The sequence below is a fragment of the Rhinoraja longicauda genome, chromosome 31 (assembly GCF_053455715.1).
Source record: "Rhinoraja longicauda isolate Sanriku21f chromosome 31, sRhiLon1.1, whole genome shotgun sequence".
Lineage (NCBI taxonomy): Eukaryota > Metazoa > Chordata > Chondrichthyes > Rajiformes > Arhynchobatidae > Rhinoraja > Rhinoraja longicauda.
The window spans coordinates 1,576,197-1,698,334 of NC_135983.1; the positions used below are offsets into that span (position 1 = coordinate 1,576,197).

The 122,138-nt window shown below is 44.3% G+C and overlaps 1 protein-coding gene and 1 long non-coding RNA gene across 3 annotated transcripts; one reads left to right on the forward strand and one right to left on the reverse strand.

Moving 5' to 3' along the window:
* Window positions 1–23,143: 23,143 nt before the first annotated feature.
* On the reverse strand, window positions 23,144–72,483 carry LOC144608409 (uncharacterized). The gene is made up of 3 exons (XR_013549194.1): window positions 72,392–72,483; window positions 66,412–66,493; window positions 23,144–23,820 (listed from the first exon to the last, which is right to left on the reverse strand). It is a non-coding gene; the product is annotated as an uncharacterized LOC144608409 (long non-coding RNA).
* traf1 (TNF receptor-associated factor 1) lies at window positions 33,083–100,863 on the forward strand. 2 transcript variants are annotated; one of them, XM_078426140.1, is made up of 11 exons: window positions 33,083–33,488; window positions 72,247–72,483; window positions 74,504–74,588; window positions 77,142–77,240; window positions 78,857–79,018; window positions 81,553–81,624; window positions 85,216–85,284; window positions 90,632–91,150; window positions 93,054–93,231; window positions 96,468–96,616; window positions 99,846–100,863. In XM_078426140.1, the coding sequence occupies exons 2-11, from the start codon at window positions 72,275–72,277 to the stop codon at window positions 100,062–100,064; spliced, it is 1,761 nt and encodes a 586-aa protein (XP_078282266.1). In that variant the 5' UTR covers window positions 33,083–33,488; window positions 72,247–72,274; the 3' UTR covers window positions 100,065–100,863. The 2 variants fall into 2 exon arrangements, with proteins under 2 accessions (XP_078282266.1, XP_078282267.1); XM_078426141.1 differs by lacking the exon at window positions 33,083–33,488 and adding an exon at window positions 70,153–70,279.
* Window positions 100,864–122,138: the final 21,275 nt, after the last annotated feature.

Below are 122,138 nucleotides of genomic sequence, written 5' to 3' on the forward strand. Positions count from 1 at the left end.
CACGGTGGCGGTGTGGTAGAGTTGCTGCTTTCCAGCTCCAGATCAATCCCTGACCATGGGTGCTGTCTGTACGGAGTTGTCACGTTCTTCCAGTGACCTGCATGGGTTTTCTCCGGGATCTCTGGTTTTCCCCCACACTCCAAAGATGTAGGGTAATTGGCTTGGTAAAATTGTAAACTGTTCCTAGTGTGTGTAGGATAGTGTGAGTGCGGGAATCGCTGGTCGGCCGGATTCAGTGGGCTGAAGGGCCTGTTTCCGCACTGTACCTCTAAACTAAGCTAAACTAAATTAAACTAATAGTAAAAGCTGATGCGTGTTTAAAACGAGCCAGTTCCATTTTCATAACAGATGATGAAAATGCTAAAAAAAATTGGCAGGTTAGGGACCAATGCTCATCAGCACAGCATTTCCACCATTTGCTATAGCTATTTCATACAAAATTATTGTTAATTATAACATTTTGACATTAAATCAAATGGATTCAGTATCTCATTGTCACAAGGAGCTGCAGATGCTGGTATCGTTAACAAAAAACACAAAGTGCTGGAGTAACTCAGCAGGTCAGGCAGCATCTCTGGAGAAATTGGATAGGCAATGTTTTGTGTCGGGACATTCCTTCGAACTCGCCAGTGGACATTTAATGGTCTCCAGGGAGGGTGAAAGAGAAGGACGGACAGCATTCACCTCCAGGAGAAGTACAGTCGTTATCACAGTCATTTATCAAATCAGTTCCTCATCCTAAAATCGTCATGGTGGCGCAGCGGTAGAGCTACTGCCCTACAGCATCGTGATTAAGCCTCACTACGTGTGCTTGTCTGCACCTTCTCCCTGAGACCTGCGTGGGCTTTCTCCGGGCTCTCAGGTTTCCTCCCACACTCCAAAGACGTACATTTTTGTAGATTAATTGGCTTGGTGTATTAGCGGCCAGCATTAGTGTAATGAACTGTCTAAATTAGAGGATGTTAGCCATTAGAGGATGTTAGCCATAAGGAGAGGTTGGACAAAGATAGATTGTTTTCTCTGGAACACCAATAGCTGGAATCTGACAGAAATATGCAAAACTAGGGGCAGCATGGAATGGGCAGACAGTCCAGACAGGGTGGAGATGTCAAAGACTAGCAGGCACAGCTTTAAGTTGAGAGGGGCAAAGTTTAAAGAAGATGTGCAGGGCAAGTTTTTAAACACAGAGTGATGGGGGCAGTGGTGAAGGCAGATACAATAGTGGCATCAAAGGCTTGAAGATAAGAACATAAATATGCAGGAAATGGAGGAATATGGATCACGTGCAGAGATTAATGTAACTTGGCTGTATGCTCGGCACAGGCATTATGGATTGAAGACTGCACTGTTCTATGTTCTATGCAAAGTGACAATGTAAAAGTGAAGATAATAGAATGCAGTGGGTTTGGGGTTTTGTTTATTGATAAGTCTTTTATGTTGCAGTGTGAAGGCAAAGTGTTCAAGATGAAGAACAGCTGCTTTCTCAGTGACATTGGCTGTGGGTTCAAGGTGTGTTCATGCAAGTCTTTTAATGAAGTCTCGCAGAAATGCCACGATTCAAAACCCCATTGCAGGATGTAACAGCAGTAGTGAAAATAATGGGAGTTATTTAATATCAGCCATTAACCGCACCTGCATCAGCAGGGGATAAAAGTAACCCCAATATTGCAAAAAACAGGGAGCAAGAAACTCTAGGCCATCAGATTGCCTGGCATCAGCAGTAACCCATGTTTTAGTAAACTATTACTAAACTTTTAGTAAACTATTTTCAGTAATCTATTTAATAAACTATTATTGAGGAAGAATATGGACAGCACAGTGGCGCAGCGCTAGAGTTGCTGCCTTACAGCGCCAGAGACCCGGGTTCGATCCTGACTATGGGTGCTGTCTGTACAGAGTTTGTACATTCTCCCTGTGACCACGTGGGCTTTCTCCAGGTGCTCTGGTTTCCTCCTACATTCCAAAGAAAATAATCATAATCATAATCATACTTTATTAGCCAAGTATGTTTTGCAACATACGAGGAATTTGATTTGCCACACAGTCATACCAATAATAAACAACAAAACACACAAAATCTATTTTAACATGAACATCCACCACAGTGACTCCTCCACATTCCTCACTGTGATGGAAGGCAAACAAAAAGTTCAATCTCTTTCGTTCTTTGTTCTCCCGCGGTCGGGGGCCTCGAGCCTTCCGTTGATGTGACGATCTTGGCTCCCGTAGCCAGCGGTCGGGGCCTCTGCGTCAGGGCGATCAAGCTCCCGCATTGGGGGGGATTTCTGCTCCCCTTCACCAGGCGATCGGACCTCGGGTCGGGTCTGGTCGAACCTCCTGCGACTTTGGAGCTTCCCGACATCAGCCTCTACCCGCGACTGCGAGCTCCTCGATGGTGAAATCCATAGGCCGCGGTTGGAGTGTCGATCCCAGGCAAAGGATCGCAGGCTCTGATGGTAAGTCCACGGCCCCGCGGTGGGGCTCAAAGTCAGCCTCGAGCAAGGTCGCCAGCTCCACGATGTTAGGCCGCATCTCCGGCAAGGTAAGAGATTGAAAAATGTTTCCCCCTCCCCCCTCCCCCAGCCCCCACATAAAACAAACCAGAGAACATTATACATACTTTTAAAACACACTAAAAATAACAAAAAATATGAAAAGACAGACAGACTGTTGGCGAGGTTGCCATCGCTGACGGCGCCTCCGGTGGAAGATGGAGAGGAGTATAGGTTAATTGGCTTCAGTAAGAATTGTAAATTGTCCTTAGTGTGTAGGATAGTGCTAGTGTACGGGGTGATCACTGGTCAGCACGGACTTAGTGGGCCGAAAGGCCTGTTTCCGTGCTGTACCTCGAAAAGCCAATAGAAGAGGAAGAAAGGCACTTGGAAACTATTGTATGAAAGGAAAATAATGTTTGATAACTGATCCAGCAGAATATATGAAGAAGAATCAGTTAATATAGTGTAAGCTTGAGAAAGCTTTCAAATAAAATACCAGCAAAGAGACTATTAAGCAAATTTATAAGCGGCCAGCATTAGTGTAATGAACTGTCCAACATTACGAATTGGTTAACATGAGGCAGAGTCGGGACAATCATGCCATTTATGGATTAGAAGGTGGAGACCAGTGGGGTTCCCAGAGTCCAGCTGTTCACAGATTGTATCATTGACTTGGATGAATGGATCAAATGGGCAGGGCTAGGGTTAACCAACGGGGGAGCCCTTTGTGCTTTGTAACTTTGTCAGTGCCGTAGATGGCCGTAGATGGCCGCTATTTCGACAGGGGAGACCGAAGTCTGGAAGAGCCGTAGTGGTCGGTGACTCCATAGTCCGAGGGACGGACAGAAGATTCTGTGGCAGCAGGAGGGACTTGAGGATGGTCTGTTGCCTCCCTGGTGCCAGGGTTCAACACATCACAGACCGGCTTCAGAAAATCCTAGTGAGGGAAGGCGATCAACCTGAAGTCGTTGTGCACGTGGGCACGAATGACGTCGGGCGGAAGAGGAAGGAGGTGCTACAGCGGGAGTTTAGAGAGTTGGGAAAAACACTGAGAAGTAGGACGTCGAAGGTGGTTATCTCTGGACTGCTACCGGTACCTCGTGCTGGTGAGGCCAGGAACAGAAAGATAGAGGGTATGAATTTATGGCTGAGGGACTGGTGCAGAGAGCAGGGATTTAGATTTCTGGACCACTGGGATCTCTTCTGGGCTAGGGGTGACTTGTACAAAAGGGACGGGTTGCATCTTAACAGCAGGGGGACAAACATTCTGGCAGGCAGGTTTGCTAGTGTGACACCTGTGGCTTTAAACTAAGTAGTGGGGGGGAGGGGTTAACAAATTGTGAATATGAAGATGAGGTAAAAGGGAATACAGGAGATATTGCAAAAGACTCTCGGAAAAATGGGAACAGAAGTTCTAGAGGGGAAAAGAAATTAAGGGCAGGGCCAATTGTGAACGATGTGAGAGGGGAGGTAAATACAGAAGTTAAAGTGTTGTACTTAAATGCGCGTAGTATAAAAAATAAAGTGGATGAGCTTGAGGCTCAGTTAGTCATGGGCAAGTATGATGTTGTAGGGATCACTGAGACATGGCTACAAGAGGACCAGGGCTGGGAACTGAATATTCAGGGGTACACAACGTATAGAAAAGACAGACAGGTGGGCAGAGGGGGTGGGGTTGCTCTGATGGTAAGGAATGATATTCATTCCCTTGCAAGGGGTGACATAGAATCAGGAGATGTTGAATCAGTATGGATAGAAATGAGAAATTGTAAGGGTAAAAAGACCCTAATGGGAGTTATCTATAGGCCCCCAAACAGTAGCCTCGACATAGGGTGCAAGTTGAATCAGGAGATAAAATTGGCGTGTCAAAAATGTAATGCTACGGTGGTTATGGGAGATTTCAACATGCAGGTAGACTGGGAAAATCAGGTTGGAAATGGACCCCAGGAAAGAGAGTTTGTAGAGTGCCTTCGGGATGGATTCTTAGAACAGCTTGTACTGGAGCCTACCAGGGAGAAGGCAATTCTGGATTTAGTGTTGTGTAATGATCCTGATCTGATAAGGGGACTAGAGGTAAAAGAGCCATTAGGAGGCAGTGATCACAACATGATAAGTTTTACTCTGCAAATGGAAAGGCAGAAGGGAAAATCGGAAGTGTCAGTATTACAGTATAGCAAAGGGGATTACAGAGGCATGAGGCAGGAGCTGGCCAAAATTGATTGGAAGGAGGCCCTAGCAGGGAAGACGGTAGAACAGCAATGGCAGGTATTCCTGGGAATAATGCAGAGGTTGCAGGATCAATTTATTCCAAAGAGGTGGAAAGACTCTAAGGGGAGTAAGAGACGCCTGTGGCTGACAAGGGAAGTCAGGGACAGCATAAAAATTAAGGAGAGGAAGTATAACATAGCAAAGAAGAGTGGGAAGACAGAGGATTGGGACTCTGTTAAAGAGCAACAAAAGTTAACTAAAAAGGCAATACGGGGAGAAAAGATGAGGTACGAGGGTAAACTAGCCAATAATATAAAGGAGGATAGCAAAAGTTTTTTTAGGTACGTGAAGAGGAAAAAAAATAGTCAAGGCAAATGTGGGTCCCTTGAAGACAGAAGCAGGGGAATTTATTATGGGGAACAAAGAAATGGCAGACGAGTTAAACCATTACTTTGGATCTGTCTTCACTGAGGAAGATACACACAATCTCCCAAATGTTCTAGGGGCCGGAGAACCTAGGGTGATGGAGGAACTGAAGGAAATCCACATTAGGCAGGAAATGGTTTTGGGTAGACTGATGGGACTGAAGGCTGATAAATCCCCAGGGCCTGTTGGTCTGCATCCCAGAGTACTTAAGGAGGTGGCTCTAGAAATAGTGGAAGCATTGGAGATCATTTTTCAATGTTCTATAGATTCAGGATCAGTTCCTGTGGATTGGAGGATAGCAAATGTTATCCCACTTTTTAAGAAAGGAGGGAGAGAGAAAACGGGTAATTATAGACCAGTTAGTCTGACATCAGTGGTGGGGAAGATGCTGGAGTCAATTATAAAAGACGAAATTGCTGAGCATTTGGATAGCAGTAACGGGATCATTCCGAGTCAGCATGGATTTACGAAGGGGAAATCATGCTTGACAAATCTACTGGAATTTTTTGAGGATGTAACTAGGAAAATTGACAAGAGAGAGTCAGTGGATGTGGTGTACCTCGACTTTCAGAAAGCCTTCGACAAGGTCCCACATAGGAGATTAGTGGGCAAAATTAGGGCACATGGTATTGGGGGTAGGGTACTGACATGGATAGAAAATTGGTTGACAGACAGAAAACAAAGAGTGGGGATAAATGGGTCCCTTTTGGAATGGCAGGCAGTGACCAGTGGGGTACCGCAAGGTTCGGTGCTGGGACCCCAGCTATTTACGATATACATTAATGACTTAGACGAAGGGATTAAAAGTACCATTAGCAAATTTGCAGTTGATACTAAGTTGGGGGATAGTGTGAATTGTGAGGAAGATGCAATAAGGCTGCATGGGTGACTTGGACAGGTTGTGTGAGTGGGCGGATACATGGCAGATGCAGTTTAATGTAGATAAGTGTGAGGTTATTCACTTTGGAAGTAAGAATAGAAAGGCAGATTATTATCTGAATGGTGTCAAGTTAGGAGGAGGGGGAGTACAACGAGATCTGGGTGTCCTAGTGCATCAGTCAATGAAAGGAAGCATGCAGGTACAGCAGGGAGTGAAGAAAGCCAATGGAATGTTGGCCTTCGTAACAAGAGGAGTTGAGTATAGGAGCAAAGAGGTCCTTCTACAGTTGTACCGGGCCCTGGTGAGACCGCACCTGGAGTACTGTGTGCAGTTTTGGTCTCCAAATTTGAGGAAGGATATTCTTGCTATGGAGGGCGTGCAGCGTAGGTTCACTAGGTTAATTCCCGGAATGGCGGGACTGTCGTATGTTGAAAGGCTGGAGCGATTGGGCTTGTATACACTGGAATTTAGAAGGATGCGGGGGGATCTTATTGAAACATATAAGATAATTAGGGGATTGGACACATTAGAGGCAGATAACATGTTCCCAATGTTGGGGGAGTCCAGAACAAGGGGCCACAGTTTAAGAATAAGGGGTAGGCCATTTAGAACGGAGATGAGGAAGAACTTTTTCAGTCAGAGGGTTGTGAAGTTGTGGAATTCTCTGCCTCAGAAGGCAGTGGAGGCCAGTTCGTTGGATGCTTTCAATAGAGAGCTGGATAGAGCTCTTAAGGATAGCGGAGTGAGGGGGTATGGGGAGAAGGCAGGAACGGGGTACTGATTGAGAGTGATCAGCCATGATCGCATTGAATGGCGGTGCTGGCTCGAAGGGCTGAATGGCCTACTCCTGCACCTATTGTCTATTGTCTATTGTCTATTTGCACACATTCGGTATGCAAGCAAAGAATGTCACTGTGCCCAGTCACATGTGACAATAGAGGGTTCCATTCCATTTCACTGCCCTGGGATTGGGGGAAGAACATCCTGTTTTTGTACTTTTCCAAAATATGTTTTGTTGCCACAACCCACTTCAGTCAGGACGGGACTGGAACACATGAGGAATCTGTACTTCTCACAAAAACCCAACATGCTGCTAAAAATAGGGGGATATCAGGGATGTTTTTGGTGCCCAGTGGCTTTTTACTGTTTGACTGTATTCGTTGTTTGCACATGGCACACCATGGTATTTATTGACTTTGATGCTTCTGCGTTATTCAATGAGATCTACTTGTAAGATGAATTCAATTAAAATATATTCCATATTCACCAATAAATTCCATACAGCACATGTCAAATAGCCCACATAACAGCTTGTGCTCATGTCTCCATTCTACCTGAAGTGGTCTTTGCAGTTTAGAAAAAGTCCCAGCAATTTGTGGGTAAAATTAGGACTTTTTGTCTCAGAGGGACAAATGAATATCCACTTTCAATGCAACAATTTGACTATGGGACTATTCACACTTTCAACAGAGGACTTTAATGAGGGATGAACGCATTCCCAACAAACTAAACATAAGCACAAATGAATGGGGCACAGTGGTGCAGCAGTAGAGTTGTGCTTCCCAGCGCCAGAGATCCAGGTTCGATCCTGACTACATGTGCTGTCTGTGTTGAGATTGTAAGTTCATCCCTGTGACCGCGTGGGTTTTCCCTGGGTGCTCTGATTTCCTCCCATACTCCAAAGATGTGCAGGTATGTATGTAGGTTAATTACTTCGGTAAAAAAATTGTCAAAATTGTCCCTAGTGTGTGTAGGATAGTGTTAATGTGCGGGGATCGCTGGTCGGTGCGGACTCGGTGGGCCGAAGGAACTGTTTCCGCACTGTATCTCTAAACTAAACTAAACTAAACTAACATGTAATTCCACTCCAGAGTATATGGTGGTGTCATTCTCATTACTGAAATCTATTTCTACATTTTCCCTTCGAGTCATTTCCACAGGGGGAAACTTACAACTTATTCGATGGAAATCCTATCGAAAGCAATTGAGGCTTTAACGTTGAGAAAAATGCCCCCTTGTTTCTAGGATTTGCCTGCATCTTATATCCCTGACCCACCACTCTCAGACCCCACCTTACCATGTTGCAAAATTCTCTTTGCTATCCTGCAGTATTTCTGCTATGGCGCGGGTTTCAAGAACATAAATTGAATATAATGCGATCGATGAATTATGTAAAAATACAATTTTTTATTAAGTGGGTTGAATTAGTAATAAAGCAATTTAAATCAGTAACTACAGAACCACTTAAAAGTTACTCTGGAAATTGACAAGCTAAATAAAAGCTGTCATGGAAAAAAAATCAATGTTGGAAGAAATCCCCCTTTACATGTAACATCGCCATAGTCAGACACTGTGGTCTCTTAACAACACAACTGCTAGTTCTACCACGGGTGGCCATTATAATTATCAATCAATCGTTTATATTAAAATTTGTGCAATGATATGATTAAGCAATGAAAAAAGGAGCCTTTATTATTTAAAATATAAACTTATAGCTATTAAAAAACTTTTTATTGGAAATCCTGGAAGACTACGGGTGGCGCAGTGGTAGAGTTGCTACCTTACAACGCCACAGACCCAGGTTCAATCCTGACTATGGGTGCTGTCTGTATGGAGTTTGTACGTTCTCCCCGTGACTGCTTGGGTTTTCTCTGGGCACTCTGGTTTCCTCCCGCACTCCAAAGACTTACAGACTGGTAGGTTAATTGGCTTTGGCAAAGTGCAAAAATTGTCCCTTATGTGTGTAGGATAGTATTAGTGTACGGGGATCGCTGATTGGAGAGGACTCGGTGGGCCGAAGGGTCTGTTTTGGTGCTGTATCTAAACTCCACTAGTTCCACTGTGCCACCTTATGCAGAGCCTCAACCTTTCGTGAAAAACTTTTGTTCTCAATGCCTACCCTGAGACTCCATCTCAAGTCAATAGACAATAGACAATAGGTGCAGGAGGAGGCCATTCGGCCCTTCGAGCCAGCACCGCCATTCAATGTGATCATTCCTCTCATCTCTGTCATTTCCAGTAAATTCAGTCAGCATTTAAAAGACACTTGGACTGGAAACATGGATAGGAAGGGTTTAGGGCGATATGGGCCAAATGAGACTAGTTTAGATGGGGTGTCCTGGTCGGCATGGGTGATATGGGCCGAAGGGCCTGACAATGACTCACAAAGCTTATCGTTCTCTGTTCCAGGGAGGGAGAGCAAAACTCCAGGAACATGAAGCTGAATCTGTGAGACGACACCTTAACCTTCTTATGGGTGAACTCACAAAGCTCAACCAGAAAGCATTTTGTGCCGTCTTGCCACCGGATACGTCAAGAGCTTTAATGCAGTTGGAGGGAGAAACTGAAAGCCTGCAGTTGAGGGTCAAAGCCCTCCAGAGAATCACGGAATAAGTGAACTCTGCACAACACTGCAGGAATTGTGCAGGCTGACGGAAACGGCAGAAGAGTGTGTCGCAAGTGTGGAGACGAGACTCACTGCCTTTCCAAACAAGCTGCACGTGGTGCCACAGAAGACCAGCAAATGCTCACGGACGGCAGCCACTCTGAAGAGACAGACAGAGTGCAATGACCAGCTGCTCACTGGCGCTGAAGACCAGGTTGGTGAAAATACTACTCCCTTCATTTTCCATCTGCCTGAATGAAGACACAAAAAGCTGCAGTATCTCAGCGGGTCAGGCAGCATCTCTGGAGAAAAAGAATAGGTGGCCTTTCGGGTTGAGACCCTTCTTCAGACAGAGAGTGAGGGGAGAGGAAAACGAGAGATAAGAAGATACATAGGACAAGTGAAGGAAAGATATGCAAAAAGCAACGAAGATCAAGGAAATGTGGAGTCCACAATGGTTCATTGTTGGCTGTGGGTAGGTGATAACGAGCATACAGACAGTGAAACTCAACAGGACAACAGCGAAACTAGTACGATGAATAGGTTGGGGGAGGGATAGCGATAGAGGGGATTCAAGGGTTACTTGAAGTTAGAGAAATCAATATTCATGCCGCTGGGTTGTGAGCTGCCCAGTATGAGGACCTTAGTAATAATAAGGAACAGCAGATGCCGGGTTTATACCAAAGATAGACACAAAATGCTGGAGTAACTGAGCAGGTCAGGCAGCAGCTCTGTGGAAGATGGATTGGTGGTGTTTTGGGTCGGGACCCTCATTCACATTTGCTTTCCTTGTATTTTTGCTCTTCCAGATTCTATTATCTTTTATTTTCCTTTTTGACCTGTAATATTTTTTAAAAATTAAATATGCCTGTGGTGTGCTTTGGTCCCTTCCGATTCCATCAATACAACTTTAAAATATTGATCTTAGTTTAGAGATACAGCATGGAAACAGGCCATTCAGCCCACCAAATCTGCACTGACCATCCATCATATGTTCACTCTAGTTCAATCGCAATCACAATCACAATAAAACTTTATTAGCCAAGTATGTTTTGCAACATATGAGGAACTTCATTTACCATACAGTCATAACAGGAAAAAGCAACAGGACACACAAAATACCAATTTAACATGAACATCCACCACAGTGACTCCTCCACATTCCTCACTGTGATAGACAATAGACAATAGGTGCAGGAGGAGGCCATTCGGCCCTTCGAGCCAGCACCACCATTCAATGTGATCATGGCTGATCATTCGCAATCAGTACCCCGTTCCTGCCTTCTCCCCATACCCCCTGACTCCGCTATCCTTAAGAGCTCTATCTAGCTCTCTCTTGAATGTATTCAGAGAACTGGCCTCCACTGCCTTCTGAGGCAGAGAATTCCACAGATTCACAACACACTGACTGAAAAAGTTTTTCCTCATCTCTGTTCTAAATGGCCCACCCCTTATTCTCAAACTGTGGACCCTGGTTCTGGACTGCCCCAACATTGGGAACATGTTTCCTGCCTCTAACGTGTCCAACCACTTAATAATCTTATATGTTTCAATAAGATCCCCTCTCATCCTTCTAGATTCCAGTGTATACAAGCCTAGTCGCTCCAGTCTTTCAACATATGACAGTCCCGCCATTCCGGGAATTAACCTAGTAAACCTACGTTGCACGCCCTCAATAGCAAGAATATCCTTCCTCAAATTTGGAGACCAAAACTGCACACAGTACTCCAGGTGCGGTCTCACTAGGGCCCTGTACAACTGCAGAAGGCCCTCTTTGCTCCTATACTCAACTCCTCTTGTTATGAAGGCTAACATTCCATTGGCTTTCTTCACTGTCTGCTGTACCTGCATGCTTCCTTTCAGTGACTGATGCACTAGGACACCCAGATCTCGTTGTACGTCCCCTTTTCCTAACTTGACACCATTCAGATAATAATCTGCCTTCCTATTCTTACCACCAAAGTGGATAACCTCACACTTATCAACATTAAACTGCATCTGCCATGCATCCGCCCACTCACACAACCTGTCCAAGTCACCCTGCAACCTCATAGCTTCTTCCTCAAAGTTCACACTACCACCCAGCTTTGTATCATCTGCAAATTTGCTAATGGTACTTTTAATCCCTTCATCCAAGTCATTAATGTATATTGTAAATAGCTGCGGTCCCAGCACCGAGCCTTGCGGTACCCCACTAGTCACTGCCTGCCATTCTGAAAGGGACCCATTTATCCCCACTCTTTGCTTTCTGTCTGCCAACCAATTTTCTAGAAGGTGGAAAAAAGTTCAATCTCTCCCTTCTTTGTCCTCCAGCGGACGGGGGCTCTAACCTTCCGTTGACGGGATGATCTTGACTCCCGTAGCCGGTGGCGAGCCTTCCTCGTCGGGGCGATCAAGCTCCTTCATCGGGGGTGGGGTCTCAGCTCCCCCGCGCCGGCGATCTACCCCGGGTCAGGACCAGTCGAACCTCATGCAGCTTTTGGAGCTCCCGACCGGTCTCAACCCGAGACTGCGAGCTCCTGATGTTAAAGTCCGCAGGCTGCATTGGAGCGTCGATCCCAGGCAAGGGATCCCAGGCTCAGATGATAAGTCCACGCCCCCACGGGGACTCAAGGTCAGTCCCAGGCAAGACCTCCAGCTCCGTGATGTTAGGCCGCAGAGCGACCAGAGATACCATCCGGAAAACAATCGCATCTCCGGCAAGGTAAGAGATTGAAAAAAAGTTTCCCCCGACCCCCCTCCCACCACCCACATAAAACAAACCAGAGAACATTTACACAAACTTTTAAAACTTACCAAAAATAACAAAAAGAGTTTGAAAAGGACAGACAGACTGTAGGCGAGGCAGCCGTCGTGCGGAGCCCCCCAGTTCTACATTATCCCACTTTCTCATCCACCTCCTGCACACTCGGGGTAATTTACAGAAGCCAATTAACCTATAAACCTGCACATCTTTGGGGTGTGGGAGGAAACTGGAGCACCTACTGTACACCGTCACAGGGAGAACATGCAAACTCCACACAGATAGCACCCGAGGTCAGGATTGAACAGTTGCGCCACTTTACTGTCCTAATATTCTGAGAATAAATCATTTTAGCACAATTATTTTCTCTCCGTTTTTGTCTCCTTGGCTGCTGCAGTCACCTGCATCCAAGTCACCCTTGGCAAGGACTTACTTTAATACAATGCAAACAAAATTTCTCCCTGGTCAGTTCCCTATACTTGTTCCAACCAAGGATATCTTGTGAATTGAGTGTACAAAGAAATATAAAAGATGCATTGTTGGGATAGTGTCCATTATTGCCAATGATTTGCTATAATCAAATAAGGGAACATCATTGTATAAGTAGAGAAACAAGCACTGCAGTTGGGTCAGCGGGTCAGGCAGCATCTGTGGAGAACATGGATAGGTGACGTTTCACAGAGTGCTGGAGTAACTCAGCGGGTCAAGCAGCATCTCTGGAGAACATGGATAGGTGACGTTTCACAGAGTGCTGGAGTAACTCAGCGGGTCAGGCAGCATCTCTGGAGAACATGGATAGGTGACGTTTCACAGAGTGCTGGAGTAACTCAGCGGGTCAGGCAGCATCTCTGGAGAACATGGATAGGTGACGTTTCACAGAGTGCTGGAGTAACTCAGCGGGTCAGGCAGCATCTCTGGAGAACATGGATAGGTGACGTTTCACAGAGTGCTGGAGTAACTCAGCGGGTCAGGCAGCATCTCTGGAGAACATGGATAGGTGACGTTTCACAGAGTGCTGGAATAACTCGGCGGGTCAGGCAGCTTCTCCAGAGAACATGGATAGGTGACATTTCGGGTCAAGATCCTTCTTCAGACTCTCGGTTGGTAGCGGGGCCTGGAATCCAGGTGGGTTCCTGCTGGTGGCCGGGGCAGAGGTGAGGATTGGTAGAGTCTATGGTCGTGGCCCGTGGGGGTCGGAGTGCAGGTGAGGGTGGGCATTGGCAGTAACGGTGTGAGGCATGTCCTGGAAGCGGCGGGGGAAGTTGCGTGGGATGGCGTTGGCGGTGAATATCGGTATGTCAGTCCACTGTAACCGAAATCCATTGTAATGAGGTCTGTATAAACGAGGGTTTACTGTGTCTGAATTCCAGTTGATATTGTTGCGAACCTCCTGATACTGGAACATCCAATGGGTTTGTAATTGTACCAGAAAAAGCTCATGAGATTTGAGTAAGTCTTTCTGTCTGGGACTTTATTCACATCAAACACATTTGGACAGGTACATGGATAGGAAAGGGTTAGAGCGATGTGGGCCAAACGCAGGCAGATGGGACTAGTGTGGATGGGGGATCTTGGTTGGTGTGGGCAAAGTTGCGCCCAAGGGCTTGTTTCTGTGCTGTATGACTCACTAACTCCATCAAGACCCAAAGATATTAGTGGCAATGTACTCCAGCTTTTATTAACGCCATTAAAACTGGTAAAACTGTTCCTTTGCTAATGAAGGGGGTATTGTAACAGTAAACAAAAATAAAATCTGCAGATGCTGAATGTATCAAATATAAACAGAAAATGCCAGAAAAAAAGACTCAGCAAGTCTTTAGTGGTCAGCATGAAGCCGGAGGGCTGTTTCCATGCTTTATCTTTCAATCAGTTCAGTCAATCAATCAATCAAGTCAGGCAGCATCCGAGGAAAGTCATTTTAGGTCTGGGATCCATTGTCAGGAATGTTTGGACAATGATATTTTATAGAGATCTTCGGAACTTTCAACCCATCCATTTTTACCATTAAGTCAGCATACAGTTATTGCTTTGAAGGTTTCACAGAATTTTCACTGGTGCTTCTACCTAGTGCTGATTCCACTATTTAGTTCAGTTTCGTTTATAGTTTAGAGATACAGTGCAGAAATAAGCCCTTCGGCCCACCAAGTCCGCACCGACTAGCGATCTCCATCACTAGCACAATCCTACAAACTAGGAACAATTTGCAATTATACCAAGCCCATTAGCATACAAATCTGTACATCTTTGGAGTGCGGGAGGACACATGAGAAAACAGGTCGCAGGGAGAACGTACAAACTCCGTACAGACAGCACCCGTAGTCAGGATTGAACCCAGGTCTCCCTCCGGTGCCGTCAGGCAGCAACTCTACCGCTGTGCCACCGTGCCGCCCTGTAATGAAATTCCTGAGAGCAACATCCCCCTTCAATAAATGTTCCAGTTATCCTGCACCTTCCTCCCACTGGTGAAACTAATACGCTGGATACAACCACCTCTTACTTGCTTTTCAAATATTTCAATTTTAGCATGCCATTACTGTAGCCTTATATTGACTCAACATGTTTAGTGGCCTAATTGCTAAAGATTTAACAGCAACCTATGGTACACCCTGCAGGTACTATCGCAAAGTTTAAGAAACATTTAGACAAGTACGTGGATTGGAAATGTTTAGAGAGATATGAGCCAGACGCAGGCAGGTGGAACTAATGTAGATGGGGCATCTTGGTTGGTGCGGGCAACTTGGGCCGAAAGGTCTGTTTTCATGCTGTATGACTCTATGACTCTATGATACCCAAAAATAATTGCCTGATTTTATGGTATTCTGAGGACTACCCACGTTTCAGAAACGATGTGTAGAGAAAGAAGTGGGTAGTAAGAGTATTCACAAAATGCTGGAGTAACTCAGCAGGTCAGGCAGCATCTCGGGAGAGAAGGGATGGGTGACGTTTCGGGTCGAGACCCTTCTTCAGACTGAGTAAGAGTAATTTGATTCCCCTTCTACGGCAGTAGAGCAATTTGAGGTGTTTGATTGTAGTGAGAGATTAAGAACTTCTAATATATAATCTATTCACCTGTTTCATTTCACAGTTAAATAAAAAGCACAAATGAAGAATATTATCTGAATCAATAAACATTTTCTTCAACAATTATCTTTTCTTTAACATTATGTCTCCCAAAAGCTGACAGTCTTGCAGTCCAGAATGCATCAAACAGACCAAGCTACACAAGTCAGGACTGAAAAGGTTACAGCACTGGAATCTATGACACACTGTGGCGTATTTATCTGGAGAATTCCACAAATTATAAAAAGGTTGCAAGAAGCCATTGATGGGACAAACCCTTACTTGGATTCCAGTGATAGGATCATCATAACTCCCTCTGTGGTTTGTGTGACAATTGTACCTTTAACACAACAGCATCCCGAATGGAGGAGTTTTGTTTCTGCTTCGAACATAAAGCACAGAAGTAGCGGTCAATCATTCAGCTTGCCAAGCCTGCTGCTACATTCAATATTATCATGACCGATATTTTTACCTCAGCACCACTTTCCTGCACTGACCCCATATCCATCGCTTCCCTAAATACCTAACTACCAAAATATATTGACCTCTGGATATAAAATTGATATATTTTGCCTTAAATAAATTTAAAGATTGAATATTCAAAATCACCTTAGACAGTTATTTCCAACGATTTAACATCTACTGAGTGAAGTCCTGAATAGTCAACTTCCAGCCCTCCACGTTGAATCTACGCGCTCACATGAGAACTCGTCTAAATTCTGGACAGCGTAAGCCCAGTCTGTAATCGTCACCATCTGATGAACCAGCACCCTCCAATAGCAAGGCCATTGCTCGTTCTGAGGGAAAGCCAGGCCTGTCACAATATTACAAATGGTGTCACACCAGTTGCTCTGGTCAATTGAGCAACATGACTATACTTCTACTCCAGCCCCCGTGCAATAAGGACCAACATACTGTTTGTCATTATAATGATGAGGTAGAGTTGCTACCTTACAGCGCCAGAGACCCGGGTTCGATCCCGAGTACGGGCGCTGCCTGTATGGAATTTGTGTGTTCTCCCCATGGGTTTTTCTGGGTGCTCCGGTTTCCTCCCACACTCCAAAGACATGCAGGTTTGTAGGTCCGCCTAAACCTACCTGAACTCCTGGTTGTTAAACTCTTTAACCCCCCCCCCCATACTGTCCTTTCTGTCCTGGGCCTCCTCCATTGTCAGAGTGAGGTCCAGTGCAAATTGGAGGAATAGCATCTCATATTTTGTTTGGGCAGCTTACACCCCAGCGGTATGAACATTGACTTCTCTAACTTCAAGTAATCCTTGCCATCCCTCTCTCTCCATCCCACCCCCACTTCCCAGTTCTCCGTCTAATCTGACTGTCCTTGTTTACATTTGATCTGTTTGCTGTGTTGTTACCTTCTCTTAGCTAACAATGATCTATTCTACATTTTCCTTGATCGTCATCCCCATTGTCTGGTTTCCACACCTTACACTTCCTTATTTCGGTATATCCCTCTCCCCCGACTCAGTCTGAAGAAGGGTCTTGACCCGAAACATCACGCATTCCTTCTCTCCAGAGATGCTGCCTGTCCTGCTGAGTTACTCCAGCATTTTTGTCTATCTTCGGTTTAAGCCAGAGTCTGCAGTTTGTCGGCTAATTGGCTTAGTATAATTGTAAATTGTCCCTAGTGTGTGTAGCATACTGATCGTGTGCAGCGATCACTGGTCGGGGTAGACTCGGTGGGCCGAAGGGCCTGTTTCCACGCTGTATCTCCATACTAAAATAAACTAAAATTAAACTAAACTGTTTACTGCACCTGCAAGTTTCTGTGAGCCATGATTACCAACGCCTTGAAAGTTCACACAATTCAACCATGACTGTGGCTCTCTGGTGCAGCCCTGGGGAGCAGAGGGATCTCAGAGTATAGGCACACAGTTTCCTGAAAGTGGTATTGCAGGGTTTTTGATACATTTGCCTTCATCATGTAGGTTAATTGGCTGGGTAAATGTAAAAATTGTCCCTAGTGTGTGTAGGATAGTGTTAATAGTGTTAGTGTGGGCGGCGCGGACTTGGTGGGCCGAAAAGGCCTGTTTCCGCGCTGTATATATATGATATGATATGATATGATCAGTCAGGGTATTGAGTTGGGACATTATAACGTTAAGATGTTAAATTACACTTGTGAGGCAGCATTTGGAGTATTGTGTTCAGTTTTGGTCACCCTGCTGTAGGAAGGATGTCGTTAAGCTGGAAAGAGTGCAGTGAAGATTTACAAAGATGTCATGGCTCTAGGGCTTGTAGGGAGAATATGGTCAAACGCAGACATTATTCCTTGGAACGCAAGAGGCTAGGGGGTGATCTTATAGAGTTGTATAAAATCATGAAGCGGAATTGACTGCAGCACCAGAGCCCCAGGTTCGATCCCGACTATGGATACTGTCTTTATGAAGTTTGTACGTTCTCCCCGTGATCGCGTGGGGTTTCTCCGAGATCTTCGGTTTCCTCCCACACTACAAAGACATACAGGTATGTAGGTTAATTGGCTTGGCGTATGTGTAAAAAATTGTCCCTAGTATGTGTAGGATCATGTTAATGTGCGGGGATCGGCACAGACCCGGTGGGCCGAAGGGCCTGTTTCCATGCTGTATCTCTAAGCTAAACTAAACCGCTTCACTGATGAGCTGTGCTTTCGGTAAAAGTACAATGATAATCGGACGATTTATGAGAATTGGTTCCTTGTCCTCTGTTACTTTCACAGAATTTTACATCTCCACATATAGTTTCTAAGATGTGCCGACGTATCTACCTTCACGGCCATGAAGACTGGAAGGGAAGCACATTTCACCCAATTACATCTTGCTGAAGGGACACTATGATGCCTTGACTCAGTGGCCTTTCAAAGAAAAGGTAAGGACGTATGAAACCAGAAAGGTTTCTTGCCAACCTCAGGGTGAAATTCCTCCCCCTGCACCTTTTTTGCTCAAAATATTAGCTGGGAGGTTTCCCCTACCGACATGTTTTAGATATTTGTCATAGACTCATACAGCATGGAAACAGGCCCTTCGCCACACTCATCTATGCTGACCATGATGCCCCATCTAAGCTAGTCCCATTTGATTGTGTTTGGCCCATATCTCTCTAAACCTTTGCTATCCATGTACTTGCCCAAGTGACTATTTAAATGCTGTTATCGTACCTGACTCTACATATACCAACCCTCTAGTGAAAAAGTTGCCCCTCAGGTTCCCATTATATCTATATCCTCTCATCTTAAACCTGTGTCCACTGGTTCTTGATTCCTCTACTCTGGGTAAAAGACTCTGGGTATTTGCCCAAAGAGTTGTGCATTGTTGAATAATATTTCCTGTGGCCTTCCTTTGCGCAAAGATCAGAGACCTACATAATAATAATCCTTTATTCGTCCCACAACGGGGAAATTTGCAGGGTTACAGCAGCAAAGTGGATAGCAAAACTCAATAAGCATTCATTAAAAAATAAAATAACGATAATTATCTTTATTTACTTTAGTGGCGTATGTGCCCAATTTGTGCATTGAAATAACGCGCTCCCCTACCATGCTAAACAAAACAGCTGTTGCTCTCTGTTAAATTACGAGTGATCACTTCAGATTTATTTCTGGTAAAGAGTTACATTTCTAGTAAAGAGTTGCTTCCAGATAAAAATAGGGAGGCCATTTGCTTGTTGAGAGTCTTTCTCCTGAGTCATCATCTTACCGCTATTCATTCAAACTAATGCAAATCAACATGTGCAGGAAAGAACTGCAGATGCTGGTTTAAATCGAAGGTAGACACAAAATACTGGAGTAACTCAGCGGAACAGGCAGCATCTCTGGAGAGACGGAATGGGTGACGTTTTGGTCTGAAGAAGGGTCTCAACCTGAAACGTCACCCATTTCTTCTCTCCAGAGATGCTGCCTGTCCCGCTGAGTTACTCCAGCATTTTGTATCCATCTTCATGCAAATCAACATTGGATTGGCATTGGGGCTACTTACAATTTATTTTAGACATTAGCGATACAGCCCTTTGGCCCACCGAGTCCAGGCCGACCAGCAATCTAGTGCACTAAGTGTGCACTGTCCTACACGTTAGTAACAATTTTACAACTTACTGAAGCCGCAGTGCCGAAGATCTCATGCCTAAACGACCACTGTCCCGTGGTCTTGACATCCACCATCATGAAGTGTTTTGAGAGGCTGGTTATGGAACACATTAAATCCAGTTTACCCAGCGGCCTTGACCCACTGGAGTTCACCTACTGCCACAACAGGCCGACGGACAATGCCATCTCCCTGGCCCGAGACACCTGGATCAGAGAGACACAAATCCTCCTCCACGATAATGCTCAACATGGGGGCTCCACAGGCTGTGTTCTCAGCCCCCTTCTTTACTCCTTGTACACCCACGACGGTGCAGCCATGCACAAATCTGATTCAATTTACAAATTGGCAGCATTGTGGGCCAGATATTAAATAATGATGAGACGGAGTATAGGAAGAAGATTCAGAACCTGGTGTCCTGGTGTCAAGACAACAACCTTTCTCTCAATGTCAGCAAGACAAAGGAGATAGTGATGGACTTCAGGAAGTGAAGCAGCACACATACCCCAGTATACCCCAGATAGTGATGGGCTTCAGGAAGTGAAGCAGCACACATACCCCAGTATACCCCAGATAGTGATGGGCTTCAGGAAGTGAAGCAGCACACATACCCCAGTCTGCATTGATGCCGCTGAAGTAGAGATGGTTGAAAACTTCAAATTCCTAGGAGTAAATATCACCAACAACTTCTCCTGGACCACCCATATTGAAGCAATGCCCAAGAAAGCACACCAACACCTCTAATTCCTTAGAAGGCTTAGGAAGTTCAGTATGTCCCCAACAACACTTACCAACTTTTACAGGTGCGTTGTAGAAAGCATTTTATCAGGATGGTTGGTTTGGGAACAGCTCCATCCAAGACCGCAAGAAATTGCAGCGAATTGTGGACACAGCCCAGACCATCGCACAAACCAACCTCCCTTCCATTGACAAGCTGCCTCGGCAAGGCCACCCCATAAATAAAGACATCCCACCCTGGTCACTCCCTCTTCTCCCCTCTCCCATCAGGCAAAAAGTACAGAAGTATGAAAACCAACACTTCCAGGTTCAGGGACAGTTTCTTCCCAGCTGTTATCAGGCAACTGTTATACCATAACCACAGAGCAGTGCTGAACTACTATCTACCTCATTGGCGACCCTCGGACTATATTTGATCAGACCTTGCTGGCTTTATCTTGCCATAAACGTTATTCCTTTATCATGTATATGTATACTGTGGATGGCTCAATTGTAAACATGTGTTATGTCTACGCTGGCTGGTCAGCACACAACAAAAGCTTTTCACTGTACCTCGGTACATGTGACAATAAACTAAACTGAACTAAACCTCTAAACCTGTATGTCTTTGGAATGTGGGGAAAAGGGAGCACCCGGAGAAAACCCACGCAGTCACAGGAAGAATGTACAAGCCCCATACTGACGGCACCCGTAGTCAGGATTGAAATCTCTGGGTCTCTGGCGCTGTTAAGAGGCAACTCTATCGCTGGGCCACTCTGCCATCCAATCATTAAGCTCATTTCAAATTTTGATTTCTGTATAAAAAGAACATAAAATCTTGTTCATTTTAAAAGGCATCCTGTTTAATTTTACAAATAACATTTAATTTTAATCATTGTAGATGATGTCAGGTTTACACATGGATGACGCACCAACCTTTTTAAAGGTTACTGAACGAGTCATCGGCAGGAATTGAGGAACAACTATTTTCTCGGTTGCTCAGAGCATCACAGTGGCACGGTTGGTAGAGCCACTACCTCACAGCGTCACAGACCCGCGTTCAACCCTGACCTCGGGTGCTGTCTGTGTGGCGTTTGCATGTTCTCCCTGTGACCGCATGTTTCCTCCAGGTGCCCCCGGTTTCCTCCCACATACCAAAGACGTGCAGGTTTATAGGTTAATTGGCCTTTGTAAATCGCCCTAGTATGTAGGAAGCAGATGAGAAAGTGGGATAACATAGAACTGGTGTGAACGGGTGATTGAAGACCGGTGTGGACTTGGCGGGCCGAATGGCTTGTTTCCATGATGTATCTGCAAACTATGGTCAATAGTTTAACCATACCTTAATTGGCATCTGTAAATTGCCCCTAGTGAGGCAGTCGGATAACATAGAAGTGTAGAAACAGGAGTGTAGAAGGAACCGAAACGTCACCTATCCATGTTCTCCAGAGATGCTGAGTTACTCCAACATTTTGTGTCTTTCCAGGATAATATAGAACTGGTGTGAATGGGTGACCAATGTTCAGCAACAACTCAGTGGGCCAAAGGGCCTGTTTCCATGCTGTAACTTTCAATCAATCGATTAAAAACAAAAAATTGCATTAAGATAGCATTTTTAATATGGATACATATATTCCAAAAGCATACATTTTTGTCAGTTTCCAATTATTGGTATTTTACTAAATATTTTGCTTCAGAGCATTGCAACTCACCAATCCTGCCCTCAAAGAGGGCTCCCTCTCCCATCATAGATGAGGCTCTCACTCGTGTCTCCTTGGTTCTCCCTGCAGCTCCACCCTTGCTCCCCCTCCCCCTAGTCGCAACAGAGACAGAGTCTGCCTTGTCCTTACCTTTCATCCCATCAGCCGTAGCATACAGCACATAATCCTCAACATTTTCACCACCTCCAACAGGATCCCACCACTAGCCACATCTTCCCATCTCCACCCCTTTCTGCTTTCCACAGAGACCGCTCCCTCTGCAACTCCCTGGTTAACTCATCCTTTCCCACACAAAAACCATCCCCTCCCCAGGCAGCAACTCTACCTTTGCACCACTGTAGCGGTTTAAAAAACACTTTTCAGAGACTAGGACTAAAGGGCTAAGACCCCACCACTGAAAGTGAGACGAATGGAGGAGAAAGTAGAATCAAAAGAACGCATTTAGTGGGGAAGGGAGGATTACAATGCTCATGAAGGAAGTGGCCATTCTAGATACTGAGATGTGGATGAGGATTAGGACCTGGGAACAGAGAGCCAGCTGTGGGTACCAGGGTAGAGGTGTACTACGAGTTGGTGGATAGCGAGGAAATGTTTGTGGGTGATGAGATAGTCCCCGCAAACATGCCATCATAATCCACAATGGATGGAGATGTTTGGGACACAGTTAGCATTAGGCATTGCACAACCTATACTCTATGTAACATGTGATATAATGTACCTAATACTTTATCGTCTCTTCTTCTGCACTGTAGGCTGGTAATGAACTCGATATTCAGGACTTCAGTAACGGGAAATGGAGGAATGAGACCACAAAAATGAAAAATATTGTTCCAAAAGAATCTCATCTCATCTTTCTGATGTCAGGGTCCACCTTACCGGGTCCATGACAGCCTTGTACATCGATCTCCTCCATCATTCGCACTGTTGTCACTTCATTCCTGTCATCTTCAGCAAAGCCTCTGAGCTCTACCGAGGAGGCAAGGCTTGCATGATATCAGGTCCCATCACACACCCCCTGATCTCTTCCACAGGTTAAACGTCAATGATAGACACAAAATGCGGGAGTAACTCAGCGGGTCAGGCTGAGTTACTCTGGAGTAAAGGAATAGGTGATGTTTCAGGTCGAGACCCTTGTTCAGTGTTTTTTTAATTTTATTTTTTAATTTTTGAAAAGCATATGTGCAAATAGAAATAAAAGACACATTTGTTACAGAGTTCTTACATAGCTTCAATTTTTAAATTTTTAAAGAGAGAAAGTAAAAATAAAAAAAACTATAAACTATTGGGAAGAGAGAATAAGAGGATTAAAAAAAAGATATAACTATAAAAACTAAAGGGAGTAGATCCGGGAGACAATAACCACAGTTGTACATCCAGCCCCTAACTCAAGTTTCAACTTTTAATTTTAAATTTTTATTTTAGTCCTGTGCCAAACCCATTTACTTTTCTAAAAATTCAATAAATGGAGACCATATTTTTAAAAATAACTCAGGTTTGTCAATTAAGGCAAATCTTATTTTTTCCAAATGCAGGGAGTTAGGGAGGGATTAAACCTCAATCCCTTTCCAAGTGATGTTCAAAATTCAATTCTTCAAAAGAGATCGGAAGACATGGAACCCCTTTCCCTCCCCATTTTGTTTAAAGAAGCAGCAAAAGACCAGGAAATGTTCTCCAATGGCAGAGTGGGGCCACACGCAAACTAGTGGCACAGCATCTCGTATTCTCACAACCCACCAGGTGGCGCCGTACGATGGCAGCCTCGCCAACGATCTGTCTCGTCCTTTTCTTCTTTTGTTGTTTTTAGTTTGTTGTTAATGTATGTTTTAGTGCATCTTTAGTTTTGTATTATGGGGTGGGGGAAACTTTTTTTATCTCTTTTCTTAACGGAGATGCGACTTTTCCCATATCGTATCTCCGTCCGCACTGCGGCCTAACATCGTGGAGCTGGCAGTCCCTTTGCTGGGGATCGACTTTTGGGAGCTCCAACCGCGGGAGCCTACGGACTTAACATCGTGGAACTCGCGGTCCCTTGACCAGGGATCGACTTCGGGAACTTCAACCCGCCCCGGAGCTTCGATCACCCCGACCGCGGATGGTTCGACTGTCCCCGCTGCGGGAGAAAAGGAGGGAAGAAGATAATATGTTATTGCCTTTCATCGCAGTGCTCTGTGGTGGATGTTTATGTTATTTTTTATGTAGTTGTGTATCTTGTTGCTTTTTTGCTATGCCTGTATGGCAAATCAAATTCCTTGTATGTTCTTACATACTTGGCAATAAATTATTTGTATCTTGTATGAACACTGAATTGTCCAACTTTTGGTAACGAAGCTACAAACCACTCCCCATTCCCTTCTCCCTTCCTCCACACTCCACCCCAGGCCCCATCTGGACATACCCCCATCCATCCATCCCCCTTCACTCCCACCTATATTCCTTCCTCTGGCTTCCCAATTTGCACTTCTACCACACCTCTCCCACCTTTTGCCTTTTTATCTCTGGCCTTTGTCCAACCATCTGCCTATCAAAAACCCTCTTCACCTGTATCCACCTATCACTCACCAGGCTTTGTTCTGTTCCTCCTCTCTTCTAGCTTTGTCCCCACCCTTCCCCACCACCGTCAGTTTGAAGAAGGGTCCCGACCCTAAACACCATTTTCCATGTTTTCAGGAGATGCCACCTGACCTGCTGAGTTACTCCAGCACTTTCCTGTTGTCCTAAATAATTTCCTGTTGTCCTAAATAACACTGTCCTCAATTTTAGCAAAATGTTTGGCACACCTTATTACGCTAACAATGGTTACTGTGTTGTGGAAGTAACTAAAGTAAAATGAGTCAAGTAATTCACTGTTAATTACTCTGGGTCTATTGGAGAGATGTAAAGAGGCACTATATTATTGAAGTACAAGTTGTACAGAGTTTAGAGTTTAGAGATTCAATGCGGAAACAGGCCCTTCAGCCCACTGAGTCTGCGCTGACCAGTGATCTCCGCACACTAATACTACTCCACACACCAGGGACAATTTAACATTTTTTTACAGAAGCCAGACGTAAAAAAACTGCACGTCTTTGGAGTGTGGGAGGAAACCGGAGCACCCGGAGAAAACCCACATGGTCACAGGGAGAATGTACAAGCTCCGTACAGACAGCACCCGTAGTCAGGAATGAACTTGAGTCTCTGGTGCTGTAAGGCAGCAACACCATCACTGCACCACCGTTGTACAGAAATACTTACAAAAACAGGACAGTCAGTTTCTGAATTGCTTCAGCCCAAGTATTTGTGATGGATGACGTTTAGAATTGGCATCTTATTGTTTTTATTTTCAAAAAGAGGTAACGCTGTTCTTAAGCTAATATCTATTGCCAACTGAGTATGAATGATAAAAAATTTTTTAAACCATTTCCACAAAATATGCTTCAAATCATATTTTAATTGGTACTGTTGTAGTGCACTACAATGATGTCGTTAAAGTACAGGTTAAAGTTAGTCCTGAGGATGCTTTGTATCCTCTTTTCTCATTGTTTTCTTGGTTTGGTTGATTTCAGATATATCTTCCGTTTCATAATGATATCATAATTTAGCATTTGTGAGTTAGTTATAATGTGTATTTTAAATTGCCAATCATTACAAGTGGGCTTTCTGTTTCCCTTTGTAAGAAGGAACTGCAGATGCTGGTTTACACCGAAGATAGACACAAAATGCTGGAGTAACTCAGCCAGTCAGGCAGCATCTCTGGAGAGAAGGAATAGGTGACTTCTGAGGTCTCGACCCGAAATATTACCTATTCCTTTTCTCCAGAGATGCTGCCTGATCTCTGAGTTACTCCAGCATCTTATGTCTATCTTCCTGTTTCGTTTACAGGCATGTTAATTCTTAACAACATATTCCTAAATCAAAATTCAACAGAACTGCGCTATTGGAAACCTGAATTAAGCAAGCATGTTTAATTTTCTGCAGGACAATGGGAAAAGCAACAGACAGATCATTCAAAATATAGAACTTGGGAAGTACCCAGAACCAGGGACAGCACATTGCAGCCTCACTGGCTTTTAATTAAAGGTTTGTTACAAAGTTCAGAACAAAATAGAGCATAAATTAAAAAAACATTCTCATTCTGCCAAGAGTGAACATTAAAATAATTGTTCTTTTGTTAAAATCCACACGTTTAACTAGTAATATTTCCACATCATTCCACAAACCATTCACATGATATCATTCATGCAATATTTAATGATATATCTGTCACAAGGCTGTGGAATCGTTCCTGTTGGCTTGGAGCATGTGGAGATGTCTTAATGTCATTAACCTTGTGATATCAAATCGGCGGCACGGTGACACAGCAGTAGAGCGCCAGAGAGCCGGTTCGATCCTGACTAAGGGTGCTGTCTGTATGGAGTTTGCACGTTCTCCCCATGACGACGTCAGTTTGCCCTGGTTTCCTCTCACACTCCAAAGACGTACAGGTTTGTAGCTTAATTGGGTTCGTTAAAAAATGTCCCTTGTGTGTTTTTGCTGGTCGGTGTGGACTAGGGTCTATTTCCAAGCTGTATCTGTAAACTAAACTAAACTAAAATCAAAGTTTCCCTCTTGGAACCTCCCTGCAGTATTCAGACATGGTTGTCTTGGAAGACTACAGGGTGGCTAATGTTGTGCCTCTTAAATAAAGAAGAATTGCAAAGAAAAGCTTGGGACCTATAGACCAGTAAGCCTAACATGCAGGTTACTGGAGAGGATTCTGAGGGATGAGATATATATGCATTTTGGATAGACAGAGGCTGATTAGGGATAGTCAATGGGTGGTTGTGTCTTATGAATTTGATTTAGTTCCATATAACATAGCTCGGTACTGCTAAGAACAGGTCCTTCGGCCCACAATGTTTATGCCGATCATGATGCCAGGTTAAACTCTCATCTGCCTGTACATGATCCATATCCTTCTATTCCTGTACTTCCCTGTGCCTATCCAAAAGCCTCTTAAACCCCACTATCGTATCTGCCCCCACCACCACTCCTAGATATGCGTTCCAGGCTCCCTCCACTCTCTGTGTAAACTTAACCCCCACATCTCCATTAAATTCTCCCCTCTCACCTTGTAGCTGTGCCCTCCAGAGTTGGACATTTCCACCCTGGAGAAAAGTTCTGATTATCTACCCTATCTCTGCGTCTCATAATTTTAAACTTCTATCAAGTTCTTAACTATCAAGATAACTTCTATCAAGTCTCCTCTCAACCTCTGACGTTCCGGAGAAAACAATCCAAGTCTGTCCAAAGAGACCCTTCTTCAGACATCAACCCGACATGTCGCCCATTCCTTCTCTCCAGAGATGCTGCCTGTCCCTCTGAGTTACTCCAGCTTTTTGTGTCTATCTTCGGTTTAAACCAGCATCCGCAGTTCCAAGTCTATCCAACTTCTCCCTGTAGCTGAAACCCTCCAATCTAGGCAGTGTTCTGGTAAAAAGAATTCTTAAGGTAACTGAGAAAGTTGATGAGGGTAGGGCTAGCTAGACACATTGTCTATATGGACTTCAGAAAGGCCACCGATAAGGTTCTGCATGATAGGCTGCTCTGGAAGGTTAGATCTCATGGGATCCAGGGAGAGCTAGCTGCCTTGATACAGAATTAGCTATATGGAAGGAAGCAGAGGTTATTGGTGTGCCTCAGGAATCAGTGCTGTGCCCATTGCTGTCTGTGGTTTATATCAATGATCTGGATGAAAATGTAGAAGGCATGATTAGTTTGCAGTTGCCACTAAAGTAGATGGTATCGTACATACTGCAGATAGTTTTCAAAAATTACAGCAGAATCTTGATCAGATGGGCAAATGGCCAGAGGAATGATCTACTTGCACTTTATTCTGTTTTAAAACTGTTACAATTTGTTTCATTGGGTTGTTTAAATTAATACTGACTAGCTAATTAAATTATTGCATCATATGGGAGGCGCATTCCCAATCTCGTTGTACAATGACAATAAAGATATATTGTATTGTATTGTATTGTATTGTAATGGATTTCAATGCAGATATGGGCGAGGTATTGCATTTTGGGAAGTCAAGCGAGGGCAGGAGCTTCACGATGAATGGAAGGGTTTGGGGGAGTGTTGTGGAGCAAGGCGATCTAAGAGTACAGGTTTCTAGTTCCCTGAAAGTGGCATCACAACTGGATAGGGTGGTAAAGTAGGCTTTTGGCTTATTGGCCTTTATCAGTCATGGTATTGAGTACAGACATTGAGACATTATGTTGCAGTTAAGAAGTAGGTGAGACCGCAATGGAGTATTGTGGTCACTCGGCTACAGGATGTCATTAAACTGGAAAGAATGCAGAGATGATTTACAACAATATTGCCAGGAATCGAGGGCCTGAGCTCTAGGGAGAAATTGGGCAAGCAAGGACTTTCATGATTCGATGATACTTTATTGTCACGTACCTAGGTACAGCTTTGTTTAGCATATAAACCAGTAACATCATGTAGCAGACCTCAGCTAGGCAGTACACAAGTGTTGCTACGTTTTGGTGCCGACAAAGATACAAATGTTCACCGAACATTCCTATCTACTGCCTGCCTGCACGTAGCAGCAGAACTCAACAGCACGCTGTGGGCACTTTACAGAAGCAAATTAACCTGCAAACCCACATGTCTTTGAGGAAACCGGAGCACCCAGACGAAACCCATGCAGTCACGGGGAATACATACAAACTCCACACCAACAGTACCCGAGGTCAGGATTGAACTCCCGTGCTGTGGGGCAACAGCTCTACTATCTGTGTTGCCTATTATTCTCTTCCACAGTATGGAAAAGAATACTATAATTCAGTGTATACCTAGTATGGGGAGAGTAGTAAAATCACATGGTATAAGACGCAGGGAGTTCATTTGAGTGCAAAAACGTGGTTTGTGACCTTCATAGTATCATGATGACTCTTTTAAAAGAAGTGAAGCAAAGATGTCATTAAATGAACAACACCCATAGTTCATTGAACGTAACAGCTATTCACAGAAAATAGACAATTGCAATTTAGGGGATTTTAGACCCACGAAACTCCAGTTTTACATTAATCACTTTTCCGTAATAGGGGAAAGTACCAAGTTATGAACACTACACACTTACTTCCTGTTTCCTGTTTAAACATTCCATTCTTTATCTTTCGGTCTGGTTTTATTAATGTGCTTCCTTGTCAGTAGTCATACAGCATGGAAATGTCCCCTCTGGCCCGTCTCATCCGTGCATCCATGCTGTTTATCCAAGCTAGTCCCATTTATCTGCCTTTGGCACACATCTCTCAATACCTTTTCTATTGATCTAAAAATGATCAAATTCAGTTTTTGATAGGCACAAGGAACTGCAGATAGGCACAAAAAGCTGGAGTAACCCAGCAGGACAGGCAACATCTCTGGAGAGAAGGAATGGGTGACGTTTCGGGTCGAGACCCTTCTTCAGACTGGTTAGGGATGAGGGAAATGAAAGATATAGACAGCGATGTAGAGAGATAAAGAACAATGAATAAACGGTATGCAAAAAAGTAACGATGATTAAGGAAACAGGCTGTTTGTTGGGTGAAAATAAGAAGCCAGTGCGACTTGAGTGGAGGAGGGATAAATAGAGAGGGAATGCTGGAGCTACCTGAAGTGAGAGAAATCAATATTCATACCAACTGCAGAGCTGGTTTGAAGAAAAAAGCACAAAGTGCTGAAGTAACTCGAGGGTCAGGCAGCATCTCTGCACAACATGAATAGGTGACATTTTGGCTGGGGACTGAAGAAAGGTCCTTTCTCCAAATGTCACCTATTCATGTTCTCCAGAGATGCTGCCTGACCCACTAAGTTACTCCAGTAATTTGCATCCAGCTTTTGATAGAATTGGTAGTTTCTCTGATTTAACATGGGATAAATTCAATCATCTGGTGATTTAAATGGTGGATGCAATACCCACTCAACCTGGAAACACCGTTAAATCTGACTTTATATTGCACTAAATGTTATTCCCTTTATTATGTATCTGTACACTGTGGATGGGTCAATGTAATCACATATCGTTTTTCCACTGACTGGTTAGCTCACAACAAAAGTTTTTCACTGTACCTCAGTACACATGTCAATAAACTGAAATAAATAATCTGAACTATTAAGCTGCACCCTGTGGCTCTGGGTGCTGAACTTCTGCCCAGTGTTTCTCATTCTCCATTCACAGCGATCAAGGCCAGATGGGACCAGTTCACAAGTCTGGTGGACCTCTGGATCGACAGCCTTCCCACCCCCGCCAACCTGGACAATACCTACTCAGCCCTCTGCAAACTCCTCATCCTCATCCCCACCCTCACCCCCGTCCCCACCCCCACCCCCACCCTCACCCCCGTCCCCACCCCCACCCTCACCCCCGTCCCCACCCCCACCCTCACCCCCGTCCCCACCCCCACCAACCTGGACAATACCTACTCAGCCCTCTGCAAACTCCTCATCCCCACCCTTTTCCTCTGCAGAACTTTCTTCTGTCATCTCTCAACTGAAATGTGGAAAAGCTCAGGGTCCTGATTACATCCCCCCAGAATTCCTGAAACACTGCAGTCCTAAATGCCTGGCCTGGCTCCGTGAGTTTTACTCCTCTTGCCTCATTGGTCAGTCCATTCCGAAGATCTGGCGGAAAGCCACCGTCATTGCGCTACCAAAACCAAACAAGCTTGCGGACGACCCAAGGAACTATCGGCCCATTTCACTCCTCTGTGTCCCGTACAAGCTCCTCAAACGGCTTCTCCTGGCCCGGCTCGATCCAATCGTTGACCCTCAACAACCCGCTGAACAAGCCGGATTTCGGCATGGACGCTGCACCACCCACCAAATAGTCAAGCTGACCAATGACATCGAAGACAGTTTCGAAAAGGGTGACAAGGCGGCCATCACACTGGTGGACCTCACCGCCACCTATGATACAGTGTGGCACCAGGGCCTGATCATGAAGCTCCTCCGCACCATCCCTGACCTTCATTTAGTGCGGTTCCTTGCCAACATCCTTGCCAACTGCAGTTTTGTATTCAAGACCAGCGACGGACAATCTAGCCGACTGCGATGCCTAAGAAATGGAGTCCCCTAAGACTCGGTATTGGCCCCCATGCTCGTCAATCTCTATATCAGCGATCTGCCACGCACGACCGCGCGCCAGTATGGATACGCAGATGACTTGGCCCCACTGCATTCGGACAGGAGCTGGTCAAATGTTGAGGATGTGCTCTCGGCAGACATGGAAGTTGTCGCGGGCTACCTTAAGATCTGGAGACTAAAACTGAGAGTGGCAAAAACCACCATCACGGCCTTTCACCTGAACAACAAGGAAGCTCAACGCCAGCTAACCGTCACCCTCAATGGGTCACCCCTACCCTACAACCCATTTCCTACAGACCTCGGGGTGAAACTAGATCGGCAGCTGACCTACAAGCAACACCTTGAAGCTCTCTGTACTAAAGTCTCGGCATGGAACAACCTCCTGCGTTGCTTGGCCGGATCGTCATGGGGCGCCAGGACATCTACTCTTCGAACCAGTGCTCTTGCACTCGTGTGCAGCGCCGCTGAGTACGCCGCCCCAGCATGGTGCCACAGCGCTCATACCAGCAAGCTAGACGCCACCCTCAACAACACCATGCGGATCATCACTAGCTGCCTACGTCCTACTCCAACGGATCTCCTGCCGGTGCTCGCAGGTATCACACCCGCCAAGCTTCGCAGAGAGTTCTTCTGGTGTGCAAGGCCCCATCGGACGCCAAACATCCTTTGCACAACCTCGCCCAGGATTCACAGCAACTGGGACCTCAACGCCTGTCATCTCGTCACCCTTTCTCCCGTCATGCAGCGACCGTCTGTGGCTCCGGTTTCAACATACTAGGAGCATGGAGAACCAGCTGGGAACAGACATCGCCACCTCCTCAATTCACTGTCGCACCGAACACCACAGCCCCACCCGGCTCGGACATGCCCCGCAAAGAGTGGGTCGCCCTGAACAGGCTCCACACAGGGGTCGGCCGGTTCAACGCCAACATGCATCGTTGGGGGTTGCGTCCATCAGCAGCCTGCGTGTGTGGAGCAGACCAGCAAACAGCGCAGCACGGCATGTCCGACTGCACTGTCCTCCGTCCCCCTGGTGGAGGGGTAGACCTCACGGCCCTCGACAACAGCACATTGCACTGGCTACAGCGCCTGGAGGGCGTTACATAATTTCTGCTGCCTCAAACGCAAAAAGAAGAAGAAGAAGAAGAAGAAGAAGACATGCTGAGTTACTCCTGCATTTTGTGGGTTTTTTAGGGAAACAGACCACGACTATGCCAACCAGTGAACACCCATCTGTTTTAACCCCATCGCCCACTATTTGGGCCATAGTCTTCTATGACTGGCTGACAACCACCCAACCTCCACCACCCTCCCCAGCAGTACATTGCTGATATAGACCACCCTCTGGTGCCCTCTATATCTCTTACAATAAATCTACGTCATCTGGTTTTATTAACAAAATCTAACTCCCTGATCTACATCCTTGTAATTTTTTTATTAATAAACTCCAACTCCCCTGAATCTATGTCCTCTTGTTTTACCAAACTCTAACTTACCAACAAAGGCAGAGAAGGACTGTCAAGTGTGTAAAACGTGCAGGAGAAGTATTCATTTAGGACTATCGACGGGAAGTATTCATGAGATTGGGTGCATGATGGGGGACCCCTACCACCCCAGCAACGGACTGTTCCAGCCGCTATGGTCAGGCAAACGCCTCCGCTGTCACGCTGTGAAAACAGAGAGGATGAGACGGAGTTTCTTCCCACAGGCCATCAGGACTGTTAACTCTCATATCACCAGCGACTCATTTAGTCCCAAAACTTTTTCAGTCAGAGAGTTGTGAATCTGTGGAATTCTCTGCCTCAGAAGGCAGTGGAGGCCAATTCTCTGAATGCATTCAAGAGAGAGCTAGATAGAGCTCTTAAGGATAGCGGAGTCAGGGGGTATGGGGAGAAGGCAGGAACGGGGTACTGATTGAGAATGATCAGCCATGATCACATTGAATGGTGGTGTTGGCTCGAAGGGCAGAATGGCCTCCTCCTGCACCTATTGTCTATTTAATTTACTGTATTAATTTATTTTTTGTGTTAAATTTTTTTTTAATATTCTGTTTTGTAGTTTAGCACAATCCGCAGGCGTTGCCACTTTCATTTTTCACTGCACATCTTGTATATTAAGGTTGACTTGATATACCTTAATACTGGGACAGTAGCTGTGGGCTGGGAGCTTCAGGGCGAACTACTCAGCACCGCCCTCACTCACTCACTCACTCACTCACTCACTCACTCACTCACTCACTCACTCACTCACTCACTCACTCACTTCCCCAAGGCCGGCCCGGCCTGGCCCGGGGCAAAGCTGCGGCTACAGGGGGGTGTTGTTGTGGTAGTTGTCGCTGCTGCTGCTGCTGCTGCTGCTCCTGCAGGAGTTGCTGCTGCTGCTGCTGCTGCCCGGGGAGTAGTAGTTGTTGTTGCTCCAGAAGGTGCCGGTGATCCAGGAGTAGTTGGCGCCGGAGTTGCTGCAGCAGGTTCCCCGCTGAGGGAGCGGACAACGCGGCCTGGTCCTCAGACGACTGGTCGGGGTCAAGGGAGCGGCGGAGAACCAGGCCCGGCCCGGAGGGAGAGAGAGAGAGAGAGAGAGAGACCCCCCCCCCCCCCAACAGCCCGGGGCGCGGAGGCTTCTGGAAACTTCTAGAGACCGGTCGGGTCGTGTCGGGTCGGGTCGGGTCGGGCCTACCTCGCCGCCAAGGTACTTATCCAACCCCGACCGAGAGTTGAGTTCGGGTTAAGTGTTGCTCAGACAGTGTCGGCTTGATGTCTGTAAAGTTTGGTAATCATTAATCATTCGTTGTTTGCCTGTAACGTTGAGTTTATGATTGTCACGTGTACTGGGAGAAGGTGAAAAGACTAAGACATGAACACAGTGCACAGATACAGCGTGCAACATACAGTGCAATAAAGTCTGGTTAAATATACTTCAGAGGTCTCCAATGAGGTGGAAGTGAGTCGGACAGGACCGCAGCTAATGGAAGGGCTGTTCAGAAGCCTGTAGACAGAGGGGCTGGGGCTGGGGCTGGAGCTGGGGCAGGGGCAGGGGCAGGGGCAGGGGCAGGGGCTGGGGCAGGGGCAGGGGCTGGGGCAGGGGCTGGGGCTGGAGCAGGGGCAGGGGCAGGGGCAGGGGCAGGGGCAGGGGCAGGGGCAGGGGCTGGGGCTGGGGCAGGGGCTGGGGCTGGAGCAGGGGCAGGGGCAGGGGCAGGGGCTGGGGCAGGGGCAGGGGCTGGGGCAGGGGCTGGGGCTGGAGCAGGGGCAGGGGCAGGGGCAGGGGCAGGGGCAGGGGCAGGGGCTGGGGCTGGAGCTGGAGCAGGGGCAGGGGCAGGGGCAGGGGCAGGGGCAGGGGCAGGGGCTGGGGCTGGAGCAGGGGCAGGGGCAGGGGCAGGGGCTGGGGCAGGGGCAGGGGCTGGGGCAGGGGCAGGGGCTGGAGCAGGGGCTGGGGCAGGGGCAGGGGCTGGGGCTGGAGCAGGGGCAGGGGCTGGGGCAGGGGCAGGGGCTGGAGCAGGGGCTGGGGCAGGGGCAGGGGCTGGGGCAGGGGCTGGGGCTGGGGCTGGGGCTGGAGCTGGGGCTGGGGCAGGGGCTGGGGCAGGGGCTGGGGCTGGGGCTGGGGCAGGGGCAGGGGCAGGGGCTGGGGCAGGGGCTGGGGCTGGGGCTGGGGCAGGGGCTGGGGCTGGGGCTGGGGCTGGGGCTGGGGCTGGGGCAGGGGCTGGGGCAGGGGCTGGGGCTGGGGCTGGGGCTGGAGCAGGGGCTGGGGCTGGAGCAGGGGCAGGGGCAGGGGCTGGGGCAGGGGCTGGGGCAGGGGCTGGGGCTGGGGCAGGGGCTGGGGCAGGGGCTGGGGCAGGGGCTGGGGCAGGGGCTGGGGCTGGGGCAGGGGCTGGGGCTGGGGCAGGGGCAGGGGCTGGGGCTGGAGCTGGGGCAGGGGCTGGGGCAGGGGCAGGGGCTGGGGCTGGGGCTGGAGCAGGGGCTGGGGCTGGGGCAGGGGCAGGGGCTGGGGCTGGGGCTGGGGCTGGGGCAGGGGCTGGAGCTGGAGCTGTGGGGCTGGGGCTGGGGCTGGAGCTGGGGCTGGGGCAGGGGCAGGGGCTGGGGCTGGAGCTGGAGCAGGAGCAGGGGCTGGGGCAGGGGCTGGGGCTGGGGCTGGGGCTGGGGCAGGAGCAGGGGCTGGGGCTGGAGCAGGGGCTGGGGCTGGGGCTGGAGCTGGGGCTGGAGCAGGGGCTGGGGCTGGAGCTGGAGCAGGGGCTGGGGCTGGGGCTGGGTCTACTGGTGTGGTGCTTTCAGGTTTCTGTATCTTCAGCCGAATGGGAGCAGAGAGAAGGAGAGACTGGGTAGAACAGATCTATGATTATGTCGGCTACTTTCATGAGGCAACTTGGAGTATAGATGGAGTCAATGGTGGGGAGTCTGGTCTGTGTGATGGACAGAGTCTCCAACTTTGCAATTTATTGTGGTCTTGCACAGACAGAGCTGTTCCCAAATCAAGTTGTAAGACAACCTCTGCTATCTAGGGTGCATCTGCAGAAGTTTAAAAGTAACTGGAGACATATCAAATTTCCTCAGGATGTTGCTGTGCTTCATTTTGCTTGGACAGTTTACGACCCAGCGGTATTAATATTAATTTCTTTAACTTCAAATAACCCTTACATCCCCTCTCTGTTTGTCCCTCCCCCTCCCTAGTCATCGTACTAGTTTTACTGTCATCCTGTTGAGGTTCCACTGTTACTATCACTTATCCCACCGTCAACAATTGACCATTGTGGGCACCATATGATCTTAATTATCATTGCTTTCCACATATCTTCCATTCATTTGTCTCTATCTCTTGTTCCTCCTTCTCCTGACTCTCAGTCTGAAGAAGGTCTTGACCTGAAATTTCTCCAGAGATGCTGCCTGGCCAGCCAAGTTACTGCAGCTTTTTATGACTGTGGTAGGTGTGCTTTTTGGTTGTCACATCAATGTGGTTGGTCCAAAGCAGATCATTGGTAATATTAATGCCAAGAAACTTGAAGCTCTCATCCATTCCCACTTCAGCACCATTGGTGCTGATTGGACCATGTTTCCTGTAGTCAATAACTAGCTCCTTCGTCTTTCTGACATTGACAGAGGTTACTGTCCTGGCACATTATCACTATATTCTCCATCTCCTTTCTGTCTCTCATCATTGTTGTGATTCAGCCCACCACAGTGGTGTTATCTGCAATCTTGCAGATGGAATTAGAGCGGAATTTGGCCAGATAGTTGTCAGTGCAAAGGGAGTATGTTAGGGAACTGAGAACACATCCTTGAGGGGCACTGGTGCTGAGAGGTATTGTGGAGGAGGTGTTGTCACCTATTCTCACTGATTTGAGGTCTGTGGGTCAGAAAGTTGAGGATCCAGGGGGCCTTGATCCAAGAGTTTGGAGATTAATTTGGATGGGATCCAAATTGGTGTTGAAGGCAGAGCTATCATCAATATAACGGAGTCCTAGTTGTCTAGGTGTTCCAGAAGTTAATTTAGGGCCAGGGAGATGACGTTTGCTGTAGGCCTGTTGTGACCGTAAGTAAACTGCAGTAAATCAAAGGTAGACACAAAATGCTGGAGTAACTCAGCGGGACAGGCAGACAGGAGAGAAGGAGTGGGTGGCATTTTGGGTCGAGATCCTTAAGTCTGAAGAAGGGTCTTGACCAGAAGCGTCACCCATTCCATCTTTCCAGAGATGCTGCCTGTCCCTCTGAGTTACTCCTGCATTTTGTGTCTACCTTCGATTTAAACCAGCATCTGCAGTTTTTTCCTGCAGTTAATCAAGCCTGGCTGAGAGGCTGGAGTTAATGTGTGCCATCACAGTCTCTCGAAGCGTTACATGATGGTGAAAGTCAGAGCCACTGGACGGTGCTGTACTTTTTTATGTAGAAATCATTAATCGGGTTCATTTTTGGAAGCTTGACATAAAATTTACATGTGTGTCAAATTAGGAAAAATCTTATTTTGCATGTTCATTGGACCTTTTTTAGAAATTTTGTCAGAAATAGTTAAGGGGTAGGCCCATTAATAGTTCTAAAGAAAATGTCACAGAAAATGTTTTGAAAGGCTAATGAAATGCTAGTCTTTCTGCGTGTGGGGTTTTCTGTTTGATTGAAAGATACAGTCCATACTGACCATTGATCACCCGTTCACACTAGTTCTGTTATCCCACTTTCGCATCCACTCCCCACACGGTCGGGGCAATTGTACAGAGGCAATTAACCTACAGGTCCGAAAGTCTTTGGGATGCGGGAGGAAACCGGAGCACCCGAAGGAAACCCACGCGGTCACACAGAATACGTGCAAACTCCTGTGAGGCAGCAGGTCTACCAGAGGCACCACTCTGCTGCCCCTAAAAGTGAGATTCAAACGTTGCAGAAACCTAGGATTGAAGCAGGGGACTTAGATCTGTAGACTTCCAACTTAATGATTTTGTGTCTGAATTTTTCAGCAGTATCAGTACTGTGATCACCATCAAACCTTTCCCCTAGAATGACTCTCATTTATTCTTAAATTGTTAATGTGTACAACTGCTGCAATGGAAACATTAACAGAATATGCTGGAAAACTCAGTAAGGCAGGCAGCAACTGTGGGGGAAAAAAGTTGATCCTCTCTCCACAGATGCAGTTTTAACCTACTGTATTTTTCAAGGATGTTCTGTTTTTATTTGCTCTTCCACAAAGTTGGCGTATGCTACAGTGCCCTCCATAATGTTTGGGACAAAGACCCATCATTTATTTATTTGCCTCTCTACTCCACAATTTGAGATTTGTAATAGAAAAAAATTACATGTGGTTAAAGTGCACATTGTCAGATTTTAATAAAGGCCATTTTTATACATTTTTGTTTCACCATGCAGAAATGACAGCCATAGTCCCCCCATTTCAGGGCACCATAATGTTTGGGACACAGCAATGTCATGTAAATGAAAGTAGGTCATGTTTAGTATTTTGTTGCATCCTTTGCATGCAATGACTACTTGAAGTCTGCGGTTCATGAACATCACCAGTTGCTGGGTGTCTTCTCTGGTGATGCTCTGCCAGGCCTGTATTGCAGCCATCTTTAGCTTATGCTTGTTTTGGGGGATAGTCCCCTTCAGTTTTCTCCAGCATATAAAAGGCATGCTCAATTGGGTTCAGATCGGGTGATTGACTTGGCTACTCAAGAATTGACCATTTTTTAGCTTTGAAAAACTCCTTTGTTGCTTTAGCAGTAATGTTTGGGATCATTGTCTTGCTGTAGAATGAACCACCGGCCAATGAGTTTTGAGGCATTTGTTTGAACTTGAGCAGATAGGATGTGTCTATACACTTCAGAATTCATTATGCTTCTACCATCAGCAGTTGTATCATCAATGAAGATAAGTGAGCCAGTACTTTCAGCAGCCATACATACCCAGGCCATAACACACCCATCATGTTTCACAGATGAGGTGGTATGCTTTGGATCTTGGGCAGTTCCTTCTCTCTTCCATACTTTGCTCTTGCCATCACTCTGATGTAAGTTAATCTTCGTCTCACAAGACCTTTTTCCAGAACTGTGGTTGCCCTTTTAAGTGCTTCTTGGCAAACTGTAACCTGGCCATCCTATTTTTGCGGCTAACCAGTGGTTTGCATCTTGCAGTGTAGCCTCTATATTTCTGTTCATGAAGTCTTCTGCGGACAGTGGTCATTGACAAATCCACACCTGACTCCTGAAGAGTGTTTCTGATCTGTCAGACAGGTGTTTGGGGTTTTTTCTTTATTATAGAGAGAATTCTTCTGTGGCCTGCCAGTCCCTTTGCGATTAGTAAGCACACCAGTGCTCTCTTTCTTCTTAATGATGTTCCAAACAGTTAATTTTGGTAAGCCTAAGGTTTGGCTGATGTCTCTAACAGTTTTATTCTTGTTTCTCAGTCTCATAATGGTTTCTTTGACTTTCATTGGCACAACTTTGGTCCTCATGTTGATAAACAGCATAAAAGTTTTCAAAGGTGATGGAAAGACTGAAGGAAAGTGGGTGCTTGACTCACTTAAGGAAAGTTATTCCAACACTTTGTGTCAACCTTCATCACCATAGTAGGGTGACCAAAACTGAACACAATACTCCAAATGTAGCTTCACCAACATTGAAATTAATAAGCAGATGGTTTTGGGGTGTTTGAAGAGCATTGAGGTGGATGGGATCCTAAATGGCACTGTTGTATCTGCCTCTGCCACTAATTCTAACAGTGCGTTCCAGGCACCCAACACCCTCTGTGTCACAAAAAACTTGCCTTGCTGCAACATAATTTCCTGAACCAAGACATCTCCATTAATTGACCCATGCCTCCTCCTTTTCCTGACCAGATCCTCAATTTCTACCATCGTCCAAGCTTCCTTACTGCCACCTGCCTTGCCCTTCACTCTAACATGCATGCACTGAACTCTCATCACACTTTTAAAAACATCCCACTTTCCAGACTTTGACACAAAGTGCTGGAATAATTCAGCGGGTCAGGCAGCATCTCGGGTGAACATGGATGTGACGTTTTGGGTCGGGAGCCTTCTTCCCATAGAAACATAGAAAATAGGTGCAGAAGGTGGTCATTCGACCCTTCGAGCCAGCACCGCCATTCATTGTGATCATGGCTGATCATCCACAATCAGTAACCCGTGCCTGCTTTCTCCCCATATCCCTTGATTCCACTAGCCCCTAGAGCTCTATCTAACTCTCTCTTAAATCCATCCAGTGATTTGGCTTCCATTGCCCTCTGTGGCAGAGAATTCCACAAATTCACAACTCTCTGGGTGAAAAAGTTCCTTCTCACCTCAGTTTTAAATGGCCTCCCTTTTATTCTAAGACTGTGGCCCCTGGTTCTGGATTCCCCCAACATTGGGAACATTTTTCCTGCATCTAGCTTGTCAAGTCCTTTTATATGTTTCTATAAGATCCCCTCTCATCTGTCTAAACTCCAGTGAATACAAGCCTAGACTTTTCAATCTTTCCTCATATGACAGTCCCGCCATCCCAGGGATCAATCTCGTGAACCTACGCTGCACTGCCTCAATTACAAGGATGGGTCCTTCCTTAGGAGACTAAAACTGTACACAATACTCCAGATGTGGTCTTACCAGGGCCCTATACAACTGCAGAAGAACCTTACTCCTATACTGAAATCCTCTCGTTATGAAGGCCAACATGCCATTAGCTTTCTTCACTGCCTGCTGTACCTGCACGCTAACTTTCAGTGACTGGTGTACAAGGACACCCAGGTCTCGCTGCACTTCCCCCCCTTACCTAACTTGACACCATTGAGATAATAATCTGCCTTCTTATTTTTGCCGCCAAGTGGATAACCTCGCATTTATCTACATTATACTGCATCTGCCATGCATCTGCCCACTCACTCAACCTGTCCAGGTTCCCACATTACTTCTTCAAATGTTTCAGGTCCCGACCCGAGATGTAACCAGTCCATTTTGTCCAGAGATGCTGCCTGACCCACTGAGTTACTCCAGCACTTTGAGTCTATCTTTGGTATGAGCTTGCATCTGCAGTCCAGACGTTTGTTTGCCTGCAAACAACCTACTCCAATCAACTTGAGCAATTTCCTGTCTAATACCATCAAAGTTGGCCTTGCCTCAATTCAAAAATATAACTTGTGGACCCGCCCTGTCTTTCAATATTATGTCTTTAGAGAGAGTGTGGCATAGATTTACTCACAAGTACAACTATTAGCTACTCACTAATTATGAAAAATCAGACAATCCTGGCTTAGAATTGTTTTAATGTCAACAGGTAAATTCATCAAAGTTTATATGAAATTGTGAACAAACTGAAAGAATAGATAGAACATGGTGTAGGACAGCACAGGAACACCTGTTTGTACCACAATGTCCTTGCTGAACATGATGACAACTTAAACTAATCACTTTAGCCTGCACGTCATCCATATTGCTCCATTCCCTGCATATCCATGTGCCTGTCTAAAATTCTTAATAAAAATAATAATTTTTTTTAAAACCACTAATCTTCCCTGCTACAACATGACTTCCTGAACTATTTTATTCTTGCCGTCATCTGTCGGGCATTGTGTATGAGTCAGGAAGTCATGATGCAGCTTTTGGTTAGGCTGCTTTGGAGTATTGCGTGCAGTCCTGCGCACCCCATTACAGGAAGGATGTGGAGATTTTGGCGAGAATGCAGCAGAACTTTATCAGAATGCTGCCAGGATTAGAAGGAGACATTGGACAAATTGGATTGTTTTCTCTGGACTGCAGAGGTTGAGAGGAGATCTGATAGAACTATATAAATCATGTGAGGCATAGATAAGATAGATTAAATTTTTTTTCCATGATGGAAATGAGCATAGTTTTTGGTGAGGGTTTAAGGAATATGTGCAGGACAAGTTTTTTTAACACGAAGTGGTGGGGACCAAAGATAATAGAGCAGAGCAAGATAGACCACTCGACCCTAAAAACCGTAGTATGCCATGGCGCCATTTTAGTAGGCAGAAACTTGCAGAAACTTTTTAAACGAAAAATAACAAAAATCTGTGAATTGATAGATGAGATATATTCTGCATTTTTATGGTATCATCACACATACTGTTCCCCCAAAACACTGATTACACTGCGAGAGGCATAGCGAACGGTGGGTTTTGCTTACTAAAATGGCGGACGTTACGCTCCTTTGCATACTACACTTCAGTATAGGTGATTTCAACGGAGTGGTTCATCTTGCTCCTCTAGTATCTTTCGTTTTTTAAACACAAAGTGATGGGGACACATGGATATGAGGGGATACGAATCACATGCAGGCAGAGGAGATTAGTTTAACATGGTATCATGTTCGGCATGGACATTGTGGGCCTTGTGGGTTTGTTTCTGTCCTGTACTGTTCTATGTTCTGTTGAGACCCCATATGGTCTCTCAGCTGGATGCTAAGGACCCCATGTTGCTCTCTTGATGAAGGGGAATGTGCCCTGGTGTTATAGGCAATATATCTCCATTATGTTAGCATTATTAAATTGAAGTTCATGGGAGTTGTTCTGCTCTTTCATGTTTCCCATATTATGGCAGTGACTGTACTTCAAAGTAGCCTATAGCTGTAAAGTCTTTGAATACCCTGAGGCTGTGAAAGATGCAATATAGAGAAGTTCATGGAGAATAAAGTATGCTGTTATAATGGTACTTCTTCTTAAAGGTCGTCAGGAGAGGGAAGTGGCCAGAGAAACAAACTGCTTCCTTTTAAGTGGTTGAGTCTTGCAGAACCTGTCACAATATTTCCATCATACTTTCATTGCATAACTCTTCAACTTGCACTTTACCGTGCATCAAATAGTTCCATAGAGCCGTACAGCACAGAAACGGGCCTTTCGGCCCACCTAAGATAGACAAAAAATGCTGGGGTAACTCAGCGGCTGAGGCAGCATCTCTGGAGAAAAGGAATGGGTGACGTTTTGGGTCAAGGCACTTTTTTAGACAAAGAATCAGGTGAGAGGGAAACTGGAGGTATGAAAATGTACAGAACAAATTGGAGCCAGCACTGACAGATAAAGAGCCCACAATGGTCCATTGTCTGGAGGAAATGATAACGAGGAGAAACAGACAATAAACTAGCAGGCCAAGTAGGGTGAGGGACGGAACGGAGGGAGGGGGAATGCAAGGGTTATTTGGCACAGGGGGTACTTGGCACATTGGGCTTGTCCAATTTGCCTGTATTACATCATATCCCCCTAAACCCTTCCTGCCCACATGGGTAAATTTCTGAGTGATTTTATGTTGTTGAAACGCATGCTGCTTCTGTATTTTCTATTATGAAGGTCCACCAGAGACCCCATTACAATTCCTGTCAATATGACATAGTTAAGTAAGTGGAAGATTATTAATACATTGAGAGAAAGATACTCAACAGTTAAGTTCCCTGTTCTAATGAACTTTCATGTGAGGAAGTACCACAACACTATACACTTAATTCTCCTAGAATTTCTTTCCTTTTCTTGGTACACACTCGGTATTCTCATTCAATATACAGTGTTATTTTCATCCAGCAACAAAAATATTAGCAACCTGGCATATAAAGTTTAGTTTAGAGATGCAGCATGGAAATAGGCCCTTTGGCCCACCGAGTCCGCGCCGACCAGCAATTCCTGCACACTAACGCGATCTGACACAATGTCAGCTACCACAGCCACAATTTTTCTGACACAACCTCAGGACAGTTTACAATTTTACCATACAATTAGCCTACAAACCTGTACATCTTTAGAGTGTGGGAGGAAACTGGAGGACCCAGAGAAACGGGGAGAAGATACAAACTCCATAAAGACAGCACCCAAGGATCAAGGATCCTTGATCAAACCCGGGTCTCTGGTGCTGTAAGGCAGCAACTCTACCACTGCACCACCGTGCTGCCCTCTAGAGAATAATGCGGCCTATCTAACAAATTAAGAGGCTGACAGGAATCCTGGAATCTTCACGTGAGAATTCACACTAATAATCCGGTCAGCAAACGAGAGTACATATAGCTGGGAATCACAATAAAACTGCTAAAAAAATATATCTGGAATGGTCAAAGAAATTTGATCTTGAAAAGTCCATGGTGCTTTAGTAGTCCACAATCCATAATGGCCTGTAGTAAGCATTCCTTTCAGCTATACGCCAGATCTCGTTTTTGTTTATTCATGGCATGTTTGTATAGAGGCAGCACAGCAGTGTAGTGGTCTTGCTGCCTCAGAGCGCCACACACCCGGGTTCGATCCTGACTACGGGTGTGTTTGTACGTAGTTTGTATGTTTCCGTCCTTGACATTGTGGGTTTTCTCCGGTTTCCTCCCACACTCTAAAGACATAGGTTGATTTGCTTTTGTAAATTGTCCCTAGTGTATAGGATAGTGCCTGTGTACGGGGTGATCACTGGTCGGCGTGAACTCGGTGGGCCGTATGGCCTGTTTCCGTACTGCATATATATATATATATATATATATATATAGTCTAAATGTTTACGGTAAACTGGTAAGGTAATTAATTATTATCCTTCTCTAATTGTCATGTTAACGTGAAGGAGAGCTGCTTTCTTGAACCAAATGTAACATGCTACAGAAGTTAGATGAAAGATGCTGGAGTATCTCCGCGGGTCAGGCAGCATCTCCGGAGAACATTGATAGGTGACGTTGGTGTTTCAGTTAAATATCAGCCATTTTTCTGCTCCTGTTTGGGTATGTAGCCACATCGATGCCAGAGAGGGAAGGAACGGCAAATTTCCATTCCCAAAGGACATTCCCCGACCATTGAACAGCAAGTTTGTGCTGCAAGGAACTACTCGATCGCTGAAAATCGAACTCCTGTTCAAATGGAAAATGTTAGAAACACTCAGCAGGTCATGCAACGTCTGTGGAAAAATAATCCATGGGACTTGACTATTGACCCCAAAGAACCACACTGCCAAATTATTAACTAGGAGACTGGAGTTCCAAGTCATATTTGTCTAATTTTTAAAATATAAATGATGCATAATTTTTCTTTATAACGTGTCTATTCACTGATTCATACCATCCCTTAGCTGCAAATTTCCCATGTAAAGTCCTAAGATGGCAGGTTTTAATGGGAATCTGCATACATGACATCTACTGTGACATCCACCATTTATGTTAATGTCGATGCTTTTAAAAATTATTTTCTTCATTTCCAGGTGTTGTTCTATTACTTTTAGGATGTTGTATTCTGTACCCATCGAAGATGTAGATTGAGTGGTATTAATATCTGCAAATTATACCAACATACAAGTTATAGTGAGATTTTTGGGAAAACAAGGGGCTTGCCATGACTACAAGATGAGAAAATGGAAAATGTGCAGTAGGAATCCAATATTGTTCGGTGTGAGGAATGTTTAACGGGAAATCTGACTATTCACTAACTAGGAATATGCTTTGTGCTGTGCTGGAGGAGAGCGTGTTGAGAATATAGGTTCATTGCACATTCAAGAGAGCAACTCCTGTTGATAAGGATGTAAACTGGGAGCTAATCGAATTCTAGGTTTTATGAGAGATAAAATAGAAACAGCCAGAGGCATTAATAATATATATACGAAATAATTTTTTTAAAATAAATTTGGGTAACAGAATTGATTAGATATTCCTGTGCATTGCATGTGGAAGAGTTATATAATTTGGATGCAGCAGCTGGGAACAGAGGGACAGAGTTAGACCATTCATCATGTTGACCGTTCAGTTAGCTAATTTATTTTCATTAACTTGTTCTCTCTCTCACAAGCCCATCAACTGCCCTGATTCTCATGCCATGCCCACCTTTGGAATATGAAAGGAAACCAGAATGCCCAGGCATTTAACAGAAGCACATGCAAACACCACCAGTCAGCACCCAAGCTAAGGATTGAGCTAGTGTCTGTAATAACCACCCAGCCACCATGCTGACGTTAGATCATAATCAATTTGTACTTTAAATTGATGCGACTAAATACCTTAACTTGTATGTTAACTTTAAAAAAAAAAACGAATTCCATTAACATAGGTGAGGGGAAAGATTTAATAGAAATCTGAGGGGTGACTTTTTCCACACAGTGGGTGGTGGGTACATGGAACCAGCTGCCAGAGGAGGTAGTAGAGGCAGGTACTACAACACCTTTTAAAAGATATTTGGACAGGTACATAGAAAGGTTTAGAGAGATATGGGCCAAACCCGGGCAGGTGGGACTAGTGTAGATGGGGTATCTTGGTCGGCATGGGCCAGTCGGGCCGAAGGGCCTGCTTCCTTGCTGTATGATTCTACTTCAGTTTTGAAGTCTCTATTTTTATACCTTGTTCTAAATGGGCTGGGATTTGCTGAGAAATGTTGGTACTTGCGAAGGGAACATCCAGGACCTTTGCACAGAAGTGTCATTATGTTCAGGAATCCTGCTCGCCAGTGGAAGACTTCAACCTCTGGGCTGCTTTGTACTGCATTCTCGTGGCTGCGTCTGATTTTGAACACCTCAGCTGCTCTGTGTGTGGGACCCACGTGATGCCATTACATCCATATTGGAATTGATCGCCGTTTACAGCTGAAGTCACACAACAAGTTAATGATAGAAAATCTGGAAATGATAAGGTCATACTCGTTGCATGTCAGTGGCAAATCACTCTGGCCTCTTGCCTCTAGCCCTGATGACAGCCCACCTTCCCTTGGATGCCGCTCTGACCCCTATCACTGGCTGATAGGCCAGGAGAGGCCAATCCCCAGCTTCATTGATAACATTATCAGGCAACTGAATCATCCTACCACAACCAGAGAGCAGTGCTGAACTCTATCCAGCTTTTTGATGACTCTCGGACTATCCTTGACCTTACATTGAATGTTATTCCCTTATCATGTATCTATACAGTGTAAATGGATAGATTATAATCATGTATTGTCTTTCTACTGACTGGTTAGCACGCAACAAAAAGCTTTTCACTGTATCTCAATACACATGACAATAAACTAAACTGAAACTGAAAGCTGGATCCAATTAGCTAGTCAGCCACACGAGCCTTGTCAGACTACTCCCTATAAAACCCGGGCTTTCTAGCCAGAGGGGACGGGAGAGGATGAGAGAAGAATAAGCAGAAGGGAGAGAAAGTGAGGTGCCTCCCTGCTAGCTATGCTCCAGTGTTGCAGTTTTGAGGAAGACTAAGCCACTGGGACAAACCTGAGACCACCAGTGCCACTGTGTGATCAAGGCTGAGATTCTGGGAAGAGGCCCTAGACAGTCAGTACCTCTACTTTTTTTAGTTTAGTTTAGAGATACAGTGCGGAAACAGGCCCCTCGGCCCACCGAGTCCACACCGACCAGCGGTCCCCGCACATTAACACAATCCTAGGGACAATTTACATATATACCAAGCCAATTAATCTACAAATCCGTACGTCTTTGGAGTGAGTGGCCAGGGCAAGCCTGAGATGCCAGTGCCTCTTCCTGCCCACGCAACAAGTGACTGCGCCCATGCACACGGGCAAAGACTGAGCTGCCAGGATAAACCAGAGACTGCGTCTTCGAGCCCCAAAGCTGAGCTGCCAGGTTAAGCCTGGGACCGCCAGCATCTTCTCTCATTGAAAGAGTGAATTGCAGGGAGAAGCTTGAGATCGCCATGCCTCCTCCTTTGAAAGCCAGGAGCGAGCTGCTGGGACAGCCCCGAGATGGCCAGCATCACCTGACAGCGAGGGACAGCGCCCCCATGTGGTCCTGGACATTCGTACAACTGTAAATAAAAGATATGAGTTCACCCTACCCTGAGTGTCGGTATGGTCACTGCCAAACCCGGCTCCACCCTACACATAAAGTATATTGTATATAACTAATAATCGGCTACAGTCAAAGAAATTGTGGCACGGTGGCGCAGCGGTAAAGTTGCTGCCTTACAGCGCCAGACACTGTGGGTGCTGTCTGTACGGAGATGGTACGTTCTCCCCGTGACCTGCGTGGGCTTTCTCCGAAATCTCCGGTTTCGTCCCACACTCCAAAGACGTACATGTTTGTTGGTTAATAGGCTTGGTATAATTGTAAATTGTCCCTAGTGTGTGTAGAGTAGTGTTAATGTGTGGGGATCGCTGGTCAGTGCAGACTTGGTGGGCCGAAGGGCCTGTTTCCACGCTGTATCTCATAACTAAACTAATAATCTGCTACAGTCAATGAAAACAAATGGGCAAGAATATGCAGGGCAGAAACAGCCCAATGAATGAATAAATGTAAACTTTATTGTCACATGTGACAAGTCACAGTACAACTTCCCCCTCTCCCCCTGCGCCAATCCTCCCCTTGTTCTTCCCCTCCCCCCTCCTTCACAGCGATCCCCCCACGTCGGGTCTTCCTTCCCTCGGCAGCGACGTCCTTACTTCACGTGTCCGTCTCGTCCGCTGCACCGACCTCTCCACAACGCTGCCAGGGCCTCTTCTGAGGCCTCCGTGATGCCGATCCAGTCCCCAGCCACGGGCTCTATTGGCCGCGCCACCGAGAACGTGGCGCCTCGATAAAGGCGTCCGGCCGCGTTGCCAGTCCGCACCGCGGGTGGCCTTCTGCAACCTCTCCATTGCAGCATGTTTATGCTCCCACCCCCTAACTTCACCAGCCCTGTCCTCAGAACCTGCAGGATCCCGCTGGCAGGAGTGTTCACAGACATCTTTAACCTCTCTCTCCTCCAATCTAAGTAGTCACTTGCTTTAAGAAGACCACTATCATCCAGTGCCAAAGAAAAAGAAGGAACCATGCTTTGATGATAACCATCCAGTGGCTCTGATATCCATTATCATGAAGTGCGTTGAGTCGATGGTCACAGCGTACATCAACTCCAGTCTCCCAAACAATCTTGATGCACTGCAATTCCCCTCGTGCCATCATTGCCATCTCCATGGCCAACTCATCCCTGGGAGATCGCATAAGACAGACCAACGTCCTCATTTTTTAGGGAACGGGGGTTCCCCTCTCCCATCATAGATGAGGCCCGCACTCGTGTCTCCTCCGTACCCTGCCCTTGCTCCCCCTCCCCCTAGTCGCAACAGAGACAGAGTCCCCCTAGTCCTTGCCTTCCACCCCCATCAGCCATCGCATACAACACATAATCCTCTGAAATTTCCGCCATCTCCAACGGGATCCCACCAGCAGCTACATTTTCCCATCTCCACCCCTTTTTGCCTTCCGCAGAGACCGTTCCCTTCTCAAATCCCTGGTTAACTCATCCCTTCCCACCCAAACCACCCCCTCCCCAAGTACCTTCCTCTGCAACCGCAGAAGATGCAACACCTGTCGCAACACCTCCTCCCTCGACTGTCCAGGGACCCTGACAGTCCTTTCAGGTTAGGGAGAGGTTCACTTGCACCTCCACAAACCTCGTTTACGATATCCATCGTTCGAGATGTGGACTCGTACATCGGCGAGACCAAATGCAGACTGGGCGATCGTTTCGCGGAATACATTCGCTCAGCCCACCTGAATCTACCTGATCTCCCGGTTGCTAAACACTTTAATTCTCCTTCTCAATCCTACACAGACCTTTCTGTCCTAGGTCTCCTCCATTGTCAGAGTGAGGCTAATCGCAAACTGGAGGAACAGCATCTCATATTTCGGTTGGGCAGCTTACAGCCCAGTGGTATGAATATTGATTTCTCTCACCAGGTAGGCCCGGCTTTCCCCCTCTCTCTATCCCTCCCCCACCCAAGTTACATTAGCTTCTTGTTTTCACCCTACAAACAGCTAACAATAGCCTGTTTCCTTTATCATCATTACTTTTCTGCATATCTTTCATTCATTGTTCTTTATGTCTCCATATTATCGTCTATATCTCTCATTTCCCTTATCCCTAACCAGTCTGAAGAATGGTCTAGCCCCGAAATGTCGCCCATTCCTTCTCTCCAGAGATGCTGCCTGTCCCGCTGAGTTACTCCAGCTTTTTGTGTCTATCTTCGGTTTAAACCAGCATCTGCTGTTCCTTCCTACACCTATGTCAAGGTCCATAATGAGGTTGCTTGGAAGATCAGGAATACACCCTTGGCTTATGAGAGGACCGTTCAGTGGTCTGATTACAGCGGGGAAGAACGTATTCTGATGATATGTGCTTTCAAGCTTTGGTACCTTCTGCCGACGGGAGAGGTGACAAGATGGAATGATGGGGCTGGATGTGGCAGGGAAGCTTTCTTGTGTAATGGACAGAGCTACATCGTGGACAGGGGTGTTGCCAAACCAAGCTGCGATGTAGAAGTTGGTAAGAGTCGTTGGAGATATGCCAAGATTTCTTCGTCTTCTGAAGAACTAGATGCATTGCTGTGCTTTCGTAGCCAGAGCTTCATTATGGTTGGTCCAGACAAAGAAAGCACACCAACGCCTCAGAAAGCTTAAAGTTCAGCATGCCCCAGCAACTCTCACTAACTTCTACAGGTGCAGCTTAGAAAGCATTTTATTGGGATACATTACAGCATGGTTTGGGAACAGCTCCATCTGATACCGCAGGAAATTGGACAGAGTTGTTGACGTAGCTGAGACCATCATGTAAACAAACCTCCCTTCCATTGATTCCATCAACATTTCAGCTGCCTTGGCAAGGCCACCAGCATAATCAAGGATGTGTCTCTCCCTCTTCTCCCTTCTCCCATCAGGGAAGAGGTACAAAAGTGTGAAACCGCATACCTCCAGATTCAGGGGTTTCTTCCCAGCTGTTATCTGGCAACTAAACCATCTTTTCACCAATGAAAGCAGTGCCGACTTACCATCTACCTCATTGGAGACCTTTGGACTATCTTTAACTGGACTTTATCTTGCACAAAACGTTATTCCCTTCATCCTGTATCTACTCCGTGGATGGCTTGATTGTAAACATATATAGTCTTTTCACTGACTGGATAGCACACAAAAGCTTTTCACGGTACCTCAGTGCATGTGACTCTAATAGACTAAACTACATAAGCTCAGTTCATGTGACTGTAATAGACTAAACTACATAAGCTGTTGGTCCTAGGAGCTTGATGCTCTTGTCCATCTCCACCGGTACCATTGATTCTGACGGGGCCATGGACACCACATTATTCTCTGTGCTATTCTTCCAATGTGCATGAGTTGACGCAGACTTCAGTGTCTTCTCAATGCAGCATAGTCATCTATTTGCATTTGTAATACTAGTCTGTTGTCAATTCTGCCTGTCCTGCCTGTGCTGAATGTTACAACATGGTAAGAGGTGAATGTGTTCATGAAGCTGTGAATGCTTTACTGTGTTAAAGTTGCCGATCAAATGAAATTTCTTGTGCTTTGGAAAACTAATTTTGTGAAAGGCCAACATGATTGTGCTGGAGCTGAATGTGCTTTTTTGTTCAGATTTTCCTACATGAAGATAATTTGATAAATGCCATTGTTTCCATTTTGGCTGACTTTCATGGCATTTATTCTAACTTTATTTTTATATACGTACTAATCATGGAAGAATGATTGTAGCAACTCCAGCTGTGCTTTGGCAGTGGAAAATGAATGAGGTGTGAATGCCAAGGTCATATCATTGAAAAATGTTGCAGAGTTCAAAAGTATGTTTTCTTTGCCTCCTTTCTCCACCACCTCTCGTCAGGTAAATGAGGTGCTGGTAATTGATGATCACCAGTCATTCTCAGTCGCTACACATTGCTGCTCTACCTGCGCCCATGAGTTGTCACAGCGCTTCAGTCTCTTCATGTGGCGCAGTGAACCATTTTGTTTTTTAATACTAGTCTATTATCAATTTTGCTGATTTTGTGCCAATGATTACAACATGGGAGGAGGTGATTGAGTTCATGAAGCTCATCTTGACACGTTGCAAGAGCAGCTTAGTCTGTTCTAATGGTTACCTGTAGCCTTTTTTTCTCCCTCCAGTATCTACCAAATTCTCTGTTGAATGCAACATCCATGTAGGTTTATTATTCTCATGTGTACCGAGGTACAGGGAAAAGCTTTGTTTTGCATGCTATCCAAATAGATCAGATATACCATACATAAATATAATCAAGGCAAACTCAAGTGTGCAGGAAGGAAAACTGCAGATGCTGGTTTACATTGAAGATAGACACAAAAAGCTGGAGTAACTCAGCGGGTCAGGCAGCATCTCTGGAGAAAGGGAATAGATGAAGAAGGGTTTTGACCCGAAACATCTCCTGTTCCTTTTCTCCAGAGATGCTGCCTGGCCCGCTGAGTTACTCCATGTTGTGTTGTTTTTTGCTAAGGAAAATAATCTGAGTTTGTCAGTCCATCCACATAACTAAAGTCCCTCTTACCATTCTGCTAAATCAATGGCCTTCACATCTTCCCAGTTGTGCTGACCGGTTGCAGTTACTGTGGAACCAGAGTTTTATTTTTGTACTTGATGCTTCAATTTATAAAGCCCGTGATCTTTTTCTCAATCTGTCCCACCACCTTTCGAGATTTGTGTAAACACATGCATGGCTCACTCAGTTCTTGCACCCCCTTCATCATTGAAAACTTCTATTTTGCCGTTCTGCCAAAACATTATGTGGCCCATTTTTATGTGACTAATTACATTTTTGTATTGAAATATAAAATGAGTAGTAATGGCAGAATCCAGAGTAGTACTACTGTAGTAGTAATATTTAAATAATTTTCTTTGCCTCAGAAGGCTGTGGAGGCAAAGTCGGTGAATATATTTAAGGCAGAGATAGATTCTTGATTAACAAGGGTGTCAGAGGTTATGGGGAGAAGGCAAGAGAATGGGGTTAGGAGGGAGAGATAGATCAGCCATGATTGAATGGCGGAGTGGACTTGATGGGCCAAATGGTCTAATTCTCCTATCACTTTTGATCTTATGAAATTTGAAATGAGTAGTAGGAGGATAAACCAGAATAAATCCCAGCTGGTCAGCATCCGTCCATCTGTGAGAGATGATGGTGCGGCTTTGACGTTGTCCTGCATGGGGCGTGGAATGTTTCATCTGTGGTCGCCTATCCTGCTGTGGCTGACTAGATCTCTCTATCCTTGACAGACAGAGCCTCCCACAGTTGAAGTTGTCTCTGGCCATTGGATTGGGGAGTGTGTTTTGTTGCAGTTGGTCATTTTGTGGTCCCTGGTCTCCAGGGTCTTCAACCATATGTTGTGACGTTTCGCCACCACCCCCGGAACCTCAGCAGCCACTTCCCAGTTGTCAGTGCCAACGCTAAAAAAATGTCAGGTCTTGTAACTGTATCCTCATTGAGAAACTTTGACCTTCCACTTGGCCTCCATGCTATGGCGACCTCCCTGTATAGCATATCTTTAGGGATGTGTCCATTTTCCATCTTGTGCAGACGTCCAAGCCAGCTGAGATGGTACTGTTTGAGGGGCGCAGGGATGCTAGGCATGTTGGTCAGGGAGAGGACAGATTCGTTGGTGATTTGGGCCTGCGAAGAAACCCTCCAGAATGCGATGATGATAGCGGGAAGAAAATCATTCAATTTCCATTCTTGATGTCGGTAAGTCGCCCATGCTTCACTGTTGTGCAATAACCTGCTCAAACCACAACTATCTTTGAGATATTCATTAAAATCTGCTATTTAATAGATGATCTCCCTCTAGTCGGCTTTCAAGCCTGTACTATGTTTCTTTGAATGTCAATTCATTTGCTATTCTCCTCCCTAGAGGGTAGGGAATTCCAAAAAATGACTGTCTATTTAAGTTTCTCCTAAAAAAGTCATACAGCACAGAAAGGCCCTTCGGCTCAACTTGTCCGTGTCACCCAATATGCCCTATCTTTGCCCACTTCCCACTAAACTTCCAACCGTAAAATCTGAATCATTTTTAAATGATGCCTACCTCAGTTATGGCCTTGCTACCCAATCAAAATAATTTTCAGCATCTGTTCTGCCATCCTTCTTTTTGCATGTTTTAATGAAATAATCTCTTACAAACTTCATTCGGCATGAGGCGATCCAAGTTGTTTGGTCTTTGGGCCGCACCTTTGTCCAAGGAATCAATTCTATTGAATACAAACAGCAGGGCAGGATTATGCCCGCAAGCTTGCTCCAACATTTAATATGATCATGGCTGATCCAATTGTCACCTGAGCTGAGTGTTCCGATCTACCCAGGATATTATTTCATCCCCTAACACAATACTGTTCAAGATGGCCGCGCCGTTGTGTTTGGCTGCCTGTCGTCGCTCACCTGGAGATCGTAGTGTTCTTCGAGCCACTTTGGTTTACGACCGCCGAACCCTCCTGTTGATCCGACCCTCCGTCGTCGACTTCTTCAGTCCAGGTCCCAGACAAAGTTTCTTCCAGCGATCGCTCCTCGATCAACTCCCGGTAGATGTGCGGGCCCAGCCTTACATCCACCGCCGCACGCCCCGTGCTAGGAGGCGGGGTAAACGCGCGGGAACATTCGAAAATGAAAAAAACCTCGCCCGCGCTCATCCAACAGCGGCCTACCTCGCCCAGCGCTGCGAAGTCGGACCTGGTCGACCTTACTGCTCCATCCACCGGCGCTCCCTCGAGCTCAGGTATGCCGCTCTTTGACCGATCATCCCGGTCCCTGGACTGCCGGCCCGTGGGCTCCCAGCAAGGCCATCTGTGAAGCGTAGCGGCGTGGTCTCCCTGAACCTCCGCCCGCTGGCGTGGGAGCCGCTACCAGACCGAAGCTCACCTGCTGTCCCTGCTAAAGTGGCCCTGATCAACGCAAGATCCCTACAGAACAAGACCTTCATCCTCAACGACTTCTTCACCACCAGTGGATTGGACTTCTTACTGCTCACAGAATCCTGGCTTAACCCTGGTGAGCTTGCTCCACTCGTGGAACTCTGTCCTGATGACTGTAACTTCTTCACCTCGCCTAGGTTCTCCGGACGCGGTGGGGGCTTAGCCACTGTGTTTAAGAAACATTTCAACTGCCGCCTCCTGAACGCTGATCATTTCTCCAGTTTCGAGGTGCAACTAATTAAAGTAGGCCTAGCCTATCCCCTCTTAATTGTTCTTGTGTATCGCCCACCAAAAATGCATAAGGACTTCATCACCCAATTTGCTGATCTGATTTCTAGCATTTTGCCCAAATTTGACCGGATCATGATTCTTGGTGACTTTAATATTCATGTTTGCTGTCCCACTAAGCCTCTTGTGAGTGAATTTATGCACCTGGTTGAGTCCTTCAATCTGACTCTTCACACCACGGGACCCACTCACAAGTTAGGCCATACTCTCGACCTAGTGTTATCGTCCGGATTCCCAATCAACAACTTTGAAACTACTGAAGCCTGTCTATCGGACCACAGCGCTATCATTTTTGACGCATCTCTGCCTTTATCTCCCGCAAAATCTCATCTCCCTGTTCGCTACTCCCGCGACATAAATTCATTGACTGCCAGTAAATTCTCCGAGGCTCTCACAGTTGCCCCCAACATCTGCACTTTTGAGGCCTCTCCCCCCCCCCATCTCAGCACTGAAGATCTCGCCTCTTTATTTAATATCACTTGCTCTTCCATCCTGGATTCTATCGCTCCCCTTAAAATGAAAAAGCCTAAGCCCAAAGGTCGGCCGTGGCTCAATGACACCACCAAAGCCCTAAGAAGGGAGTGCAGAAAATCAGAAAGGAGGTGAAAATGTGACAAGCTTCAAATTTCCTTAGAAATTCTGAGAAACAATCTTCTCAAATACCAGGAAGCAGTAAAGTCTGCTAGAGCACAATACTTCTCTGACCTTATTTCCAAAAACTCTCATAACTCCAAGGTCCTATTTAGAACAATTACTTCTGTCATATGTCCCGCCCCCAGTACCAGCTTAGTTGGGTCCCCTGCTAAGTGCGAAGAATTCGCTAAATTTTTCACCAACAAAGTTGAGAACATTAGAATGAACATTTCCCCTCCCACCCGTGACCTAGCTGTCTCACTAGTCTGTTCATCTAAATTGGACTGCTTCCAACCCGTCACTCTATCCTCCCTTGCAAAGCTTGTCTCCGCTATGAAACCTGCAACCTGCCCCCTTGATCCTGCCCCCACTGCCCTTCTGAAGGATGTCATTGCAATAGCTGGTCCCAGCATCCTCTCTATTATCAACAGTTCTCTGGCCACTGGCACTGTTCCAACCAGTTTCAAGCACGCGGTGGTCCAGCCCCTACTGAAAAAGCCTAACCTAGACCTAGCAACTACAGACCCATTTCCAAACTGCCATTCCTGTCAAAAGTCCTTGAAAAGGCAATTCTAAACCAATTAGTGCCCTACCTGCGCCAGTACACCATCCTGGAAAGTTTCCAGTCAGGTTTCAGAGCCCACCACAGCACAGAATCTGCCTTGTTGAAGGTACACAACGACCTGCTTCTCGCCATCGACACCGGCGACTGTGCAATCCTGCTCCTTCTCGACCTCAGCGCAGCGTTCGATACAGTGGACCACACCATCCTTATTGACCGTCTCCGGTACGCGGTTGGCATTGATGGCACTGCCCTGAGCTGGTTCGCTTCGTACCTCAAAGATAGGAGTTTCGCCATCAACTTAGGCAGTTATTCCTCTGCTCCAGCTAGCCTCTCCTGCGGAGTTCCACAAGGCTCCATCCTAGGCCCCATTCTCTTCTCTCTATACATGCTCCCCCTTGGCCAAATCATTCAAAGGCACGGCATTTCTTTCCACTGCTATGCCGATGACACTCAGCTTTACCTCCCCCTGAAACCCAACAACCAGTCAAATTTAAACAGCCTCTTACACTGCCTTGAGGACATAAAATGTTGGATGGCACAGAACTTCCTCCAATTAAATGAGAGCAAGTCTGAGGTCATCCTATTCGGCCCCCCCGACTCCATCAAATCGATAACAGGCAGTCTTGGAAGTCTATCCTGCCTAGTCAAACCGCATGTCAAAAACCTCGGCATGATATTTGACTCTGCATTAAAATTTGATAAGCAAGTCAACGCTGTGGTAAAAGCCAGCTTCTTCCAACTTCGAACCATAGCTAAAATCAAACCTTTCCTCCAATTCGACGACACAGAAAAAATCATTCACGCTTTCATTTCCTCCCGCCTAGACTACTGCAACTCCCTATACACTGGGATCAGCCAATCTTCCCTGTCCCGCCTGCAACTGGTCCAAAACGCCGCAGCGAGACTCCTGACGGGTACCCGTAAAAGGGACCACATCACCCCGATTCTGGCCTCTCTCCACTGGCTCCCTGTACGGTACAAAATCAACTTCAAGCTCCTCCTATTCACGTATAAAGCCCTAAATGGACATTCCCCCCCCGACATCAAAAATCTTCTAACCCCCCTCTCTAACTCCAGGTCCCTCAGGTCGGCCGACTTGGGGCTACTCAGTATCCCGCGGTCTAGGCTTAAGCTCAGGGGTGACCGCACTTTTGCGGTTGCAGCTCCTAGACTGTGGAACAGCATCCCTCTCCCCATCAGAACTGCCCCCTCCATCGACTCCTTTAAGTCCAGACTCAAAACCTATTTCTACTCCCTAGCGTTTGAGGCTCATTGAGGAGGCGCTGTGAACTGTTTGCGTGCTACTGTATGTTTCTTTTTTTTTTCCTTAGTACCTAATCAGATGTACAGCACTTTGGTCAACGTGGGTTGTTTTTAAATGTGCTATACAAATAAAATTGACTTGACTTGACTTGACTTGACTAACATACATGATTCTGGAGAGAAAGAATGGGTGACGTTTCAGGTGGAGACCCTTCATCAGACTGAAGAATATTAACTCAATATCTCAATATTAACTGTTTTGTATACCATCACGCCCAGAATCATGTAGGCATCAACTTCTTAACCTCAATGTTGTTTAGTTTATTTGCCAATTTAGTTTGTTTATTCCTGTCTTGTAGTTTATTGCAGTCCTGTTCAATACTGTCTAACTTTTTCCACTGAAAACAAAATCTAGATTTGCCTATAATTCTAGATAGGTTACAGGCCTAAGAGGCAATTTCCTCACTCAGAGGATGGTGAGTATATGGAACAGGCTGCCAGAGGGGGCTGTGAGGCAGGTACTATAAGAGCATTTAAAAGACACTTGGGCAGGTACATTGATAGGAAAGGTTTAGAGGGATAAGGGCCAAACATGGCAAAGGGACTATCTTAGATGGGGCATAAGATCATAAGTGACAGGAGCAGAATTAGGCCAATCGGCCCATCAAGTCTACTCCGCCATTCAATCATGGCAGATCTATCTCTCCCTCCTAACCTTATTCTCTTTCCTTCTCCCCATAACCTCTGACATCCGTACTAATCAAGAATCTACACTGATCAACCAACACCTGATGAGCCAAAACATTATGACCATCTGCCTAATATGCTGTTGGTCCTCCGTGTGCAGCCCCATACGCAGCAGGGTGCAATGCACTGTGTATTGTGATACATTCCTCCCATGACCACCATTAAAATTAAATTTTCTGTGACTTGTGCCACAGTAGACGTTCTGTCGGTTCGGACCAGACGGGATAGCCTTCGTTGTCCTCGCGTATCGATGAGCCTTGGGCGCCCAACACCCTGTCGCCGATTTGTGGTTTGTCCCTCTTCGGTTTGTCCCTCTACCACTGTCGGTAGGTACTCACCACTGCTGACTGGGAGCACCCCACAAGCCTTGCCGTTTCAGAGATGCTCTGACCCAGTCGTCTGGCCATAGCAATTTGGCCCCTGTCAAAGTCGCTCAGGTCTTTACTCCTGCCCATTTCTCCTGCAACCAACACATCAACTTCAAGAACTGACTGTTCACTTGCTGCCTAATAAATCCCCTTGACAGGTGCCATTGTAACAAGATAATCAATGTTATTCACTTCGCCTGTCGGTGGTCATAATGTTTTGGCTGATCGGTGTATATCCGCCATAAAAATATCCACTGACTGGCAAAAAAACCTTTAAATTAAGTGACTTTCTTTATTTTACGTTGGCAGCTGGAGAAGCATGTCTGGTTTGGAATAATATCTACACCAAGCCTGTCTCCAAATACCTTGATTCGCATTTGTTGAGGTATTTCACCCTGCAACTGCAGGAGATGTAACACCTGTCCTTATGCCTCCTCTCTCACTTCCATCCAAGGATCCCAGCAGTTTGTCCAGGTGGGATGGAGGTTCACATGCACCTCCTCTAACCTCATCTAATGGGAGGCACAGTGGTGCAAGGATAGAGCCAGAGACCCGGGTTTGATCCTAACTACGGGTCCTGTCTGTATGGAATTTTACGTTCTCCCTGTGACCGCATGGGTTTTCCCCGGGTGCTCTGGTTTCCTCCCACACTCCAAAGACGTGCAGGTTTGTAGGTTAATTGGCTTTGGTAAAATCGTAAAGTGTCCCTATTGTGTAGGATAGTGTTAGTATGGGGTGAGTCCTGATTGGTACGGGCCGAAGGGCCTGTTTCCACACTGTATCTCTAATGCCTACAGTACATCGGTGCGTCCGAGCTTAGACCAAGCGCCCGTTTCGCCGAACACATGTGCACGGTCTGCCAAGGTCTGCTGGATCTGCCGGTTGTTAACCATTTTAACTCCTCTTTACATTCCTACACTAATCTTTCTGTCCTGGGCCTCCTCCATTGCCAGAGTGAGTCCATATGCAAACTGGAGGAACAACACTTCGTATTCCGTTTGGGTAGCTTACAACCCAATGGTATGAACATGGAATTCTCCAATTTCATATAATAACACCTCTCACCTCAGTGCTCATGCATTTCTACAGCCAGCTCCCACCTCCCCCCCCCCCCCCCCCCATCACCCTCCGTAGTACACTCATCTCCCATACCCGAGTGTCCCACATTACACTTTTATACTTCCTCTTTCCCCTCACTCTTATTCTCTTTTACACCCATTCCCCTCCATTTGGCTTTACATTTCACTCCTCCTCTCTCCTTACATGACACCCTTTTGTCCCCTATTCACCTTGATCCTTTGTCACTTACTCCACCCATCTACCAGTTAACACCATCACCCCCCTCACCTGTATCCACCTATCACTTGCCAGGCTTTGTCTCGTTCACATCTTTTTTTCCACTTTTCTGCCCCCTACTCCAATGAATCTGAAAAGGGGTCCTGACCCAAACACATTGTCGGTTGATTCCTTCTTCAGAACCCACTGATTTCCTCCAGCACTGTGTTTTGCTCAATTTTTGCATCTGCAATTTCTTGTGTCTCCACTGGAACAATATCTAGCGTTGAATGGTCAGATGAATAATCTATCCACTGTTAATTATTGCAATAATTGACAATGATCTTAGTTTTAAATCTTACTGTTTTAAATTGTATTTTTGTTTCGACCGAAGAAGGGCCTCGACCTGAAACGTCACCCATTCCTTCTCTCCTGAGATGCTGCCTGACCTGCTGAGTTACTCCAGAATTTTGTGAATAAACACATTTGATTTGTACCAGCATCTGCAGTTATTTTCCTAGACAAAAATGTGGGTGGGTGGATAGTGTTTGCAGACGATGCAGACATTGGTGGAGTTATGGATAGTGAAGAAGGTTGAAGAAAGATATACCAGGTTAGAGATCAGTTGAGATTTGAGATATGGGCGGAGAAATGGCAGATGGAGTTTAATTGTTTAAAGTGTGAGGGGTTGCACTGTGGGAGATCAAATGTGAGGGAAAGTATATAGTAAATATATCTCATTTAAAAGGACCCACAGAGTAAATGGAAGGATCCTGAGGAGAGTTGATGTACGGAGGGGTCTTTGGGTGCAAGTCCATAGCTCCCTGAGAGTGGCAACATGAGTAGATAGGTTAATAATACAATACAATACAATATATCTTTATTGTCATTGTACAGGGGTACAACGAGATTGGGAATGCGCCTCCCATACGATGCAATAATTTAGCTTGTCAGTATTAATTTAAACAACCCAACGAAACAAATTGTAACAGTTTTAAGACAGAATAAAGTGCAAGTAGATCTGTGCCGGATCACTGTGCGTTGTGACCATCCGGCTCATAGCAGCTATGGCCCTGGGGATGAAGCTGTTCCTGAGTCTGGAGGTGCGGGCGTAGAAGGCCTTGTATCGTCTGCCCGATGGAAGGAGTTCGAACAGACTGTTGCAGGGGTGTGAAAAGTCTTTGTGGATGCTGGTGGCTTTTCTGAGGCATCGTGTGTTGTAGATGCCCTCCAAGGCTGGTAGCTGTGTTCCGATGGTCCTCTGAGCTCTGTAGACTACCTGCTGAAGAGCTTTCCTCTCTGCCTCCGTGCAGCTGAGGTACCACACAGGGATGCCATGTGTTAGGATGCTCTCTATGGTGCAGCAGTAGAATGTCGTCAGCAGCTGTTGGGGTAGACCAGACTTCTTCAGTGTTCTTAGGTAGAACAGTCGTTGCTGTGCCTTCTTGACCAGTGCAGCAGTGTTATTGGACCATGTTAGGTCCTCCGAAAAGGCCTATGGTATGCTTGTCTCCATTGGTCAGAGCACTGAATACAAGAATCAGGAGGTCAGATTTGAACTCTACTTAGCCTGTGCAGTTCAGGGGGTAAGAGGATAAATCCTCCCATTGCAAGAAGGATGTGGAAGCTTTGGACAGGATGCTGAGGATGTTCACCAGGATGTTGTACTCCAAAGACGTACAGGTATGTAGGTTAATTGGCTGGGTAAATGTAAAAATTGTCCCTAGTGGGTATAGGATAGTGTTAATGTACGGGGATCGCTGGGCGGCACGGACTTGGAGGGCCGAAAAGGCCTGTTTCCGGCTGTATATATATGATATGTTGCCTGGATGAGAGAGTATAATAAGGAGACATTAGACTAACTTGCATTGTCTTAGGTGCATCGCGGATTGAGCGGTGACATGCTAGGTTTATAAAATGATGAGAGCCATGGATAGGGTACATAGTCAGAGACCTTTTCCCAGGGCAGAAATGTCAAATACTGGAGAACATAGTTTTAAAGTGAGAGGAGGAAAGGTTTTATAGGAGATGTGTGGGGCTAGTTTATTTTGCCTATTGAGTGAGAGGTGTGTGGAACACATTGCGAGGGGTGGGGGAGGGTGGGCATGTTGTTAAAGTAGCATTTGTACACCTCTGGACCTGCAAGGAATAATGGGGTGTGGATCATGTGCAGACAGGTGAGGCGAGTGTAATTATTGTCAGCACAGACGAAGGGTCTGAAGAAGGGTCTCGACCCGAAACGTCACCTATTCCTTCTCTCCAGAGATGCTGCCTGACCCGCTGAGTTACTCCAGCATTTCGTGTCTACCTCACGGCTGAGAGCTGTTCCTGTGCTTTACTGTTCTATGTTCTAGATGAGATACGTTCATGTTATAGCAGCAGAATTAGGCCATTCAGCCCATCATTTCTACTCTGCCATTCAATCATGGCTTCTCTATCTTCCCCTTTCAACCCCATTCTCCTGCCTTTTCCCCATAACCCTTGACACCCATATTAATCAAGAATCTATCAATCTCTAGGCCTTACCATTGACGGAATTATCATTGATGGCCTCCACTGCCATCTGTGGCAATGAATTCCACAAATTCACCACCCTCTGCCTTATAAATTCCTCCTCATCTCCTTTCTAAAGGTACATCCTTTTATTCTGAGGCTATGGCCTCTGGATCTAGACTCTCCCACTAATGGAAACATCCTCTCCACATCCACTCTATCCAGGCCCTATCACTATTCGGTAAGTTTCAATGAGGTCCTCTCCAGGTTAACCTATGATGAGCGTTTGTCGGCACTGGGCCTGTAGTCGCTGGAGTTTAGAAGAATGAGGAGGGACCTCATTGAAACATGCAGAATAGTGAAAGGCTTGGTTAGAGTGGAGGTGGAGAGAATGTTTCCACCAGTGGGAGAGTCTAGGACGAGAGGTCATAGCCGCAGAATTAAAGGACGTTCTTTTAGGAAGGAGATGAAGAGAAATATTCTTTAGTCAGAGGGTGGTGAGTCTGGGGAATTCTTTGCCACAGAAGGCTGTGGAGGCCAAGTCAGTGGACATTTTTAAGGCAGAGATAGGTAGATTCTTGATTAGTACAGGTGTCAGAGGTTATGGGGAGAAGGCAGGAAAATGGGGTTAGGAGGGAGAGATAGATCAGCCATGATTGAATGGCGGAGTAGACTTGATGGGCCGAATGGCCTAATGACCTTATGACCCTCATTCTGCAAAACTCCAGTGAGTACAGGACAAGTGCTGGCAAGTGCTCATGTTAACCCAATAACCTTGCCAAATGAAATATGCTTGGATTAGTATGCAAAAATAAAGCAAAACCTGTAATGGATTCATTATGCAGGTGAATTGCAAACAGAGGGTATTCCTACTGTTTACAGATCTGTAGAGTTAAGATGAGCAACTGCTGGCATGAAGCATGGGTTGTAAAAATAAACTTGCCATATCTGTAGTGTTTATTCATAGTCATACAGTGTGGAAACAGGCCCTTCAGCCCATCTCATCCATACTGGCTACGTTGCTTAGCTGAGCTGGACCCCATTGTCTGTGTTTGGCCCATATCACTCCAAACCTTCAGTCTGAAGAAGGGTCTCGACCCGAAACGTCACCCATTCCTTCTCTCCAGCGATGCTGCCTGTCCCGCTGAGTTACTCCAGCATTTTGTGTCTACCACTAGATGAGAAATAGCAGCTCACACAAAGAATTCTAAGGTCCACAGCAAGCCTCACACGTGCCATTGGAAAAGGCACTGCGACAACTTAGGAAATTGGGACATTCCTAATATGGGTCATTTTTGTTGCAGATACCTCAATTAAACCATGGTGGAAAATGTAATTGAAGTTAGACACAAAAAGTTGGAGTAACTCAATGGGACAGGCAGCATCCATGGAGAGAAGGAATGGGTGACATTTCGTGTCGATACCCTTCTTCAGATGTTAGGGGTTAGGGATAAGGGAAACGAGATATAGGCGGTGATGTGGAGACTTTGGTATTCCTGGAAATATTATCAACAATGGAATATTTGTGGGGAAAACATTCATTCATTATCTGAATTTAAGTTTGATTTAGTACATTGGTAAAATTTGGATGTGAATTTCATTTGAAGAAAAATTGCCATGCTTTTACGATGTACAAATGATGAGCATATTATCCATTATGTGAATGATATATTTCAAAGTAAATTAATAGAGAATAATGGGGAACATCAAGCTCAGAATCTGCTGCACCTGGTTCCCAATGTGATCTTCTTTTCATCAGCGAGACCAAGTGTAGACTCAGTGACCTTTTGGAGGAACACTTGCACTCGGCCCACCAAGGCCTGCTGGATCTCATGGTTCAGGCTCGGACCTCACTGCTCTGTTGGCTGAATCCTAGAGAACCCTAAAACTCTAGAGTGGCCTCAGGGATGCGTTATTTTCCATCCTAAACTAAAATGGCTAATGGTGCTGTGAATTCTGTTTGGCCACATCTCAAAGCAAATCTGTAAATCTGATGCTTGCAAAGCAAATAAAGACACAAAGTGCAGGAGTAACTCAGCAGGACTGGCAGCATCTCTGGAGAACTAGCGATCCCCACACAGTAACACTATCCTTTACCCACTTGGGACAATTTTTACTTTTACCAAACCAATTAACCTACATACCTGTACGTCTTTGGAGTGTGGGAGAAAACTGAAGATCTCGGAGAAAACCCACTCAGGTCAAGGGGAGAACATACAAAGTCTGTACAGACGGCACCCGTAGTCGGGATTGAACCCGGGTCTCTGGTGCTTCATTCGCTGTAAGGCAACAACTCTATTGCTGTGCCATACTTAAGTCTATTCCTTATTTAAGTAAGATGGAGCATCCATTTATTATTCGGGTTGAGACCCTTCTTAAGACTCAACCCAAAATGTCATCCATTCCTTCTCTCCAGAGATGCTGCCTGCAAATGAGTTGCTCCAGCATTTTAAGTCTATCTTTGGTTTAAACCAGCATCAGCAGTTCCTTCCTACACATTTATTAGTATCCTTTGTCAATGTACTCCTCCCCGTTAGAAGTACAATTATGAGAAGATTACCATTAAGTTGAATTAGACAGATAATTATTTTGGTTTTTGGAATGACGACTATTTTAATTAACTACAGTTCAAACTCCATAGAAGTTCTGAATGCAAGTTAGATATCAATACTTAATTTTTTCTTCAACTGATGCCCCATTTCAGCAGTGTAGTATTACTAATCGACCAACTAATATCTGAGCTAAAATTCTCCTGTCGCTGTGAATTGATGGGTGGAATAGACAGCTCCACTACAGATGTTTCTTTGTTTCAGAACGTTGAATCCTGGAGTTAATTACTTTAATTAGAAGTATACGCAGTTTTTCTGGCAAACACCCATCAACCTCAGTCTAGACAAAAATTCTGGCTTTGCTTTTGGGTACCCTGTGTAACACTTGGCCATGGGCCTTTCAATCTGTTCCATGAGCTGTCACAAAACATCAGGCATAATTCTATCTAAGCACATTCACCTACAGTCTTATAAAAGGCAATTTAATGGTGTCGATATTAACTAATTTCGAGTCACAGCCCCAAAAGTAAATATCTTGATATTTGACTGATTGCTCTTCCAGGCAGGTCGACATTCTACTGAATTTTTATGTTGTATAAACGTCTGGAAAAGGGAGATTGAAGTGACACAAACTTTGCATTGTGTGTTAGTGCAGTTATTTGCACAACAAACATCGACTGTAAAGATTAAAGATAGACACAAAATGCTGGAGTAACTCAGTGGGCCAGGCAGCATCTCTGGTGAGAAGGAATGGGTGACGTTTCGGGTCGAGACCTTTCTTTAGTCTCAATCCGAAACATCACCCATTCCTTCTCCCCAGAGATGTTGCCTGAATTACTCCAACGTTTTGTGTCCATCTTTGGTGCAAAACAGCATCTGCAGTTCCTACACGTGGACAGATTAAATAATGTTTGAGGTGTCACAGAACGTCATTGTATTATCTTGTACATATTTTGAGTGAATCTCAAACAATAAGGGTCTTTTTAATTATCAGAGACTGTCTACCCTCCTTTAGCTGGGACTAGCATGAAGTGTTTTGTGCTGTTCTGCCTTTGTTTTTCTAAAGTCAGCAACTGTCTTAGCAGAATGAAACTGCTAATGTCTTTCATTCTAATTTGATAAATGAGTTTGTTATTTAAGATCTTTGAAATTATTATTACATGAGGTGGGGGGGGGGGGGGAAGGAGGGGATATTGTTGAAATTATTACATAGATACAGTAATATTGTTCTGAGCGAATTTTCATTAAGTTTCCAGATTTTGTGTTCATAGTAAAACTGCATTCTACTTTAATTCCAGTATTTCTACCCATACTTTGCATCTGCTGCTTGTTCCTCCTTCAGAATTGATGTAAAATTCAGATATTAATGTGTTACCCCAAGTAATTCCAGATATATTCATCAGCAGCACTGTGGGCAGCTTGATTATGCATTCAGAGACTTTAAATAGTCTTTAAAAAGTAATCGTGTAGGATATTAATAAATCTGGAATTCTCACCCTACATTTTGATGTATTCTGTTGCAAAGTAATACAACAACACTTCAGATCTTCTTGGTTTTAAACCACACAATTCTCTTATCAATAAAATTAATCATTGTGCCCTGCCCTTATCTCTACCATTTACTGTGGTTCCTCTGTTAATTTTTAGTCTTTGCACATAGTCTTGCCATTGTAATATGCAGTCTGTGTTTGACATACATAGAACAGTACAGCACAAGAACAGGCTTTTCGGCCCACAATGCCTGTGCTGAACATGATGCCAAGACTAGCTATCATCTGCCTGCACATAATCCATTTCCTGCATATCCATGTGCCCATCCACAAGTCACTTAAGTGCCAATATAGTATCTGCCTCAACCACCAACCCTGGCACCGTGTTCCAGGCACTCAACACCCTTGGTGTGTAAAACAAAACCTGCCCTCCATTTAAAGTTTGTCCCTCTTGTCTTAAAAGCCATGCCTTCTTGTATCTGATATCTCCATCCTGGGAAAAAGGTTCCAACTGTCGATCCTCTCTGTGCCTCAAATAATTATATATATAATTCTGTCAGGTCTCCTCGCAAACTCCGACATTCCTGAAAAAACAGTCCAAGTTTATGCAACCATCTCCCTGTAGCAAAAATTCCCTAATCCATTCCCTAATCATTCTAATAAACTTCTTCTGCACCCTTTCCAAAGCCTCTACATCCTTCCTGTACTGGGGTGACCAGAACTGCACACAACCCTCCAAATGCAGGCAAAATCCTATAACACTGCATCATGATTTCCTGACTCTTATACTCAATGCCCTGTCCTATAAAAGCAAGCATGCCACATACCTGGATAGAGTGGATGTGGAGAGGATGTTTTCACCAGTGGGAGAGTCTAGGACCAGAGGGCACAGCCTCAGAATAAAAGGATCTATAGAAAGGAGATGAGGAGGAATTTCTTTAGTCAGAGGGTGGTGAATCTAGAATTCATTGCTACCGACGGCAGTGGAGACTGTCTTTGGGCAATTTTTAAAATGGAGATTGGCATGTTCTTGATTGGTAAAGGTGTCAAAGGTTACAGGGAATTGGGGTTTAGAGAGATAGGTAAATCAGCCATGATTGAATGGCGGAGCAGACCCGATGGGCCGAATAGCCTCATTCTGCTCCTTTTGGCTTCCTACAAGCATACCTTCTTTACCACTCGATCCACTTGGTTAGACTATGTGGTTGGGGAGGGAAGAGGGGGGTGGGAGAGAGAAAGCTGGGAAGGCAGGACGAAGCAGGGCAAATGATAGGTGGATAAGGTGAGGGGAAGATTTGGTATGAGATAAGAATAGGAGAGGTGCGAGTTCTGAAGCAAGAGGAGGGAATATAGGTGGAGGGTGAGGGGAAGGGGAGAAATACAGTGCATTCAGAAAGTATTCAGACCCCTTCACTTTTTCCACATTTTGTTACGTTACAGCCTTATTTTAAAATGGATTAAATTCTTTTTTATATCGTCAATCTACACACAATACCCCACAGAATGAAGAAGCGAAAACAGGTGTTTAGAAATGTTTGCAGTAATTAAAAAGAAATGACTGAAATATCACATTTACGTAAGTATTCAGACCCTTTGCTATGACACTCAAAATTAAGCTCAGGTTCATCCTGTTTCCATTGATTATCCTTGATGTTTCTACAACTTGATTGGAGTCCACCAGTGGTAAATTAAATTGATTGGACATGATTTGAAAAGACACACATCTGTCTATATTAGGTCCCACAGTTGGCAGTGCATGTCAGAGCAAAAACCAAGCCATGAAGACACAAAGGAATTGTCCACAGACCTCCGAGACAGGATTGCGTCGAGACACAGATCTGGGGAAGGGTATAAAACAATATAGAAACATAGAAAATAGGGGCAGGAGTAGGCCATTCAGCCCTTCGAGCCTGCACCGCCATTCAATATGATCATGGCTGATCATCCAACTCAGTATCCCGTACCTGCCTTCTCTCCATACCCCCTGGTCCCTTTAGCCACAAGGGCCACATCTAACTCCCTCTTAAATATAGCCAATGAACTGGCCTCAACTACCTTCTGTGGCAGAGAATTCCACAGATTCACCACTCTGTGTGAAAAAAAACTTTCTCATCTCGGTCCTAAAAGACTTCCCCCTTATCCTTAAACTGTGACCCCTTGTTCTGGACTTCCCCAACATCGGGAACAATCTTCCTGCATCTCGCCTGTCCAACAGCATTGCAGGTCCCGAAGAGCAAAGTGGCCTCTGTCATTCTTAAATGGAAGAACTTTGGAACCACCAGGACTCTTCATAGAACTGGCAAAAAGTTTGCCAAAAGGCACCTAAAGGACTCTCAGACCATGAGAAACAAGATTCTCTGGTCTGATGAAACCAAGATTGAACTCTTTGGCCTGAATGCCAAGTGGAACCGCTCATCACCTGGCTAATACCATACCTACGGTGAAGCATGGTGGTGGCAGCATCATGCTGTGGGGATGTTTTTCAGCGGCAGGAACTGGGAGACTAATCAGGATCGAGGGAAAGATGAACGGAGCAAAGTACAGATAGATCCTGATGAAAACCTGCTCCAGAGCATTTTTGACCTCAGACTGGGGCGGAGGTTCATCTTCCAACAGGACAACGACCCTAAGCACACAGCCAAGACAACACAGGAGTGGCTTTGTGACAAGTCTGTGAATGTCCTTGAGTGGCCTAGGAGGACTTGAACCCGATCGAACATCTCTGGAGGGACCTGAAAATAGCTGTGCATCGACGCTCCCCATCCAACCTGACAGAGCTTGAGAGGATCTGTAGAGAAGAATGGGAGAAATTACCCAAATACAGGTGTGCCAAGCTTGTAACGTGATACCCAAGAAGACTTGAGGTTGCAATCGCTGCCAATGGTGCCTCAACAAAGTACTGAGTAAAGGGTCTGAATACTTATGTAAATGTGATATTTCAGTTATTTATTTTTAATTACTTTGCAAAAATGTCACTTTTTTATTATGGGGTATTGTGTGTAGATTGATGATTAAAAAAATGAATTTAATCCATTTTAAAATAAGGCTGTAACGTAACAAAATGTGGAAAAAGTGAAGGGGTCTGAATACTTTCTGAATGCACTGTAAGTGCATCCAGGTGGGGCAGAAGGAAGGGTAGTTTGTAGGTTAGTTATCTAAAATTTGATCATTCAATGTTCATACCGTTAGATTGTAAACAACGCAGGTGGGATATGAGATGATGTTAGAAACATAGAAACATAGAAAAATAGGTGCAGGAGTAGGCCCTTCGAGCCAGCACCCCCATTCAATATGATCATGGCTGATCATCTAAAATCAATACCCCGTTCCTGCTTTTTCCCCATATCCCTTGATTCTTTTAGCTCTAAGAGCTAAATCTAACTCCCTCGTGAAAAAATCCAGTGAATCGGCCTCCACTGCCTTCTGTGTTAGAGAATTCCACAGATTCACAACTCTCTGGGTGAAAAAGTTTTTCCTCACAGTCCTAAATGGCCTACCCTTATTCTTAAACTGACCCCTGGGTCTGGACTCCCCCAACATCAGGAACATTTTTCCTGCAGTTTATGTATGATCTCACTTTGGCAATGGAGGGAAGAGGGAGGGGTGGATTTTCCCTGAATATTAGAAGCATAGAAACATAGAAAATAGGTGCAGGAGTAGGCCATTCGGCCCTTTGAGCCAGCACTGCCATTCAATGTGATCGTGGCTGATCATCCAAAATCAGCACCCCATTCTGGCTTTTCCCCCGTATCCATTGATTCCCTTAGCCGTAAGAACCAAATCTAACTCTCTCTTCCGTCTGAAGAAGAGTCACAACTCTAAAATTTACTTGTCCATTTTCTCCAGAGATCTTGCCTGCCGAGTTACTCCAGCATTTTGTGTCTGTCTTTAGAAACAGATTATTGTAGATCTCGATTGCATGTTTTATTTATAATATTGTTCCTTGGAAAAAATCCTCACTGGAATGGGTGATGCTGGTCACTTTAAATGTGTGCCACACCACTCTTTGACTGTGTATATTTATAAAGTCACTTGCTAGGCCACACAGGAAAGTCTCACAGTTTAAATTAATCTGTGGTAAATTCTTCAGCCACTGGACATGGTTTTACTTTATATGCTGTACCTAAACCTCTGTTGATTTTAACTACCACTGTCAAGTCTCTCGTTAGTTAGGGGCACAGACAGGAGATTGTGTGGCAGCAAACAAGTCTCCAGGATGGTGTGTTGCCTCCCTGGTTCCAGGGTCCTGGGTGTCTCGGAGCGACTGCACAGCATTCTCAAGAGTGAGGGCGAGCAGCCAGAAGTTGTTGTGCACATTGGCACAATGACATGGGTAGGGAAAGGAATGAGGTCCTGCAGAATGATTATAGGGAATTAGGCAAAAGGTTAAAGCAGGACCTCCAGGGTAGTGATCTCTGCATTACTCCCTATGCCAAGAACTAGTGGAAGTCAGAACAGGAGGATAGGACAGATGGATGTGTGGCTGAAGAGTTGGTGCAGGGAGCAGGGATTCAGATTTTTGCACCATCGGGATCTCTTCTGGGGCGGAGGTGACCTGTACAAGTGGGATAGGTTACACCTGAACTGGAGGGCTACCAATGGAGGGCGGCACGGTAGCGCAGTGGTAGAGTTGCTGCTTTACAGCGAATGCAGCGCCGGAGACTCAGGTTCGATCCTGACTACGGGTGCTGCACTGTAAGGATTTTGTACGTTCTCCCCGTGACCTGCGTGGGTTTTCTCCGAGATCTTCGGTTTCCTCCCACACTCCAAAGACGTACAGGTTTGTAGGTTAATTGGCTGGGTAAATGTGAAAAATTGTCCCTAGTGGGTGTAGGATAGTGTTAATGTACGGGGATCGCTGGGCGGCACGGACTTGGAGGGCCGAAAAGGCCTGTTTCCGGCTGTATATATATGATATGATGATGATGATATAATATCATGCTAGGCAGGTTTGTTAGTGCTACACAAGTGTGTTTATATTCAATTGGCAGGAGGTTGAGATCCAATGCAGGACTGAAGCAGGCGAGACGCTGAAGGTCGGTTTGGATGGTGATGAAAGACAGTTCAGTGGACAGAATAGGCAGGAACATGGGAGAGAGAAAGGACTGTTGGATTGAAATGCGTTTATTTTAATGTGAGAGGCCTGACTGGTATGGCGGATGAACTCAGGGCGTGGATAGGTACATGCGACTGGTGTTACGGGAAACTGGCTGAAGTGGGGACAGGACTGACAGCTTAATGTTCCAGGTTACAGGTGTTACAGGAGAGATAAAGGTAAAAGTGGAGGGGTTGCTGCTTAATTGATTAAGGAGAATATCACGGCAGTAGTCTGAGGTGATTGGCCACCAAAAGTCAGCGGGAATTAGAAGAGTAAATATGCCAGGAGATTACAGGCAGCTGCAAGACTAATAAGGTAGGGGATTTTAACTTTCCCAATATAGACTGGGACTCGCATGGTGCCCTGGGCTTAGATAGGGTGGATTTTGGAAAGTTTCCCCAGGCAACATGCAGAGGACCCTATGGGGAAGAGGGCAAAGCTTGACCTAGTGAAGAAGGTTTCCAGTACATTGGCGTTCATCAGTCCGAGTATTGAGTATGGCATCACTTTCAAATAGTCATGATGCAGAATGATTGGAAACCCGACCGTACACCCCCTTTTATAGGGAAAGTGGGTGAAACATGATTTGTCTTCAGTCTTCAGGGTCATAGCTTGTCGTAGCTTGTCGCGGATGGACGTAGGTTGACTTCGGTTGTCGTAGGTTGTCGCCTCTGTGGTCGTAGGTGGACGTTCTACTTGCGACGATTGGGTCGCTGGTTTTCGATAGCTTGCCGTAGCTTGACGTCGACTAGGTGGTAGGTTGTCGTAGACATTGTCGTAGACATTGTCGTAGGGGGGTCCAGTCACCGTTTTTTTAGCGACCTGCTACGACTGTGACAGTCGCCGGCAGTCGCCTTAAAAAATGCCTAACTGGGACAGAGCCTTAAGGCTGTGCTGTTAATTGATTGATAGTGGATCAAAGAAAAGGTGGGTTAAGAGTGGCAGGGGACAAACCTAAAGAGATGGAAAAGATAAATAGGTTGAATTATTGGTAAGACATTATTGTTGTCAATGGACCATGTTGTAAGGACAAATTCAATGAATCAAGGCCTCCTGTTCTACTTTGCCATGGGAGTTAAAGAATGTTGAGCATCTGCTAAAGTTGTAAGCATCATTCCTTTCAGTCCATTTGTTTAAATTCAAGCTTTAAATTCCAGTTACTTTCAAAACATTTATCCTATTTCCATTAACCAATGAGTTCACATCTGGGAATGCCTGGATAGGATGCAGTGAGTTAGTCATCCCATTGACCCCAGTATTGAGGTCCAAGATTTCATTGCGCATTCATTTTGTTGTTATAATAGAAAGTATCTACTTTGTGACAACCCAATAGGCGTTTACAGGAAACCCTGCTGATTTTGTTAGTGTAGGTGTGTATGGTTAGTATAAACAGAGTAAAAATTTCCAGATTTGTCATAGCAGGGTTTTTTTTAAAGCACAGCTGAAGTCTGAAGTTTACTCTTCCTCCTTGGCAATGTAAAACCTTGACTTGCTCTCATTTGGCACTTGCTGCTTTGATCGCTCGACAAACACTCACGGGAACCTTGTTATTTTTTAAAAATAGGAAGCCCTGGGTGCATAAACGGTTTCTAATGGCGCAAGAATCCAACGGCTTGATGTGCAATGGGGTGCAGTCCTCACCTGATGAAAATGAGTTACCCTCTGGCTTCCCACAAAATATCTGTGACGATGTACCGGAGGAGAAGTACCTGTGCAGCTTTTGTAAAAACGTCTTGAAGAAGGCATACCAAACGTTGTGTGGCCACCGATACTGCTGGGCTTGTGTGGAGTGGATCGTCAAGTGAGTTTCTTCTACCTTTTATTTACTATCAGTTTGTCATTTCTGTACTTAACTAAAAATAATTGCTCCGAGAACATTCAGAAACAAATATTTGTTTTGTCAGCTAGCCAATTACTTGCTTAAATAATAGACTGATGAAAGACATTGCCACTTTTTAAATTAATAAAAAATCGGTACTATATTACTGTCTTTTACCCAGGGTAGGGAATCAAAAACCAGAGGGCATAGGGTTACAGTGATTGGAGCAAGATTTAGTAGGAGCCTGAGGGGCAACCTTTTCACTCAGAGGGTGGTGGGTGTATGGAACGAGCTGCCAGAGGAGGTAGTTGAGGCAGGTACTATAGCAACATTTAAAAGACACTTGGCCGGGTACCTAGATAGGAAAGGTTCAGAGCGATATGGGCACAACATGGGCAGATGGGGCTAGCATCGTGGTCAACATGGATAAGTTGGGCCGAAGGGCCTATTTCTATTCTGAATGTTTCTATTAGTTACCTTGCAAGTTGACAGGCTGGGAAGGATTAAAAGATTGTCACCATTTTTAAATGACAAATATAACTTAACACATTTCATGCATTCCACATGTAGCTCTCCCTCATGCTATCAATAAAATGTTTTGCGTGGCAGAGCAATATAAATATAAACATATAAGCTTTTGTTAGCCACGCTGATGGTTTGCAACCTGATCTGCATGACTCCTCAGGCAGTGACACTTTAACAATATTGATTTATTTTATTTTCATATAGCAGTTTTTTTAACAAGTGACAATAAATAGGACACGTTAGCTGCCCCAGCTCCAGGGAGGCTGGCAGTCCGTGAGAAACCCCAGGACTGCCCCATTGAGAGTGACATCATGGGGCATTTACATGGGGGTGAACAGAGTGAACATGTTACTGGAACTGAGCAAGTGGGGCTTTCACTGGAAAAAACATTGGACCACCATGTAATTTCTGACTTGTATTTATCAGCTTTAGTGAGAAAAGTACCTCAAAATGGCTGTTTAATTAGCATAAGATAGACACAAAATGCTGGAGTAACTCAGCGGGTCAGGCAGCATCCCTGGAGCAAAGGAATGGGTGACGTTTTGGGTCGAGACCCTTCTTTAGACTGAGAGTCAGGGGAAAGGGAAACGAGAGATATAGTCGGTGATATAGAGAGATGTAAAACAATACTTAGGATGAAGAAAACTAAGCCGAAACGTCACCCATTCCTTCTCGCCAGAGATGCTGCCTGTTCTGCTGAGTTTTTCCAGCATTTTGAGTCTATCTTATGCAAATTGAACAGTTTTGGGGAAACAAGTTTGTTGGCGAAGGGAAATGTTCATTTTTGTGCCCTACAAGCTGTGAGAGGTGTTTGGACATCTGCGCTCGGTCTGCATTAACCAAACTGATCTCCCGGTGGCCGAGCACTTCAACTCCCCCTCCCATTCCCAGTCTGACCTTTCTGTCATGGGCCTCCTCCAGTGCCATAAGTGAGGCCCACCGGAAATTGGAGGAACAGCACCTCATATTTCGCCTGGGCAGTTTGCAGCCCAGTGGTATGAACATCGACTTCTCCAACTTTAGATAGTTCCTCTGTCCCTCCCTTCCCCTCCTCCTTCCCAGATCTCCCTCTATCTTCCTGTCTCCACCTATATCCTTCCTTTGTCCCGCCCCCCTGACATCAGTCTGAAGAAGGGTCTCGACCCGAAACGTCACCCATTCCTTCTCTCCCGAGATGCTGCCTGACCTGCTGAGTTACTCCAGCATTTTGTGAATTAATCCAATTTATGTTCTGTGCCTCTGTGCACAGTGCTGTTGATGGGCAGAGAATAATTTTAGTTGATTATGTGAGTTCATTCTTGATAAATCTAACCATTGGATTCTGTACACTTCCGTTAATTGGGTTTAATTCCAAATTTAAAATGTAGAAAGAATAACGATAATGATTTAAGATTTAAATATATTTCCATCTTGCTTGTTATTCTAATCTGGTTTAATGTAGATATTCATATTGAACTATTATGCTTCTGTCAAACAGATACAACACAAGCTCAGTTTGCCAAAAATGTAAGGAAGATGACCCACAGAGTGTAAATGAAGATAGCATATTGGCCTTAGGAAAGGTATGGAATTTTATTACAATTCAGCTTGATATTTAACACTTTTGGTGCTAACAAAATGGCGAAAAAAATATTTAAATAGGTAGAATATTTTTGTGAAGTTGAATGTATTGATTGGTATTTAATAATACATTGGAATATTATTAAACTGTTACTCACTTTCAGCATTGGAGACCACTAACATCTCTATTGTGGTAGGTTTCCCCCCACAAACAGCTCAGAATCTTTTAAAGAGAAGTGTGTGTATTTTTATCTAAAATTGTTCAAAATAATTCAGAAAACAAAGAGCAATAATGCTCTGCTATTAAATTCTTTGTTCATTTAAATGACGTTTACCTTTAATTGCATATTATAGAGCCAACCTGCAACCCAAACCACCTCTTCCACAGGTATTTACCCCTGCAACTGATGAGATGTAATGCCTGTCCCAATGCTAGCCCACTCATTACTGGAATCATTCTTATAAACTTCCTCTGGACCCTCTCCAGAGCCAGCACATCCTTCCTCAGATATGGGGCCCAAATATGCTCACAGTACTCCAAATGCTGCCTTACCAGCACCTTATAGAGCCTCAGCATTACATCTCAGTGTTTGTATTGCAGTCCTCTTGATATAAATGAATTTGCCTTTGAATTTTGTCCACCAGCATCTGCAGCTTCTTGTTTCTGCAAGTGTACTAATGGCACTCTGCACATCTGGGCAGTTCTGTGCAGGGACAGTGGCGAGGTTGTTACAGTTTAAAGAATTATATCAGTAATTTTCCACGTGTGGAATTGTGGGGATGCCACCAAAATACTAACTTCATTCTGAAATCCACAGAGAATATATGAAAATAATATTTTGAATTGGAAACATAATTATATCTTTAGTCATCATCAATGATTCTCAAAATTTTTTATGTTAAAAATTAAACATCAATTGTTATTTAAGATTTACAAATTCCACATTGTCATCAAAATATGACTGAAATGAGAGGAGTTGAGGCTTTGACATATTAACCAGACATGACTGCCATTTAAAGAAATATTTCCATTCTCTATACGTAACAGTTCTTTGTAAAGACCATATATGCTGTGGTGACGTTACCAAGAATTCTCACATCTCGTAACACAGGCAGGAAATTCATTTATTGTGCTTTTACATGAAGCATTTCATATACTCTTTGCAATTGAGACTCTGGTGTAATACATTCTATATTTTCACATGGGAAAACAATCTGTTTCCAGTTGTTGCATGGGTGGTATCCTAAATATGAAAGTTTCTTTTCAAATTATTGGGGGGTTCCCCAAGCTTGTTTTCTACATTGGTATGCTGCATTTCTGGGGAATATTTTTAGTCCCTTCAGAAGAGTCTTAGTTGGCTGACGTAAGATTGTGGGGTGGGATTGTGGATTGTGAGCAACAATTAATGCTTAGTTTCTACAACCTCTCCCGAGGTTGAAGGGTTGATTTGGACCTTGCTGTAGGCTGCCATTGTTCGCAGTCGGAAGGGAAGACATTACAGATTGCAATTATGTTTTTTTTAAATAATTTCGATATCAAAAATACATTTGACTAATAAAATGATTTTAATATATTGATAAGTAGTAAATGGAACATAGAGCAGGACAGCACAGGAACAAACCCTTTGGCCCGAGATGCCACTGTCGAAAATGCCAACTAACAAGCATATTGCCCATCCTGTTCTCCAGAGCTGCTCTGACCCACTGAGTTACTCTAGCACTTTGTGTCTGCAGTTCCTTGTTTCTTTAACCCATTTTCAATTGTCTTAAATGGTAACAAAATTCAAGAGATAACTGGACAGTAAATAGTAAATTCATGGCATGTAACTTGTACATATCAAGATCTTTAATACTGTCCTCTTTAAACATTCTCTCCCAAATAGAAACTATTTTATTATTTCACCCATTTTTTTCGTAATGTTTAGAAGGAAATGTGCCAATATGTTTTACCAATATTTTAAGGAAATGCAGACAAAAGTACTTGAATTGTTGTGACAACATTTCAAATAACCTTTGTTGTCAGAAGAGGCAATAGTATTTAGATCAAATAAAATTTTAAACTGGCACAGATAAGCTTAATATGGTTGGCTTAATTAAATTAAAAAAGCTATTTCATTGTACAGCCAACCTTTTGAGAACTGGTTTTAAAAAAACCTTTGAAAACTCTAACTGTGGCACAGTGGTGCAGCGGTAGAGTTGCAGCCTTACAGCGCTTGCAGTACCAGTGACCCCGGTTCGATCCTGGCTACGGGTGCATGTCTGTATTGAGTTTGTTCATTCTCCTCATGACCTGCATGGGCTTTCTCTGAGAACTTTGCTTTCCACCCACACTCCCAAAACCTCCCATAGGTTTGTAGGTTAATTAGCTTGGTATAAAAATTTTAATTGCCCTTAGTGTAGGATAGTGTTAATGTGCGAGGATTGCTGGCCAGTGCGGACTCGGTGGGCCGAAGGGCATGTTTCCGTGCTGTGTCTCTAAACTAAACCGAACATAAATCCATGTTCAATTCACTCAAACCCGTTTAAGGAATTAATTGATTTTTTTTAATTTTAAGATGTTCAGTGATGCTGCAGTTTCCAAAGAGATCTTGGATTTGAAAGTGCATTGCATCAATCCTGGTTGTAACTGGAAGAATGTAATGAAGAATTATGAGGTGGGTTATTGAGCGGGTGAAATTTCACATTTTAAAATTTAATTTAGTTGTCTGGTGTCAAAATAAATCATGAAGAAATCAATTTATAATACAACTTGCTGCAAGATTGGCAAAGAAGCCTGTTCATTCTACTGAAGCACTAACGTTCAGAAGGACCCCTCTATCATCCCTTCCAAGCATCCAAAGATTTTAATCTTAAATATCCTGCTGACAAATTCACTCTGTGCTGATCATTTATGCTGCCTTTTTATTTTAGAATTGTCTCTGTGTACAATTTATTTCATTTGCAGAATTTTGACATGGCAACGTCTCCACTCCATGCTCCAACTGATCAAGGCTATCATTCTTTACAAACTTTTCCATTTACATTTTCACTTTTGAGGATTTAAGGCAGAGATAGATGGATTCTTGATTAGTACAGGTGTCCGAGGTTATGGGGAAAAGGCAGGAGAATGGGGTTAGGAGGGAGAGACAGATCAGCCATGATTGAATGACTGAGTACACTTAATGGGCCGAATGGCCTAATTCTACTCCCATTCCTTAAGACATAACATGATTATGGCTTGTAGCCCAAGATCCCTCTGTACTCAATGCTATGAAGGATCCTGCCATTTACACTTTCCTTTTGCATTCAGTCTCACAAAAAGCACCACGTTGCACTATGTACCCTTTTTTTTTGCCCAAGTTTCCAATGGATTGATATCCTGTGACAACCTTCCTCACTATCCACAACTCCACCAATTTTCATCTTATCTGCGGATTAACTAATCAGAACACCTACGTTTTTATCCAACTCATTAATATATACAACCCAAGACCTTTACAACCAAGAGGGATGCTGTACCACCAGGTGCCAAAAAATCGGCGGTGGACCTGTACATGGGAACACCTCTGCTGTCGACCTCCTCTCCAAATTGCAGGACACCCTGACTTGGAGTTATTTTTCCTGTCCATTATGTGGTTCTAAATCCAGGGACTCCTTGCCCTACAGCAGTGTGACCCACCATCAGATGTACCTTGCTCAAGAGCAGTGTGACCCACCTTCATCATTGTACCTTACCCTACAGTGTGGACCCATCTTTATCAGATGCACCCTAAATTACAGCAGTGTGGAGCACCTTTATCAGATGCACCCTAACTTACAGCAGTGTGGAGCACCTTAATCAGGTGCACCTTACCCCACTGCAATGTGGAGCACCTTATGTACTACGGTACTTAAAGAAGACCACTCACCTTCACTCTCTCTAACAGTTAGGGAAGGATGTTACATATTAGCTCTGTCAGCGATACCCAGAAACTGACAATTTAAAAAAAAGTTTGGTTGACGTATTTTTTCACCTGACCTGATCCTGGCACCCAATTAGTGGCTCAGCATTTAGTCGCTTGGTTCCAACACCATCTTGGGACTGCAAGATGAGAATTCCAGAAAATCTATTTTATTTTGAGAAAATAAGTTCAGAGAAACAGGCACTGAAAAATCCAAGCCAGTATCTCTTCTGTGTTCAAATGTTGGTTTTAAATAAAGTTGCTGCTTGTTTGATTTACAAAAAAAGATTTAAACTATTGCCATTTTTGTCATTGATGTTGTGTCTCTGAATTTGTTTAATTGTTTCCAGGATCACGTAACTCAGTGTGAATTTTCACTGATTCCCTGCAGTACAGGTTGTGGATTGATGGTTTTAAGAAAAAAATTGGCAGATCACTTGGAAAAAGAATGTAAAAATAATATGGTGGAGTGTCAGCAATGTGAAGTGAAGATGTTTGTGAGAGACTTGCAGGTTTGTTAACAACATTTAAACGCAAAACTGAATTCAGTGTATTATAGTTTATGCAACTCCAATTGTATATTTTTATATAGATTTGAATATTTTATATTTTTACCTCACTGATACATTTAATTGGATATGATCTACTAATTCAGCTACTTTATCCTCTAGTTGGCTGCATTAGACACAAACGTATGGTTTAGTTTGTTGTTCTATCTTCTCATTACTCTATTAACTCCAGATATCCCCCACTCAAGACAGTAATACAGCTGGTTAAAAAAACAAAAAATGCTGGAAATGCTCAGTCAGTCACAGAAAGAGAAACAGGATTAATGTACCAGGTCCCAGACCTTCTGTCCAACATAGGTCTGTTTCTGTTTCAGGTCTCAGCAGCTGCAGATTTTTTATTTTCAAACTCTGAGCAAATTTTTTTTTAATGTAAATGCTGGAAATCTTGAATAGAAACAGAAAATGCTGGAAAGATACAGGGGAGGGGGAGGGAGGGGGGGAATTAAACCTGAAACTTTATCTGTTTCACTTTCCACTACAGTGTTTGCAGAACTTTCTGCTTTTATAGCAGGCTAGTGACTAAATATGTTGTACCTGCATTGTGAAGATTGTAATTGGAATTTCTGATTGCCATAAACCCTTTTGAGGGGTAATACTTTCAGATAATTACTCTGCCAATTACTGTAGTGTGAGGCGAGATCAGAAATGGGTCATTTGGCCTAATTTGCCATGTATGCCTCAGATAGAAACATAGAAAATAGTTGCAGGAGTAGGCCATTCGGCCCTTCAGCCCTTCGAGCCAGCTGATTGTCCAAAATCAGTATCCCGTTCCTGCTTTTTCCCCATATCCCACTATTGCCTTAGCCCTAAGAGCTAAATCTAACTCTCTCTTGAAAACATCCAGTGAATTGGCCTCCACTGCCTTCTGTGGCAGAGAATTCCACAGATTCACAACTCTGGGTGAACATTTTTTTCCTCATCTCAGTCCAAAATGGCCTACCCATTATTCTTAAACTGTGACCCCTGGTTCTGAACTCCCCCAACATTTGGAACATTTTTCCTGCATCTACTCTGCCCAATCCTCTAAGAATTTTATATGTCTATATAAGATCCCCTCTCATCCTTCTAAATTCCAGCAAGGCCCAGTTGACCCATTCTTTCATCATACGTCAGCCCCGCCATCCCGGGAATTAACCCAGTGAAGCTACGCTGCGCTCCCTCAATAGCAATAATGTCCTTCCTCAAATTAGGAAACTAAAATTGTACACAATACTCCAGGTGCGGCCTCACCAAGGCCCTGTACAACTGCAGTAGGACCTCCTTGCTCCTAAACAGTTTAAGAATAAGGGGTAGGCCATTTAGAACGGAGATGAGGAAAAACTTTTTCAGTCAGAGAGTTGTGAATCTGTGGAATTCTCTGCCTCAGAAGGCAGTGGATGCCAATTCTCTGAATGCATTCAAGAGAGAGCTGGATAGAGCTCTTAAGGATAGCGGAGTCAGGGGGTATGGGGAGAAGGCAGGAACGGGGTACTGATTGAGAATGATCAGCCATGATCACATTGAATGGCGGTGCTGGCTCGAAGGGCCGAATGGCCTCCTCCTGCACCTATATATTTTTTTTAAACTCAAATCCTCTCGCATAATAGGGCAACATGCCATTAGCTTTCTTCACTGCCTACTGTACCTGCATGGTTACACTCAGTGTCTGATGTACAAGCACTCCCAGGTTTCGTTGCACCTCCCCTTCTCCTAACACCATTAAGATAATAATCTGCCTTCCTGTTCTTGCCACCAAAGTGGATAACCTCGCGTTTATCCACATTATACTGCATCTGCCATGCATCTGCCCACTCACCCAATCTATCCATGTCACCCTGCAACCTCAGCATCTTCCTCGCAGCTCACACTGCCACCCAGCTTTGTGTCATCCACAAACTTAGAGATGTTACATTTAATTCCCTCGTCTAAATCGTTAATTAAGCCAGAGTCTATTTCCGCATTTAAATCTTTGGTTAAAGCTTTCCAATAACTTATTTCAAGTTTTCTCTGTATCTTTATAGGTTATTAAAAGGATATTATTAACCTAGCAATCTAGTCACAGCGTGACTATGTCTGTAATATTGACTATAGTATGCGATGTGCAGCAACCACCATATACTTTACCATGGGTCTTCATTGCATCATTTAATGCTCAACTTCAGTGAAATATCTTTCTTCAGCTTCACTACTTTTGTCTACATTTCTAACATTGAAAAACAATTTTTCAAAAGAAAGTCTCCCTGTGGTTCAGTCTATTAATGATATTCTGCACTCTGTACCTTCCCGTTTGCTCTACCTATTGTATTTGAGTTTGACTTGATTGTATTTATGTGTAGTAAAATTTAATCTGTTTGGAGAGCATGTGAAACAAAGCTTTTCACTGTACCTCAGTACACATGACAATAATAAGCCTAAACCTGATGTAATCTGTTAGCCTTGTTTTGTTTCTGCTAAATAGCTCCCAAATCATATCCATCTTTTTTTTCCCCAAACATCAGAAGCACGTGTGTGAGAAAGCCCCTTCCAAAGAGAAAAAATCTTTCAAGTTTGACTTGGCCATCAAAGAAAAGGTAGGACTACCCACTATCTGATCATGTTTACTCACTGAGTATTGACGGTTACGGGACTTTGATCTGTGTTGTTGGGTGATTTTAGTAAGAATAATACATGAAACTTAAACTTAAGCTGCATCTTTATATCATAAAAGTGCCAGGGTTCATGCTGCTGGTGTGTGATCACTGTATTAAAATGCTTCCATAAAAATGAGTCTAATCATTCTCAAGAAGAGTCCCGACCTGAAACGTCACCTATCCATGTCCTCCAGAGATGCTGTCTGACCCCATGAGTCACTCCAGCACATTGTGTCTTTTTTTACTACTATATAAAAATGGGCGAGACAATATTGCTGGCGCGGCCGGTCACTGTCTGGGTTTAAGAGCAGCAAGTTTGAGAAACTACGTTAAGGACTTTAGGGTGGCACGGTGGCCAGAGACCCAGGCTCGATCCAGACTAAGGGTGCTGTCTGTTCGGAGTTTGTACGTTCTTCCCGTGACCGCGTGGGTTTTCCCCAGGAGCCCTGGTTTCCTCCCACACTCCAAAGACGTACAGGGTTGTAGTTTAATTGGCTTCGGTAAAAATTGTAAATTCTCCCTAGCGTGTAGGATAATATTAGTGTAAGGGGATCGCTGGTCGGTGCGGACTCAGTGGGCCGAAGGGCCTGTTTCCGCACTCTATCTCTAAGACTAAAAAGTGAAACTAAAGACAGTTGGTAGCTATGGGACTATATTTGATCATGAGTCACCTCCAGTTTAAATTCCATTTGGAATATTTTGGAGGATCAAGAACCAAGAACCACAAAGTTCATGTGAATGTAAAAATGCGGAAATATACATACATATACATATATATACAGCCGGAAACAGGCCTTTTCGGCCCTCCAAGTCCGTGCCGCCCAGTGATCCCCGTACATTAACACTATCCTACACCCACTAGGGACAATTTTTACATTTACCCAGCCAATTAACCTACATACCTATATAGGTATATATAATTCCAGAAAAATTAATATCCCGGTTCTCCCATCTTTTATTTTCATTCACATCTGAAGGTCTATCGAGAAATCTAGTCAGATTGCAAACTGCAGCTGAAGCACCCTATGTGATCTGACCTGTGCTTCCAACCCAGTAGTTTCTCCATTACAAAGATAATGCTTCCATCTTTATAACACTGTCCATCTCCGCTCCTGTTTCATCTGCTTTTGAGACCTTCATCCATCTCTCTGATGTCCTACTCGATCCCCCGTCTTGCGTCATGGATAAAGTTGAGCTCATCCAGACCAATCATCCCGGCCATTCAGGACATTTTCTACCGGCGGTGCCTGCGGAAGGCACGCAGCATCATCAAGGACCACGGCCACCCAGCACGCAGGCTGTTCTCCTTGTCACCGTCAGGCAGACGATACAGGAGTATGGCTGCACGTACCACCAGACTTAAGAACTGTTTCTACCATCAGGCATCTGAACTCATAAACACATTTCAAATCATATATGTTGATTATTTTAATATTGTCTTTTTACCTTACTAATGTCATTTTAATCTTATTTATCCTTGGAATATTACTGCTGAGGTGACCCGTTGTCTTGTCAAATACATTTCATTGTATCGTTGACCCTGTGCCAACCTACATATCATGAATAAAATTATTATTATTATTATACCTCTGCTGATGTATCATCCATGTCCAGTTCACCCTCCAATTCTGTCCCTACTCCTTAACCCACCTTGCCCTCAGGCCCAACTGTCCTGTAGCTTTTACAATTCTCTACCGTGTTGCAGTCCCTCCAATATTGCACCAGTTGAAATCACTGTGACATTTTTTTCAATTGAGGCTCCCCGTGGTGTTAGTCTATTGATGATATTCTGCACAACTCTATTGTACTTGAGCTTGACTTGATTGTATTTATTAATAGTATTATTTACTCTGTTTGGATAGCCTGCAAAACAAGCTGCTCCAACTTACAAATGGCAGAGATTTCTATTGATCTTGAACACAGGCCTCATACACATTTTCAAATTTTCTTCAGTCCTTCTTTGGCACCCAAACTTTCGTCTGGCCCTGTAATATTTCCGCACTAAGCCTCTTTGAGTCTGCCTAATATCTCTTTCTCGTGTTTTTTTAAAATAATGCTCCTATGAAGGATCTGGGAACTTTTTGCATGACTAAAGTAAAACTCTGGTACATTGTTCACCAATCGCAGTGGGTGAGTACCCGAATCGCAGGTGCCTTTTCATCTCGCTGGGGTCTGGCGTGGGTCTCTGTGCACTTGATTCCTGTGCTCCCTTTCAACCTGTGTAGGAAAGAACTGCAGAACCTGCTGGGTTCACTTAAAAGTATGATACTCTGTAACACCAGAATCAAAAGTTCGTCTAAAAATGTGTTGGAGTATTAACATCCAAACGTCCAATAAATACACAAATGCCGGAGTAACCCAGCCAAAATGTCACCTATCCATGTTCTCTAGAGATGCTGCCTGATCTGCTGAGTTACTCCAGCACTCTGTGTCTGTTTTTGTAAAACAGAATCTACAGTTCTTTGTTTGTACCACAATTAATAGTTTGACTGCAAATGCTCGTAATAATAGTTTGCAAGGTGTTGCCTGACAATTTTAATGGAGTTCGCACCATATGTGACAAGCATAAAATTGAATCACACTTTTGTTATTAGTGTATTAATAGCTTTCTTGTTGTAATAAATTCATGAATTAACAAGTTTGCCATGTGCTTCGTTTTGAAATTTTGTCTGCTGCAAATGTTCTGACATGTATAGTATGTGTGTGTGTGTGTGTGTGTGTGTGTGTGTGTGTGTGTGTGTGTGTGTGTGTGTGTGTGTGTGTGTGTATATATATGTATATGTGCGTGTGTATATAGTTTTTGTATTTCCATACACTTTTTTTCTTGTTTATGATATTGTTTACAATGTACTATGTTCACATATTCTGTTGTGCTGCTGCAAGTAAGAATGTCATTGCACTGTCTGGGACATATGACAATAAAACACTCTTGAATCTCTTGTTCCACTGTGACTGTATGTGATCTCACTAATCCTTATTGAAGTCTAAGGGCAATCCAACAATGTTGACCACTATAAAATTGTCACCACTGAATATATCTAGGTTATTATTGAAATGGGCTCTTATGATCACTCTACGTTTTTGGACATACTTACAATATTGGTTTTAATCATTAACTGAGGAAGACTTGAACATAAAAGATGAAGTGCCTTCTGTTGATAATTTTACCACAACTCCACTCCATCTAGTGAGCAGCAGAGTTGCTAGAAGCCGGCTGTGGCTTGCTGTGAAATGTTGTGATGGTAACCTCAAAGACAAGGCTGGTGATAAGTTCTAATCTGCACATGAGAATGACATAAATAATGACATTTCTTGATGAGTACAGGTGTCGGAGGTAATGGGGGGAAGGCGGGAGAATGGGGTTAGGAGGTAGATCATCCATGATTGAATGGCGGAGTAGATCTGATGGGCCGAATGGCCTAATTCTGCTCCTATCATTTATGATCTTATGAAATTATTTTTCATTTGTTAAATTTAAGGAAAAAAACTTGCAATTTAGAGTAACTACATGTTCAAAAACTTGTTTCACAGTCTCGTTCTCCTGGAGGGAACCGATCGCGAGACGGCTGCCGTTTTGTAGAATTAGGCTGCAATTTTAAGGTAGGTCTCCTTTAATTTAAAAAAATCAATCATTTTTGGTTGCAATTAGTAGACTGTTGGTAAATAATGTTCTTGTTCTCCTACATTGACCGTGATGGAATTGGTCCTTCTGCTAACTGCATAGGACGAAACAACAATCTTTTCACTGTACCTCAGTACACCTGACAATCAACTAAACTATAAGATGGTTATCAAAACTTACAGCAGGATCTTGCAGCTGAGCAAGTGGGCTGAGGAATGGCTAATGGCATTTAATGCAGATAAGTGCGAGGTGTTGCATTTTAGAAGTCAAACCATGGATGACCTTCACAGTGAATGGCAGGGCATTGGGTGTGTTGTAGAGCAAAGGGATGTAGGAGTGTAGGTATATCGTTCCTTGAAAGTGGCATTCACAGGATAATAGGGTGGTAAAGAAAGCTTTTGGTACATTGGCCTTTATCAGCCAGGGTATTGAGTATAGACGTTAAACGTGTTGGTCAGGCCACATTTGGAGCACTGTGTACAGTTTTGGTCACCCTGCTGTAGGAAGGATGTTGTTAAGCTGGAAAGAATGCAGAGAGGATTGATGTTGCCAGGACTTGAGAGCTTGAGCTAAAGGGAGAGGTTGGACAAGCCAAGGACTTTATTCCAAGGAATGCAGGGGCTGCGGGGTGATCTTCTGGAGGTGTTTAAGATCATGAGGGGAATAGATAGGGTGAATGCACTGACACTGAAATCCGAGCACAATCTGAAATTGAAAATGGTCATGAGTCGGAAACTGATCCCACTGATCAACTTTTATAATATTTGCAAGATAATTTAGCCTGCATTGTGATAGGAATTTATAGAGTAGATGAATCTTGAAGGAGTTTGACCTTTCACATTTAATCACATTCCTACACCGGAAATATGGCTGTTTATTTTGTTTTAAAATATATTTTTTCTTTGGCCACTTATAAACATGCCAATTCTTGAAGGTAGACACAAAATGCTAGAGTAACTCAGCGGGACAGGCAGCATCTCTGGAGAGAAGGAAGTGGTGAGGTTTCAGGACAAGACCCTTCTTCAGATTCTTGAAGAATGCCAATTCTTGATTTAATGCCCAATTATCTTCACATGAAATATATATTTATAATATAGGACCAATCATTCTTTGGCTGAAAGGGTTCTGCTGTCTTCCAGGAACATTACAACTAGTCCTTTTTTTATTTCAGTCTGTACGGTGCATTGCACAAGGTATAGAAATGAGTTGCAGTGATGTTATAAAAGTTATCGAAATGCGTAAAAGAAACAGAAACATAGAAAATAGGTGCAGGAGGAGGCCATTAGGCCCTTCGAGCCAGCACCACCATTCATTGTGATCATGGCTGATCATCCACAATCAGTAACCTGTGCCTGCCTTCTCCCCATATCCCTTGATTCCACTAGCCCCTAGAGCTCTATCTAACTCTCTTTTAAATTCATCCAGTGAATTGGCCTCCACTGCCCTCTGTGGCAGAGAATTCCACAAATTCACAACTCTCTGGGTGAAAAAGTTTCTTCTCACCTCAGCTTTAAATGGCCTCCCCTTTCTTCTTGGACTGTGGCCCCTGGTTCTGGACTCCCTCAACATTGGGAACATTTTTTCTGCATCTAGCTTGTCCTGTCCTTTTATAATTTTATACATCTCTATAAAATCCCCTCTCATCCTTCTAAACTCTAGTGAATACAAGCCCAGTCTTTCCAATCTTTCCTTATATGACAGTTCCGCCATCCCAGGGATTAACATCGTGAACCTACGCTGCACTGCCTCAATAGCAAGGACGTCCTTCCTCAAATTAGGAGACCAAAACTGCACACAATACTCCAGATGTGGACTCACCAAGGCCCTATACAACTGCAGAAGGACCTCTTTGCTCCTATACTCAAATCCTCTCATTATGAAGCCCAACATGCCATTAGCTTTCTTCACTGCCTGCTGTACCTGCACGCTTACTTTCAGTGACCGGTGTACAAGGACACCCAAGTCTCGTTGCACTTCCCCGTTACCTAATCTGTCAACATTGAGATAATCTGTCTCTTTGTTTTTGCCGCCAAAGTGGATAACCTCACATTTATCTACATTATACTGCATCTGCCATGCATTTGCCCATTCACTCAACCTGTCCAAGACACCCTGCAACCTCCTAACATCCTCTTTGCAGTTCTCACTGCCACCCAGCTTTGTGTCATCTGCAAACTTGCTAGTGTTACTTCTCATTCCATCATCCAAATCATTAATATATATTGTAAAAAGTTGCGGCCCCAGCACCGAGTCTTGCGACACTCCACTCTCCACTACCTGCCATTCTGAAAAGGACCCGTTTATTCCTACTCTTTGCTTCCTGTCTGCCAGCCAATTCTCTATCCATGTCAAGACTCTACCCCCAATACCATGTGCTCTAATTTTGCTCACCAATCTCCCATGTGGGACCTTATCAAAGGCTTTCTGAAAGTCTAGATACACTACATCCACTGGCTCTCCTTCATCCATTTTACTTGTCACATCCTCAAAAAATTCCAGTAGGATTTCCCCTTCATAAATCCATGCTGACTTGGACCAACCTTTTACTGCTATCCAAATGCGCTGTTATTACCTCTTTAATATCATATCATATATATATACAGCGCGGAAACAGGCCTTTTCGGCCCACCAAGTCTGCGCCGCCCAGCGATCCCTGCACATTAACACTATCCTACACACACTAGGGACAATTTTTTTACATTTACCCAGTCAAATTAACCTACATACCCGTACGTCTTAATAATTGACTCCAGCATCTTTCCCACCACCGATGTCAGGCTAACTGGTCTATAATTCCCCGTTTTCTCTCTCGCTCCTTTCTTGAAAAGTGGGATAACATTAGCTACCCTCCAATCCACAGGAACTGATCCTGAATCAATTGAACATTGGAAAATGATCACCAATGCGTCCACTATTTCTAGAGCCACCTCCCTGAGTAACCTGGGATGCAGACCCATCAGGCCCTGGGGATTTATCAGCCTTTAGACCCATCAGTCCACCCAATACTATTTCTCGCCTGATGCAAATTTCTTTCAGTTCCTCTGTCTCCCTAGATCCTCTGTTCTCTGGGACATCTGGAAGATAGCTTGTGTCTTCCTTACTGTTGACAGATCCGAAGTACCTGTTCAACTCTTCTGCCATTTCCTTGTTACCCATAATAATTTCACCCGTGTCTGCCTTCAAGTGACTCACATTTGTCTTTACTAATCTTTTTCTCTTAACGTATTTAAAGAAGCTTGTACTGTCCTTCTTTATATTCTTGGCCAGCTTCTCCTGGTACTTCATCTTTTCAGCCCGTATTGCCCGTTTTGTTACCTTCTGTTGTCCTTTGAAAGTTACCCAATCCTCTGGCTTCCCACTACTATTTGCTATGTTATACATCTTTTCTTTTAGTTTTATTCCATCCCTAACTTCCCTTGTCAGCCACGGTTGCCTCCTACTCCCCTTAGAATCTTTCTTCCGCTTTGGAATAAAATGATCCTACATCTTCTGGATTATACCCAGAAATTCCTGCCATTGCTGTTCCACTGTCATTCCTGCTAGGATCCTCTTCCAGTTGACCTTGGCCAGCTCCTCTCATGCCTTCATAGTCCCCTTTGTTCAACTGCAACTGCAACACTGATGATTTAACCTTCTCCCTCTCAAATTGCAGATTAAAACTAATCATATTATGGTCACTACCACCAAGTGGTTCTTTTACCTTGAGTTCCCTTATTAAATATGGTTCATTGGACAACACTAAATCCAGAATTGCCTTCTCTCTGGTAGGCTCCATTACAAGCTGCTCTAAGAATCCATCTCGGAGGCACTCTACAAACTCCCTTTCTTGGGGTCCAGATCCAACCTGATTTTCCCAGTCTACCTGCATATTGAAATCCCCCATCACCACAGTGGCATTACCTTTGTTACATGCCAGTTTTAACTCCTGTTGTAACTTACACCCTACTGTTGGGGGGGGGGGGGGGGCCTGCAAATAACTCCCTTTAGTGTCTTCTTACCTTTACAATTCCTCAATTCTCTCCACAGTGACTCTACATCGTCAATCCCTATGTCACCCCTCACAAGGGACTGAATTTCAATCCTCTCCAACAGAGCTACCCCACCTCCTCTGCCCACCTGCCTGTCCTTTCTGTAGGAAGTATAACCCTGAATATTCAGTTCTCAGTCCCAATCCTCCTGCAGCCACGTCTCTTAATGGCGGCACAGCGGCGTAGCAGTAGAGCTACTGCCTTATAACGCCAGAGACCCAGGTTCAATCCAGACTAAGGGTGCTGTCTGTACATTTCCCCCATGACCCGCGTGGGTTTTCTCTGAGATCTTCGGTTTCTTCCCACACTCCAAAGATGTACAGATTTGTCGGTTAATTGGCTTGGGGTAAATGTAAAATTGTCCCTAGTGTAGAGGATAGTGTTAATGTGCGGGGATTCTTGTCGGTGCAGACTCGGTGGGCCGAAGGGTCAGCTTCTGTGCTGTATCTCTAAAGTAAACTAAACTGCGGTGAGTTACTTAACTGTCAGAAATGGTGATAGATAGCAAAGAGGATGAATTGAATAACAATGACTAAAGAAGGACCTGAAAATGAAAAATAACTCAAACCAAACATGATTGTTTCCTGGCAGGAAAGGTTGATTTTGAAAGAGAATGGATATGTGAATGTATAAAATCTCCAAGTCACTTTCACAACATCTGCATCTCCAGTGATTTTCTGTGAGGGGAATGTTTCTTCATGTGAATTCTATGGTTGTATTTATTATGCCCTAACTGATCAGATTTGTTTTGTATGGTTATTGTCCTTTCCGTCCCCTATCCAGCCTTGCGTCACCTCATTTAGAAAGTCATCAATAGCCATTAACTGTAATCCATTCCATCCATTTCAGTAGCATCGCTTGGTCTTGATCAAGAACTGCTGAAGGAGCATTCCTTTAACTCGAGCATCCAAAGTCAATGCGTAGAACACAAGGTGCTGAAGTAACTCAGCAGATCAGGGAGCATCTGTGGAGTACATGGATAGATAACGTTTTGGGTCAGGACCTTTCTTCAGACCTCTTGGGTCTTCCAGAGATGCTACCTGACTCACTAAGTTACTCCAGCACTTTGTGTTCTATGCAAGATTGTAGCATCTGCAGTTCCTTGCGTCAACATCCAAAGTCACTGTTTTAATTGGAAAAATGCCTCTGCCCCTGTGTAATCTTTAATATGGGTTTTTATGAACTGTTCCAAGAATTACATGATTGCACATGAATTATCACTTGCAAACTGTTTCAAATATTACCCTACTCAATTTGCAGTATTTAATTCTGTATTCTTTCATGCTCATTAATAAAGGGCAGCAAAGAACGTGTGAAGGATCATGAAAGTGGGTCAGTTGCTGCACATCTTGCGTTATTACTTCAGTTTGCCAATACTCTGAAAACCAACCTGCACAACTTTGGTGCTGTTAATGATGAAGAAGATGCATCGGTGCTTGCTCTCCCTTCACTGATCACTCAACTGCAGCTCAGAGTCCAAGAAATCGAGAAGAATGTGCTGTCTCTGTCGTACAAAAATTCATTATCCTCCCTACGCTCCCAGGTTGCCGTGGAATCAAACGGTGATTTAGAAACGGATCATTTTGAAGGAGCTTCTGGATCCAGTAACAGCTCAGATTTGCCAGCACCGCTGTATTCAGGTCAGGCGTTCACTGGGTGTCAAAATAAAATTGATGCTCTTGAACGCAAAATCCAGACATTTGAAAACATTGTGACCGTTTTGAACCGAGAGGTAGAAAAAACTCAAACTACTATTGTTGCTTTTGAGAGACAAAACAAGATTGACCAAGATGCCATTAAAGCTTTGGAACACAGGGTAAAGTATTTTGTTTATGCATTTCCATTTTTTATCTCCTGTTGTAGGAAACAAACCATTTTAATAAACATCTCAAGACAGCTATTGCAAGAATTGTATCCCCCCTTCCCTTTTCTTTTGTTAGTATGGTATCATTTCTGGTTTTAAGAGCTCTTGTTCAAACTAGTTTTTCACTGTACCTCAATACACTTGACAATAAACTAACTGAACAGAACAGAGCTATTTGAAAATGAGTCATAACGTACAAGTTGTGTATTTATTTAATACAGAATTAGTTTAACTTGTATCTTTTGGAATACTTACTCTACAGTTACTCCCATATAGAGAGATGATGAACATTATTTCATTATCCTACCAAGTGGTCAGTTTTTATTTGACCATAATTATGGGCTTCACGGAAGGATCTGTGATCGTGGTGCAAATCTCAAACATTCAGTTTATTTTATACTAAAAATAATTTTAAAGTCGTAAGTAACTTTTTTTTAAAATGCGTTACCAAAGACTTTTGAATCCAACAACACATTAAATTTGAGGGGTGGCACCATGGCGCAGCCTCACAGCACCAGAGACTAGGGTTCATTCAGGTGCTGTCTATGTGGAGTTTGCACAGTCTTCCTTTGACCACATGGGTTTTCTCCAGGTACTCCAGTTTCCTCCCACATCTCAAAGATGTGTGGGTGTGTAGGCTAAACGGCCTCTGTAAGTTGCCCCTAGAGTGTCGGGAGTGAAGGGGAAAGCGTGATAACATAGAACTAGTGTGTGAACGGCTGCTCAATGGTTGATGTGGACACAGTGTGCCAAAGGGCCTGTGTCCAGGCTATATCTTTAAACTAAAAGTAAAAGCTAGGAACACCTGTAATCTTGTTCCGATGGATATTATGAATCACACTAGTACAGAATATATTCAGTTACTGTAATGTGAACTGTTAGCTCCGAAATTGGGTAAAGTGGTGATGGGTGATATGGGTGGGTGTGGTTCAGTTTGACTCGTCAGGTTTCTTCTAATTCCTACTCTTTGCTTCCTGTCTGCCAACCAGTTCTCTATCCATGTCAATATCCTACCCCCAATACCATGTGCTCTAGTTTTGCACACTAATCTCTTGTGTGGGACCTTGTCAAAGGCGTTTTGAAAGTCCAGATACACCACATCCACTGGTTCTCCCTTATCCATTCTACTTGTTACATCTTCTGGAATTGTTTGAGTATTAGGAGACCTGTGCAATTTTGATCTCCTAATTTGAGGAAGGACATTATGGCTGTTGAGGGTGTGCAGCGTAAGTTCACCAGGTTCATTCCCGAGATGGCGGGACAGATGTATGATGAAAGAATAGGTCGACTGGGCTTGTATTCACTGGAATTTAGAAGGATGAGAGGGGATCTTACAGAAACATACAAAATTCTTAAAGGATTGGACAGGAAAAATGTTCCTGACGTTGGGGGAGTCCAGAACCAGGAGTCACAGTTTAAGAATAAGGGGTAGGCCATTTAGGACTCTGATGAGGAAAAACTTCTTCACCCAGAGAGTTGTGAATCTGTGGAATTCTCTGCCACAGAAAGCAGTGGAGGTCAATTACTGGATGTTTTCAAGAGAGAGTTAGATTTAGCTCTTAGGGCTAAAGGAATCAAGCGATATGGGGAAAAAGCAGGAACGGGATACTGATTTTAGATGATCAGCTATGATCATATTGAATGGTGGTGCTGGCTCGAATGGCCGAATGGCCTCCACCTGCACCTATTTTTCCCTATTTGTTGAGCCGGAAAGTCACTCTGACCTCTGATCAATAGAACTCAAGGCTAACCCAAGAGAGCAATCCTTTTTTTAAGGTCGTTGTGCTGATTTTTATTTATTTTTGTAAGCTGATGTAGATAACATTTTAATATTTGACATTCCACCCATTTCCAGGTTTCTGATCAGCAGCACCTATTGGCTTTGAAGGATCTGGTTATCAATGACTTCCGCATGCAGCTGTTCAATTTGGAGCAGATTTCTTATGATGGAATATTGATTTGGAAAATTGCTGACGTCAATAGAAAACGGCAGGAGGCCATTTCGGGGCGGACGACAAGTCTTTACTCACCAGGTACTTGTTAAGTAAAATATGGTCTGTTTTTTAAGAAATAATGCGCAAAGTTCAAGTAATTAACAAACTTTCTGCCATAAGTCTCCAAAAAATTGCAGTTGTGGATTTAGTTTCGGTTTTTAGTTTTGGAGATATAGCGTGGAAACAGGCCCTTCGGCCCACCGAGTCCACGCCGACCAGCAATCTCCGCATATTAACACTATCCTACACATACTAAGGACAATTTTTTACACTTTCCAAGCCAATTTGTCACGTCTCATCCCTTCCCACCTAAACCACCCCCTCACCAGGTACTTCCCCTGCAACTGCAGGAGATGTAACACCTGTCCCTATACACCCTCTCTTACCTATTCAGGGACCACAACAGTCCTTCCAGTTGAGACTGAGTTTCATGTGCACCTCCTCTAACCTCATCTACTGTTTAGAGGTGCTTCCAATGTGGCCTCCTGTACATCGACGAAACCAAGCAAAGACTAGGAAACCAATTCTTGAACACTCGCATTCAGTCCTACTTGATTTCTCAGTTGCTAACCATGTTAATTCCTTTTCACATTCCCATACTGATCTTTCTTGTCCTTGGCCTTCTCTATTGCCAGAGTGAGGCCTCGGGAAAACTGGAGGAACAGCACCTTATATTCAGCTTGGGTAACTTACAACCCAATGGTATGAATATTGACGTCTCCAATTATAGGTAACCCCCCTCTTTCCCTCTCTGCCTTTTTTATTCTCTCTCTTTCCTATATTTCCCCCCACTCCATTCACACCCATTTCTCCCACTCTCCTGCCCTCTCCTCCACAACCCCATCCTTTGCCACCTTTATTCATGCCTCTGGCTTTACATTTCACTCTTCTTCTTTCCTTATCCCACAGCCAACGCCCTCCCCCCTCACCTGTAGCCACCTGTCACTTGCCAGGCTTTATCCTGCCCTTCCTCTCAGCTTTCTCCGCCCTGCAACAGTCAAACTGTAGAAGGGTCCCAATCCAAAATGTTGCCTATCCATGTTCTCCAGAGTTGCTGCTTGACACGCTAAGTTACTCCAGCACTTTTTGTGTTCTATCCAAATTCTCAAAGCCCATGAAACCTTTTATCATACTGTTCAGGGAGTAACATTCTGGAATATATCACTTTTCTCTTGACTCTATTGGCTAGGGTGATGATTATTTTGGATTTCTACCAATATCTGAACAACATTTTGTTCCATAGGAACCAAAACTGAAACTTATTCCAGATGAGACAAAAGGATAAACAGCATTCACATCACCCCCTTTGACCATTTAGTCATATTCCCTTGTTTCACAGCCTTACTCTGAAGAAGGGTCTGACCCGAAATGTTGTCAGTCCATTCCCTCCACAGATGCTACCTGACCCGTTGAGTTCCTCCAGCACTTTTTTAACTCAAGTTCCATCATCTGCAGTTAGAACATTGCAGCGCGGGAACAGATTGTTTGGCCGACAATGTATGTGCCGAACATGATGGATGCCAAGTTAAACTAATTTCATGTACATGATCCATATTCCTCCAGTCCCTGCAGTTCCATGTGCCAATCTAAAAGCCTCAAACCCTATATTTTATCTGCCTCCATTGCTGCTGTTTTTTTCCAGGCCCCCACCACTTTCTGCAACTTGCCCTGCATAATTCCACTCAATTTTCTCCTTCTAACCTTTATAGTTGTGCCTTCTACTGTTAGACATTTCCACCCTGGGGAAAAAGATTCTGACTGCCCACCCTATCTATGCCTCTCAGAATTTTATCTACTTCTATCGTCTCTCCTCAACCTCTGACGTTCGAGAGAAAACAATCCAAGTCTGTCCAACCTCTCCCTGCAGCTGAAACCTCTAATCCAGGCATCATTCTAGTAAACCTCCTCTGCACCCTCTCCAAAGCCTCCACATCCTTCCTGTAATGGGGCGCCCAGAACTGCACGCAATACTCCAAATGCAACTTAAGCAAAGTCCTACAGAGCTGCACAAATTGTGTTTTCAAATTATATTTCTATTTACTGGCTGCCTTATTTCAATGACTAATCGCCCGTTCCTGCAAACTCATTTATGTACGATATGTAATATATACTCTGTATTTTTACTTGTGCCTAATACTCATCTTTGCATCCATCATCTCCCATGTGGTTTCCCATTGACCGAGCCAAGTTGTCCACATTTTGAATGATAACACTTTTGAATTACATCATTGGGCAGTGCAGGCAACTGTCTGATGAAGGGTCCTGACCCCAAACATCACCTATTCCTTTTCTCCAGAGATGCTGCTTGACCCACTGAGTTACTCCAGTATTTATCTTGCTGCCATGTTAGACAGCTGAAACAAAATCATGTCCTTTGCGGTTTCGTATTTTTATAAATGATACAATTACCCCAATACCACCATTTTTTACATCTTGATGTCTCCCCATTTTTTTGCATTCCTGCTTTTGTTGTTATTGTTTTCTTATGAGCACATTATGAAACCCAGATGGCTAACTCCCAACTGAAGCTTCCCAAGGTGATCTATCAAAATGAACATACTCCTCTTCTTTTGAAGCACCACGAATCGGGATTTGTAATGATATGTTTTATTTGTACATTGTTATTGAATGAGTCTCTTTGACCACATTCAATGTAAGGAACAAGTCATCCCTTGCCCCTTATTTGTAACTCACATTTACTTTTCCATTCATTATGATATTATTTAATGTCAGTGATTTTTGGTGAAGTGAATTTGACATCTCCACCATTGTCAGGAGTTTGTTCACTCCCCTGCCTGTCTTGTGGTCTTTACTCCCTGCCTTCTCTATTCTGATATCTCACCATGGATTATATTAATTATTAATAAGAGTTTAGTCTTGAATATCCTTTTGAAAGGAGTGTATTTTTATCCTGTGTACTAACTGAAGATGAGAGCAATGTATAGAATTAACATGTATTTTCGTTAAGAGAATTAGTATCAATCTTGTGCACAAACTTATTAATGTTCATGTGGCAACATGACATGTTTCTCAACAAGTGGCACAGTTTGCCTATACGGAGTTTGTACGTTCTCCCCGTGACCTGTACACTCCAAAGATGTACAGGTTTGTAAATTAATTGGCTTGGTATAAATGTAAAAAAATGTCCCTAGCGTTGTGGAGGGTAGTGCGAGTGTGCGGGGCTCGCTGGTCCGTGCGGACTTGGTGGGCCAAAGGGGCCTGTTTCCGTGCTGTATCTCTAAACTAAACTAAAGTTGATGAATCTTTATTTGCAGCATTCTACACCAGCAGATATGGCTACAAAGTGCGCATGAGAATATATTTAAACGGAGACGGGGCCGGACGGGGAGGTCACATCTCCTTGTTCTTTGTTGTCATGAAGGGAGAATATGATGCCTTGCTTCAATGGCCATTTAAGCAGAAGGTATGTTGGGAATTCCCACAAACGTCTACAGTGTTTAGAAGTCTCCTGTGCCCCTTAGAAATCACAGAATTTAATGTTTTTGCCTGCAGAGATTCTTGATTTCCTAAGTCAGGTTTCTTTATTCAGTACCACTTGATTTCCCCACCCTTCATAGAAACATAGAAAATAGGTGCAGGCCATTCGGCCCTTCGAGCCAGCATCGCCATTCATTGTGATCATGGCTGATCATCCACAATCAGTAACCTGTGCCCAACCTCTCCCTATATCCCTTGATTCCACTAGCCAACAGAGCTCTATCTAACTCTCTCTTAAATCCATCCAGTGATTTGACCTCCACTGCCCTCTGTGGCAGAGAATTGCACAAATTCACAATCCAATCTAAAATTTTATTAAGTAGAATTCTGAAAATGTTTAGCAGCAGAAAGTTGGGTAATTAATTTCTGTTCCGTTGGTAAGTTATTTAGTTACTTAATGTTTTCCTGAAGAGATTACCACAGACCATTGCTCAATTGTACTTTATTTGTCATGTGTACTGAGGTACAATGAAATTCATTTTTGTACATAGTTCAGTACAAAGTATCACTGTACATAAACACCTGGATATAGTCTCAGATACAAGCTGTAGAATACTGAGACTCTATAGAGAGTCGCCAGATTTGGCGCCGTTTTCAAGTCCCAGTTGTTATGTAACGTGACCATGAAGGCCTGTTGGCCCGGCCATGCGTGGCTGCTGGTGTCCTCCACTGCTCCACTGCTCCGTGACCCTGATGCCCACATCCAATCCATGCGCTCGGCCTCTTGGGCCGGTGCCCGGTCCAGCCGAGCCCCAGGCTGCTGCAGGGCCTTTAACGGGCCACTCCACTATCAAGACACTGCACTTCATCCCGCATCAGGTCTGCTTACCAACCCTCTCTCAACAACTTCCTCCTCTCCGGTCCATGCTGCATCTATAAATGATACACTGACCTAATCGTGATTGCTTTGGAGAGGACCTGTTTAATGAGGCACTTGCAGGGAAGGTTACTGTTGCAGTCCACATTTACTTGCTATTGTGTAGGAAAGATCTGGAGACGCTGGTTAAACCAAAGATAGATACAAAAAGCTGGAGTAACTCAGCAGCGTCAGACAGCATCTTTAGAGAATTTGACAAGGTGACGTTTCAGGTCAAGAGACTTCTTCAGACTATTGATCAACCTATTCCCAAATCAGATATGATTAATCAAAGAGGTTGTCTTCAAAGGAACTGATCGACAGTGATTAGGTTCCTTAATGAGTCCTGGCCTTATTAAAATTAGTGCCTGAACTTGCTTTCATGTTCATTTTTATCCCATGGTATCCTCAAAGTTAGGCCAGCCAGTATTTGGAACAACTATAGGTTTTCAAATAACAGTGAACCATCACTCTTGCTCACACTTAAGACTTCCCAGAATGATTTATTAATTTCAGTGAAAATGCTGCAGACAAGAAACTTAAAATGGATTAAGAAAAGTTCTGTGCCACTGATCCTAATTATGGAAGGAACAGTGAAACAAGGTGCAGTAATGGTTCACTTTATTGTCACGTGTACCCAAGTACAGTGAAATTATTTTTTTTGCAATGCTACTATACGTTAGGCACAGTCATACTAGGTACAAGAGTGTAAGGCAGTGGACCACACTGAGTCAGCACACAAGAGTCGCCACGCCTCGAGCGCCATCAATGTGACATTGGATGTCCTTGGATATGTTCTAGTCTCCCGATGTTTATTTTACAAGGAGAGGATGAGAGCCTCATGTACATTGGCAACTTGTGTAATACTTCAACACACCATTAGTGTAAGATGATGAGTACTCAGAATGGATGCTTTAGCCGTGACCCCGACAGTCCTATCAGCTTAGGCAGAGGTTCACTTACACCTCCTCCAACCTCATCTAGTGTGTCTGTTATCCATAGAAACATAGAAACATAGAAAATAGTAGGCCATTCGGCCCTTCGAGCCTGCACCACCATTCAATATGATCATGGCTGATCATCCAACTCGGTATCCTGTACCTGCCTTCTCTCCATACCCCCTGATCCATTTAGCTACAAGGGCCACATCTAACTCCCTCTTAAATATAGCCAATGAACTGGCCTCAACTACCTTATGTGGCAGAGAATTCCACAGATTCACCACTCTCTGTGTGAAAAAAAACTTTCTCATCTCGGTCCTAAAAGACTTCCCCCTTATCCTTAAACTGTGACCCCTTGTTCTGGACTTCCCCAACATCGGGAACAATCTTCCTGCATCTAGCTTGTCCAACCCCTTAAACATTTTGTAAGTTTCTATAAGATCCCCCCTCAATCTTCTAAATTCCAGCGAGTACAAGCCGAGTCTATCCAGTCTAGAGAAATCAAGATGTGGACTTTTATATATCGGCAAGACCAAACGTAGACTGGGCGATTGTTTCGCTGAATGCTTTTGCTCAGTCCGCCTGGATCTACCTGATCTCCCAGTTGCCAAACTCCCCTTCCCATTCCCACACGGACCTTTCTGTCCTGGGCCTCCTCCACTGTCAGAATGAGACCACATGCAAATTAGAGGAACTGCACCTCATATTTTGTTTGGGCAGCTTACAACCCCGTGGTATGAATTTTGATTTCTCTAATTTCAAGTAACCACTGCATTACCTCTCTCTCCACCCCTCCCCTACTGTTGTGGTCCTGCCAGTTGCACTGTTCATATCCATATATCCCTTCATTATCATCTCTTCCCCAGCCAACAATGACCGTTTCCTTGATTACTTTTCATACCTCTAGTTTCCCTCTCCCCTGACCCTCATTCTGAAGAAGGGTCGAGACCCGAAACGTCACCTATTCCTTTTTTCCAGAGATGCTGCCTGACCTGCTGAGTTACTCCAGCTTTTTGTGTCTAACTTTAAAGATTCATCCTTGCTCTACTGCATGCGATAATGAAACATTCGTTCAAAATCCAATCAAAATAATATTTCCTGTTCTGCGCCTGTAATGTAATGACTCTGATGAGTAGAATATCCTGGATGTTGTACATTAATATTGATGCAGAAGGTACATTAATGTTCCATATTTAACTGTGAAAAATCTCTTTCACAAAACTAAATGGCCTCTAAATCTTATTCCACCTCCAAGTTTAGTGTTGAATCCTATAACACTGGGACCTGCTGGGTTTGTTGCTGCCGATTAATTAGTTTAATGTATTAATCTTGGAATGTTTTAACTGCACTTTTCCAAGGTTACGTTCATGCTCTTGGACCAGAACAGTCGAGAACATTTAATTGATGCATTTCGTCCAGATGTTAACTCGTCCTCATTTCAACGGCCAGTCAGCGAGATGAATATCGCCAGTGGATGCCCTATGTTTTTGCCATTGTCCAAACTCGACGCTCCCAAGCAGGCCTACCTGAAAAATGACGCCATGTTTATCAAATGCATTGTAGATACTGCAAGTTAATGGGGCAAAAGTTGAAAAGCTGCAGAAATTAGTGTGTATTTTTATTGCCTTGTCTTATGCATTTGGAAACTTTCGCACTGATGTTTTTACAAGTACCACAGTTTAAGAATAAGGGGTAGGCCATTTAGAACGGAGATGAGGAAAAACTTTTTCAGTCAGAGAGTTGTAAATCTGTGGAATTCACTGCCTCAGAAGGCAGTGGAGGCCAATTCTCTGAATGCATTCAAGAGAGAGCTAGATAGAGCTCTTAAGGATAGCGGAGTCAGGGAGTATGGGGAGAAGGCAGGAACGTGGTACTGATTGAGAATGATCAGCCATGATCACATTGAATGGTGGTGCTGGCTCGAAGGGCCGAATGCCCTACTCCTGTACCTATTGTCTATTACCACAGAACAATCATTTTATTTAAAAACAAAAATCTCTGAATGGTCTACTGCATCATCTATTGTGATTTTTATTAATAGAGCATTGGTATCTGTAAATATATATTTTCAACTTTGGAGATGCAAAATTAAGATGATTGAATTTCACGATTGTGTGAGTGTTGCAAATTTTCAGTGGTGCATGTAATAATTTATTTTACAGTAGTGTTCCCTGTGTTCCTGTTGTTTTGAGTATGAAATATTGTTTGGCGATTCCTTTTGTTTTGTGTATGAAATATATGCAAGAGGTCTTTGTCTCTTGGATTGTCCATGGCGGAGGCTGAAGTTGCCTTCTGTCAGTTGAGTGTGTCCCTTTGTCAATGAGGAGTGTCTGCTGTATATCTGATTTTACCGACCGTCTCCAATTACTGCTTTATAAAGACTATTTCTGTTAAATGGCTTGACTTAAGAGAAATGGTGTGAAAGTCATTTGGGAATTAATATGAAAAATACATTTCCATTTATTGCAAAAAGTTAAGATAATCTTAAAATTGAAGGGCAGGTAGAGATACCTACCCATATTTTTAATGAAAATTTCATTGCTCTGTTAATTGCTTGAAATTGATTAAAAGATACAGCATGAAAACGGGTTATTTGGCCCACGGAGTCCACGCCGACCAATGATCCCCACACAGTTACACTATCCTACACATACTAGGGACAAGTTTACATTTACATCAAGCCGATTAACGTACAAACCTGTACGTCTTTGGAGTGGGGGAGGAAACCGAAGATCTCGGAGAAAACCCACGCAGGTCAGAGGGAGAACATATGTACTCTGTACGGACAAGCACCTGTAGTCAGGATCGAGCCCGTGTCCGTAGCGCTGTGAGGCAGTAGCTCCACCGCTACGTCCATTTATGTCTTTGTATTTTAATTTATTGGAATGTAATCCAATTAGCTACAGGGAAAGGTTAGACAGACTTGGATTTTTTTGCTGGAACGCTGGAGGTTGTGGGAAGACCTGATATTGAAATATGTAAAATTATAAGACACAAATAAGGTAAACAATCTGATTTTTTTTCCCCCTAGGATAGAAAAATCAAATATTAGAGGGCATAGCTTTAAGGTGTGAGAGGCAAAATTTACAGGAGATGTGCAGGACAAGAATTTAAAAAGAGGGTAGTGAGGGCCTGGAACTTTTGTACAGGCACATGGATATGCAGGGAGTGGAGGCATGTGGGTTATGTGCAGGTAGATGAGTGATTGTCTTGGCATCATGTTTGGCACAGACATTGTGGGCCGGAGGGCCTGTTCTCGTGCTGTACTGTTCTATGTCACACAAAGGAATCGCTAAAGAATTGTGAAAATGAATACCCTGCAGTGCAGCGTGGGTTCACGAGATTGATCCCTGGGATGGCGGGACTGTCATATGAGGAAAGATTGAAAAGACTGGGCTTGTATTCGCTGGAGTTTAGAAGGATGAGAGGGGATCTCATAGAGACATATAAAATTATAAAAGGACTGGACAAACTAGATGCAGGAAAAATGTTCCCAATGTTGGGGGAGTCCAGAACCAGAGGCCACAGTCTAAGAATAAAGGGGAGGCCATTTAGAACTGAGGTGAGAAGGAACTTTTTCACCGAGAGAGTTGTGAATTTGTGGAATTCTCTGCCACAGAGGGCAGTGGAGGCCAAATCACTGGGTGAATTTAAGAGAGAGTTAGATAGAGCTCTAGGGACTAGTGGAATCAAGGGATATGGGGAGAAGGCAGGCATGGGTCACTGATTGTGGATGATCAGCCATGATCACAATGAATGGAGGTGCTGGCTCGAAGGGCCGAATAGCCTCCTCCTGCACCTATTTTCTATGTTTCTATGAATCATTGATAATTACAAAAGAGGTGGTATATAAAACCCATTGCCTCCTGTAGCTTATTGTACCATTCACTAGGGTCACACTTGGTCTTCTACCATAAAGCACTTCTTCATTTTATCCCTATAATTACATCTATTATATTATTTTAAATTGTGTGATAATACCATTAAAATGCAGAAAATATCTCATCTATCAATCCACATTTTTTTGTTATTTTTTATTTTTTAATGTTTTCCCCCTGCTTAATTTTTCTGATTTTATTATTTCTTACTGTTTCTGCCCATTTCCCCCCCATCCTTCCTCTCCAACCCCCTCTTTTGTGCACTTTCCCTTGTATTGCTCAAACATACACTCTGCACAAATTTAACTTATTATATATGTATATATATATGAATGTGCGTTTGTGTGTGCGGGTGCGTTTGTGTGTGAGAAGCAAGATAGAGATAAATAGATCTCAAAGTTCCTTCTCATGGATCAGAAGTAACTTTGATTTAAAGTAACGCTCTATTTCTTCATCTTATTTTTCACATGATGTACATAAACCATAAAGGCGATTCAACCTTTATGATTTATGTATATGCATAGTTTCTTGATGATTTCCTCTAATTATTTGTTTAGCAACCTTGTTCAATCTCTCTCTCTATATATATATATATATATATATATAAAATCAGTCATGCACACACCTCTCAGCACATGGTTCTCCCTATCATGATCACTGTTCCCTCAAATACATTTTATTAGTGCCCACCCATACACATTCGCAGTCAGTGACATCAAACTTATTTCCAGAAATCCTAATATTGTGAATAAAATAACTATGAACACATGTCAAGATATTTTTTCATTATTTTCATTCTATATTAGTGTAATAAAATGTAATGCATACATACCCACACTGATACAGAAGTGCTAGCTTTAGACATGAATAACGTACATTACCATAGTTTAGTTTTGAATTTAAGATTTCATTGAGGGGATCAGTGCAATATAGTGCTAACCCTCCCTTTTGTGAAAAATGAGTTACATGCATTAACACGGTCCTTACCCACTACCCAACAACCTGTAAAAATTTCATATTTAAATTCAACCGATAAGTTGGTCAAATAACATAGGCACCTTAGTTTTTTTTGTGATTTATGGATTTTTCAAATGTGAATATCTCATAACGACACATTTGTGGGTTAGCAGTATATTGCACCAACCCCCTTCAATTTTACATCATTCAAAAATGAACTTCATAAACAAGGATAACACTTTTTATTTCTGTCATTCATGGTAAGATTTACATCATTTTGTGTGCGAGATATACAGGGTTGCACTGTTTCGCATGTCAGCTAACCAATGAAAAGATCAGGTCCTGATTTATACCAGCTCTTCACCTCCCCTGCCCCTTGTCTGAAGAAGGGTCCCAACCTGAAACATCACCCATCCTTTTTCTCTAGAGATGCTGCCTGACCCGGTGATTTACCCCACCACTGTGTCTATTTGAATTGGATTCATGCTTCTGTACCACGTCAGGCAGCATTGGTCATTTTAGTGGCTGTCAAGGGTTTTTAACTAATCAATTCACCAATTCAAATTTTCTTGGCTCTAAGTATAAAGTTAAAAGTCTTTTCAATTATATTGTAGATACAGTAGAGTCAATCAGTGTTGCAGTGCAAATGTTTTAGGTGCCGGAGCTGTCACTGGTGCCGGAGCTGTCACTGGTGCCGGAGCTGTCACTGGTGCCGGAGCTGTCACTGGTGCCGGAGCTGTCACTGGTGCCGGAGCTGTCACTGGTGCCGGAGCTGTCACTGGTGCCGGAGCTGTCACTGGTGCCGGAGCTGTCACTGGTGCCGGAGCTGTCACTGGTGCCGGAGCTGTCACTGGTGCCGGAGCTGTCACTGGTGCCGGAGCTGTCACTGGTGCCGGAGCTGTCACTGGTGCCGGAGCTGTCACTGGTGCCGGAGCTGTCACTGGTGCCGGAGCTGTCACTGGTGCCGGAGCTGTCACTGGTGCCGGAGCTGTCACTGGTGCCGGAGCTGTCACTGGTGCCGGAGCTGTCACTGGTGCCGGAGCTGTCACTGGTGCCGGAGCTGTCACTGGTGCCGGAGCTGTCACTGGTGCCGGAGCTGTCACTGGTGCCGGAGCTGTCACTGGTGCCGGAGCTGTCACTGGTGCCGGAGCTGTCACTGGTGCCGGAGCAGCTGCTGTTAAATTCTCCACTAGTTAAAGTTGCCCGCTGTTTATTTGAGTTTTTTTACAGAGATGCCGGAACGGCGTGCCGGTGAGCTACGGCAGCACTGCACCCCTGAGTAGAGTTCTACTGTTTGCAAATGCCTAATCTCTGCTTCCATGACTTTTGAAAATACAACAAAAAGAGATACAGCTCATGGAGGTGAAATTAAAATTAACAGAGAAAGCAAAGAAGAACAGTTCATTGAAAATGACCAATTGGCCAGATAAAGGGTGGATCTCTAGTGCAAATATTCAATCAGTAACATCCAAAGTTTAAAGATCACGAAGCAGGCAACTCTTCAAGAAATAGTTATAAATGTCAACTGTCAACTTATCCAAGAAGTTGAACAAAAATAATTGTTTGCAAACATTTTATATACGAAGAAATTGCAGAGTTGTGAACATTGCCCAGTCTAACACACAGAATCTGCTTACTAAAATGGCGCTGAAATTTACCCATGACCTACAATGGTTTTAAGGGTTGAGTGGTCTATCCTTCTCCTCTATCTTTGGTCTCGACCCAAAACGTCACCCAGTCCATCCAGAGATGCTTCCTGTTTCGCTGAGTTACTCTAGATTTTATGTCTGTCTATGCTGTTTTATAACATGTTTAGTTTAGAGGTACAGCACGGAAACAGGCCCTTTTGGCCTACCGGGTCCGCGCCGACCAGCGATCCCCGCACATTAACACTATCCTACACACACTAAAGACAATTTTTACATTTTACCAAGCCAATGAACCTGTATGCTTCAGGCGGGTAACCTCTCGTTTGATCACACTGCAATAAGTATGGAGCTGCTCTACCCAATCTCTGAATAGGACTGCCTATTCCAGTAACTTTTAGTTTACAGATACAGCACAGAACAGGTCGGCCGAGTCTGCGCCAACTAATGATCCCTGTACTATCCCCACTCACTATCGTAGGGATAGAAGTAGAGAGTTGTCCATTGTACTCTCCCACACACTGACTAGAGACAATTATTTTACATTTATACCAAGCCAATTAACCTACAAACCTGTATGTCCTTGGAGAAAACACACGCGGTCATGGGGAGAACGTACAAACTACGTACAGACAGCACCTGTAGTCTGGATGGAACCCGGGTCTCTGGCGCTGTAAGGCAGCAACTCTACCGCTGCACCACCTGCCTTTTTGTTGCAGCCCAATTAGGCAATGGCATCCTTCCTCAACTTCAGCAACAAAACCTGCACCCAAATGTTCACATACCCTTCTTGCTGAGAAAGATATGTGGGTACAATGGTTACACTTCATGTCATGATTATTTAAAGTTGGCCTTTCCACATATGTTTAATGTGCCATTTTAAAATTATTGGTATTTAATGAAAGAGAATACATAAGAATAGCGGTAGATCAGTATTTCAAGACTCTCCGCTCATTGTTAAGATCAGGGCTTTTGAGTCATAGTCATACTTGCTCGCTCTGGAGCTTTAATCAATGTGCTCATCTCACTCAAAGTCCTTTGCCTCATTGGACTCCGAGTAAAACATTAATTCTTAGCTTTGTTGCCATTCATGATATTCCAAACTTCTAGCATTTATGTAAAGTGGGTGCTGCCTGACAAAATAATTAAGTGCTGGAGGAGCTCAACGGGTCAGGCAAGATCTGTGGAGGGAGATGAGACTGAAGAAGGGTCCTGACCCAAAACATCGTCCATTCCCTCCACAGATGCTGCCTGACCTGCTGAGTTCGTCCAACGATGCTTTTGATTAAGATTCCAGCATCTGCAGTCTCTTGTGTCTCCAGCTTTCTGACTTTAATCCAGAAAGGTTTAGCTATAATTTTTATACTCTAATCCTTGTCCACTCTTCTGTCTCTCAAAGTCATCAGATCTATTAATGTCTTGGACACTTCAATCAAATGACCCTTTGCTTTGCCCTTCCAGAGTTTGTGAATTGTCTCATCGTACCAGATATCTTTCTGATAAATCTATGCTTTACTTCCTCAGAGGCTGATAGGTTATTTCTAAGGTCCAGTGCTCAAAGTTGCTTTCTTGAGCATATTGCCATTGAGAATGTGGTGGTTAGATAACTTTTGTGAAGACAGCAAAGAAGAACGTATATTGCTCTGATCTGTATTCACACAAAACCAAGGGCAACACGTTTGCTTCCATGAACGTTATCAATCGAACCAGATTACATTTTCCACAATCCAATAATTTCAGATGATCACTTTCAACTCTGGAATTTATTGAATTAATGGATTATAAATTCTCTATTTGCCACAGTGGCAAGATGGGTCACGTCATTGCTCCTGACTTTTCAATTAGTTATTCAGTAATGTATGCACTTTGCAGTTATCTTCACTTATTATCCCAGGGCATTTGAATCATATTATTATTATTATGTATGGCTATTTGAGCATCAGATTAGAGTTGTATGGCAAGCTTAGGGATCCACTCTTATCTTCTAAGCGTGATTCCCCCCCCCCCCCCCCCGGTTCACATAAAGGAGGCACTTATATACTGAATCATGAGAAGCAATGGAAATCTTTAATCATTTTTATATTCAAAAAAAATAACCAGTGATTTTAAATCCATTTGTTATAGTTTTGGCAAGTCCTTCATCAATTAATGCCTCCTGCAATGAAATGCCTATGTGTTTACAGTGCCGCTTATCCTTGTATCACCAGCAAAACAGGGTAAAATTCTGTCCTTTATTCAAGCTGTCTCTACAATAGGTGAACAATTATGGCCAGTGGTAGAGTTGCTGCCTTACAACGCCACAGACCCGGGGTCCATCCTGACTACTGGTGCTGTCTGTACAGAGTTTGTACGTTCTCCCCGTGACCGTGTGGGTTTTCTCCAAGACCTTTGGTTTCCTCCCACACTCCGAAGAAGTACAGATTTATTGGTAAATTGGCTTGGTATAAATGTAAAATTGACCCTATTGTTTAGGATAGTGTTAATGTGTGGGGATCGCTGGTCAGGTGCGGACTCGATGGGCCGAAGGGCCTGTTTCCGCGCTGTTTCTCTAAACTTAACTAAACTAAACCCTTATTTGTATATCTGCCCTTTATCTTTATTTTCTGCCTGTTATTCCTGTGAACCAGATCAATAACTTTCATTCAGTTTTAGGAGCTTCAACTTTAGCTAATAATATCTTTGAGGGACTTTGTGAAATGCCTTCGTCAAAGCCCATAAAAACTGTTTAGTTTAGTTTATTGTTACATGTACCAAGATACAGTGAAAAGCTTTTATTTCGTGCTCACCAGTCAGCAGAAAGACAATACATGATTATAATTGAACCATCCAGAGCATGTAGAAACATGATAAAGAGAATAACGTGAATAACATCTAGTGCAAGATAAAGTCTGATCAAAGAAAGTCTGAGGGTCTCCAAGGAGGTAGAGTAGCTCAGGACTGCTCTCTAGTTACTCTATTCAAATCTGGGATAGAAAACACCGTATTCCAGTGATTTGGTATTCACCAGCACCGTTATTCTTTGCTTTTTCCCCATACATTTATTTTGGTGATTCTTCCACCTGAACAACAGTCTACCTCATTGGTGGCCCTCGGACTATCCTTGATCGGACTTTGCTGACTTTACCTTGCACTAAAAGTTATTCCCTTATCCAGTATCTATACACTGTAAATTGCTCGATTGTAATCATGTATTGTTTTTCCGCTGACTAGATAGCAGGCAACAAAAGCTTTTCGCTATTCGTCGGAACACGTTACAATAAACCAAACTTAACCTTGATTCACCATTGGTTTCCTTGACGTGTCTGCAGTGCCACATTGCCTCCCACTGTAAACACTGACACCAGTACATCTTACTCTGCCTGATGTTTATGTAATGATAGTTAGCGGGTTTCAATGCCCCAGCACTGCTGCTAACCACCCTCTTCCTAATTGGAATACTCTTTTTTTCCCCTCTGCACTGTTTAAATTTTCTTCCAAGTTGCCTCTGCCTTTCCGTGTTTTATATTATAACCACTCCTTATTTCCCCTTAACTGTGTTGATTTTTCTCATTTGTACAAGATGCTGATGGCAAGAGAAGGACTTCACAATTCCATACTAGTAAAATAGACACAAAATGCTAGAGTAACTCAGCGGGACAGGCAGCATCTCTGGAGAGAAGGAATGGGTGATGTTTCAAGTCGAGACCCTTCTTCAGGCTGAGAGTCAGGAGAGAGGGAGACATAGAGATATGGAAGTTTATGGTGTGAAAACAGATCAAAGCAAATGGTCAAGGAAATGTAGAATGGTTCATTGTTAGCTTTGGGGAAGGTGACAACGAGGCACACAATCAGTAAAATTTAATCGGGAGGACAGTGAATCTAGTCAGAGAACTAGGATGGGAGAGAGACTGAGAGAGAGGGAATGCAAGGGTTACTTGAAGTTGGAGAAGTTAATATTCATACCGCTGGGGTGTAAGCTGCCCACACAAGATATGAGGTGTTCCTCCAATTTGGTTGGACCTCACTCTGACAGTGGAGGAGGCCCAGGCCAGAAAGGTCAGTGTGGGAATGGGAGGGGGAGTTAAAGTGTTTAGCAACCGGGAGTTTGCATAGGCCTAGGTGGACTGAGCGGAGGTGTTCAGCAAAACGATGGCCCAGTCTGCGCTCAGTCTCACCGATATGTAGGTGACCACACCTAGAACAGCAGATACAGTAGATGAGGTTGGGGGAGGTGCAAGTGAACCTCTTCATGTGGATCAAGTGAACATCATACTATGAGGCCACATTACAGTCGGTAGTAAGAGCAGCATTGTGACAATTGGCAAAGCAATTTACACAATGTTACACATTGCCATGGTTTGATCAGTAGCTCTAGTTTCAGAACATAACATTACTGGATCGGAAATTTGGCAAGTGTAAGTGTAATATATTTGTTTATCTCTACTGAAACCATAGCATGCTATGTTTGGATTATTTTACATTTATTCACAATGGAAAAAGCAATTTTAAGGATAAATTTAGCATCACTAATGCAGTGGTAGCTCTCATAGTTAGTTTGAACTTTGTTATGAATGGCATCCAACATGCTCATAGTTACAGAAAGAACATGAGGGGAGAGTGATCAGAACTTCAATGATTCAATTCAATGTTACTTTATTGTCACATGTACCCCTGGGTACAGTGAAATGCTTTGTTTTACACACAACCTGGTAAAATCATGCAGCAGACCTCAGCTAGGTAGTACACAGATGTCGCTAGGCAGTACACTAGGCTAGGCAGTGACCTCACTCAGCTCGGCAGTACACAGATGTCGCTAGGCAGTACACTAGGCTAGGCAGTGACCTCAGCTAGGCAGTACACAGATGTCGCTACGTTTGCCACTGACAGAGTTACTGTAGTTCACCGAACAGTCCTATCTATACCTGCTGCCGCACGTGCCAGTAGACCCGCCCCCCACATCTGAAGAAGGGTCTCGACCCAAAACGTCACCCATTCCTTTTCTCCAGAGATGCTGCCTGACCTGCTGAGTTACTCCAGCATTTTGTGTCTACCCCCTTTGTTTTTAGCTGCTATTCCTCCACCAACACTGGGTCCCCCATTGTTCCCCACCCCCTCACCAGCAAGCTCTCTGACAGCCCTCCTGCCTTTTAACACAGTCTGTATACGTTTGCAGCAGTTCATAGAAACATAGAAAATAGGTGCAGGAGGAGGCCATTTGGCCCATCGAGCCAATTCATTGTGATCATGGCTGATCATCTACAATCAGTAACCTGTGCCTGCCTTCTCCCCATATCCCTTGATTCCACTAGCCCCTAGAGCTCTATCTAACTCTCTTTTAAATTCATCCAGTGAATTGGCCTCCACTGCCCTCTGTGGCAGAGAATTCCACAAATTCACAACTCTCTGGGTGATTTTTTTTTTTCTCACCTCAGTTTTCAATGGCCTCCCCTTTACTCTTAGACTGTTGTCCCCTGGTTCTGGACTCCCCCAACATTGGGAACATTTTTCCTGTATCTAGCTTGTCTAGTCCTTTTATATAGGAATAGAATTAGGCCATTTGGCCCATCGAGTCCATTCCGCCATACAATCATGGCTAATCTCTGCCTCCTAATCCCTTTTTCCTGCCTTTTCTCCATAACCCTTGACACCCGTACTAATGAAGAATTTGTCTATCTCTGCCTTAAAAATATCCACTGACTTGGCCTCCACAGTCCTCCGTGGCAATGAGTTCCACAGATTAACTATCTTCTGACTAAAGAAGTTCCTCCTCACATTTCTAAAAGAGCTCTCTTTAATTCTGAGGCTAAGGCCTCTGGTCCTAGACTCTCCTACCCGTGGAAACATCCTTTCCACATCCACTCCATCAATGCCTTTCATTATTCTGTAAGTTTCAATGAGGTCCACTCTCAACCTTCTAAACTCCAGTGAGTACAGGCCCAGTGCTGTCAAACGCTCATCATGTGCTAACTCATTCATTCCTGGAATCATTTCCAGTTGGGTTTTTCAGCTGACCCCATCAGTTGGGGCTTGGCAGCACAATGGAAAGAAGCCTGGGAGGAAGGGCTAATATTTCCCAGTAACCTTGTGCTTGATTTCAACCAACAATTCAATTTGAATTGCATCTTTCAATGTGTTTTTGTCCTGCCTCACGAGATGCAGGATGGGCAATGTACTGAGTGCATTGTTTACACAGGGATATAGAGACCGAGGAGGCCATCGAACCCCAGGCTCCACGTCCATCATGGCTGTACTCCATTCGCCAGTCTGGTCATGTTCATAAGTGATAGGAGCAGAATTAGGCCATTCGGCCCATCAAGTCTATTCCACCATTCAATCATGGCTGATCTATCTCTCCCTCCTAACCCCATTCTCCTGCCTTCTCCCCATAACCCTTAACACCCATACTAATCAAGAATCTATCTATCTATCTCTGCCTTAGAAGGTTTCCACAGCCTTCTGTGGCAATGAATTCCACGGATTCACCACCCTCTAACTAAAGAAATTGCTCCTTATCTCCTTCCTAAAAATCTTTAATTCTTTCATTCTTTAGTCCTTTAATTCTTTAGTCCTTTTATTCTGAGGTTATGACCTCTTTGTCCTAGACTCTCCCATGAGTGGAAACACCCTCTCTGCATCCACTCTATACCATGCCTAAACACACAGGGTATTCCAACCCTCACACAGCGCCGCAGTGGAAAGCACGTGTGGAAATCAGGAACTGCAAGTGCTGGCTTGTAAAAAAAAAAGATAGTGGAAGGTTGAGTCATATAATTTTGCTTCCTTTCACTATCACCCCACATACAGCTTATATAAAACTAACCACGGTGAGATTTAGCATAGCCAACAGCTGTAACAATATTAGTTTGTATTCTTCAGCTGTAACATTACTTGATCTTTTTGTACAAATATGGAAGGTTTTAGCAAGCAGAAGCAAAGTTTGCATAAATGAATAGATTTTCAGAAGCCAGAGAACGTCAACAAGAAATGTGAAATCGCAAGCTATTAGATATGCAATAGAACAAGAACAAGCCCTTCCACCATATGTGACCAGACATAACCCATATCTCTCCATATCCATGTATCTGTCCTAAAACGTTCCATAAATGACATGATCATATCTGCTTCACCACCACCCCCAGCAACATGTTCTATGCACTCCTCACCCTCTGTAAACAAACCTGTTCCACCCATCTCCATCGCCTCTCTCACCTCAATCCTATGCCCCCTACTTTTTGACACTTCCACCCTAGGGAAAAAGGTTCTAACTCTCTCCCCTATCTATGTCAAAGGACTGCAGATGCTGATTTAACAAAAAAAACACGAAGTGCAGGAATAATTGAACAGATTAGGCATGTTCTCTGGAGGTTTAGGGCGGCATAGTGGCGCTGAGTGGAGTTGCTGCCTTACAGCGCTAGAGACCTGGGATCGATCGATCCTGACTACGGGTGCTGTCTGTGTAGAGTTTGTATGGTCTTCCTGTAACCATGTGGGTTTTCTCCGGGTGTTCCAGTTTCCTCCCACACTCCAAAGGTTTGTAGGTTAATTGGCTTTTGTAAATTGCCGCTAGTGTGTAGGATCGAACTAGTGTATGGGGATTGCTAGACTCGGTGGGCTGAAGGGCCTGTTCCATGCTGTACCTCTAAACTAAACTAAACTAAAGGTGATGTTTCGTATTGGAAACCACCTCAGATTTCTACATGCACTTGTTTTTCAGCTTCATGTATCGATGTTGTTACTTGCCCAAAGTACATATTGAGGTTGACATTACATCTGGGCGGAAAATTGTAGACTTTTTTATTTCACAGGAGAAAGATTTTGTGGAATGAAACTTTGGGTTCACTGGTGTTAGGGATTAATTAATTGACTTGTTGAATCAGGGTGTGCGGGAATTATATGCCTTGCCAGTTATGGAGGGAAGGAACGATGGATGGATGGATACACACACACATTTTGAAGTCATGATCGTCTCATTGTGGGTTGTGTACAGCTGGAACAGGGGTTGGGGGTCCCGTACGCAGGGGTCCCGTACTTAGGGGTCCCGTACACAGGGGTCCTCTACACAGGGGTCCTCTACACAGGGGTCCTGTACACAGAGGTCCCGTACACAGGGGTCCTCTACACAGGGGTCCCGTACACAGGGGTCCCGTACACAGGGGTCCTCTACACAGGGGTCCTCTATGCAGGGGTCCCGTACACAGGGGTCCCGTACACAGGGGTCCCGTACACAGGGGTCCCGTACACAGGGGTCCTGTACACATGGGTCCTGTACACAGGGGTCCTCTAAGCAGGGGTCCGTTTCGCTAGTACTTGCTTGCTTCACTGGAAATTTTCATATATTACCGTGTAACATATAAAAACGGAAACAAAGGTGTCCTGGATTATTAGAAGTAACATCCAATAGTCCAGAAATTCTGGAAGTCCAGCACCAACAAAGTCCTGATGGTTCTGAATGACCGTGGTGTTACTGTAAATGTGAACCCATTAGTGGCCAATTAGGAAAAGGGCAGATGCAACGTGACCTGGGTGTCATGGTGCACCAGTCATTGAAAGCAAGCGTGCAGGTGCAGCAGGCAGTGAAGAAAGCGAATGGTATGTTAGCATTCATAGCAAGAGGATTTGAGTATAGGAGCAGGGAGGTTCTGCTGCAGTTGTACAGGGCCTTGGTGAGACCGCACCTGGAGTATTGTGTACAGTTTTGGTCTCCTTATCTGAGGAAAGACATTCTAGCCTTAGAGGGAGTACAGAGAAGGTTCACCAGATTGATCCCTGGGATGGCAGGACTTTCATATGAAGAAAGACTGGATAGACTGAGCTTATACTCACTGAAATTTAGAAGACTGAGGGGGGGATCTTATTGAAACATATAAAATTCTTAAGGGGTTGGAGAGGCTAGATGCGGGAAGATTGTTCCGGATGTTGGGGAAGTCCAGAACCAGGGGTCACAGCTTAAGGATAAGGGGGAAGTCTTTTAGGACCGAGATGAGAAAACATTTCTTCACACAGAGAGTGGTGAGTCTGTGGAATTCTTTGCCACAGAAGGTAGTTGAGGCCAGTTCATTGGCTATATTTAAGAGGGAGTTAGATGTGGCCCTTGTGGCTAAAGGGATCAGGGGGTATGGAGAGAAGGCAGGTACAGGTTACTGAGCTGGATGATCAGCCATGATCATATTGAATGGCGGTGCAGGCTCGAAGGGCCGAATGGCCTACTCCTGCACCTATTTTCTATGTTTCTATGTTTCTAACCCTGTACTTGGTGGTGACTGGCTTGGTGCGGTGACAATAGACAATAGGTGCAGGAGGAGGCCATTCGGCCCTTCGAGCCAGCACCGCCATTCAATGTGATCATGGCTGATCATTCTCAATCAGTACCCCGTTCCTGCCTTCTCCCGATACCCCCTGACTCCGCTATCCTTAAGAGCTCTACCTAGCTCTCTCTTGAAAGCTTTCAGAGAATTGGCCTCCACTGCCTTCTGAGGCAGAGAATTCCACAGATTCACAACTCTCTGACTGAAAAAGTTTTTCCACATCTCTGTTCTAAATAGCCTACCCCTTATTCTTAAACTGTGGGCCCTGGTTCTGGACTCCCCCAACATTGGGAACATGTTTCCTGCCTCTAACTTGTCCAACCCCTTAATAATCTTATATGTTTCAATAAGATACCCTCTCATCCTTCTAAATTCCAGTGTAGACAAGCCTAGTCACTCCAGTCTTTCAACATACGACAGTCCCGCCATTCCGGGAATTAACCTAGTAAACCTACGCTGCACGCCCTCAATAGCAAGAATATCCTTCCTCAAATTTGGAGACCAAAACTGCACACAGTATCCAGGTGCGGTCTCACCAGGGTCCTGTACAACTGTAGAAGGACCTCTTTGCTCCTATACTCAACTCCTCTTGTTATGAAGGCCAACATTCCATTGGCTTTCTTTACTGCCTGCTGTACCTGCATGCTTCCTTTCAGTGACTGATGCACTAGGACACCCAGATCACGTTGTACTTCCCTTTTTCCTAACTTGACACCATTCAGATAATAATCTGCCTTCCTATTCTTACCACCAAAGTGGATAACCTCACACTTATCCACATTAAACTGCATCTGCCATGCATCCGCCCACTCACACAGCGTGTCCAAGTCACCCTGCAACATAGCATCTTCCTCACAGTTCACACTACCACCCAGCTTTGTGTCATCTGCAAATTTGCTAATGTTACTTTTAATCCCTTCATCCAAGTCATTAATGTATATTGTAAATAGCTGCGGTCCCAGCACCGAGCCTTACGGTACCCCACTAGTCACTGCCTGCCTTTCTGAAAGGGACCCATTTATCCCCACTCTTTGCTTTCTGTCTGTCAACCAACTGGCTTGGTGTGGTGACTGTCTTGGTGTGGTGACTGTCTTGGTGTGGTGACTGGCTTGGTGTGGTGACTGGCTTGGTGTGGTGACTGTCTTGGTGTGGTGACTGGCTTGGTGTGGTGACTGGCTTGGTGTGGTGATGACTGTGTTATAAGTGTTGCCTCACTCCCGAGCTCATGGTACCGTTTGGAATGATGCTGAGACTGAAACAATACTCTGCAAAACTCGGATAAGAAATAATTTATTTGAGGTTTCAGGTCGAGACCATTCTTCAGTCTGAAGAAGGGTCCCAACGGGAAACACCACCTATTCTCCAGAGTTCAGAACCGATGTTCTCCAGAGATGCTGCCTCACCTGCTAAGTTACTCCAGCATTTTGTGTTGATTTCTGCCAACCAGCATCTACTCTTCCTTGTCTCTACATAAGAAACAATTTATGTTATATCTTTTGTAACTTTGAGTGCCTAAATAATCTCTGAATGAGGTCATCACACCCCTGATTTAACCCCTCAGCGCAGCGTTCGATACAGTGGACCACACCATCCTTATTGACCGTCTCCGGTACGCGGTTGGCATTGATGGCACTGCCCTGAGCTGGTTCGCTTCGTACCTCAAAGATAGGAGTTTCGCCATCAACATAGGCAGTTATTCCTCTGCTCCAGCTAGCCTCTCCTGCGGAGTTCCACAAGGCTCCATCCTAGGCCCCATTCTCTTCTCTCTATACATGCTCCCCCTTGGCCAAATCATTCAAAGGCATGGCATTTCTTTCCACTGCTATGCCGATGACACTCAGCTTTACCTCCCCCTGAAACCCAACAACCAGTCAAATTTAAACAGCCTCTTACACTGCCTTGAGGACATAAAATGTTGGATGGCACAGAACTTCCTCCAATTAAATGAGAGCAAGTCTGAGGTCATCCTATTCGGCCCCCCCGACTCCATCAAATCGATAACAGGCAGTCTTGGAAGTCTATCCTGCCTAGTCAAACCGCATGTCAAAAACCTCGGCATGATATTTGACTCTGCATTAAAATTTGATAAGCAAGTCAACGCTGTGGTAAAAGCCAGCTTCTTCCAACTTCGAATCATAGCTAAAATCAAACCTTTCCTCCAATTCGACGACACAGAAAAAATCATTCACGCTTTCATTTCCTCCCGCCTAGACTACTGCAACTCCCTATACACTGGGATCAGCCAATCTTCCCTGTCCCGCCTGCAACTGGTCCAAAACGCCGCAGCGAGACTCCTGACGGGTACCCGTAAAAGGGACCACATCACCCCGATTCTGGCCTCTCTCCACTGGCTCCCTGTACGGTACAGAATCAACTTCAAGCTCCTCCTATTCACGTATAAAGCCCTAAATGGACATTCTCCCCCCCTACATCAAAAATCTTCTAACCCCCCTCTCTAACTTCAGGTCCCTCAGCTCGGCCGACTTGGGGCTACTCACTATCCCGCGGTCTAGGCTTAAGCTCAGGGGTGACCGCGCTTTTGCGGTTGCAGCTCCTAGACTGTGGAACAGCATCCCTCTCCCCATCAGAACTGCCCCCTCCATCGACTCCTTTAAGTCCAGGCTCAAAACCTATTTCTACTCCCTAGCGTCTGAGGCTCATTGAGGAGGCGCTGTGAACTGTTTGCGTGCTACTGTATGTTTCTTTTTTTTTTCCTTAGTACCTAATCAGATGTACAGCACTTTGGTCAACGTGGGTTGTTTTTAAATGTGCTATACAAATAAAATTGACTTGCCTTGACTTGACTGATTTGTTTTACTGAACAAATGTTGTTTTGCCTAATCCATATTGTGAAAGAGCGAGCAAAAGCTAAGTTTTCTAACCTTAATGGATTTAATATTTTTCTTGGTTATTGTGTACATTTTAATATCCCAAAATGCATCTTTTATATGGTCAATATTGTAACAGTCATAGAATAAGATATGAGTAATGGACTCCCTCTGTACAGTAGTATGTTTTAGGTGGTGTAAGTAAATAACTGCAGATGCTGGTACAAATCGAAGGTACTACCCGAAACGTCACCTATTCCTTCCCTCCTGAGATGCTGCCTGACCTGCTGAGTTATTCCAGCATTTTGTGAATAAATACCTTCCAGTAGTTTGTTTTAAATACATTGTTGAGAGTAAATATTTTGGCACCCAGCTACATCTTCCGATCAACAGCTTTTTATTATGATTTGATGACTTGGATAAAGAACAGAATGTAAAACACAGAGAATGTGAAGAGTGATTGAACAATGAAAAGTAAATGGAAATTGTTAGAAAATGTGAGGTCATCTACTTTGGAAGGCAAAATGATCAATTAATTTATTATTTAAAGTGACGCAGTACAAAGTCCTAGCATATGAAATACTAAATTAGCCTGCAGTTAAAGCAAACAATTAGAATGACTAATGAAATGTTGGCCTTTATTGCAGGGAGTATAGAATATAAAAGTAGATACATTTTGAAGAGACCACACTGCGAGAAAACGTTGTTTTGTGCTATCCAGGCAGATCATACCATAACGAGATCAATCATACCATACCTGAGTACAGTAGATAGTGAAGAGAATATAAACAGAGTGCAGAATGTAGTGTTGGAGCTACAGAGAAAGTGCAGTTTAAAAAAAGTTCAAGGGTCACAACCGGGTAGATTGGTGGATTGGAAATACATCAGTTGAGTCATTGGTTTGCTTTCTTCATTGTCGTGCTAATGTGGGTGGACCATGATTCATTGTTGGTGATATTAACTCCAAGGAACTTAAAGCTCTCAACCATTTCCACTTCAGCACCATTGATACAAATTAGGGCAGATACTCCACCTCGCTTCCTGAAGTCAATGAGCAGCTCCTTCCCACAGCTGACATTGAGGGTGAACTTTCCCCAACACCAGACAACTGGTCTCTATCTCCTTCCTGGAGTCTGTCTCGTCTTTGTTTGAGATCCAGCTCACTACAATGGTGTCAAATAGAGTAAGCAGATTGATTGAGGAGGTTGTTTTGCTGCCAATTCTGACTGTGTCTATGTTTAAGGAAGATTGTACTTGCTTTGGAGGCAGTGCACAGAAGATTCATTGGATTAGTTTTAAGTCTTAGTTTTAGAGATACAGCATGGAAACAGGCCTACCGAGTCTGCCGACCAGCGATCCCCGCACTCTAACACTATCCTACACACACTTGGACAATTTACATTTATACCGCTCCAATTAACTTACAAACCTGTACGTCGTTAGAGTGTGGGAGGAAACTGGAGCACCCGGAGAAAACCCACGCAGGCAATAGACAATAGACAATGGGTGCAGGAGTAGGCCATTCAGCCCTTCGAGCCAGCACCACCATTCAATGTGATCATGGCTAATCGTTCTCAATCAGTACCCCCGTTCCTGCCTTCTCCCCATATCCCCTGACTCCGCTATCCTTAAGAGTTCTATCCAGCTCTCTCTTGAATGCATTCAGAGAATTGGCCTCCACTGCCTTCTGAGGCAGAGAATTCCACAGATTTACAACTCTGACTGAAAAAGTTTTTCCTCATCTCCGTTCTAAATGGCCTACCCCTTATTCTTAAACTGTGGCCCCTGGTTCTGGACTCCCCCAACAGGCCACGGGGAGAACGTACAGACTCCGTACAGATAAATGCCCTTAGTCAAGATCAAACCCGGGTCTCTGGTGCTGTGAGGCAGCAACTCTATGCTCATATCATATCATATACATACAGCCGGAAACAGGCCTTTTCGGCCCTCCAAGTCCGTGACACAATGCCGATCCTAGATTGTTTCAAACAATGAAGGGGCTGCCACATGAGTTTGGCCAATGCTCATTAGAGAATAGAAGCATGAGGTGAAGCAGTCATTGTCATGATGGATTTTCCCCAGCTGGGATCTCTGAACTTGTCAGAAGTAATTTCAGAAGAAGGGATGGCCCATTTCAGGTGGAGATGACAAGAAATCCCACCATAATTCCATCCAAACTCCTGCGCCTTAGACTTGGCAACTCCTCTGCAACTCCTTAGTGTTTACCTTCCTGACCCATGGACCACAATCAGTCAGAATAGGCAGCAAAACAACCCCTTCAATAAATTTGCTTACTCTATTTGACACCATTGTAGTGAGCTGGATCTCAAACAAAGACGAGACAGACTCCAGGAAGGAGATAGAGACCAGTTGTCTGGTGTTGGGACAAGTTCACCCTCAATGTCAGCTGTGGGAAGGAGCTGCTCATTGACTTCAGGAAGCGAGGTGGAGTATCTGCCCTAATTTGTATCAATGGTGCTGAAGTGGAAATGGTTGAGAGCTTTAAGTTCCTCAGAGTTAATATCACCAACAATGAATCATGGTTCACCCACATTAGCACGACAACCAAGAAAGCAAACCAATGCCTCAACTGATGTATTTCCAATCCACCAATCTACCCTGTTGTGACTCTTGAACTTTTTAAAAACTGCACTTTCTCTGTAGCTCCAACACTACATTCTGCACTCTGTTTATATTCTCTTCACTATCTACTGTACTCAGGTATGGTATGATTGATCTCGTTATGGTATGATCTGCCTGGATAGCACAAAACAACGTTTTTCACTGTATCTCAGTACATGTGACATTATGACATAAATTCCTCCTCGAAGAAGGGCAAGGAAATAAATGCAATAGATATAAACGTACCTCGGGATAAGTAATGATGCTTCTTGTCGAGGTGAATGTCGGTCACACACTCTTGCCAGCACTTGGAGTCCTCTAGTGTACAAGCAAGGAAGTGCATTGTACTTATTCAAAGGAGTAAGTCTTATGAATCTGATTGATTTTTTATGAAGAAGTAAGCAAATAGATGAATGAGGGCAAAGCCAGTGCCGGACTTCAGCAAGTCATTTGACAAGGTTCCACATGGTAGGCTATTCTGGAAGGTTAGATCAGATTGCATGAGATCCAGGTAGACCTAGTCGATTGGACAGAGAATTGGCTCCATGGAAGGACGCCGATGCTGATGGTGGAAGGTTGCTTCTCGGACTGGAGGCCTGTGACTAGTGGTGTGCCTCAGGGTTCGGTGCTGGGCCCGTTACTGTTTGTCATCTACATCAATGATTTGGATTGGCAAGATTAACAAGTTTGCTGATGGTACAAAAGTGGGTTGTTTTGCAGATAGTGAAGATGGTTGTGAAAAATTGCAGCAGGATCTTGATCGATTGGCCGGGTGGGCCGAGGAATGGTTAATGGAATTTAATACAGAAAAATGTGAGGTGTTGCATTTTGAGAAGTCTAACTTGGGCAGGACCTACACAGTGAATGGTAGGCCTCTGGGAAGTGTTGTAGAGCAGAGGGATCTAGGAGTGCTGTTGCATGGTTCCTTGAAGGTTGAGTCGCAGGTACTCTAGATAAGGTGGTCAAAAAGGCTTTTGGTACATTGACCTTCATCAGTCAGAGTATTGAGTATACAGTATTAGCTGGGAGGTCAGGTCGCAATTGTTTAAGACGTTTGTGAGACTACATTTAGAGTATGTTCAGTTCTGGCCACCATGTTATAGGAAAGATGTTGTCAAGCTGGAAAGGGTACAGGGAAGATTTACGAGGATGTTGCCAGGATTAGAGGGTCTGAACTACAGGGAGAGGTTGAGCAGGCTGGGTCTCTATTCCCTGAAGTGCATGAGGGTGAGGGGTGATCTTACAGAGGTGTACAAGATCATGAGAGGAATAGATTGGGTAGATGCACAGATTTTTTTACCCAGAGTAGGGGAATTATGAAATGGAAGAAAAAGGTTTAAGGTGAGAGGAGAATGATTTAATAGGAACCCAAGGAGCAATTTTCTCACCCAGTAGGATCTTGATCGATTGGCCCGGTGGGCTGAGGAATGGTTGATGGTATTTAATACAGAGAAATGTGAGGTGTTGCATTTGAAAAGTCTAACTTGGGCAGGACCTACACAGTGAATGGTAGGCCTCTGGGGAGTGTTGTAGAGCAGAGGGATCTGGAACGAGCTGCCAGCGGACTTGGTAGAGCCAGGTACTATAACAACATTTAAAAGACATTTGGACAAGTGGCAGGAGTGGAAAGGTTTAGAGGGATGCAGCAGGTGGAACTAGTGTTGGTGGACAAGTTGGGCTGAAGGACCTGTTGCTGTGCTCTTTGACTCCACTGAGCTGCCCTTTGTACTCACACATTTGAACAATGCCAATGTATTGTACATGATCGTGGAGTAACTTTATACCCTTGTGTTACTGAGAGTTAGTTATCATTATAAAATCATTATTTGGGTAATTAAATAGTCTGCTGACAAGTCGACTGCTTATTGACACTGCTCCTGGATCAATTAAATTCAAACATAGAAGGAGTACAGACAGATTTGCACTTGTATAAATCTTGCCAATCTTCAGTCTGAAGAAGGGTCTCGACCCGAAACGTCACCCATTCCTTCCTCTACCCGAGATGCTGCCTGACCTGCTGAGTTACTCCAGCAATTGCCAATCTTCACATTGCCTCAGGAAAGCAGCAAACACAATCAAAGGCTTGGTGTTTCTTCTCCCCGCTCCCATCAGGCAGAAGTTATATGATCTTGAAAGCGGGGCACCACCAGACTCAGGAACAGCTTCCTCCCTCTGTTATCAGGCTTCTGAACGGCCCTTCCATAAGCCAGGGGACTGTCCCATTCACCTCTACCCCATTGTGGACATTGGACTTTGTCTGTGGAACTGGTGTGCTACAATGCTGAGAACTATATTCTGCACCCTGTATCTTCCCTTTTGCTCTACCTATTGTACTTGAGTTTGACTTGATTGTATTTAAGTATTATCTGACCTGTTTGGAGAGCATGCAAAACAAAGGTTTTCCCTGTGCAGAAGACAACAAATAAACTTAAACCT

Bases quoted from the DNA above. Each gene is read 5' to 3' on its own strand.
- traf1 (XM_078426140.1), top strand. From the start codon at position 72,275: ATGGCGCAAGAATCCAACGGCTTGATGTGCAATGGGGTGCAGTCCTCA. The intron at 77,241-78,856 runs GTGGGTTATTGA...AATTGTTTCCAG, and splicing joins ATGTAATGAAGAATTATGAG to GATCACGTAACTCAGTGTGA. The intron at 81,625-85,215 runs GTAGGACTACCC...CTTGTTTCACAG, and splicing joins ACTTGGCCATCAAAGAAAAG to TCTCGTTCTCCTGGAGGGAA.